The 144,179-nt window shown below is 42.3% G+C and overlaps 1 long non-coding RNA gene across 2 annotated transcripts; it reads right to left on the bottom strand.

The window, feature by feature from the left end:
- Positions 1-339: 339 nt before the first annotated feature.
- LOC119023888 lies at positions 340-109,728 on the bottom strand. 2 transcript variants are annotated; one of them, XR_005076361.1, is made up of 5 exons: positions 108,571-109,728; positions 49,296-49,533; positions 12,774-12,829; positions 1,169-1,439; positions 340-522 (listed from the first exon to the last, which is right to left on the bottom strand). It is a non-coding gene; the product is annotated as an uncharacterized LOC119023888 (long non-coding RNA). The 2 variants fall into 2 exon arrangements; XR_005076360.1 differs by having other exon boundaries at positions 1,169-1,442.
- Between the last annotated feature and the right edge of the window lie 34,451 nt (positions 109,729-144,179).

Genomic DNA, 144,179 nt, shown 5'->3' on the forward strand with positions numbered 1-144,179 from the left:
GCAGTAGTAAAAGCCTGGGCTTGGTGTGCTGAATGGAGATGGTGCACAGATGGAGATGTTCTCCCCGCTACAGCCACGACGCTACAAAGAAACAGAGAAAAAGGAAAGAGAGAGGAAGAGCTCGAGGAAGGAAGACTGCAAAAGAGAAATATATATAAAAAAAAAACATTTGCAGCTTGTTATGGGAATTTTTCTCCCTCGTGGAAACATTTCCTTCATGTCTTCAGCCGAGTAGCCTGTTATTCATCCCTCCACCTCTCTCCCCCTCACGCTCTCCACCCCCCCCAGCCTACCCTCCCTCCGCCCTCCTCCCCCCTCAACACCCCTCTCCAGACTGGGCTTTCACTTTGGGGGGCCCTCAGCTTCCCTCTCGGCTGACCAGGGAGCTTTCAAGGTACCCTGATGGATGCTAATGCCGGACTCTTTCAGATCGTTTTACAGCCGGAGCCTTTGATCTGCCAGCAGGCCTCTCTCCACGGGCTGCCTGTCCTGAGAAAATGTAAATCCCCGCCTTACAGACACCTGTAAAAAAAATACAGCAGAAAGGGGGACAGAAAAAGAAGTTACTCTAAAGAAAAAAAGGGGGGAAAGAAAAGATACAGTATTGTGACATTTGAAAAAAAGGGGGCATAGTTTAGATTGCGGCAGAGTGACAAAGAATGAGATGGAAATTGTGCGGAAATAAGAGCGAGTGGCAAAAAAAAGGGGACAGGACTGCAGAGAAAGGAGCGGAGAAACTGAGACATGGCAACCAACAAAGACGGAAAAGAGGAATGGCCACCACAAAACAGAGAGACAGAAGGGACACGGACGGAGGCAATAGAAAGAAAGGCTACAACGGCAAAAAAAAAAAAAAGAAAGAAGGAGAGTTCATCTAAAGACCCAGCATGGAAGACAGGAGGAGAATGGGTGGGCGAGAGAAAGCAAGATGGAAATAGTGGAGAAAAAGTTGCTAAAGGCAGAGACAGATGGACAATTTGACTCGGGAAGAAAGAGAAAGAAAGACAGAAAGCCAGCCCAGACAGACATATGAGGCCTGCTGAGCAGCTCAAGGGCGGATGTGTCTGTACGGTTGAAAATTTAGGAAGGAAGAAGTGAAAAAGAAAGTATGGTGAAGGGGACTCCAGTCAGCGGCGCCGGTGACAGCAGTGAAAGAGGCCTCCCTCACCAGCGGCAGGGCTCTCTGAATAGCGGGGGCTGCTGCTAGACAGCTGGGTGCAGCTGATCGGTGGACAGACTCTGTGGAAGAGCGCTTGTCTTCCTGCAGCCAGCTGCTGTGTCCAGAGGCCAGCAGTGACAGCACAAGGCTCAGAATTGATTACCAGAGCTGGCAGTTCAATGGGGTGGATGGAGTGCAGCGAGGTTGACTTCTCTGAAGTATGTGTGTGCACTGTACAGCAGCAGCAGCAGCAGAGCACAGCTGGCACTCACTGTATCCTCTTCTGAGAAAAAAAAAAAAAACAGAGGAGGGGAGAGAAGAGAGATTGCTATTATTGTGATCCTCCTTTCATTTTGTCTTCCTTTCTTCTGCTCTTTCAGCCACTTGCTATCATTTCTCTTCCCCTCTTCCCCCAGAGAACCGTGGAGGAAATGGCTGTCTTTGCACAGGAGATAAACTGCACTGAGAAGAAGTGCTCTTAAACTACAAAGCGTATATGAGTCTTGCTGTACAGACAGCTTATAGGTACAGAGCTGAACGCTCTAAGACATGAGGTTGCCTTGTATAGCCGGGGCTCTTCCTGTGTTAGGTGGTGCAAGCCCTGCGCCTGCAAATTTCTACGCTCTGAATCTGAGACTGACATATGAAAGAACTCTTGTGAGGTGAATCCGGCTCAACTCCTAATTCACTTTGTTGATTTTATTGCTTTATTAAATTCTGGGGGAAGAGGGGGAGTGGAGCGAATATCTCGAATGTTTCTGGAAATAAAAATTCCTCCACCTCCACTGGCATTGTCACAGCCTCTGATCAACACTTCCTTTTGTTTCCTCATACTCCTTCATGCTCTCGGCCGCGCACCCTGCTGCTCCCCGTCTCCCCTTCACCTTCCTGTTGTCCTATCAAAACAGGAATGATGTCATTCTCCTTGTAGCTCCGGATGGGAAGAAAACCTAGCACACAGTCTACAGTCCACAGCAGCAGCAGTAGCAGCAGCAGCGGCGGCAGCAGCAGCGGCGGCAGCGGCAGCAGCAGCAGCATCCTCCTGTCTGCATGTCTGTTCCTTGTCAGTCTGTCTGTCTGTTCGTCTGATCGGGCCACATCCGGCCATCCTGACTCCCCTGTGACTCCCCCAGGCCTCTGTGTCAGGAGGAAGGAAGGAAGGAAGGCCCTGCGGTCACACAGGAGGGAGGGTTTGGAGAAAGGGAGGGAGGAAGTGTGAAAGGGTGTCTTAGCTGGAGCTGATCCACTCCATTGGAGCCTCTCACTATAGAAGGGCTGTTTGGACAGGGACAAGGCCAAGCACAAGTGTGTGTGTCTGCGTGTGTGTACGCGTCTATGGCTGCGCACCAAGATCATCACAGAGAGGCAGAGAGTTGTGTTCTGTTGTATTTATTGATGGCTCCACTGAAAATATTCAGCATATAATCCCCGCTGGCTGCAAGCTAGCTGGGGACGTTAGGTGGTGTGTGCGTGTGTGTGCATGTGTGTGTGGTGTGTGACTCAGTGCTTCTGTTCATCAGAGAGTGACAGCTTACCTCAGTGGAAATTCAACTGAGTCATCATGTTCGGTGACTGCGCTGAACATGGAGGGTTTAGCACCTTCTCTCACTCCACATACTGTATATAAGCGCACGCACGTACGCATGTCAGCGCACAAACACTCACCCATTTTTGTGTGAGAAAAGTTGCGTGACACAGCGGCCTGGAGTGTCAGCTCACAGATTTTGCTTACTGTCATTTCCAAAGCCACATACGACGAGTGTCAATGTCGTCACGCCGTTTCTGCAGAGGGAAAAATCGAGGTGTAAAAGCTGTGTAGGGAGACGGTTAGCGCGAGAGAAGCGTGAGCATTTGCCAGCAATGGATCTCTTTTGCTTCTGGCTTTGTCGCTGGAGAGCAAGCAGGAATTAAGTGCATTGGAGAATGAGTTGGAAAAATACATTTCCTGGTGTGAGCAGAGGGGCGGCTGGGAGGAACACCGCCAGGCACAGAGGCAGTGAGACACCGCCACTGTCCGACACTTAGCCTCCCCACTGCTGCAGCCGCTGAGTCTGCTAACACAGACTGGTGTTACTGGTCTGATCCCTGGATGTTAGGGGAAGATATCGAGGAATGGTTGGCAGCTGTTGCCGAGGAGCCTTTCAGACAAAACTTGCCAGGGAAGTTGCAGGCGCACATGATATGAATCACTGTGTAAACACAAGTAACTGTCCGTTTAAATGTGTCGCTGGAAGGGAAAATCCAGGTGACGCAGCCTGGCACCAACTGCTTTTCATTAAAGCAACCATATTATACTCATTTTCAGGTTCATACTTTCATTTTGGGTTACTGCTAAAATAGGTTCACACGCTTTAATGCTCAAAAACGCATCCTTTTCATACTGTTCAGTGCTGCAGAACTGTATCTCTCCTCCATCTGAAACGCCCTGTTTTAGCCCCTGTCTCTTTCAGACCCCGTCCTCAAAACCCAGTTTGTTCCAGTTGGTCAGCTCAGACATGCCTGAGCCAGGACTGCTAACAGCAACAGAGCAGCTGCGCGAAATCAATTCTTACATGCCACTATAGCCGCTAGTCATATATTATGCAATCGTGGGATTTCGTGACATTGTGTGATGTCACAAAGTCACAGAATTAAAGGGGCGAGTGCTGACGAGGTGTTTCAAGAGCGGTGTCTTCTCATATATAAACACCACAGGAATGGGACAAAAAACAACAAAAAAGCATAGTAGGTCTCCTTTTTATTTTCAAGCTTAAACAAGAATTTATTACGCTTCAAGTGTGTGCATAGTGCATCAGTGAGAAAGAGAAAAACAGAGACAGTGAGACAACATTCTTTCCCTATGTTTAAAAAAGCTGCTGCCCCAGTATTGTCTGCCAGTTTCAGTTAAAAGTTAAACCATAAATCAACACATCACTTCCTGTATTGTGTCATTATTGTTTTGTTTGATTTATAATTTCTCTCCTTTTTTTTCTTCCTGTGTATTCAGCTGATAAGACTTAACAGCCGGGGCTTGAAAAGGCACACCCTTGCCTGCTCTTGTTCGCCTACTAAAAATAAGCGGTGAAGTAATGCGAAAAACACCGCTCTATTTACATTCTGGTAAGTAACAGCCTCGACACTGCCTGCCTGCCTGCCTGCAGTGTTGAATCTGGGCTAAATGACTGAGGGGAAATTTTGCTGCCTTTTTTTTTTTTTTCAGCTGGCCGAGGGACAGGGAGAAAATGGTGAGAAAGTGCAGATAGAGAGAAAGAGGCAGAAGTGAATAAGAAAAGCAGAAGCTTCAGAGAAATGACACAAGTGAAGTCGCCCTTATAAAAGACAGGGGAAATAAGAACAAACCAAATGATGGACATAAAAGGTAAAAAAAAAAAAAAAAAAAATGAAAGGGGAAAGGGGAAAGATATGTCAGAGATGCCAGTGAGAGATGAGTGGAGGAGACAGACTGCTGTCATCGCCATCAGACATGTGAGTGTGTTTGTGTGCGTTTGTACCGTGGCATCTCATTCCTCCCTAATAGCCAAAGGGAGGTGGTGGGCACAGATAACAGACACCACAGGGCGGACGGTGGATACAGATCTCGCTGGCTGAATTTATGAATGATTGGGATCAGAGGGGCACGTGGACGGATGTGTGCGCCCCGCTCAGGCCATCATCACGCATCCCCACTGACGACACGGCTGTCCTCAAACAGAGAGAGCGAGACGGAGACAGGCCAGAGACGTGATACCAAATGCCAAGAGGATCCACAATCACCCTCACTGTACTCAGCTGACGTGTCTTTATGACGTACAGATTCTTGAAGGAGGAAGCACATTTGATGATTTTTTTTTTCCCAGCAAACAGCAAAACAGCACATGGGTTGGTGAAACGGATTTAATGCATCGTATTAAATTCGAGAGCCCGCGTGATGGTTGTGACTAGGTTCGTCTTTGATTTTAATGCTTTCAAAATCGATGATGACAGCAGCAATTTCTCTTCTGCCTCAGCGCTTGAATGACAAAATGTGAATTGCAAAGCATGTAGTTAATCGGATTTGATCGTGGCCGCATCGTGCCGTCACATCCCTACACTTCTGGGTAACTTCCACACAGAGCTCTGGTTATCATTTCCATGGCTTATAAAGTTTTTGGGCAAATCATGCAGTAAGTGGCATCAAAGATTAACTTTAATGACAGCCTGTTTGACAATAAGATAAGGCTGAGCAGGCTATTGTTGTTTTGGACTGATATACAGTGGGTTACATGAATCCCTTCAAATGACACTAGTCCTGTCAGTCATGTATTAGTAACTCATGTATATGATTATGACATTGGAATCACACTTCTGCCAAGGCCTAACAATCCCCGTAAATTCAGTCAAGCCATATCCAATATCAAACTTGATATCCTGCATGACTTTTTAATATAAACCACCTGCTTAACCATCATTAAAGCTCACCTGATTTGGGATCCACATAAAATTTTACTCACTCACAGATTACAGCCACCTAAATACGCCTGATTTAGGTACATACATACATACATTACATACATTATTCTCTTAGAAAATTAGCTCAGGAGCGTCGAACTGACATGGGCTGTGGCTTAGCATGCTAACTTCAGTAGATTTTTGCAACAAAAAATATATATAGACATCATGATATGACAAGCTGTTATCTTTTCACATCCTGTTGATAACTGTGGTTGATCTTTAATGTTTTCAACTGAATTTGTGACTTTTTGAACCTTGACAAACAGTCCCTAGATATGTCCCTTTATCTAGATCAGCACCAAAAAGTGAATAGGGCCAAAACCCATCTCCATCCAAGTTTTGTGAAACTCTGATGACAAAACAAAGGGACACTTGTGAAAACACCCCTACTTGGTGGAGTTAGTCAGACTTGAAAACCTTTTCTTTATGTCCTCTTTCTTTCTTGTATCCCTAGAAAGTAAATCATTATTTCTATCAATAGTCTTGTGTCTTTTTGCAGCAGAGAATAGAATAATGTATTGCTGCATTTGGGACATTAAATCAAGGCAAAAGCATGGCTTTCTTTTAGAATTTTTTTTTTACTACAAATCTGGTGCCTTAAAGAAAGACAATGTGTGGAAACAGAGCTGCAAAACTGGAGGCCATTTCCATGTAGCATGAATATCTCTAACAATCTCCTTTTAGGCTGGAAACAATTTAGAAGGTCTTGGGTGAGTAAAACAATCACGCAACAAAGCCTTGATTAAGCCACTTAGGGACTGATGGAGGGCAAAATGGTTCGATGTGGATAACTAGATTTGGTTCTGTGCGCATAAAGTAGCTAACCTAAATTCATTCCACTGTTTCCACTTCATTAATGACTTCTCTGATATGTTAAATGAATGCAAAGTGATGGCAGGCATGGTAACCACAGCGAAGCGGCGTTGCACCCAACCAGCTGATGATGAAACAGAGCACGGACTTCATCACGTATTTTGCCACTGCTCACCCTTCCCTCGCCTCCCAAACCTCTGATGAGAAAAAAGAAGTAAAAGGAGCTTGTTTGCATCTTATCTGCAGGAAATAGCATTAGCCAAAATTGTACTCTTGGGTTAGGGCATGAAAGGGATGGCATGGCTGTGGCCATCATTAGTCCTGTCCCCCGACGTGCGGCCTGCCTCTGATCCGGAGCCAGGGCTGGGCAGGAAGGCAGAAGGTGGGCAGGAGAGAGTCGGCAGCCCCTGGGTGGGCTCGACCACTTGGGCCTCGCTAATGGGCCGGCAGCCATCAGCCTGGTATGTCGGTATGCAGGCCGCCACTGCTCGTGCCGACGTCAGGGGATTTTAAATCGGCTGGAGTAGACTATTGTGAAACAAGAGGGGCCACCCTGCCCACCTCTCTGCCACTATCACTGGCCATCCACTTCTCATCTTCCCATCTTCCCAGTGAAGTGAAGCCAACGGAGCAGAAACTGCAGTGAGTTAGTTCTGCTTGGTCTGGTCTAATCTCGATGCTTTTTGTGTCCATGTTTCCATGTTTCCTCCTTCTCAGAGGGAGCAAAACAGTCTTTCTCAGCTCCCTCACATCCCACAATGCCCCTGCACCGCTACCAATGAGAACTCAGCCTTTTTCCCAGCAGTTTCCACAACGACAGCTATTTTTCCCATGCTCTCCTTTCAGGGAACCTATTTGGGGCATTGAGGCTATCAAACCAGCTGAGAATGAAAAATAACTCTTTGAGAAGTCAAGAAAAAAAGAATCAATTGAATGGTTACAAGTCACTTCTCAATTTTAACCACACTATTGTTTCTAATTGCACACACGTCTTTGTAGAAGTCTTTAAAAAACTTGTTTTTTTAAACAACTCTCTCCCAGCACAGCTCTCCTTTCTCTCCAACAATATGCTGAAGTGTTATATGATGTTTCCTGTGCTTTCAGAAACAATGAGCTAATCAAAAAGCTGAGTGCCTGTATTTACAGCTCCTTTTGTGACCAGTGTGTCGGGGGTGAATGGCTCGTCTGGCCCCGAGGCAAACATACAACCTGCCATTGAGGATAACGGCCGTGTCAACGAGGGAGGCATATCACCTTTGCTCCCAGTATTTTACGACACAAGGCTCCAATGGTAACACAGCTCTGGGGCAGCGGGCAGCATCACAGCCCCGACAGCAAAAACTGTCAAAGACGCAGTGTCAAGTGTCTACTGATGGGACACTCAAGTGTCCCCCTTTGTACTGTAAAAAGGCTGTGATGTACAGTGAAGCACAGGGAGAAGAACAAAAACACGAAAGCGAGGGAATGTATATTCTATAAGAGCTCTTTGATGCTATAACAAGAGGTTCTCACAACGAGACGAGCAGGCTGTGACACCACAAGGCAGCACACTAGCAGGCTTATCAGAGGAGTACTATTAATACCAGTGAGACTTGTCCCCCTGTCCCCTGAGGGAGAACGATGGAGGAAGTCATCGATTCTTCCCACCATAATCTCTGGGAAGGACAGACCTTGCCTTTTCCCTTTTGGGTGACAAGGGTTATTATTCTAAAAATTTGAAAGGGCCCACACAAGGGCTATTTCTGTGCCTTGGTGATGGCGAGGCATTAGAGAGTCCGAGCGCGATCCACTGTAGCACTGAAAAACAGTCGTCGTTGAAGCAGCCTCCCCTTCCCAGGACTGTTTCTACATTTCATTTTAATCTTCGTAAGCTCAGCCGATCTGTCATAACACTATTTTTTTAAAGCTATCCTTGCAAGAAAAACAGTAGTAGCCATTTCTTAGAGTGCTGACGACCCACGATTACTAACAAGGACCTCCAGCGGTTGCATAATTTGTGAAAGTTGTCTCCCAGAAGCAAAGGTGGCAGTAGCATGATGTTGGTACAACTCTGTCAAACTGCAAAACAACTTGGCAAAGCAACCTCTTTTGGCTTGGCAGTGGCTTCTTTTAATCCTCGACCTTAAACCTTTTATTTTGTAATAAAGTACATTTTTGAGTCTCAGCACTTGTCAGTATTTGATAAGTTGCTTTTGTTTAATCCACAGATTTGCTTCAATACTGACAGCTCTAAAATCATTTTGATGTCTTTAATTCTGAGATTTTCCTCAGCATTTCGCCAGTTTGCCATTTCCAACTAACTGCTCCCCAAGCAGCGGTTCTTGACACATAACTCTGAAAAATCAGTGTATTTTGGTCTGTTTTTGCTAGTTTGGAGTAATTCTGAAGTTGCCTGCGGCACAATCCAGTCAGTAAAATGTTTGCTTGTCAAGACAGATAAGCAGAAAGAGAACAGACGGGCCAATATAAGGTCACACAGAAAATGGCACTGATAGATTTGGATGCCAGAGCAGCTGTCAGAGCAGGTCCTGATGGCAGAGACAGAGGGCTGGAGGACAAACTGCACAGTGGTTGTGACAGGATGAGGATGAGAGGAAGACAGACAGCATCTGTGTGTGTGTGTGTGTCTGTCGGTGTGTGTGTTTAAGTATCAATGCATGTGTGCTTTGTGTAGTAACACTCTTCCTTTGGCAGGCCCAACCACTACTGTAGGCCTGCCTGTGTGTGTGTGGGGGTGTGTGTAGATCTGGAGCAGTTAGAACAGCAGTAAAGCAGATGTTTCCTCTGTTTGGCTCTAGAACATGAACACGAAGAAAAACAAGGGCCTGACCCAGAGGACAGGATCTCACTGATGACACCTACAGTAACAGGTTGAAACTATGATCGTTAGATAAAGAAGCTCACACTGAAGAAGCAATCACAAGGTTTGATGTCTTATTGAATCTACTTACTGGCGGCGTTGCCAGATATTGCGAGAGAAACGAGCAACCAGGTCTATGGAAACAAACTAGGCATTTTCCTTTCATGAGATAACATAGGCGCAAGCCGAAAAAAGCAACTACACTTTACAACCGAGCCCCAAAAACACAACATGAGACAGCCAATGTTTGTCACTTTGTGGATAAACAAGCTCAGCGCTGCTTATAATCAGCAGACTTGGCAACCCTGCGTAAAGGGGCTTTATGTAATAATTTGTAGCAATCTACATCTATCGGTCAACTTGTATTAGCCATATGTGAGCAAATTTGTAGTGTGACATGAAAAGACCCCCACTGTACATCAACCGTGGTGTGCATTTTGAGCATTTAAGACGATCAAGAATGAATGTAGAATCCCTTCGTTCATACAATTAACCTGCCAGCGACAGTAACACTGAAGGAATATGGGTGTGAGAGTGACTGATGGAGCGAAGAGGTCCACTGAGCTCCATCTCTGTCCAACTCGTCCCAGTTTTGGTCAGCTGTGAGGAGCAAAGCAGCTGCACTGCGCTAATCCTAACAGGCAAACGCTGTGAACACAAGTGCTCTGCTGCTGCCGCCTCTGCCGAGCAGCGAACCACATGTCAAAAGTGTCGAGTCACACCGAGAGCAGCCACTTGACCCAGGAATGCTGTTTCACACTGGACAACACTGTACGATTTTTCCCTCGCAGCCTGCGGCCAATTAGCGTTGCGAAAGTGCACGCTGAGGTACAGCGTGGAAGGAGCAATGCAGTGGTGGAATGTAACTAAGTACATTTACTCAAGTGCAACACACATTAAGCAAGCATTTGAGGTACTTTTTCCATTTTATGTTACTTTATAGTCTCTCTGCACGGATCTCAACCTTAAACAATTTCAGAAGTCAAATGCATCGAATTACAGTGGAAGTTTATGGAAGGTGAGTGGCTCTGTGAATGATCACTTATTTGTGTCTAATGAAACACAACCAACCCTGCGTGTGCCTCTGCGCGTACATCTGTCGAGAAATACTAGTGCAACAGGCAACAACACCAACCAATTCAATGTATGCAAAACTATTGCATAATTACCAAACCATCAGGTATTTAATAACATTAATTAATGAAAGGCCTGTGCCGACATGCCCGTACCAACTGTTTCAGCATTTGCTGTGTTGGCCTGAATGTAAGACTTGTAAATACATTGTTGTCTCCTCTGAAGGAGATATAACATGCCAAGAAAAGACGGGGAATGAGTTAAGTTTTAATCAAACAGTCCCTCCTTTCGTCCTTTTTGCCTCTTATTGTTGTGTTTTCTCTTCCTCATGCTGCCATGAGAGATGATAATGGGTTTTTCGTGGTTTACACTGTTTAATGGATACTCTGTTTGAAACTGAAATATAATTTGGCTGATCGTGTTTTCTGTATTATAAAGGACAGCAGTTTTTATAGATTTGGCTTGTTATTGATTTATGCATTACATTTTTGTTTGAATGCGATTACACATATTTTGGAAATAAATATTCAGTTAACTATTTGGTTTATTTGGAGTGCTTCTTATCCTCACAAAGTCAAAACGAAGTGTTGGTAAAGGAGGGGGGGTTGTCATAAAACCATGGTTGTCTCTTTCTCTCTCGTAGCATGTTAAATATAACATCATGATAACATATTACTTTGGTAAAAGCCAAGTAATTGGTAAAATAATAGTACTTGTGTAAAAGAATCAAAGTGTCTGATATTCAGTGTATCAAATAATAAAGTAAAAGTAAATTATACATATATTTTCATGTTTTTAAAAGAAGCATTACTTTGGTAAAAGTAAAAGTAATCTATATGAATAGGACTCAAGTAAAAGTCTGAAAATATCTGATATTGAATGTACTTCAAAGTAATTTTCTGGCAAACCATGTACTTAAGTATCAAGAGTACAAGTAAAAGCCAGTAATAAACCCTGTATATTTCCATGTATTTACATTTACTAAAACTGATCACTGAACTTATTAAACAAACATAGTGGGTTAAAAAGTACAATATCTGCCTCCAATTTGCAGACAGGTGGAAGTATAAAGTAGGAGAAAATGCAAATACTCAAGTAAAGTAAATGTACGTACAGAAAGTAGAGTGAGTACATTTACTCAGTTACATTCCATCCCTGCTGTATACAGCGGGTCGACTGATTACCTGCCTGTTTGATTATTGTGTCCAATAATTAAGTTAAAAGCAAAATAAATAAATAAAAATAAAAATGCGCTACTTTGACTCAGATGTAACATGTAATCTGCAAAGTAACTAGTAACCAAAGTTCTTATTGAGTCAATTGTGCAATATTTGGGTGTAAATGTGGTTGAGTGGAAGTTTTAAGAAAAGGAAAACGGAAATTATCATGTGAAGTGCTTCAAAATGTAACTTAAGCTTGGTAGCTGAGCACATACACTGAGTAACATACCATAAATGTGGACCTCACCTCTGATAAACACCATGTGACAACACTTTATTGTTGCTTTTCAGCATTACAACATTTTTGATTAGCAATCTAAAAAGCAAAGCAGTCATTGTGTGCAAAGAGACAGTTGTAGAGAAAGCACCTAAAGCTAACATTTACAGGAATCCATGCTTGTGGGGTTTCAATAGCAGAGAAAGACACAATAGTGGTATCAGATCATTGTGATACTGAGAATGACAGTAACAAGGTCAATAATAGATTCGCTGCTGACCTTTACCTCACTGAAAGCTACTTCTATTTCCCATTATCAGGGATTTATACACCTGCAGCAAGTCTGAGAGCAGATCGCTGGAGCCGTGAACTGGACTAACCAGACTGTGAAACAAATGTCAACATCAGCACAGCTGTCAGCAGGCTAATCCCAGCTACACCGAGTTTAATTTCTAAAGTAAGATCACAGAGGGTGTAATGAGCAAACATTTCCACTACTCCCTCAGCAACAACCCTGACAGAAGAGGCAGGCAGAAGAAAGCTTTTCAGGCTCCTGCGCGAGACAGACAAGCCAGCGAGACTGGTTTCAATCAAAACAAAAGTACAAGCCCAGCAGTGCTGTGATCTATTGTTAACAGAGCTAGTGGCATCTGGGGACAGCAGGGGTACCCACTAAGACAATCTATACTGTCTTCTGGAGGCCAAACATCTAATTGATTATTTCCTCTGTGATTTTTCATGTTTATGTGTTACGTTTCACACATTTTCTTAAGATATACACATCCAGCCAAGGGCCATTTGACATATCTCGTGTCAGTCCATACACGGCTTGTGAGGCTCAGTGTGTCTTGAGATCCAGCGAGTTGAATCACATAAATAAGGCCAGCAGCCCACACATGAATTCATAGATCACGTGAGCCCAGTGAGAAAAAAACAAAACAAAACAGTAATTGATCTTACCTGAGATCACCTCCCAAGGCCAGTCCTCACCACATTCCACTGACAGGATCCCATTGCTAGAAGACATAAGACACAGTGAAGTGTGAAGACAGCCAGAGTGATGAGGGTGACATTTAAAACATCACACTGAAGTTTTACCGCCTGACAGGCTGTGGCTCACTGCTTTGATCAGTAAGTTGTCATAAGTTTGATACAACGTTGATAACAAATTGGAAATTCCTGTTTCTGAGTCAAACAAGAACAGATTCTGACGTACTGTGATTATCATGAAAAGAAATCTTCGATGAGTCGTACTTTCCAGTGTCCTGTCAAATAGTGTATTGTTGAAGATTAAGTGCATGTGACAGTTCAAGCACTGAGCTGTACAAAAAATGAAAGAAAGGGTATACAGGATCAAACGCAGGCAGTTTCTGCAAACTACTAATACATATCATATCGATATTGCAACAACATGTGTCATATTATGTTCACGTTATGGGTTTTTGACCTGACTGTCACGTGTGGAGATGGAGGGGACGGTGGTGGAGTAACAGGTGAGGGAGGATGGCAAGCCACCGTCCGCAGTTAAAGACTGCATGACAACATCTGTAAATGTGAAACTACTGGATAGTTTTGATAAGGGACCACAGCATTTCTACATCTCTAAACAAGATATTTTTAGAGAGACCTCAGAACAATTAGCAGCTGTGTATGCGGCGACAAAAACAGATATCTGGACATCTCCTAACCCCTATCCTAACCCTAACCAAGTAGTTTTCATACCCAAACCCTAACCCTAACCAGAGCACAAGCACAGAGCTGTAACGATATAAAATAGAAAATTGAACCTAAAGAACTGTAAAGTCACAGCGTAAAAAAATGTTAAGTTTCAACACAGACAGTCCCGCATAGTTTTTTTTTTTCTTGAGAACAGAAGCTGAGTTAAAACATTACTCTGCTAATTCTTTTCTCCACTAACATACACTTGAGAGCTCCTCACTCAACACCACGACTTAGACGAGAAGAGCGGATTATTCGACAAAACTCTCCTTCCTATCAGATGTAATCTCCTGCTTTCCCCACAGAGATCATCTTATGTGAGCAACGCAGCGAAGCCTGAGGGCCTTTCACCACCCCGGGTCAGGGAGCTACCTTCACTTCCGAAAGGTAATGCCCCACCCGTTTCTTCTGAACTTCATTGAACGGTGAGACAAGCTTCAATTCACCTAGAGGGAATGCAAGGAGTGGGAGAGGAGTGATAGATTGGCGACGCAGGTGAGGCGGGGAAGCCACGAAAGCCAGTGAAATGTGAAATTGTCAAAACACATATTTTCTTTTTTTTGTTTTACCCCTACAAATGGAGTGAATACGGGGGGGGGGGGGATTCAAAGCAGCTGGAAAGTGGAAAGGATCGAATTAAACCCTAAATCTTCAGAAATCAGGAAAAGGGATCAAGTGAATGACAAGCAACACATCCAGGACTTAAGATCCTGCATGAATGGCTTTTTAAACGTCTTCCATTATCCAGCCTTGTCTTTGAAACCCGAGCTCCTGGCAGAGCACATCAGCTATCTGCTTCCTGATAAACAAATGTTAAGACAACTTCACTGGGAAATTTAATTCAGTAGAACCCAACTTGACTCTGAGCTCTCTGTGCTGTAACTTTACCCAAGCTAGTCTGATGGCGTCTGATAATATTTATTACGGTTGATGAATGACAAATCACTCAGCTCTTGCAGGGGAGCTGCAACCAACTTCCCCTTTCTCTTTGAAACTCTGTCATCATATTTGTGTATTTCCCGACCCTTTCTCTCCCGAGTTAGCTCCGCGCATGAGTGTGCTGACCGGCTTTAAGGTCTGCGTCATGTCCTGAAATGACAGGAGCTGCTGGGCCGAGCCACACTGAGTGCAGCCAAATGCTTCAGTGGAAGAGGAATCTCCCAATCTGAACAAAGCTCAGCTCGTTAGGGCTTCAAACGGTCTTCACTGGACATCCTCGGCTCAGAAGAGGAAGAGAAGCAGCTGCATTTTATTGGAGTAGCACAAAGGTGTGTGCATGCATCTGTTCGGGTGGGTGTGTACGCGTGTTACGCAACGTTAACGCTTCATCCAGGTGGGTGACAACAAAGAGACAAGGGTGCAGGTAGAATCCCAAACCTATTCTGGCTCTCCTAATCTCTCCATTCTGACGCACACTTTGATTTGTGAGTCAGTGAAAAGCCTGAGCAAACAGCCTGTCCCATCGCCACCCAAGGAAAGACTGCAAGTAACTTTCAGTCAACTCTTTGGTCTCCCCAGCGTTTGTTCAAGGAGGTTCACCTATCTTTTCAACACCGGGTAACCTGGAAAATAATCAGTTGATTGGCAGACTTCAGTGTCCTCCCCAGTCCTCTTTGTGGAGTGTTTTATCTGAGGCCTGTTAAGAAATCTGTTTGTCCCTCGCTAGCATGACCGGACAGATGTTCCTTCACAGAGATCAGGACATACTCCAACGTATCAATGCATTAAAACACACAGTCACACAATGCCGACAGAGATGCTTCAGTTCATCAAACATAGAGGCGAGATAAAGACTAAATAATAGATGACCAAAAGTAAAGGCAGCAGAGACAATGAGCGAAAGGAAGAGCTGCAGGCACTTTGCAGGACAAAACCACGGATTCCTGTTCTGTTTTTGCAGACTAGTATCATTTGTTGTGTGAGAGAAAGAGACTGTCTTTTCTTTTTACCTCCCACTCAAACTAAGGTTCTGGCTCTGATGAAGCATCAAGCTCAGTGTGGGGACTGAAAAAGAAAGAAGGAAAAAAAAAGAATCAATTTCTTATATCTGCCAACACCCAGCTTGTCGCACAACCCCACCCAAAACCAGTGAACCTCGCAGTACAAAATTTGTAACTGGAGGGGTAATGTTGATATTCAGCTTCAGCCATAAAAAGGAACCCTGGCAGTGTTTTTAACAGGGTTCTCATATAATTTAATGTAACAGAGACTGAGGTGACACAGCGAGCAACAAGAAAAACATTACATTACACGGTAGTGTTGTGCCCATACTGAATTTTTAAAACTCTGATACAATATCAAGTCAACACCATTTTCAGTGCCCAAGAGAGAGGGTGAAACACCATAGACCATATTCCCACGGAGGCCATTTTCTCTGTAATCTCGGTCAGGTTGGGAAGCTTAAATTCCATAGTGCTGTCTTCCGGGTACAGAATTTAACAAATCATTACAAAGTCAACACTTTGGAGAGACATTTGGCCATATTTCAACATATACCAACATATTTGATGAACCATTCGCTAATGTTAGCGATGAAGTGGTCGAAAGCTGATGCTAGCTAATGGTTCACCATTAGCTGGATTGGTGTTTTACTTCCTTATCATACTGTGTATCACTATGAAACAGTAATAGCCAGTGCTAAAGTTAGCTAACTGAGGCTAAGGGGTTGTGAAATGTGTGGATTTACCTTGAAATATGGCCAGAGGGTTTTCACTTTCTGATGTCTTTGCTGTTGCTGAACAATTAGCAAGCAGTGAAATGAGTTCAACGTCCCTTAATGTATAAAACAACCTGGACTACAGCAGTAGGACAGCTGAGCTGCCGACCCATGAGCGTGACGTCAGAGGAAAATGGCCTCCATGTGAAGATGGTCTACACAGGGCATAAAACTGTGGGTTTTTATTAAAAGATGAATATAAGAAGAATATAACATGACAGCGAGATACAACTTTTTTGGGGGGCTATAGTAGCAGGGAACAGCAAAATGACATAAGCACATTAAATTAAACATGTTACATTTGTGCTTATTGTTTATGCAGGTGTAAATTTATTCAACACAAAAACCAAAAGTCAACTTCAGCTCAAAATGGACCAACACTGTACTGGAACTGGTCAATATCAGTGACACACCGTGATACACATGAAGACAGAGAGGGAAGAGTGCGGTGAAAACGTGATGGAGTTCAAGAACATGGAGCCAACAGTGATAACAGTAATAAATCAGATGTGCTGCGACCCCACACCGTGTCCAGCAGTGTCTGTGCGTCCCACCCCAATCCCTCACACGCCCCGCTTAAGACGTGAAACCTGTGTCGACAGCTCAACCTGCTAACCTTGTGACCCCTCTACCCCTCCCCCCCCCCGGAGTGGAACACCACTGGAAAGAGGAAGTGACACCGCCACGGAGGGGAAAGGTCGACTCAGACGATGCATTTCAAATGCGAGGGAGCAAGATGGATGGTGGCGGCTGCAGTTGGAAGCAGCATGTTTTTACTAGTCAAAGAATCCCGAATAGCTTATTTTCACCATGTATGACAAATTTGTCTCATTCGGTTCAGTTGCTCCCTGAGGCTGGGGGCAATTATCGGCCTGAACGCTTGTCTTCGGTTTGGCTCCTGCTCTCACCTCCAAAGCCTCAAAAAAGACTATTTATGTTTTGTTTTAGTGTGTTTTAAACCCACCTCTCCGGTCTGCCCACTACAGTTGCCAATGATTTTGGCAACAGGCACAAACGGGAGTAAACAAAACAGTAGAGGATGCCAAGCCAAAGACGGTTACCCATAGAAAACACGGAAGCCTCATTCTTTCATTGTTTTATTTCTGTTTAAGTGTCTCTTATGGAAACAGCCCTTTAGAATATTCCATTTTATGTGAGCCCAAGAAGTTGAGGGGTAAATCTTGCCTTAATTATTCCTACTCATGTCAAACTTCTTTGGTAGTAGGAGCTGCTACGGATCCACACACAGGATACAGAACTAGACAATGTGGTGCCTAACTGCTTGTAACATTGATCTCAAACGATGAACAGCAAGACCACATTTCTTCTGTTCCTCTCCCTCTCAGCCTGGAGTCTAAGATTATATTTCTCGCAGCACTAAACCTAGATCAGGAACTTCAAAACGCGTTTTTCGGCTTTAAGCTGCATCACTTCAGCCGACTCCGATACGGTCGACTAATATTTTCCTGATCGTAGTCGTGGATGTTCTGACTTTGGCCATCGTTCAGACGGATGTTACACCATGCCATTCAGATTCCTTCTACATCAAAAACAATTATATGATGCTCACTACACCACAGACTGTCTTGAGGAACAGGCTCAAGAAGGCGCTTATGCATCCAGAGGTGACGCAGAGAAGTCCTCCTGAAGTAGCTCTGCTTGTTTTCTGTGCTCCCTGCAATGGGCTCCTACAACCAGCAGCATTAAAGGGAAAAGAAAGGGGTGTAATTGAAGCTGTCATCGCACTACCACCCTCCTGCTTTTGGCTTTTAATCTTTCATTAAGGTTTTTATGGTTCCGTTCAGTCACAGAGGAGAGGTAGAAGGCTTGGCAAAAATGTCATGGTTCGAACTGGAAATGTCAGCACTGACTTGAGGTGTGAGATGGGACCTGAACGTAGCCCTTCAATGTCAAAGTCGATCACAGCTGTATGTTCCCTCCACTTCTCCTAACTCCGTATCCTGAGTGTTAACCCTGTGTCTATGCAAGAGGTGTTTTTCATCCATGTCAAGCGCATGTGTTGGAGCAGATATGCGTCTATTTTAAACGATCCACAGACTACCTCAGCCGTGTAACTGATCGCATTTCACTTGCACTATATGCTTGTAAGCACAACAACTTCTTATGCTTCAAGCCTATTTTATTCAGTTCTACATGCTTAATTACAGTGAATTTGTGTTGGGTTCTGAGCTGTTGCTGCACTGTTAACACACACTTACTTCACAGCCTTTAGTGTGGACAGTACAGCTGAGCTGCAGATAAAATCTGTTTTCATGATCACATCAAAAAACCAAAATACAGGTTAATGACAGCAGCTGCACTGTGACATCGTCAGATTTAAAAGGAGTGATAAGAGGGTTTAAAGAAACAAAATGCCGCCATGCTTTAGTAGAGGTCAAAATTGCATCTATTAGCACATTGGAGCACAGCCAGAGCGTTATACAAAACATTCAGCAGCCAAATAACCACCATACGTTGGCAGCAAATGTTTCAGCAAACAGCTCATACTTTCAAGTTTGTAGGTGTCATACATGAGATCCACATTTTTGTGGATACTTGTCACATCACATGTTTATGATCCGACTTTCTTACTGTGAGGTAGACTGGAGGGTGGCGGAGTTAAAGGCAAGAAGGCTGCCAAGCCAGTGACCAGAGTTTGTGACTGTGTCCAACTTTTGCAACACTGGATATTTTTAAGGAGACTTCAGGGCATTTTCCAGCCATAGCAGGTAATTTAGACAAAAATATGATGTGTTCCTAACCCTAGCCAAGGTGTCTTTGTGTTGCACAGTGTTGTCACAACATAAAGATAGATTGGCCACACATAACTTACATTGCCAACATTTATTCAGGTGATAGGGTTGTTATCAGTGTTAAACTGCCAAAGCATGTATTTTATGAACACATGTATGTTGGATCAGACAGATAATATGAGACAGGCTTGTGATGTAAAATGTTGATATTGATGTTGATTTGGGACAATCTTGCTGTGACACTTGTGTCTCTATTTTACTCTGCACAGTTTGCTCTTGATCCAAAATTTAACAAAAATCATAGTGGTAGTGACATCACTTGATTTGAAAGCACCTCCCCTGAACAATTTGCTGAGATCTAATAAAATGAAAGTGTAGTTAATTAAACTTGAGGAATGCTTTGAAAAAACAAAAAACAAAACCACATTCTTTTCTGATCAGAGGTTATTATTCAGTCTCAAAAAAATATCATTAATGCCCAAAAGCATGCCTCATATCTCAGTCCCTCGCTCTCTAACACACTGAATAACCAGAAGCTGAGTCTGGGGGCCACATTCTTGCCCTCTCCACACTCAACTGCCAACACAGCACGTGGCTTTGTGCTGGCTTCGCCGATGGCTCCTTTTAGGAGTTCTTAATGGGTCACACGCACAATACACTTTGTGTTACCGAGCATTAAACCTCCACTGACGGGATTGACGGTGTCACTAGGGTTCAGGTGAAGGAGAAGGAGAAAGACATATGGGGCAGGAGGCCTACTGAACACACTCATATGGCTCCTACAAGAGTCCGTCCGTCCCTGACCTGCAGTCTCAAAGGAAATGATAGTGAAAGTGTCAGAAGAGGACTTTGAAAGGTCAGAATCTCCTAAATGAAATGAAAGGGGCATTGTATGCTCTGCTGGCAATATTGCTCCATGAAGTACGCACGCACATACATACAGATGTACTGTACATGCATAAACACGTGCACTCGCACACACAATACAGACACACAGATATTAGTGCATTCAGACAAACTTACAAGTGCGCACATGTATGCATAGAGCCCCACATATACACATGTACCCCCGAACACAGGCACGCACACACATGGATATGTCCAACAGTGGTGAACAGCTGCATGAGTCGGTCTGGAGCGAGACCAGCCACCTCTTGGCCACAAAGGGCTGCTTGTGCCCCCGGCTCGCTAGGAACATAAAACACAAGAGATAAGACCAGACACTGTTTGCCAGGACCAGCGGACCTCCCCAAACAGGAACTGCAAGTGCAAGTGTTTGACACACACACATACACCCACGCACACACACAGAGCGGGATGCAGGAAAGCGGACACATGTACACGTTCGCATGTGCGGAGAACGTTGTTAACTGACATGCGAAGAGGTCAAACTGGTTGATTTGTCAGAGCCCACCTCTGCCGAGCTACTTGCCCCAAATTCCCAAGCTCATCTGACCACTTAACAGCTCGACAGTAAGTCGATCCGCCCTTAACAGCACATAAAGTGAGGTTTCCCTCTGCAGCAGGTGAACTGAGACTTTAATTGCTGGTAGGAAACTCGCTGCTGCTCCTCTATACTTGTGAAGCATGTTTGAAATATTTTAGATTGCTGATAAAGTCGTTGATCACTGAGGGAGATTAAGTTTCATTTCTTGAGAAATGATTCATTATCACCACTGCCTCATTTGGGTCCAGTATCTGTCATTTTTTGTGTTGTTTGTTAAAGTAACATCATTCAACGTTTTTTATACTTAAAACAACAGATTCAGAACCATGTTGACTGGACCGTGGCTTGTCATAGGGTGAATGGCGTCTCTGTCTCAGCCACTCCGCCCCCCCCGTCACTTTCTGCACTACGTGACTTCAGTGAGAGGGTGGTATCACAGCGTTACATATATTTGCACTATCTACACATACCATTGTCATGACATAATGAGTCCTGTTACATTACATTACATCTAACAATTTGTTACAGACCTGGGATGTATTTATGACAGAGGTGTTGCACTCAGAAACTGTGGGGGGCGCCAAATCGCACAAAACACCAATTTCTACATAATGCTGCTTAAAACATGTGCTCTGTGAAAAGTGCCTTTTCAGAAACTTACTTGTGCAAAAACACAAGTTTTGCGATTGCAACCAAACAAGAATTGAGTTTTTCTTCTTCTTTTGGACAGTGGTGCCGCAAAGCCTTTTGCTTCTTTTGATCAATTCCCTGCATTACATTTTTTCCTTTGTGATTACACGTCATATGCAGACACACGTCGTTCTAAAGAAGTTTAAAAGTGACACTATCACTTTCGTGTAAAGCAGATAGAACACATTTTTTCCTCACCCAAATGAAAAGCTTAATTCACAAGCAACGGAGCGCATCATCGCTCAACTCCACACACCTATTTCTTCAGTCACTATAACCTCACTTGGCTGGTATGTAGCTGGTACCAGTAGCTCTTGGTGGCTAATGATATCTGTTTTAAGCAACCTCTAGATAATATTTGTTGTGTAACTGACATTACTGGACACCGACGGAATCAATTTGCTGACTTTCTGACCCCTCTATACTTGTGCTTCTCCTGCGCTATGATTTAGCACATATTAGCACGTCCTTACTGCGCATGTGGCTGCTGTTGTTGAAAGGTTTCATGAGCTCACGTTAAAGCTTCTGTAAAATGCAGTGACAGCCATCTATTTGAAGGTATTTCCACACTGGTTTCCTTGTGGCCCATAGAGGTGACGCCTTAGAGGAACAAAACTGCCCCTAGACGTTCTGTGAAAGGAGTCCGATCTATTGTGATCTGAGGAGCGCGGCTAATGCGGGGCCAAAGAAACCCGCTTCTTCAACAATGAAGCTGTGCCCTATTCTGTTCTATGTGGCTCCATTTCTGCTGAGTCATGATTTGTGCAGTCACCACTCGCTGGCCCACACAGACACAGGGCCACACACACCATGACACAGTGGAGTCTGTGTGGCTCAGATCAAGGTCCACTCGCAAAGGGGAGGAGGGAAAAAAACCCCGAAACGTGACTGATGTCTTTGTCCTTATCGTTGCCCTTCTTCTTCCTCTCTCTCTCCGTCTGTCTATCCATCACCAGCTCCATCTCTCTCTCTCTCTCACTCTCCCTCTGTCACCTCCCCATCTCTGTCCATCTGTCACTATCACCACTTCCATCTATTGCCCACGTATCTGCCTGCTGTCTATCGCACTGCCGTCCCTTCCCTCCTCATTTCACGCAAAACAGGCTTGTTTCATATGAAATCACACAGTATCAATTCATAATCTCTTGGGAGTTCCCTCCAAGTCTTTCGGACAAACCTGATGAACTTTTGGTGTTTTAAATATTTGTGTCTGTTGCATCAACAGGGTGTGCATCTTTGTAAAGCCAGATGTGTGAGGAATATATCGATGGAGAGATATGGAGGCCAGACGCATGGATGTGGCTGCGTCACCCGGCAGTTTATTTTAATAATTTCCACTTCATTCATCAGCTGTCCATACTGACCAGTGGGCCACGCAGCTGTAGCTCATTCATAACCTCCACCGGCCACCACAGACACACACGTGCGCGCACACACACACACAAACAGATACGCTCCCTGGACTTAAATCTGCACCATGCAAAAGAGAAGAGTCAAATGTGCGCGTCCGTCAAAAACAAAACAGCGCGCTCAAACACACTCTTGGGTGAAATGATAGTTTGTATGGTTTGAATGAGGCTTGAGGGGATTTTACAGAACTGCAGTATGTATACAGAAGGTGGAAGCTTAGACATCTGTGTACGCAAATAAGAGTGAGAGGGTACTTTGGTGTCTGAAACACCTGGGACTCGGTCCCTTTTGGGAACACGCTCAGTGTTTAATCCACAGAATCAGCCTATCAAGAAGGTTCTCACTGGTGTAAAAGGCAGGGAGATATGAATGGACACACATGTACGCATACACAGTCATGCGTATACTTACATATGACTGTTGTTCTTTAAACAACAATCTCCAGTTCAGTTCAGGTTAAAAGATATGAGACACTATGAGATGTGACCAAAGTTTAGATTACAACCAAGCCTGCATTCTGAATGATTCAGCCGTGGGACATGCAGAATATTCAAAAGAGACATCCATCCATATAGGGTTATTTCCACACGCAGTGAAAATCTATCGCATTGAGTGAGACTGAGAGTGTCACAATGATGAATGGTCCAGAGGTTTGTTCATAGTGTAGCTCGACTTTCAAATTCCACTCATTCATGATCGCAAAGGGAAGTTCGGACAGAGCTAACTCAGAAAGGGGAAGTTCAGAGAGACAAGGCAAATGGCCATCAGCTGTTGCTATAAAGCAACACAAATGTACAAAATAGCAACACTTAAAGTGATAGTTCTTTTTTGAAGTAGGGTCATATAAAATACACATCTATAGTCGGCCTGTTCCCTACCATATTAGCGCAACTGGGCCTCGCACTGTATTTCGCTGCTAGCAGATCCCCTGTTGCGTAGTCACACTAATGCGTAGTGATATGGAGTTTCTACAGTTGAAAAATGTAGTGCCAAAAGAAAGGGCAGTCTGACGGCGATGTAAAGCAGTGTGGATTTTTTCTATACAACGCACACTTGAACTGATACAGATTTTTTTTAGGTGGGCCTTGTTTTAATTTGGTTAAAATTCACTTTGCATCTGGACTCCGCTCACTGCAGTACAAAGCTGAGCGTCTGAGCTGGAGCGGCTCTCTGCTTCTCCAAACTGAGGCTGCGCTGATCAGTGATTACTGTAGAGAACAGATCGAGTATAGATATGTATTTTATATGACTCCACTTCAAAAAATACAAACTATCCCTTCTCTCAGCTGTGCTCCTGCACTCAATACTATATATGTACAGGTAATCGGAACTGAAAAGGTTCATGTTAGCGTTCTTATTTCTCTGTCATGCCAAGTATTTGGCCTGACAAAAGGGAAAATAAACAGGGCTTTTCCCCTCATCAACCACATTTTCTTCCCAATAAGTAGTGGAGTAAAGGAAGAGCTAACTAAGTCTTGATTCCTTTTCCATGTATTTTGATTTCTTTTCTAATCTAACTAAACAATGATTTGGATGGCTCACAGTGATAAAAGTGAGCAGAAAACAATGGAACACCTTCTAATACATCAACTTTTTATCTTTCCCCTACATGCAAAACAACAACAAACTCTGCTTAATCAGGACTGATGGCACCTGAAAGATTGGCTCACTCTGCTGTGGCCTCTTTTGGTGTCAAGGCTACTTAAAGATGTCATGCTCGCAGATATGTGATTTTAGCATAAATTAAAAAGATTAAACGCAGCCTTGAACTGTGGTCACTGGCTTGACAGCCCTCTCATCTGTAACTCTCCTGGATACTTTTAAGGGGACCTACGGACCACCGGATTTCTGAAGTCAGAATATCTCCAGCCGTATTTGTGGCAACCAAAACAGGTATTTTATCTCAGAACGTGATCTTTTTTTAACCAGTGCCCAGGTCTTTTTGTGCCTAAACCTAGTCAGAACCTAAGGAAACATAAAGTTGTACTTTTAGAGCTGTTGTGTTCTGATACTATTGCTATCACAACGTCAACCAAACATTTTGCCGCACCCACAGTAGTGTGTATACTCAAAAAATCAGATGTTAAGCAGAGAGCTAACACTAGAGCATGCCAACACAAGGTCACAGACACAGACTGATGAGGTATGACATCTCTATTTATTGTTACTTTAATATAAGAAATTTGCTTTAACGATCAAATGACTCACTATGGAACACTTTGTGAAGAAGTATACCATTGAATGAAAAAAACAAAAACGAAAGAAGTTTTCCGTTTGTGATATTCGAACAGTCATCAACTCTCTGGCAGAAAGCAGCAGCATTCTCGAAGTGTTTCACTGATTACAGCTAATTCCTACGTCACCTCCCCGTGCCTCAAAACATTCCAGCGCCGTTTTCTATTTTGGATTGAGGCATTTGCCTGTTTTTCTCCTCATTTAGCCACTTGAAAAAGGTCCTGTGATTTAGCTCCTTGTGAGGAACTCTCCTTCACTCCCAGAGGGACCTGACTAAACTTTAACTGTTGTCGGGCAAAATAAGTCCACATGACATGAGGGGGACTGATTCCCATGTGATTGGTTGATAATTGCCATGTTTGGAATGATGGAAAGATTCTTTGAAATCTGTCGCCACTGTTCATGGGCAATTTAGCGTACATGAAAGGGGAGAGGCGGTATCACTGATTAACAGAAGCCAATATGTTAGAAGACTAACTCTACCTCTGGTGAACCCTGATCCAGGAACAATATATCAACTAACTATCTAGAGGTAGGTCATTTACTCTTTGCAAATACACACACACCTTAGTGGGAGATTCAGCTTTCCACAGAAGAGATATAAAGTGAATGTATTTACGAGTTAACACCCTGAACACTGATAAGATTTAAAAAAATGTTTCCATTTCATTGCTTTCAATTTAGTCACAGTTTGACTTGTCTTAACTGCTGTTGCGGTGACTCATAATCAACAGGGTGGGCCAGGAGACATACAGTGAATATGCTGCAAAGTTAACTGCCTGTTAAAATGTGTCAAACTGAGCCAGGCTGAAATAATGACACGCTGATAGCCTGCAAACAGGATGTTTCTTCGGGTTTGCCAGAGAAGGATGTGAAACAAAAGGTGAAGTGTGAGGTGTGGTGAGTGGCAGTCTGTAGGTTTGGAACAGAGACCTCTCGTTTTGACTCAGCATGTTGGTACACCTCTTTTCTGCTGCATCATGAGTTGAACCACTATCTGCTATAAGACTATTTCACAGTTCTGAATTGACACAATGGGAGTGACGATAACATTTTTTTATCCGAGAGTAGAATTCATACTCCACAACAAATAGTAGGCAGCATAGCACCTGCTGCTAACTGTGCTCTATACAGCTACACATGACTGTTGCTGCCGTTAACTTGTTGGCTCACATGGCCCTGCAGCTTGCAAGAATACAATATTAGAATTATGGAGTGCAGTTTAAGACATATGTAAGAAACAACCATCTGGCAGTTCATACTCCGAAGAAATAGGGGTGCATCATATCCCCACAGTAACTGCTAACTGTAGCTGCCATTAGCTAATTAGCTCAGTTAGCTGTGCAGCTAGTGGTCCGGACTGGGAGCTTAGAGGCACTGGGGAGTGTTGGTCGTGTTTGCACTGCTCAGTTCAGGAGAGCTTTAATAGGAGCTAGTGGAATTGCATGCAAACTGCAGTGTATGTGTCTGCAACACAATACATGTAGACATTGCACCTTTAAATATGTACACATCTCTGCCAACTATCTCTGAAGTATGTCTGTCCGTCATCTTACCCTGCGTATACACTCTGCCAGTTTATAAGTTACAGCCATCTTAAACTAATGCAATCTAATACAATGGTCTTGCTATAAACCCCACCTACTTGAAGGTTATAATGATCTGTTAGGTTTAGAAAGCTGTTCATTCATCTAATGTAGTTTGTGTGTATTGTGTGTGCACTGTATTGCATTTATATTATTATGTCTACCCTAATTATATTAGTGAGTACTGGCTATAAAACCGAAGCACCTATAAACTTCAGGAGGGTGGTGTATTAGACTGTATGTGTCTTAGTTTTGTGTGTAAATTCACTGCATGTCCTGTTGCCTCTCCAGCTCTCAGCAGCAGCAGCAGCACCAGCTACTGACTTTCCTCTGTGCCTTGCAGCAGCTGCAGTAAGAAAGTGTGACTAGCGCCCTCTATGAGTGGCACATACTAAATGTTTCTGCAGGAACAGAAACCAGCAGAGCAGGGCAGGCAGCTGGACAGGGACAAGTGCAGCGCGGCCACCGGTGGCACTCATGCTAGAGACAGTGGTGCAGCCCCCAGGAAACAGCTGCTCTGCTATCAGTCACACTTACAGCACAGACATGGGATGGAGTGAGTTGGGTTCGTTGGGACCATTCTTTGTACGGCTCAAGAGTGTGTTTCACATTATCAAATGTTGATGACGAGAAAAATTCGTTGAGATATAAGCGCGTGCAAAATGTGAGCTCGGTGATTTGTGAGCCAAGTTCATGCCTGCATTTCATCTGAACCAAAGCTTATGTCACACACAGATCACATGGGCCACACTGGCGTTTTTTCGCGAGCACTTTGAGCTTTAGTGTGTGTGTGTGTGTGTGTGTGTGTGTGTGTGTGTGTGTGTGTGTGTGTGTGTGTGTAAGCCAGCTGTTAACCACAGATCAACCAGCCAACAAAACAACAATACATAACGCGCAGTCCAGGATGTGTACATTCAGACCATTGGTTGATAGGGTTTGGACTAAGCTGATGTGTTTAAGTGTGAAAAATACCTAATTGAAAACAGGAAAACAAAGCCAGGGGAAGTCTTTGACATAACAGCATCTTCTATACGTTTTGTATGTAATCGTGGGAAAATGCCTCTGTCCGTCCATAAAGCTGGTGAACTACAAATGTGGCTTCTTTTCGTCTTTCTGTTCTCTGACTTTAAATTACTGTACATACTTTCATGTCCTGGTTACTGTCAGGTCGCACCTTGTGTTTTCACTTTCTAGGCATTTAAGAGCAAAACCCCATTCTCCCTCACCTTTACAGTTTAAATAAAAGGACTTCATCTTCTGTTTACAGAGCCGGACTACAGCTTTCAATCTTATTTTTGCCTTGTTAAATACTCCCGCTATGATGTTGATGACACTTTGGGGGGCTAAAACATGACAAAGTAGGTGGGGAAATTTGCGACATGATTTATTCTGTATGAAATTACTCAAAATGAAACCTGATTTTCATTCATTTGAAATTGTTTATGCATGACGGACCAGAACATGTGTGAAGGGAATTTATGAGATTAAATTCACATGCATGTGTGAAAAAAAACCTATCCTAAGCCTCCATTAAAGGGGCAATATGTAGCTTTAAAGAAGAATTCTAATATTCACAATTTTAATGAGGTAATAACACAAAACTGCCATTTTTTCCCCCCATAACTGAAGAAACAAGCTGTTCTTAGAATAAAATAAGGTCCTCAGAACATTTTGAAGTTGTGTCATCCTTTGAGGGCAGTATGTTTATTCAGTTTATTTAGTCATGGAACGAGTGTTTATTTATGTAGTTTGTTAAGGCATAAAAAAATCAGTCAAAGGGGAACTTACTCCTCTGATCAAAATTTATTCCCTAACATAAAGAAAAATGCACCTTTAAAAAAACAAAAACAAAACATAATTAGGTCCTTCAAAACGCAAGACTGGCGCTTAAGAGTTAGGCTCAGAGTTGATATGGGCCACGCCGTCCTAATCTTATCAGCTGGGGTGGAGAGTAGAGACGAGAGGAGGCACGGCTGGTGTTATTTCCGTTGGCACTCTTTCACATCAGTGTTTGCAGCGGCATGACCACTCCAGATCAACCGTGGCAAGGAAAGGTTGGTCACTTATCAGTGTGAAAAAAGCTCTTAAAACATGAACGTGACAACATCAAAATGGAAAATAACAGAGCAAAATGAAAAATTCCCCTCTGCTGCGTTTCAGACGTGAATCTATCTGCTAACAGGCACTGGTAGGCAACGCTTTCTGTCACGCAAAACACACTGGTTGAGAAATAAGTCATCAATGCTGCTTTTTTATTTGTGATAACAGTACCTCGTGAGTAACAGAATCAGTCAAATGTTCCAGTCCCCTGCGAGCGAGCTATATGACACTTTTTCAAAAGCAACAACAGCTACTCGTCAATTAGCTCGTATTTTATATACAACACGCCTGTTCCTGGTGTTTCTTTACTCGAGAGTTCTTGGGAATGTGGGGTCCTGCCACGGCCACGGTTAATATCACCGGCGCAGGTGAGGAGAAGGATGAAGCACAGCGGGGTTCCATATCGTATGTCTTTAATGTCTGTCTGTCAGACATTCCTGCTTCCCAAAGCCCAGCGTTCCCATACATCTTCATGTGCACTGTCTGCCGTCAACTTACAAAGCGCACAATACCAGATTTCTTTCCCCTTTCTCTCTCTCTCTCTCTTTTTTTTTCTAATTCCATACATGCACATAAACGCCTCCATGGAATTATTCACCATAATGCTGTTTAGTCACATTTTACCTCTGCTTTACCTTCACCTGAACTTGCAGCTTCAGTGATTTGTATCAATTGTTCTGAGTGTTCAACTGGACCACTCTTTCATTAAGCCGCCACCTCCCGCCTGCCTTTCCTCTCCTAAGCCTCTGTTCACCCCGACATGGCCTCATGAAGGCCCACACCTCACTTCTGGGCTTCCTGGCTACTGATTGCGGCGTCTGACTCACAAAAGGCAAAACACAAGCTGCCGGTGTCTGTACCAGGTACCATCTGGGTCTGGTTACCAAGCGGTGGAGAGGCAGTGGAGGAGGAGGAGGGGGCAGAGGATGATGGCAGGGCAAAATGTGTTCCCCTCTGAAATTAACCAAGGGGGCCATGAGAACCGACAAAAGAACATTCACATCAATGACTACAATGTGAAGCACACTCACAAGCAATGTTTGGGAGATCTTAATGTGTTCTGTTTGTGGTCTGAAGTTTGAAAACTGGCAAAGGGTCTGAGAAAAGATTATTTCAAAGATTATGTTGTTGTCATCACATTAACTTACTTGAGCATGTTTTGTTTCTATGTGACTCCACCCTTGGGTTATCAACCTGTTCAAAACCAGTTGGATGATCAGTTGCAAATGTATTTGCATGTCCTGGCATAGTTTGGAATTCGATGAATCATACCAGAAAGCAGTTCCCAACTTTTGACCCGTTAAAACAAAGCCTTGTCCACTTACAACACCTCTCACAAGTTGCACGTGGAAACATGTGGAGGCCAGTTTTAATTAAAGGCATACTATGCAGGATTTAAAGGTTGCAGCTTGGAACCACAACATTCAAAGATAATTGTTGAGTATTAAATACAAAAGCTTTGAGTTGGCGAGCCATCAACCTACAGCCCTCGTAGCTGACCGCCTGGGAATGTGACTCAGCAATCAACTATCTTTCCACAGAATTGCCGAAGCTCAAGAACATAACAAACACAGCAAAATATAAGAAAATAAAAAGAAAATACAAGATGAGGGCAGAGTCTCAAATAAACAAATAAAGAAAATAATTATGTGACTTTTGCTGGGTTCTGTACCCAACATGTTCCTATACATCTGGAGAATTTGATTTGCTTCATGCATTAAAAAGATATGTTAACGACGCATTTGTATTTCTGCACTTCTGCGACTTTAAATATTGCACTGGGCCACATTGTGATTTTAATACTGTTTCGATCAACTGTGCAGGGCTAAGGTATGAACTATGTTTTCATTCCTTTTTTTTAAAAGAAAAAATCCTGCATAGCATAACTTTAAATTCTTTTCAGGGCTCTCACAGTGTCAAATTATTTACTATGCATGCACAAAATCTTCACAACCTTGTGACCTTCATCCCCATGTTAAACCACTGCCATTAAGTACCTTTGAGACACACCAAACTAACTAGTTTTTGTGTCTATGCCCGATTCTTCTGAAGATTGCTTCAAGGAGACACTCATTCTCTCACAGACTTTTGAGACTTCTTAATATCCCCCGAGATGTATGTACAGTCATAAAAAGCCTAGACTCTGAAGTCACTTAAAAAAAACTACATATTTCAAAGTCACACAAGCATAAATCTAACACAAAACAGAGATCAAATTGAAAACAGAGTGCATACATACTTGTCAGCCTCACTGTCTCAAAATGCATGAATACACTCATGTGTTGCCACATCTCTGTTTCTTTATCTTTCATTTTGGTAACACTTTACAATAACCATCAGTAATAATTGATTATATATTATATTGGTTATACTTTTCTAATAACTTAAACTCTAGTTATCTGGTCATGCTATACAGTGTTTAAACAAATGTCTCCAGCATGTGTCTTGATATTTCTGAACTGATACACACATTTCCTAAACGTTTTGCATCAAACAGTAACGTTAGTCAGAATATGGTTGAATGCTAACATTAGCTGTTATCTAATAGAAGCTAGTCTGTTATCAAAACTGTGGTTTTAGCTTGGAATATGGTCCAGCGTCCCTCTGGGTTCAACTATCTGTTGAGACAGTAATCAATCAAGAAGCAATGAAATGACAACAATTTATCAGATCGCCCACGTCTGTATGACATGCAACACAGAACACAGCAGCGCAACATTTGATCTTCCCACCCTGAGTGTGACGTCAGAGGAAAATGGCCACCATGTCAATATGGTCTCCAGTAATTTCACTGTGACGAATAAGAAACATGCTTTATGACCTATTTATGGAGCAATAAGAGGTTTACATAAAGGTTCATAAACACCATTTGCAACCTTTGAAGATAATGTTTATAGATGAACTGTATAATATTTATTAACCACTTATCAACTACAATAAACCTCAGCTGCACCTTTACAATGAACATTTGCTTTGCAAACTTATGAAGCATTCCATTGTTAATATTAATACAACTATTCATGTTTAATTAAAGTTTAATACATTTAAAACCAACTATTTATCAGTGGTGGTAATTATAAACAAATATATTGTTGTTTACCTCATCTAATCAATATATACTCTCTTCATTAGGTGCACTTATATTATTCAGTGCAGTAAGAACAGGCAGGGGAAAAAAAAGTATACAAGTCTGTAAATGTACTCATACTTAAGTTTGCATTACACCATGTAATCTACTTAGTTACTTTTAAATTCATAATCGAGTACATAGTACAGTTTGAATTAATATCTAAACCTTTCATTGCTTTTTGTAGCCAATAAGGCTATCTGATCCCAACAAACACCTGACATAACCACAAAAGAAACACAAAGTTGTGCAGCAGGCGCAGGTTTGGAGAGGAGACCACGACCACTTAGCAGAAGAGAGCAGGAGATGGGAGTAAGTAAGTAAGAGAAACAGAGACAGAAAAACCTCTTTGAACCTGTTTGAATCCCTGCTATTGATAATGCATTAAAAATCAAATGTTAAAAAGTAACTCATTTTCTGTGTAGTGTCTGAGAGGAAAACTTTTTGCTTCATTACATACATAAATGTGCATAAGTATTATTTTAATATTTGTAATAGTTACCTGTAATTAAGTAATATATCAGTGATGTACCTGCACTTGTATTTGAGTACAGGGTTAGGGTTAGCTTTCCCACAACTATAAGTTATATTACTGAGCCCAAAGTGAACTCATATATGACTGGCATTATAGAATCTTAGCCACATGACAAAGCTATCTTTGCAAGTCATCATTTCAAATAAACCAAATGATTAAATAATAGACTTAATATACTGTGATTTTCTGAGAGTGGTTGCTCTTTCTTGTACAACCAACAGTTTGTCAGTATGTGTATGTGTGGAAAGAGAGGAAAAGAGAGCTGAACTGTCACAGAAACAGACTGACAGCAGCAGTGCTGCTGGTGGTGCTTTCCTCCGCCTGCACACTGTCCACTGTCCTGTCTGTGTGTGTCCACTGCACCACCTTTATCTCCCAGTCATGCTGCTGGGTGACATTACTGTATGAAGGATGTCCTGGACGGAGCTGATAACACGTTCCTCATCACTGAGGTAATTTCCTCTACCCACAATGCATCTGGGCCAGCTGCTTAACTAGTTTATGGGTTAGCAGTGGGGTCAACCTGCAAACCTTCACTGCTGAAACGATATACTGAACGGCATCTCAAAATGTTATACCTGTGTGACAACAAGTGGTTAATGTCTTTTTTCCCCGGTTTCTTTTTTCAGTTGAGCCTGCAACATATACACTGTACACTGTAGCAGACATTTGGTATCCATACATTTTGGCCTTTTTAATAAGGGAGCAGGAGTAAAAATAATACAGGATTTATTAAATAACAGGCTATTTTTATGTGGAAACAACCCATGTGTGTTTTTTTTTTATTTGTCTTTGCACATGTCCAGAGGGGATCTTTAAGTTACAGTTTGACAACATTAATCAAACAAATAATCTGCATAAATAATTTAACCAAAATTTAACCAAAATTTAACCAAAATTTAACAAATGGAGCACTTATTTTACTTTTTAGATTTTTGGATTGTGACCCTTTTTTATCATGTTTTTTAAAAAAAAGTTTAAGGACCATACATGATTGTACTTGCGCTTGTAATTATTTTTCCCATATAATTCCAATTGAGTTTATTCATTCTTTGTCCATTGTACAAGTATTGGAGGGTATGTGTATATCCAAGATAAAAGTTGAACAACAATTTATGGTCTAGGAAAAGATTCATCCAAATATCTAAGATTTTAATATCGGTGTAATTATTTTCACTTATTACACATCCTAAATAATTCATACTTAATCGTATGCTTGAAAGGAAGTCCTGTACTTTCATGTGCCCCCCGTCACCATTTAATGTTTTATTCATATCAATTTGGAGACCATTTAATATTCAGAAATAATTCTTCTTTCAGAGTTCAGTATAACAAAAGATCATTAGTAAATAAATTGACTAGGTACTTAAGTATGACTCAACTTGAGTATGTACTTAAGCTGTAGCAACAATTTTAATTGATCTTAATTGAAAGATTAAAACCATAAAAAGACTTTAAACAATAATCACATTCAGCGCTTTTTCAGCATAGTCAGCTGAATATGTTGTGGCTTATACCAAAACAAACACCATGTGCCTTGTGAGCCCAGTTTCACTCATAAATCTGGCAAAACCGTCACAAAAAAGTTTTTAATTGATGTGAAGCAGAGTTACTACACTTTGCCCTGCCACTGACTTGTAAGTTTGCCTCAGCCCGGAACTACAAACGCAGAACCACCTCCGCAGCGTCACGGCACCTTTGCGGCACCTTTGCGGCACCTTTTAAGAGTAAGTACCACCGTGACTCATGACTGAGACAAGAGAGATAAAGACAGGATAAGAAGATAAACTAAGTATATAAAGGGACTCCATCGGATCAATGATTATCTACATCATAGTGAAACAGGAACTACATTTAAATGCTCACAAATAAGCTAATGCTCAGTACAGCATGCGGTGCAGGTGAGGACTCTGTCCGACTCCACAGACTGTAGGACTGAACAGAGGGCCGGAGTAGGGTGTGTCTTTGAACAAGAGGCCAAGCATGGCCAGATCGCTTCTCAGCAAAAGTTTGGAGAGGAACTGCTGCTGCTGTTGGCTCTGAAAGGAGAAGCCCAGTCAGGGTGGCCGAGGATGATTCCTCTTTTGTTCCATCTCTGTCACCTAATCAATTTTCTTTGGCAAGTCCTAAATAAAGTCATATAGTGGTACTAATGTTTTAATATAACGCCATGTGTCTGTGGCACAGTTATGGCCCCAGACCTCCTGATCCCCCCTTCTGTATCTTGATTCATTAGCGGGCTAAGGGGGCGGCATTTGTTCTGTGGCCCGGGCACGCATGAAGGGAAGGAAGATGAGCAAGGGAACAACAGAGGGCGAGGGAGGAGGGAGACAGGGAGGGATGGAACGAGTAGGAAAGGGAAGTGAGTCGAGAAAGAACAACATAAACAAAGAGGGAATGAAAAAGGTTTTTCCAAGCATCTTCATCAAAAGCTTGAGACTTCAGGTAAGCTGGAGTGTGAAGAGGAAAAGGAAAAAAAAAAATTAAAAAACAAAATAGTAGAGGGAGGAAGAAGGTGGAGGAAAGGAGGAAGACGATGAAGAAGAAGCGGTGAGAAAGCGGCCCGTCTGAACGGGACTGCTGGGCTCAGCAAGTTAGTGATTACTGATTAGCCAGCGCGGTCCTGTAGGGAGGCCTGTCTGTCCTTGGGTTGGGAAAACAACATAAAAGGGAGCCGGCTGTTTTGTGACGGGACTTGAAAGCTCGGTAGCTATCGGGAGACATTAGCCTTATCAATGGCCGGTCACTAGAGCCGGGCTATATGAAGCAACAAGGGCACTGCTTTTCCACAAGGAGATAACCGACGCATGCCTCAGCCCACATTTGCATTCGCTGGGGCAACAGGCAGGCAGAGACACACGATATGACAGAAAGAGAGAGAGAAAAAAAACACATAAAAAAAAAAATCTAGTGAGGCTGGAGAGTGCAGCTTTGCCAACTGAGGTGCCAAGAAGCCAGTCAGACAGCCAGTCAGTCGGTGTGTCCTGCCCAGTGCCCATATGGGTGTGGCACCCTGGCAGACAAGTGGACAACTATAATGTAGGCCTGCTTGAAACCTCACCACCTGGTCCTCAACTGTCCTATATGGATGGAAGTGAGAGGTTAACAATTGCAACCCCACCTTTCAATCATTGAAAAGAACACCTTGAAACTTTGTGTGCGTGTGTGTGCCCTTGTGAGAGAGTTTTCCATTGGGTCAAGTCCACAAGTCCAAACTGCTGAAAGTTAAAGAAAAAAAAAAAAAAAAGCAGCTCTGAAAGGGACGGGAGGACAATGTGAGAAAACATCAAAAGACTTTCTGGGAAGATCCCTGCTCTTCCTGCATCACCACTGTACATAACACATTGGACCAGGGACCACTACGCACACACACTTACTTCCCCCTTTTTTTTTTCTCTTTTTTTTACCGCTCCACTCGCCCCGGCCCTCCCAGTATGTTTGTGCTGATTGATTTTTGTGGGGTAAGGTCACTCAGAACAGCTGCTGATAGACCTGCAATTCATCTAGAGTTCAAAGAGTGCTTGGGTCGGTCAGTGCCGTTCCTGTTTGTACTCCACCGAATGACAGCGTCATCAGGCGCCCTGCCTTGTCAAAAGCGTGGGTGGCAGGGCAAGCAGTCCTTTCATCCGTCAGTCACTTTTCCTTTCCAGCTCTCGCCTAATCAATGCAGCAGAGCCATAGTTTTAACCTTATATGAGGTGGGGTTTTTTTTTAGTCTGGACTGTATGTTATCATCAGGGTTTCCAACTTTGGGAATCCCTTCAAATTAGGATGATTCTCCTGGATGATGAAGAATCACACCCCGCATTCTGAAGAACCGAAAGGAACTATTCGGTTTTCTTATTACCCACACTTTGTGTGACTCAGCTGGATAATCAGTCCCAGAGGAAGTGAAGCACTGATAAAGATGAAAGAGGCGGCGAAGAAAAGTTACCTGGCAGTAACACACCTGTCATTAACCAAATCCTAGCCTTATCCTGCTTGTGCTTGCTACGATATGTTTGCGATATTTGCAATGCACAAACATCTGGAATGAGGTTCAAAGCGGCACACTCTGCACTCCGGCGCCACTTTTCTGCATTCCCACTCGCCCTTGTTTTCTCTCTCGTCCCTTGTCCCAGCTCTAAACGCCGCTGCCTGCTTCAGATCTTGTTTTCCTCTCTCTCTCAGCTGACTGCATGGCACACCTTTCAGAGTGCAAAGTCCCCCCGACTGAGGAAAGAGATGAAAACACATGCGCGCACGCACATTGGAGCGCAAGTGAACACATGTAATCATATGCAAACACAAGTGCACGCTGGGATGTGGGGACACAGACACAATCTGATACACAGATGAATGTATGCACCCAGAGAGGCAGCGCGCACACACACACACACACACACACACACACACATATACATACACACACACAAGCACTCACCTCCAAAGTCCTCCAGCGTCATGCCTTCCCACCCTACACTTGATAAACCCTTGTGTGAGCCTGACAAAGCAGGAGAGGGCACTCAGCAGCCTTTGAACACTGGAGCAGGTTGCATAAGACAGCTCGGTGTACCAGCAGACTGTATTCACACACGGAACTGGAGAGTACTGTACCTGGTACTGTGTGACTCGGGCAAAACTTTCCAGGAATTACATTTAAATGGGTTTGTAATCTCACCCCTAATTGATTCATCCAAATGGTGGCCAGCAGTTAGACCATCAAGATAACTTTTGGTGTTCCACAGCTACAAAATCTGATCGATCTGATGCTATAGCAGGGATTCGAATTTTCTAAATGTGTCTGAATCTCAAGCTGAAAATGGACGGCTGAAACACACAGTGGGGTAAAACACGGAGCTGACTACTAAAATTACTTGCAGGCTTTTGCATTACACAATACAAGGAGAACCAAATATATCATCATCATGTGGTGCTGTTTCTGCTGAACAATAATAGACGATTGCTGCACAAGTAGATGTCAAAATAAAGGAAACACCAAACTGAATTACCAGAACAAATGTTGGAAACGTACTTTTCTGCAAACCACAGATATGTTGAAACATTTGCTGTGTGCCTATGATCTGGTTAGGTTTAGGCCCAAAACACACTCTGAAAACATGATGTATTGGCTCAAAATACAATGGTTTTGCTCGCCAGAAGCATGGCTGGACATGTCCTGACTTCTCATCGAAACTGTGCCACAAACAAGGTTGGCTTAAAATATCCAGTGGTGTCATGTTCAAATGTTGAAAGACAGTCTCGAACAGTGGTCACTGGCTTGGCAGCCTTATTGTCTATAACTATAACTGTAGGAAACAGCTTGTAGAGCCAAAATGCTTTCAGCAAGGCAAATACCGAAAATGCCCTTTATAATTTGCAGGGAATAACCTAATCTAATTTCTATCTCAAGCTTCAGAGAGCAGTTTCATTTGTAGTATTTCGAAACATTTCACAAGTCACACTTTATTGGAAGCAGTTTGGCTCTCATGCAGATTATGCAGAACTAAGTTCCGAGTGTCTTCATCCATAAGGGATGAATGGAGAAGTTGTTGAAGTTCAAAGCGGCAGTTTCCATCCCTGAAGAGGAAACCAGAGCGCTCTGTTTGTCATTGATCTCATCGCCAGCAAACCACACTTCAAACTGGTAATAAGGCAGCAGGGGCATACACTCCAAAACACAGAGGGCCCTATTTGTTCAAGCCACACACCCCACGTGTGCCTCCATGCCTCTACTGAAACCGTGCGCTAATGGTTCCCACATCAGACTCTCAGCGGCCTCAGTCACATATGACTGCCATGCGTCGCCATCTCCATCTCCATCCACCTCACCTCACCTCCGACTGGCTCGGTCAATTAGTAAGTAGCATGGAGGGCGCAGACCAGGCTTCTGAAGGGGCCTCCCGGTGGGGGATGTGACCAGACTGACTGAGGAAGCAGAGCTGTATTTACAGAAAAGCACAACTGGGATGCACTGATAGGAATCTGACTTTCATTTAACTTGTAAAATAGCGATGTGAGTGTGTGCATGCGTGCGCCTATGTGTGTAAAAAGCTCAGGGTTTTGTGGGAGCGCTGCACTGAGTAATTGAGACCGTATTTTCAAACAGTCCAGACCAGATCTTGACTCAATCACGTCTGGCCCCATGGAAGGGGTAGACCAGGGTCTACATCATTGTTTGACAACGTGTATGCTGCAGATTGATTCTCTGGTTCTAGTGGACGGGGGCAAATGGATGTGAAAGGGAGGCACGGTACAAGATTATGCATCATGAGGAAGGAAGTATAGAAAAGCGTAGCATTTGGACCATGTGCTGCACTCTTGCGATTTTTCTTCTCCTTTCTCCTTTCATTTCCACTTTATCACATCAAATGTTAGCGATGTAGAGGAAGAAGGAGGAGGAGGAGAAGGAAGAGGAGATGAAGAAGAAGAAGAAGAAGAAGATGAAGAAAAAGAATGATAACCAGAGAATTGATTTCTTTATCATTACCTTTGATAAAAATTTAATCAAGCGAGGAGACAGATCAGTTGCTTTCCTTTACATTCAGCACATAAATCTCCTAAAAATGCACAAGGACCACACCAGTAAATGTGATGCAGAGGCGTGATGGAGAGGGTTAGGAGGAGGGATGCACAAAGAATCATAAATTGTTGCCTAGTTAAATTGAGACTGAAGTCGCTCCTATAGAGTAAAAGAGACAACTAATCATACTTGGCAGAGTAAAACCGCCAATGACTTTTTACTTTTTTTTATGATTATTCTGTGTTAATCTGAAACAGACGCCAACGTTCTATTTTTTTATTTTGGCTCTAGTGAAATGATTTGATTACCATCCTCGTCTTCCTGGCTTTACTTAAAATGCAATGAGCATTCAAGCTTAGTGTTATGATGGCTGAACAGCCTCCTAAACACCGTGAGCTATAGTGATGGAAACAGCTGTGATCGAATGCTAAAAGAAGGTACTTGCAATTTGTACTACCCTGAAGTGTAATGGATGGGTCAAACTGATGGGTGTTGATTATAAAAGCAATTAAGTGCTGACCTATCAGATAAAGCAAGATCGTCTCCTCCACCTGCTCCGTCAGCGTCTCTCTTCCTCTCTCCCCCTCCACCTGTTGAGGCGTTGTGTGTTCCCCCTGGGAGTATCTGTCTTCTCATATCATCTTTTTCAGCATAAATATCAAATCATGAGTTATATTTTTGAGTAATATTATGGTTTTTGTTTTGTAATCAAGATCACTATGCAATGATGTTTCTGGCAATGCAACAGAGATCTCCAATCGCACTTGCGAACATACCTGTGAGTCGCACAGGTACATGTTCAGGAGCTGACAGTGTGATGAGCTGATCCAATCGAGCCAAGTTCACACTACAAGATTTCATCCCTAATCTTCCACTCACAACTGTGTTCAGAGACTAATAGCCCAAGATCGGATGCAGATTGGCTGACACATTGCAGACGCTTGTTTGATATCTAGCAGGCTAAGGCACAGATGTGCCTGGGTATTTCTTAAATCAAAGCTTTCTCTATGCATATTGACCTTCTGTACTGTAATGGTGTTTCAGGTCACTGAAAATGGAGCTTTTGGAAAACTCCTGCCACAGTGAAGATATTCAGAATTTCCAGTGTGTATGAATAAACAGGAAAACACAGTTTTGTTTGACGTTGGAATATGTGTTAGTGGTGATGATGGTCCTGGTTATAGCCTCCTTGAAATTTGGAACCTCTGGTGACTCTCAGAAACATACTACTCTAGGAAAAGAGCAAGGATATCGCCATACATTTTCTTGGATTTTGTTCACTTTATATTTAAGTGTGACACTGAGGAGTAACTCCACTTCAGTGTCAGTCCACACACATAGTATCCCCCCAAGGTTCCATTCGTGTTGCTGTGCCTTTTCCGCTCATGACTTCAGGCTTCTGACTGGCCAATGTGGTCTTAACGTAGCCCGTGTTTGCGCTTTCATGTGGACACAGATTTTACACCTTTGGGGTGGATGGGAATAATTTTGAAAAAGGAGGAGGAAAGAAATGCATTTTTAAAAATACCTGTGAACGTGTGGAGTAGGCCTTGAAATCTGCCGACGGGTTGGGAGCTAGAAAGAAGCTACAGCCAATGAGAGCAGCCACTCCAATACAAGCATGCAGCTAAATGTTTTCAGTGTAAAAAAATCCTTGTCATCCCTGTTCACGTCTTGTGTGTGATGATGACAAAGGAAGGCATTAGCAAAGGCATTATAAATCTGGCTCTTGGTGTTGTCTTTGTGCTGTAGGCTATCATAAGCGGGAAGACATCTAGCTAGCATTAGCTTTTTCCTAAGAAAAACAAAATTCCTTCTTTTTGGTAAACAGAGATTATTCTGATCAGATGTTTTTATGTTTTCAGTTCCTTAAAAAAAAAAAACAACATTTTTTCTTACAAATGACTGTACTGTAATTACTTCTTATTTGTCGACGTGTATTGTTCTGCAGATCTGGACACACACGCACGCACACACACACACACACACACACACACACACACACACACACACACACACACACACACACACACACACACTCAGTAATTTCTAGTTGCATCTGTTTTTGTTATGTTTTGTTTTTTCTGATGCCATCACCACAGCAGAGCAATGTTTGGTTTTTAAAGGAAGTGAAGTTCTCAACAGCTCATGCTTTGCAGTGAGTGTCTGGAATGTCTGATGTAAGCACAAAATTAATAGTGTGCAACAGTGACAATATAGGCTAAACATTTATCAACTCAGCGCTGTTGACTTATCTAAGCAATGTTTAAAACCATTGTACTTTTCATTGAACTGACTGCAATATAAGCATGCTGCATCTTATTATAACAACACAATAGAGCCAGTTTTCCTCTACCTTGTTAGCACTCGCCACTTGATCCATTTTCTGATGTTAAGCACATGATCAAAACCAACACACAACAAGGTTTGGGTTTCACATCTTTAGGGATCATCCCACACTAGCTGGGAAACTGAATGTGCGTGGGTGGTTGTTTCATACTTCCAGTTTAACTCTGACACTACCTGTAGGCCCAGGAGTTTTTGTTCTCTCCTGTCTTTGATCTCTGCTCCACTGTGGCAGAATCACTGACCTCACTTCGAACCGATAAAACATTCCCCACCTACAATTATTCTTGCAATTCACATGCAGAACATGTTATTCACAACAGGATGATCTCGAGAGTTCTATGAAGGCTCCATCAAATCCAGGCATTGTATCAGATTTCGTCCGCTGGATTAGAAATTGCATTTCTCCTTGCGCTGGAGGAATGCACCACAGATGCAAGTACTCAGCAGGATAATGTATACAATATGAAACCAGAGGAAACAAACCCATTATGAACCTGGTTACCGGTTTTACTGGAAGTTAATTAAGAAAAGGAAAAAAAAAAAAAAAGATTTAACAAAGATATGATGTGAATGAACGTATGAATGCATGACCTAACGTTCTCATAATGTCAAGCAACATATGAAAACGGTTTTCCTCCGCTGTGACGTCAGATTATTATACGACAAAATAACATAACATCCTGAACGTGCTGTACACTTTTTTCCTTGCTCAAGACGTGGGCAGCTCTACTGAAGGGGGTGCAGATCAAACGCGGTGGCCTGGGGCAAATTAGATCCAATTCCACTTTGTTGCAGGGGCCTGCATTTATTTTCTGACATTTACCATATAGTAAAGTCAGACGTAGCCCTTGCGGAGGAGGCCCCCCTCAATCAGAGTCTCCTAAACCTATCAGCAGGCGGAGAGAGGAAAGGGGCGACTTTAGACAGCAAAGAAAGAGCCCGTGAGCATCTGACTTCCATTGCCGAGCTCAGCTTGTGTGTTCCATTTAGCCACTGGTGTTTTGAGGAGATGCACAGCACCGTTACCAGAGCCCCAAACTCACACACTCATGATGTCATTGAGGTTCTATCATTACAGGCTGCAGATGATACTGTGTTGGGCCGGGTGAGTTCCCACGCTTGTTTATGCAAATATTACTGTGGAACAAGTTGACACTCATTTACGAAAGGAGAAGAGAGGAATTTATAGGGGAAGACTGGGGAAGAAAAAAAATGTAGACAAGACTTCCTGGTTTCTTTGTTAAAGGGATATTCCAGTCTAATATTAATCCATGCTCAGAACAGCACCAAACTTCAGCAACAGTATAAATAGGGTCCCAGCACATAGTTCAAGGCATCAAAACATCAACTAGCTTAGCCGGATTTCTATTGAAAAGAGAACACAACTCACCACTCTCCTGCAGCAGAACTGAGAATTTCTAACTGTGCTCGGTAATCGACTTAATGGTCCAGCGTGTAGGATTTAGTGGCATCTAACACCGAACACCACCTCCACTAAACCCTCCACTATGTTGGCTTCTACAGGAGAAATGGCTCTCCCTTCAGCTGTGACGCTTTGAAATTTCAGTGAGAATTACCTGTGAATGTGTCATTTTTTACGAATGACATATGAAAGCCGGAGAGGAGACATGTGTGACAGGTGTTGAGAACGTGCGAGCGCATTTGCAAATGTGGAGCAGAAGACATCAGTCTGTAAGCTCCTGTGCACTGTAAGCCCAATGTGCTCACATTTTATGTCTAATCTGAGGATAGAGGAGGTCTATTTCTCAATTTGTCTCTTTTTAAATGTAGTCATTGCAAAAGCTTCTTCCTCTTCAACCAAACAAACAATGAACTAATAACCAAAACAAACCAAAACAAACCGACAAACAAGCATACGAATACCAGTTTGGACATTGATCACCATAGCAATGGCAGAGGCTTCGGTGCTCAGGTCAACTGTGATGCACCAGACTTCATATAAGAGGACACACCATAGATATAAAGGCTCTTTCTAAGGTAACACAAACAGAATAGTGAACAACTGTGAACATTATATTCCAGTATTTGGTCCAGATTACCTGTATTTCCTGGTCCTGTTTCCCCATTCCAACACACCTGATTCAAATGATCAGCTTCACATCGAGCTCCGCTGATAGGGAATTGTTCATTTCAATCAGGTGAGTTAAAGAAGGGAGATGTTGAGATTTTGAACATGCATCATTGGAACTTATATCTAAATCCTACACAGTGAACCTTTAAATCATCTAATGTTACAATCCATTGTACATCATCTGTGAGAGACTTTCCAGTCCATAGAAGATGCGCTGAACTATTTGATGAAGCTCCTGTTGAGCATGTGAAATCTCTGGTGAAATCTTGTTTTCTTTAAATTTTTCAGCTGTAATTTAAGTCATGCTCATACACGTCTTCTATACAGTCTTTCTGACCCAAAAGACCATTCCTAAGTAGCTATCATCAATTTTTAGGATCACAGTATATAAAATATGCATAGTGAACACAGCTGGCTTTAACCCAGCTGGCTGTTATGGGTTTACGGCGTGTGTTAACTTTCAGATAAGCTCAACTGTGCTGCGCTGCATTCATAATGTCGGCAAGCAGCTTTCTTGAAACATCTGAGCACTTGGAATGAATTCTTCACTTAAGATAAGGACTCCAGGTAATCTGGTCCAAATAGGCCATCTGCTGTTCCCACAGCCAACAACACAGGCTAATAACATGCTGCATCCAATCAGATTGTACCAGAGTCGGCCGCGATAAAGGCGAAGCAATAAAATGAAACAATCTGCTGCTTTGACACTACAAGCAAGAGAGCTTGCTATTTCACTGCTGGGCTGGGGGCAGGAATGTGCTCTTTGAACCAGCTTTATTTAACAGCGGAGCAGCATGTGCACAGCACGCCCTGAGTCTTCGAGCTGGCCCAGGGACCGTTTGCTCCTGGCATGGGCACGTCAGACGCGGGGCCACCGGGTCAGGGAGCTGGCATCCTCACCCCTGGCACAAGTTGCTCCCCTCGGGGGCGTAGGGGGTGACACCAGGCTCATGGGGAGCACCAGACAGACAGGGGCCTACCAAACAGCTTGTGACCATAACCAACAGTGGCAGAGAACAATGAATGCAATTATTTACAAGAACACAGTCCAAGTCTCTTTTAGTGTCTCCCTATTACGCCTGTTTACTCCCACTCTCGTTTTGCGGGGCGGCATGGAGGGGCTGTGACCCTGTCGGTACGGTCGTCAGCAGGACGTTTTCATAGTGCCCAGGGCTACCCTGCTATTCATGCTCTATCGCCATCAGGCCTGATCAGTGTCCAGCTGCAGCCCCTTTCCTACCAACTGCACATTTTGATGACGAGTCAAGGGAGACACATCAAATTGAGTTGAGCAGATCTTTTCAAGCTTTACACAAGAAAATGAAAATGTATAAAACCGCATGTAAATGAATAGGGTTTTCTTTAGGTGAAGTGTTGAGGTAATGTGGAAAGTGTCCGCCAAAGTTTCAAACAATAATACAGTGGTGAATCATTACTTTCATGCACCATTAGGAAGGAATTTCTCTTTCTATTGGTTTTAACTGCTGAGAACCGGGTACAGACCAACAAGTTTCTGTCAGCACATGGCTGTGAGTGGTAGGGAGGAACTGAGAGCCGAGTGGGCAGAAAAGTCTCCTACTATGTATTTAGCCTCATAAAATGGAATCATAAAATAAGATTTCATGTAATGCTTTAATAAAGGATTTGTTTTTAACACGGCACAACCAATGAGTGGTGTCATTCTTTCTAACAGAAACAGATTTTTTTTTCCATGACAATTAACATCCATCAAAGGTTAAACCCAGCAATACATTTTCCATTTAGAATCTGCTGCTATGTGTTTTCCCAACATCTACAGACTCCCACAGCTTTTTAAAAATCTGCTTAAATTTAGCTTACAGGGACTTCCTGCTCATAAATATTCGGCCATTACAAATAATGATGCATTTTCTCCTCTCTCTTATCTAAAGACAACCTCGAGAAATCACTGCCTGTCTTCACCAAATCTTTTTCTTCTTTGCATTAGTTTTATTTTTTCATATCCACAGTCACCTCCACAGTCACAATTAACACACTCATGGCAAACTCATGTTAGAAAAATGCAACAAGCACAGTTCACTGATCATAACTTAATCTCAAGAGTTTGCGCTGTATGTCTGCAAGTAAATCTAGAGTGGAACAGGAAGCTGAATGTATAATTACAGGGAATATACGTATTGGTGGATTTACACCAAGTTTCAGTCAGGCACATTGCAAATGTAAACCATGGCGTGTTTCTCCGATCTGCTCCGAACAGAAAACGCCCAAATCTATTTTTGGTGGAAACCGACCGAAGCTGCGTCAAATTGCACAGAGCAGATCAAACCAGGCAGGTAGAGTGTACAGCGGAACGCCATAGTGTATCGACAAATGAATAAATGACTCAACTACGTAGCCAATTCAACCTAAGCGGAAGCCTAAAAAGTCAAGGACAAATTATTAAATAAACACAATCTTCATAAGTCAACAACATCCGACAGGCATGACGCTCATCAAACTGCGGTTCTATTACAGTTTGCTAGATTTCTGGTGGAAAGTGAAAGTCCATGGAGCCTACGATTGACTGATCTTCCTGTTATAGTTCAGTAATTTTTAATGGCTCTTGTGTCCACACTTAACCTACAAAGTTAGGAGTGCAGTTCCTTTGTTATCTTGTGTTTTTTAGGTGTTTCACGTTGAAGTGAAGAGTCTACTGTGATCACACCGGCATTATCAAACAGGCGCAGTGAGTCAGAGGGTGATGCATTGGCAGAAATCCAAGCTTTTGTCTTTTCTGAATCTCCCCTTCTCAATCTATCAATGCTGCAAAGACACAATACATGTAAAGAAAATCGCTTAATGTATTACATAACATACAGCGCACCGTCAGATCTGAAAGGAAGTGCATATTGACTGCTGTAATGGCTTTATTGTGACTGAGACCCCAGTGGAAGAAGATGACTTCCCCGTCCCCTCAACACTGAATCAGCTCCAGCTGAGCAAACAACACACACTGAGTGCGGAAGCTCGAAAAAGAATAATAGTGCCTAAGAATTTACAATAAGTGTACATCCCCACTGTACATGCATACACAAAAGCATACATGCCCCCTCTTTCATACACATTCACAGTGACACACACATACAGTAGATACAGTCAGTTCCATTTTTCTTTTCCCCTGTGGCTCTTGGCTGTGGCCCTTTAGGAGTCTCCAGATGAAGAGAGCGTGGAGTGTGGCAGAGGGTCCTTCCATAAACAATAAACAACAGTTATCTTGTGTGCGGCCGTCTGTGTCAAGAGGCGAATGAAGCCAAGCCCAGCATCTGAGAGGCGTCTGCTCCTCTTTCCGCCTTTGGTCTTGTCTCTTTCAATGGCTTATAAAAGTGTGGATGTGTGTTTACGCCCAAGGGTGTGTGTCTGTGTTCACAGCACAGCACAGGGCTCCTCTGTATTGTATTCTGAAGCTGGCTGGAAGTAAAAAGGCAGAATTAAGAGTGGTGGGGGCAAGAGGAAGGGGGCTGCCAGCACACTGCAGAACGGCAGGGAGCTCCCCCAGATCCCAGCTGCCCAGGACTGGCTGAGAGCTTCAGGCGAGTGCCAGGCTTCCTCGGCCCTGATGGAGGTGGGCCAGACAGAGTGGGAGGAGTGGGAGGTACACGTCAGAAAAAAATGCCAAAAATAATGTCTGGGCCTATATAAAGAAGGCCTTGGGAAACTCACAATGCTGACATACATAAGAAAAACTCAATCTGTTGGCAGGTGGGAAACATCAGGGGCTTTTTTTCAGTTAACAGAGAACAAAACAGAGGTTTCAAATAATAGTTGCTTATATAAGGTGTTCATATTTTATGGAGCACTGGTACACAGAACCAAAGAACTTCCTGAGAGGGCCAATGAAATGGTCTTCCAGTATTGGTGGCCTGAATGCCGCTGCTTCTCCACAGGGGCTGGCAGCTCAGTGGAAAACAAAGTTTATCTGGAACTGTTTAATGCATTATTTGTGTAACAATCAAGGAAGCAAGTTTATTTTGCAGATAATTATAGCTTTTGTTGCGTTGATGGCCAAGATAAGCCAGGGTTCCGAACCATTAACTGGTTGTATTTATTCTGGCAAACGACAGCACTGAGTTTGTGATGCAGAATGCAGTGTGTACTGGCACTACATTTTAGTGTAGTACTCTTTTCATTGCACAGTACAAATCAATCAATCAATCAGTCAATCAGTCAATCAATCAATCAATCAGTAACGTTGCTGAATAAAACTGGTGGGTATTTTCAGTGTTACACATAATAGGTCTTTAATCCGACAAGAGATATTTATCACCACAACAGTTCCCAGCCTCCTATCTCTTGATCGGCTTAGATCAAAAAACATGACTCAATAAAAAATTGAGGCCATTAACTATACAATATTCAAACCATATGTAAAGCCAATGTCTGATGTGACGCCCACCACACACTAAAAGAAGTAATGCGGCACAACCATCTCAAGTGGAACGTGGGCCCTGTTAGAGTTGGGGCTCTACTGTAAGCAGTAATAATCACAGCTCAGGCAAGAGCCTGTGGAAATCCCCCAGCTGGTCTGGACACTTTTGCCCTCTGAGCTGACCCAGGAACAGGCCGGGGCGCTAATCATGGCACTTGGCAGACAACAGCATTTTTCCATAGGTCCCTCAGAGAAAACCCTTCCTCTACAGAGGCAGGTAATCACAACAAGCAGCACATCCCGCTTCGGTGGCGGGCAAATGGCTGCCTGCTTCGTCAACCCCAGGAGGAGTCCGAAAACTATTTCTGTGTTTCTGACAGAAACAAATAACCCCTGTGTTACCCCGCCTGTCAGCCTTATTGCCTGTTAGGGAACTTATGTGGGTGGTGTTCGTCATTGTGTGCTGCTGCCCTGGGGCCAGTGACAGGAAGTGAGCTCAAATATGACAAGGGAGAAACCAATTTAAATCTACAAGCTTTTTACGCACAAAAACTATTTATGGGTGATGGGAAACTCAGATCTGAGGTGTTGAAAGTTTAGGAATGGGACTGCATGTCAATTTAGATCCTGTGACTCAGCAGAATAAAATTAGTGCTACAAGTGGAAAAAAGGCAAAATTAAGTGATCTCTAGGCTTCTGGTGCTCTCAGTTCTCCTAATACCTCTAGTTTCCTGTTTTACAGCATCACCTCCATCCACCAGGGTCCCCAGGTTTGCTTCCCGTGTCAAAATCCTGACGTGCACAGTCTGTGTTTTCCATAGCTGAACCTTTTCCTTTGGACACCTGGAATTAGATTTGTCATGTCCAGAGGGGGCCATTCAGATGCATGTCATTAGCAGTGCTGACATGTTGTTATCACTAACATCAGGGCTAACGTCAGGGATGCTACTGTTGGACAGTGATAGACTCAGGATGTTTGAGAGGCAGGGGCGAAAAAAACAAAACACCAGTGGACATATAGGTAGATGGAGTGTGAAAATACTATCCATCCATCCATCCTATAGGAGAGGTGGTCTCTAAGGTTGTCATACCATGTATGTCCACAGGGGCCGCCAGAATCAACATACATTGAAAGTTCCCAGTAGCAGCTTTAATGTTGTTTGACTGACTGTGACTTAAATTTAATACATTCCTTTTGTTTGAATGCTATAGGTGGAAATGTAAGCAAAACCTCACAGAAGTTGTTTATTTCACAATGAGGAGCTGAAACGATTTTACACCATCTGTCAACAGTTCCCACAGTCTAAACAGGAGGTCCCAATTTCAGTGGCCACCAAATAGTTTGGTGTCACAAATGTGGAGGACTTAGTGACAGATCTCGTGCCAGACCACTTTCCCTCGTCTCCACAACTCTGAGTGATCTGAGTGATAAATACACTTAAAGCACAGACTGACGGAAAAATCCAATCTTTAACTATGCCCAAGCCCGGAGACAAACCCAGAGCAGGTACTGAGCTCAGGTGGTGTCTGGCTGCGCATACACACACACACACACACACACACACACACACACACACACACACACACACACACACACACGCGCACACACACACACACACACACACACACACACACACACACACACACACACACACACACACACACACACACACACACAATTGATTGGCACCACATCAACACTCAGCTGTTTGTTTTTGTTAACAGACAGACATCACATTCATCAACCAGATCAGGGGACCTAGGGTGGCCAGTTTACAATCTCCAGGCCACACGATAAATGACACATAAGTTTGAGCACAAAAACAATTTGACTTACATTAAATCTTGTGGTGGTTACAGTAGGGTTCACATCTGCGCTGGTTGTTCGTTTTAGCCTTTTTCCTGATGTCACTCAGGTGGCAAAGAAAAGAGCTTTCCTGGCCCAAGCATGGGGTCTTACTTTGGGCCAAAACAGGCTTTCTGGTGCTGCTTCTTTCTGCTTTGCATCGCATCCTTCCTCTTGTCTTCATAAATATTGTCCAAGAGAGGTTTTATTTCAACATCTGGACGCCTGTCTGTGATAAAAATACAGAAAGCAAATTTAGAATACAGACATATTTATGTGCGTTTCTGTGACATTATGCAATGTGACTGTCTCTGTGTACATTCTCCTCTTTCCCTCAGCCTTGTGGACTCCTGATGCCCACGTTGATCCAGTCTGTCTTAGCCAGACCCACCAGGCCTAGCCCACCCTGGCATTGGCAATGAAACAGCCAAGCTGACAATTATTATCTACCTCACTGCCCTTGCTAGCAAGCTGACGGGATGGGCAGCATTTGTCTGGCTGGGGTATACCGTATCTGCCTGAGTAGGGTCAATGAGTGCATCCTGATCCCCTCTACCCAATATCAGACAAAATCAAAATCCCTTACAATGTGTCGGGTAACTCTGTTGACAAAAGTCTGGTGAAAGCTTGTCTAATAAAGTACTCCTCTCAAAAACCGTTGTTGTGAAAATGAGAATGTCAATAAACAAGCCTGTTATTATAGAGAGAGACTCAGATCTACACAATGTGACAGGCTTGTGTTTGCAAGAAAACCCCACTCTAACTGACAAAAGCTGTGGTGTGAGTCATCCTTGGATCTTCTGATACTGTGGTCTCCTCCTCAAATCCTCCTCAACCTCTCATCTCATTTACTGACTGGTGTTCTCCCAACAGAATTCCTCGCTGTCACCACATTCATTCATTTTAATCATTCACGCTGGCAAGCAGTTACTGACGCTGAACCTGCAGGGCTAAAGTTGCTACTTCCTGAAAACGATTACAGCCACTTTGATTTCAAGAAGCCCGTGCAACGTCATTGTATACCTTTATGACTCAACCACAAGTGACAAACCGATCTGGCTCTGGCGGAGCCAAACGTTCTTCCTTTAAAATGACTCAACTGTGACTTTATACAAGAACCATCATCTCTACCACTGCCACCAAAGACTAGCCAGCAGCTTTTTGAGGACCTTTGTGACTCATCAGAAAAACCCGATGCTGAGGATAGGGCAGCACAGGCGGTAGGCAGTTACTTCTATAGAGAGAACAATAAAATGCAGATAATGACAGATATGGCCTGTGACACAGATGGGCCAGGACTGTTTTAGAAAGACACTCTCCACACTAATCTGAGTCAAAGAGCACTCTCTTGAAGGAAACATAACTGGAACTGAAGGATCAAAGAGAGAAGACTTATGGACTTACATTATAGCCTACAGATGGTGCAAACTGATGTTTTGGTGTGGTGATGCAGATGACTGTCTACAATAATTCATACTCTCAGTCATATGTGGAAATGGTTTTGAAAATCTATTTATGACTTATTCACTGCTGTTTGTTGTGTCATCGTGCATGCCCTGTAGCTAGCTCCATCCAACGGAAGTTTGACCCAAACTATTAATAACTGAATAAGGGACAAGCACTCTTGACTGTTGAACTGGGAATGATCAAACATTTTTGAGTTAAAAATAAACACATCAACATCTAAAAGAGGCGAGTTACAAGTAGTCTTTTTATAGGTTTGGGACTGTGGTGAAGAGTGGGTGGCCCGGCCCTGACCCCCATTCATCTCAGTGAGATACAGTAGGCTAATATGTGGAGGGATGTTCAAAGGCGGTGCGTCCGCCAAATATGAACATACAGAGGTCAAGGAACAGGCTAACCACAGCAGCAAGACTGGTTTGTTGACGAATTATCTATACGCCCATCGGTCTGTGCATACACCCACCCTGAAAGTGAATGTTGGCTAAGGAAACAGATGGAAAAACAACGGGCAGACAGAGAGACGAAGAAATGTGTGTATGGCATGTCAATATCACAGAAACTGACAGAGGAATTAACATTGTTTATATTATGCAGACTTTAAATCTTCCCATCATTCCGCCCCCCTTTTTCATGCACAATTGATGATCAATCGATGAAATGATGCAGCTGAGAAGTGAGTCACTAAAACAACTATGTAAACCACAAAATATGCTGTAAATACGACTACACAAGCATCATCTGGGTCATGTACAAATGTCTAAAATTCATGAAGCTGCGACACCCCTGATAACCCTTCCTGCCTCCATCTACAATCTCTAAGAGCTGAAACATCAAAGCTTGGAACAGTGCCCTGTTCTCAAAGTCCAAATGATCACTTGTCTCAGCTTGGATGTGATCCTAGAAGTTTTTGACATCCATGTCAATGAGACAGGCAGGCTCATTCAGACAAACTCGCTCCTTCCTGGCTTGGCTCTCTTGTTCTCCCAAGATCCAATACATTCATAACTAAACAGTGGCCAACAGAACAAGAGGATCAAGGACATGAAAAGCCTGTGATTCATAAGTAGTGCCAAAGGGTTTTCCATAGCACTTTCTTTATAGAAATAGTCCTTTTAAATAGCTATAGCCCATCTCACACTATGGCTGCTCTGTGGTTTTGTTCATATTGCTAGACAATACAGTGATCATAAAATGGATAGAGGATTTATCTGCAACAGTTTAGTAATGACTGCTGGTTAAATTAGTATTTATGAGCCAGGATCAGATTTCCCACCACTGCCAACTTCAGAAGAATGTATGGATTAGATCAACTACATTGATAAAGTTAGTTCCTTGATATCCGCATAAACAAAAAAATTAATCTGCAATCCTGATCTGATTGATCTCATGGCTATGTGCACAGACATCCATTTGTCATCAGCTCATTATATTTATCCAGCCAGCTCCTTTTCAGCGCTCCTTCTCTGAGGTGTTCCCCAATCTTTGTTCCACTTTTGTTTTCCGTATATATCCCAGTCTAGGGTCACCTATGTATTGGCAAAGCATTATCATATATCATATCAGACAATATGTCATATCATCAGTATCACCTTATGTTCATCATCCATACTGCCTATATACATAATACAAATACAAATATTGATGATACTAACATTATACTAATTATTGTATTAATTTCTTATCCCTTGTGTTTAATTTTGGATATTATGCTGATTTCTTCCTCCCTTCTTCAGTGCACACATTCAATCTTCCCCTTTGTCTCTGTTTCTCCCCTGTCTCGGGCACGCACACCCCCCATTATATGTCATTTTCATCTCTTCGATTCTGCCTCTCACTGGCCCCTGGCACCATCTTGAATATTCATAACTGCCCTCTGATGAGCATGCTAAATGGGTGTCAAGATGATTTGGCCACATGACAGAACTGGATTGTCTTTGATAAGCCCCGACTTGAGCCAGAACAAGGCAACAAGGAGGAAAAGAGAGACAGAGAGAAAAGAGACATTGACCCAGAGGATTTTTGGGTGCTTTGTTGAACCAATCAGAACCAAGGGAGCAGGACGGATGGAGCTACGACTGGCCAGCAATGGAGAGGTCAGTAGGGGGGCGGACCCCTGCAGTGGCCTTGGGGGTGAAAGTCATTGTCACCAGGCTTTAATGGGTCCCAAAATTCCTCAACTGACCAAAACCTGTGAAACGATTGAGAAACGAAAGACATTTGTGATTCAAATAGGGCCTCTGGGGGCTCCACCATGAGGTCTGCAGCTTCTCAGAGGAAACAAACACCCTCCCATACTCACAAGGATAAGCCAACCTGGTCCCCTTTTTGGCCACAATTTCAAATCTTCATATTTTTACATCACAAAACTGTGGGATTTAGCTTGGTTTACTAAGAGTTGGGGACAAAAGCAGCTTCTGTTTGAAAAATGAATTGTTTAATTCATTTGGCTGTAAGGCAAAGTGAGTAATCATGGTGGGAAAAACACAGTAACATGATTTTTGCTTTTTCCTGTGAAGGAATTCCAATTCTTCACCAACAGGAACACAAACGGCAAAACAACTTGTTTGCTAGGGATCTGCATTAGTTTCCATACATCCGTAACAAAAAATGTCGATGATTCATTTCAAAAGGGAATAATTACCCTTTCTTTCTTAATTCTTTTGTTATTCTGCTCATTTTTTATGTGACATATGCTATACAAGCCATATCCAACCTAGACAGCAGCTATACTAGGAAAAAGTTATTCCCTAATCTGAGTAGTCCAACTTTAATATAGGCGCTTCAGATGATGGCCAGAGAGCAGAGCTGAGCTGTTTGTTTGTGTATGTTTGCACTGTGCTGTGTGTTGCTGTCCATGTCAAAATTGGAACCATTTCTACCTCTTCTTTATAATCTTTTGATGGTTTAGGATGCAACTCTCCCCATACACAGCATGTCAACAAGACTAACCATTTTTATTGACTTTGTGCCTCAATTATACACAGACAGTTCAGAATTGTGTTATTTTGCTCAAATCAGGTTTTTAAAGTTATAATGCTCATTACTAATTACTGTCAACTTATATAGTTTGTTGGTGACACTTATGATTATGTCCATCATATATAAAGGACATGTAGGAATCCTGGCCAAACTTAACTTAGGTGGTAGTCTAATCCGAGTTTATGGACTGAGTTGTGATGCCCCTGATTGCTACATAAATCTCATCATCCAATGGGAGGAGTAGAGGGCCGGCACTACAGGCTTTGTTTCTTCTGTCAGCCTCATCTGCCCTCACTGTCCCATTACAAAGTAAACCCTGCCCAGGCTGGATGCCTGACAAAGACCACCAACCACTCTCCAGGGTTAGGGTTAGGGTTATTCCATCCCACAATCTGCTATTGGCACCCCCACATTTACCAGGCGCATATAAACATGTGCATGCACACTCACACATGACGGAAACCTCGGTGGAAATCACAAACCTGCTCGCTAATCTTCACTAAATCTGCCTCCCCATTTGGCTTTATCTGTCTTTTGTTATCAGTGCTTGGACTGGAGAATGGCAGGGGGTCACAAGGGTAAGACTTCTTTTCCAGCATCTGCTTAAAAGGGGGGGCAGGAGAGGAGAGCTATGCAGGGCAAGGGGCCACCCCTAACTCCACTTCTCAACCCTCCATACCCCCAGCCCCCGACTCTGATATTTTTGGAAGTCTTTTTTCCTTTATTCCTTCTTTTTCCTTTTTCCTTTCCTCTAAAACCCAAATAAAGTGTGTGATGGATGAGTGAGCAGAGGCAACACCTCCCCCATCAATCTGGAGCTCGCCAGGGTTTAGGAAGAAGGGGGAGGCTGTCCCCTCACAGGCCTCCAGAGGATCCAGCAGCATGCCCCATGTTTCTCTCACACACATCCAACGGACACACACGTGCATAGTCAGCCATAAAATACAGTCGTGATGCACAGCATCCACAGATACCCACAAATGCCACTGCATGTTCAAAGCAAATGCACAGTAAACACATACAGTATATATGACAGACAACCAACTATGTCAAACCCACAGACCCCTGCGCAGACCCACCTCCACTGCAACCGAGCACAATTTAGCAACCCTTTTACAGCCCCAAAGTCAGTGGACACCCTATGCTCACTGAGAGCCTCATGTCAAACCAAACAATGTAAAATTGCTATAACCCAGACAGGAAGGAGAACAAGTGAAGGAACAAAAAAAAACAGAGAGTAAATGCATAAGAGAGAACTGGGGGGGGGTAAAGAAAAGAGTGTGTAGAAAGGAGACACCAAATGGTCCTAGTTAGTGGCTGCAGAGCACAGAGAGATCTGAACAACACAGCCAGTCTCTCTCTCTCTCTCTCTCTCTGAGAGCACCACCAGCACAAGGAGTAAATTCCAAGAGAGTGTCGTCACCAGGAGCAGGCGAAAGGCAGGGAAGTGGTTTTAAAAGAAAAAAGAAAACCCTGGTTTAAGCCTCTGGTAGAGTTTGTGGGTGGTTTGGTGGGTGATGTTGTATATATACAGTGTGTGTGTCTATGTCTGTGTGTGTGTGTGTGTGTGTGTGTCTATGTCTGTATGTGTGTGTGTGTGTGTGTGTGTGTGTGCGCACGCTACATATGTATGCACACACACATTAGCGTGTGTGTTTGCGTTGTTAGAGTCGCACCAGAATCTGAGTATATATTTGGTAAAGCATAATAACAAACGGTTATTCTCCTCCTTCTTGTTGTGCATAAAAAAGAACTCAGCTCCATGACTGCATCTACATTTATGCACCTCCGAGGGCACCACAAGTGACACACATGAAGCACATCCACAAGTCTGCATGTCCAAGGTGTGTTATGAGTCTGGTTAAAAAGTTGTTGATATATATGCTCACTGTGGATCCTCCAGTGGCGATACCTATATTCATTTTATTGCTCATGAACTGCTCAAAATGCTTTAAAAACTTTGAGGGGTGTGGGGGGTGGGACAGTGAGGCTGAATGGACTGGTTATTGTATGAACCTAGAAGCTAGAGCAGATTGTTGTGGACTTGCGGAGCAAAAGGCTAACAAAATGACATTCAGGTGAGCACATACACACAAAAAAACCACACATATATTATTAACTGCAGATGTGCAACATTCACAGTCAGCATGTCAGTGCAAGTGAGCTGATGGGAACATGGATTGCTACAGTGAAAACATCTCCATACCAAACACGAGTACGGTATGCTCGGTTCACCTGTACAGTTTAATGTAGATTAATAAAACCCTGCAACTAATTATTCCTTTGTGGAGAAACTGTGTTGGATAGAATTGTATTCAACTTTTTTTCTAAATTTTAACATGATATTTAGCGGTGGTGTTGTATTGGATTTCTCACACCGGGAAGGCAATCTTTAAAGATCCTCTTTGTAAGATAATTTCATTGTAGGTTGGGTCAGCTGCCATCCGAAAGAGTCAGTCTTACGTGTTGGGAATGCACACTATGTCTTTGTTAAGACTGGCCAGAGGTACACTTTAGAGATGGGGCAACTGCTCATGAAGTGAACCGACTTCTAATGAAATGTCTTAACAGAATTAAGAGGAAGATGCTTGCTGCAAGCTCCAGTGAACAACGTGAGCTAACTTAAGCTGTATCGGTCCAGTTTGTGACTATAAAGAGATGATGAGGAAAAATGAAGCGAGAAGCAACCGGAGCTCAAGGAAAGTTTTGGAAGTCAGTCCAGGTCGTAGCTGTAGCATACTTCCCCCAAACACACATCTATGTTTACACTGTTGGTCTGGTGGCTGTTTGTAGTGAAATGACCCATTTCACATGAACAAAGAGCATCAAAAATGTATCTCCTATTCAATCGGAATGCACCTAAACTGTACACCTGCTGCTTGGCTTGATCAGAGGGCTGCTCTTGTTTCAGACCTCGGGGAAAGTGGCTGCTGCTGGAAAGTGTGTGTGTGCGAGCGTTTGAGTGCTCTACACCTGAGTGCAAATGGATGGACTTTTCTGTCAGCCAAGACGAGGAGGTTGTAATGGACACACATACACACTCACAAATAGTTTGCATGTATGTGTGTATGTGTGTGTGTATGTATGTGTGTGTGTGCGTGTGTGTGTGGCAGGCAGACAGAACCTCCAGCCAGCAGAATGATTGAGCCTGGGCTCATTTGTAGCCAACACAGCCCAAAACTGAGATCGCAGATCCAATTCATGTGAAGCCAAACCAGATTCATTAGACTCCAGACAGTTTGATGTGGAGACGGCAACCCGGTATTGTTGTTGTCATTTTTGTTTGTGGGTCAAGCGAAGGCTTCCGGTGTTTTGATGCCACACATTGTCAAGTGTGTGGGTTTTTTAAACTATGTGTTTGGATACATGGACTGCAGCCCTCTTGCTGCTGGGTACCCACATCACCAGACAATAAAATTATACCCATGCTGGTGAACTAAATATGTGAATATGTTGTATAAGTATTAAACTCAAAATTCAGAAAAAAAGGAAAATTGACCCGCAGCTAAAAATACTGGTTATCACAAGCACACGAGGAGGGGAGCTAAACATAGCCGCAAGCTTCTGACACAGTGAGAGAGGGAGAGAGATGGATAGATAGAGATGGAGAAACAGAGTGAGAGAGATAGCCTAACTAACAGCTGTGAACATTTTCCATTTGAAGTGAAACATTCCTGTGTGCTCGTGGCCCTGCACACTCCAGCGGGCTTCCTCTCAGCTCCATGTGGTATTTGTCCCCAGCTAAGATCCAGAGAGTGAGAGAGCGAGCTGCAAACTTTCCCAAGGATACCATCCAGCCACATGCCACTCTCGCCCTCCCTCCCAGCCGAGCGGCCCTGCTTTCCCCCTCGTCCGACTCTCCTCCTAGGCTCCCTCTCTCCTCTGCTGCCTCCTCATCACCATCCGTGGCTTACAAGGACATCACATTCATTAAGAATTTGCTCCTGGTTGGAAAATTATTCTATTTCAATGATGGCCACGTACTGTAAAGTTCCATGTTGGAGCGGTACTAGAAATGTTTAGCACTGCAAGCGGCATTACTCCATGGATGGCAGTGTTCGTGTCAGACATGTGGATCAATCAGTCAATTAGTCCAAGTCGCAAGCAAGTCTCAAGTCATTTTTTTTCCTGGGCAAGTCAAGCCACTTTTATCCCTACCCAAGAAATTTCAGTCTTACCTGCAGAACCAAGTCTTTTCAAATCTTTTAGCTACAACATTTCAAACGTCTACAAAATTATGAAGAAGTGGTTTTTATTGTGCCTCAGTAAAATAAAAGTAACCAAACAACAAACTTCTTGTTCAAAAAATGTTCCTTCGTCATCACATTAAAAGAGTGAAATACCGACTGTCAGTATTTTTATTGTGTTAAAGTGAAATAACGACAGCAGCACCATGAAAAACTAAATTGAAAACAAAATATCAACACGGACAAGTCAAGTCACAAGTTTTTAACTTCCAGTCATTTACTTTTTTTGTTGAGTCAAGTTGCAAGTCACAATGACTCCAGATCTTTGGTTGTGTTAGCATTAGGTCAGGCAGGTGTTTCTCCAGCACTGACACAGCACCATGGAGATTGTGCTATGGTGAACATGGTAATCCTGATACCTGCTAAACATCTGCATTGGCAAATTTGGCCTTTTTTTTACGGCTTTATTTGATAGGACAGCTTGCAATATCACAGGAAATGTGATGAGAGAGAAGTGGGATGACATGCAGCAAAGGGCCACAGGTCAGAGTTGAACCCTGGGTCAACGCAGCAAGGACACAGCCTCTGTACATAGGGCACATGCTCTTCCAACTCAGCTACTGAGGCGCCCCTGCATCGTCAACTGTCACGTTCCGACATTAACATCATTTCAAGCATCACTATGCAGAAAAGCAGCCTCACAGAACTACTCATATATATAGTTATTGATCTAAATGTAGTTTAATATCCTCTTACATGATCATTCTTGATTGATCATCGCTGAGTTGGAGCCTCATGAAATTCATTCACACATCCTTGCGACCTAGGTGGTGCAAGAAGTCTGGACTATTTGAGGTCATCCGGTGGCTACCACTGGTTTGCAGAGTCCAAATATGGATGCTAAGGGGAAATATCTATTTGCGTTGCTTCTCATCTGGCAGAGCAAGGTCAGATAAAACTAGCTGTGTTGACCGCTAGTATGCTAACTTCCTCCATTTTGGTTTCTTCCTCAAACGCCATCAATGTCGAGATGATTTGCAATCAGTCAGCGGTGTAAATTTCCATGTCAAAGTTCACCAATGTGGTAACCTACGTGATGTGAAAATTCTCTGCTATAAATAACGCTATTTGTACAGTTTCACTTTATTGAGTATTGAAGCAGCAGAAAATTACCCTACTGCTGACCTCACTAAAACACACGCAGCATTTGATTTTAAATGTTAAAAGCGTTTAACATTCTGCTGTTTGGTCCAACCTTGTCTGCATGTGTCCAATTGCACAATAAATAGCCCGGACCTCTTTCTGCTCTATTCACCGCCACATCACATGGCCATCACAACTGTAACCACTGAGAGATGTGCGTGTGTGTGTGAGCGTGTCCTCAGGATCTTGGCTGAGCTTGTGTGTCCTCAGGATCTGTGGGTCTCCAGTTGTGTGGGTAACATGATGCTTCGGCCCCAGCCAGTTGCCGCAGATGGTAACAGCACAACAGCTAAGTGCAAGAGGGGAGCGAGGAGGAAGTGTTGTTATCACCAGCTGGCTCAGTGGCTCAGCCATGAGCAGTCAGTGAGACGAGTGCAGCAACAGGAACGCGTGGGTGTGCATGTAGGCTGTACGGAGGCCCCTCAAGTCTGAGAGGGCGAGTGTTAGGAGTGTGTGCATGAGAGTATGCTGTTTAGGTACGTTACGTGCACAAACCTTTGCCGGTGTGTGTGTGTGTGTGTGTGTGTGTGTGTGCGTGCACGCATGTGCATGCTAGCGTGTGTGGCCCACACATGACGTACTTGGAGCCCCGAGCATTTTCTGCGACCTTCATCTTGCTTGTTTGTGCAGCCTTCTGAGCGGACGCTGAGAAGCTTGTGTTGTTTTAGTCCTGATTGCCCAGCGATTAATGTCTAAATGTTGCGGCAATTTGCAAACATTTGAGATAAGTCAATAGCATATTATAAATATTACAAAAAAAAAAAAAAATCATCAAGCTTTGCTCTTTGGGCTATCTGTACTGGGCTCCAGTCAGCAAGGGAGCATCAGGATTTGAACCCCTGCAGTTTGGACGCTTTACATTAACGCCTGCCTGAGCTGATGCCTCTCGCGGTCTCTGAGGGATTCAGACCTAAAGGAGCGAGGGCCTCTGACGGTTGGGAGGATGCAGCCATGAGACCTTGCGTACCAGTAAAACTAAAACAAGAACATGTTTCCCGTAACATACATTGATTCCCCTCCCATTTTAAGGTTGTGAGTGCGTGCGTGTGTGTGTGTATGTGTGTGACACTGTGTGTGCGCCGATCAAGCATCTCTGTGTGGCCTTGTGGTGTTACTGAGTTCACACACTCTGCAAGTCTGCCTAGGAAATTTCTGTAACATATTGTATAAACCAAAGATGAAACAGAAAGTTACTTATCACTGCAAATCTTTAAGAGTCTGTTTACAGCGCAGGCCTAGTCGGGACTCCGCTACAAGCCTGTAAAGACGTGACAACACATCATTTTCCGAGTGCTCTCTTTCCAAGCAGGCTCTTCTCTTTCCACATAAATCTTTCCGTATTTACATCTCGATTTATAAAAAGTCCAAGGCCGACATTCCCCCTTTCCCTCATCATGTCATCCCACCCTTTCCTAAAAGCAGTTATTGTTGGCGTGTGGCATCATCACAGCCAAACAACAAAAGGGATTGTCCACTGCAACCAGAGAGATGACATCATCTCTTCCTTGTGTCTTTTAATAGCTTTTTTGATGTCCAAATTCAGTTGCACCTCCGCCACGCTACATCTTTAAGAGAGTGGAGCTCCTGTTAGGGAAGGCGATGTTACATAACAGAGCCCCCCCACCCCCACCCCCCACACACCTCCCCCACCTCCCCCCTGCCCTTTCCTTTGCACATGTTTCAGAGTGTGACTGCCATGAGTTCAACACTGAAAAGGGGGACAGAGGACCCTCTGAATGATCAGAGCTGGAGGAGGGAGGATAAGAGAGCGGGAGCGAGAGTAGCAATGCGCGATGTCCTCACAGTACATCATTCCTCCTCTCTCCGTCGCCCTCCACCCTCTCCCCCAGGCGGTCAGCCGTCCCCCAGTCCACGGACAATGGGACTGTTCAACCAAAATAGTACCTTGCCTTAGCCATGCTTCCTGCCTGAGCACTGGCCTTGCAGTATTCCTTGCCCCTTATCAAAAGGGGATTCCTAACTTGACGAGGTCTGCTCAGTTGAGCGGACAATTACATCAAGGTGAGGTGAAGAAAGGGAGGGCCATGACTGAAGAGACATCACACACGGCTGTATAATGTTGAAGGCACCAACAGGAGCTTCCTGTTTAGCTCACAGTCCGTTAAGATGCAACACATCCACAGGCCGACGGACTTCTGCTAACTCTCGCAGCTGGTACGCTTAACCCTTTGGAGATCAGTCGACTCTGACCGAATTAGACCACAGACAACAACGTTTCACGTTGCAGGAACAACAATGGACACACATGCTGTCAAAAACAGGCTGCACTTGGCCACAGAAAACACAAATGACAGCTTTAAATAGGCTCAGTGACTGAAAATTCCCCTGAAATCTTGGCCTGGGGAGGTTACACCAAATAAAAGGAAGTACTGTAAGAGTCATCAACACACACAACTTGAGAAACATTTGCATTATATCTGTTAAGTGGTGGGTGAAATAAGAAAGAAAGTCAATCTATTCTGAGACAGATGCGTTATTACTCAATGCGCAAAAGAAAGACTGCCATGCAATATGGGGAAATCTCAGAATAATCCCATCAACATGTCAAGATCTACTGATTATTCATTTAAATTGTTTACACATTTAGAAACACAACAGTTACAAACAATCATTTCATCAACTAAATATACCCTACAATCACAAATGTTTTCAAGGCGAAGGTGATTTATTTCAAATCAGTTTAAATAGTATAAATATTAGTCATTAGTACAAGAAATCAGGTCCTGAAATCGTTGATACTGTTTTCATTTGCAAATGAAAAAAAAAAAAAAAAACCCACAACAAAAACAAAACAACATTGTTGGTCGGGGCTACAACAATTACAAAGTCTGGGCATGTTATCGTCTGAAGAAACAGTGTTTTGTGCTATCTGAGTTCTTTGGCCTTCAGCCATGGCCAATCACAGAAACAGGGCACATTTCATGTGGTAGCTGGCCTATGTGGCCTCCTGTCTACAGCATTTTATTTTGTTAAGCTGTCATGTTCACATAATGCTGCCTTAGTCGGGGCTGATCATTAAGTAGTTAAACGCGACCAAACTGACGAGGGCCCCTATCGCCGTCAGCCGCTTGAGCGCTCATTAAAACAAAAGGAACACGCGGAAAAACAAAAGTAAAACCAGTTTTGCAGTAGACAATTTTGCAAACATGGTATAAAACGAGCGCGAGACCACATGAAGGACTGAGTAATATGACTCTACTCTCCAGATTTCTGAGAAAAGCAGCCCATCTCTCTTTCTCTAAATCTCTTTCTTTCTGAAGCTCTCTATGCTCTTGCAGCCTGAAGACAGACCCTGTCCTCCCTGAGGGTTCTGCTCGGTGCAAACCCAAGAAAGACTTTTTCTCTGCATTGTGTAGAAGACATGTTGTGAAAGGTTTTGGCTCTGACTGTCTGACAGCAGTGGGGGCTGTCTGTGTGAGGGCCTCATTCATGGCTGTGGAAATATGATGTGGTGAGTGGATGCATATGGGCCTGTACATCTCTCCCCCTTTTCGTCTGAAGTGTATTCAAACCACGTCGTTCCTACTGAGAGCTTTATTATGCTGCCCAGGGGAACACGTCGTCTCTGTGGCTGCATCGTGGATCTCTCTGTGGACTCTGCCTCTCTGGTTTCTTTCTACTCCACAGAGCAGTGACTAACTGGGAATGCACCTTGTCCCATCCCTGGAGGACCACCAGGACTGAACAGCACGCGTCCTCTCATCAGCAAATATCTCCAACCCATCCTGCCGCAACCCCTTTGGACTACTGTGGGAACTGTGGGGAAGAATACTCAGGCTAAAGTGACCTAAAAGATGTATCCCTCTTTTATGTTCCGGAACTATCCAATAAACCTGTGATGATCCCAAATGACACGGTCTACTTTCATGACAGCCACTGCAGGGGATAAAACCAAGGGGAGTTTTTCTAAGTGACTGCCGACAGGTATCAATATGTTACCCATGAAAGCACAGTGAGGTGTGTGTGAGTGCACAAAAGCGCGCAGGTTACATTTAAATGAGCGGTGTGTGAGTGTGCACAGTATAACAGGCTGTCCCTGAACAATGTGAACATGTGATGCCGTTTACACGCACGCCTCAGAAGATTGGGAAAAAAAAAGGGATTGCAATCCACAAAACCTAAAATGAGTCACAAGAAAACAAAACACAAGCGCTGATCAGCAGTAAGTATACTTGTCTCTCCAATTCAAAACCAGTAACACATACCGGTAGCACTTGGGATCGAATGCGGCCCCATACAATTAACAACAATTGGTTGCATTCCCTTAAGGATTTTCCCAGACAAAAGTGCTCGCCGTATCAATACTGTCCCTTGCTCCCTCCCTCGCCTGCAGTGCTGTGGTATCATATCTGGCCTCTTTGTGCACAGGGGGATTTCCAGCCATTGAAACGGTGAGCTGGTTGGGAATGGGCATCCGACCTCTGGGCAGCGTTTCTTTAACCGTGTGGGAACGGAGCACTCCGTGTGGGACTGGAGGACACGTGACAAACGAGCACATACTGTTTTGGGGGAGCGCACACACAGTGACACAGTGACACAGTTGGTGTGACACTGTGAAAGTAGCGGGGCAGATTTTGAAATGACACCAGGCCAAGAGGCTGGTCTTTTTCCGCGGAAGCGACACATCTGAGGCTAATAATGCAGGTGTACATACAACCTTTAAGGAGTTCACCCAACAATAAAAATTCAGTTATTATCCACTCAACCCCGTGCAGATGGAAAGTTAGGTGAGGTTTCAGAGTTCATTTTTGTAATTTCACATCAAAATAGTGCCACAGCATACTCCTAAACAACTGAAGTAGATGGGGACTTGTGTGCCCATCCATGAACTCAGTGTTTAAATAGGTACTGGTTTATCTCAAGGGAGCCAAGAACATTCACTGAACTTAATTTCGTGCAGATCTTATCTGATGAAGCTTATGAGTTGAAGTACGACTGGGACTGGACATCAAAAACGTTATTCTTACTGGCTGTATAGGCAATACCAACTGTATGCAATTTCCATAAACTTGTACCTGGACAAATAATTACAGTTAATGACATTTTGCCGCATCAGTACTTGAACCTTGGCCACAGCTGTCCACTATTTTTTAAATGTTATGGAAGTATTCCTGCCATTTTGAAAGCGGATGTTAACATCCTACAAGTGCAATATGTCTGAACTTAGATTTTCAGGAGCAGATTACCTTAATCAAAAAACCTTTTTACAGATGAGTCCCCCCCCGGGGCTTATACAATGTACAAGCAGCTCTAACCCAAAACCAGCTCTCGAATAAATCTAGGGTTTCAACTAATGTTCATTTCCATTATCGATTAAGCTACTGATCATTTCATAATTAAACATTTAATCCCTTAATTAATTTTACAAAATGTCAAAACATTGTGGAAAAATGCTACATCACAATATACCAAAGACAAAGGCCAAAGCGACGTCTTCAAATATCTTTTTTTGTCCAACCAACAGTCCAAAATCTGGACATTTTTCTACCATATATCACAAAGAAAAGCAGCCAATCATTACATTTGGCTTGAAAAAAGACACATTCTTTTTTTCAATCAATTAATTGACCACTTGTCGCAACTTTTAAACCACACCAGCTAACTGCAGTCTCAATAACAAGAAGAGTAATATCAGGTATCGCTTCCCAGAAGAGAGCTCAACATTTTAGCGTTCACATTCTTACAAACTGCACTATATTTGTCATCTCTGACATCAGCTCGGACATAAATTTGATTGCAGTTGAGGTTGAGTTCTAAATTGGGTGTTTACAGGGCTCTGTTTACATGCAGAGACTCCAACTAGTGTGGGAACAGTAAACAGCAGCATCAAGTATACTGAAATGATTGCCGATGGTCAGCCCACAGAAAAATGCAGCAAACTAATTAAACAACCTCAGCACACTGCTCCCGCCATATGGATTTTCTAGCTGAAAAATGATCTCTCTCTGTTTGCTTCTCAGACTGGTGCACATTTTGAAAGCCTGAAAGGCACATGTGACCGCTCTGAAGTGTGACAAATTCTTTACGTACTTTTCTGATCAAGGGAATTAGAAATATTCAAGAACTACATGAAGATGCATTTGAAGCTGATGAGTTGGCTCACGATGTTCTCATTAAGCGTGCTTTATGACAGAATGAGAAATCATAATAGATATAAAAATCTACAAATCCGTTCTTAAGATAAAATTGAGTAAAAACTCCCATTGATGCAGAATGATCATATAATTATACATAAATACATTATAACAATGTAATAATGCCACTAAAATATAATACGAGAAGTCTAATGCAATAGTTGATAAATGGGACACGTGTAATCACAATTAGGGCGCTCTGACAAAGAACCTCACACACTGTTTGTGACCTTACATAGTGCGGCTCTTGTACAAGCATAAAACCTAATCTCGTGTCTCAATGACTGAATCGCTAAAAAACATGTCTGGCCAATGGTCAGTAATGAGCAGACAGAAGGTTAATCAGATCTACTCGGCAAACGCAGAAAAACCCCAGCTGCACAGAAACCATTCTTCTCTTAACAGACTTGTAATTGCAGAGACAGACAGACAGATGCGGCTTACAAAACAACTCGTGAAGAGGAATGCCAGCCATTTGGCATGTACAGTACAACAGATGAATGGCTTTTGTTGAGGGGTTTCACCGGGCCCAGTTGACAGAGGGCTAAAGTCAGTGCTCCCCAGCCCAGCAGACAGACGGGACAAAGACGGGCCAGTGTATTTCACCCACAGTTTTTCTCTAGGGGCCTTTTCACAGCTAATCCACTGGGCCTGAGAGGAGCAGCAGGACAGGTCAGTAATGCTGCTCCACCTCTGCGGAGGCCTGAGTCTTTGGCAGCATTATGGAGGCAGATAAAGGAGCTAGACGCTGCCTTCTGTGTCTCTGAAGTCACTCTTGTCGGGCTGATCCTGATCCCTGACATCGTACTATTGGGAGGAAGGCTGGCAGGTCATTGGCTCAGTTTGATGGCCAGGTAAGCTGCTGTAGAGCCTGCTGTTACTATAGTCTGCCCTGGCTGGACACTCGCACTATGGCCTGGCTGTCATGAGATCAACAGCAGACACCTTCCATAGCCACTTGCCCTCCCTGTTTGATTCCCTCTCCTCGGCTCACTTTCCCAGCTCTCCACCCTACTTCTGGACACCCTAAATCACCCGGCCCACTTTTTTTTTTTTTTAAATAGTGGCCAATGCCTCTGAATCCAAAGCACTCTAAATATGTCACATTCCACATGGTACCTATCTCTGTGGTGGCGGGACTTTCTCACAGAACTTAAACCCTATTTTTCTTTGAATGAGACTACTCTATTGTTGTTCAAATTGTCCATCCAAACCCTAGCAACTTCCCCAAATCGGTATGCCACAGGAATTCCTGGCTCCACTGCCAACTCTAGCTACCTGGTAAAGGGGATTAGGGTGCTTTATCCTTTAGTCAAGAATGCGGAATGGCTGAACTTCTGACCAAGTCAGACAGGCTTGACATTCAAAGCTTGTGTTCCACGGTGATGCCTCCAGCCTCTGTTGTCCGTCTCTCAACTAAAAATTCCATCAGGACAATTTGATATCAATAACACTTGTGAGCTATTTAACCCATGACCTACTGTTTCAAACGAATAGTGATGCAAGGTGAAAATAAGGAAAGGATTTTCATGCAAACACGTTGATGTAACGTGAAGATCAAACGTAGAGGAACTAGGTTAACACCCTCGCAAACGCTTGGCTAAACGCCATATCCCTAACATAATTATGATCCTAACATTCCTGTTCGAACACCATCCACCATCATAAAATGCTGAGTCACAACAGGTAAAACCGTTTACCCACCGACGCGTACCACTCCACCTCCTCGGGCTCCAGGCGATCACGTAAAAATAGCTATCATCGATAGCATTCCTAAGCCATGACACTGTGCTTAAGGTGACTACCACTCCCAGTAACCCGGCAGCAAGTCTCTCACACTCAAGCCCATTCATGAACAGCATCCCACTGCAAGCTTTCCCATCAAAAAATCAGCCGTGAGGTTGCATGTGGCCCCGTGAGTTTTCTGGCCAAGACAGGTCCAGAGAAGAAGAGGTATGCTTCAAAATTTCACCCAACTTGGAGTGAGACCTTCCCCTTTATTGACATGTCTCGCTTACCCATCCTCTTGCCTCCACTCTGGCGACCCTAGTCCTGCATCAGATTATCCCTTTTTACCTGGCAGCGATAGCTCCTTAGCACACACACACACACACGTTTGCACTTCAAGCTACTTTTTGTGATGTTAATGATGAGATGAGATGAATTCGATCACTTTTTGTACATTGTATGTGTTTTTTAATGAAAGGTGACTTTACTATACACCCTTAGGGTTAAGGCTGAGTCAATACTACAGAAAATCTCCATCCTTTTCACATGTTGGTAGGTATGCTGTTGGCAAGTTAACAGCTACAACACATCTTCCATAACGTCAAATACAGATCATCTGTTGATCATCTGAGATGTTGCGTACTTCAAAAATACAGACATAGAACATAAAAAGAACACATCGCAGGTGAAAAATGTATGCATTTTTAAGATTCTCCAAATAGGCAGCATATGTCAGTCTTGTGAACTACAAACGATCTGAGGCACATGTCAGGGCAGGACTGTGCTACAGTATCAATGCAGGGTGATGCTTTACCTCCACTTTGGGCTAATTTTAAATACTATAACTTAAACTTGTAATAGCAGTTCGATCTTTATTCACAGGTGCATTCAGCAGAAGCAGAAACATTTTCAGTATGGATAATATAGAATAACACCAGCACCAGATGGAAAAAAGAACAGCCATTCAGGAGACTTTGATAAGTAGGGCAAGCGCAGTTACGTACTGACTTTGGCTGGTGACTCAACACCTCAAGGTGCGTCATAGAGCATCGGATTAGTTATTTAAGATCTCAGCGGTCTGACTGGATGATGCTTTGTGCCTAAACAGTCCCATCTTCACCCATCTACAAGTGTATACGTGCCAACACTGTGTACAAATGATCTCTTATATTATTGTCCTCTTTACCAACACTTGACCTCTTTTTAAAAGGTTTTGACATTAAATAAGTATTCAGACCTATACATAAATTTGTTCAGATTTTATACAACTTATAGCACTACTTTTTGTCTATCTACTACTAAGTGTTTGTTAGAAACTAATTGAATAAGTGCCTCATTCTCACACATCGTAAAGATGCATTGAAAACCAAACCATCATGTGGGGTAAGGGAGGTTCAGCCTGTGTGTAACGCACACAAGATTCTGAGAAATGTTCTCTCGGCCACAGCCCGAACTATGATCAAACATAAAAACCAAATCATGCATTTATCTCAAATCAAAACCGAACGGGGCTTTTCCATTTTAAGTTGCTGCCTACCTGAGTAAGACCACATAAGACAATTGAAGAGCATAAAAAAGAAGAGAAGAATCTGACAAAACAAGGTGTGTCTTGGTTTTGGCAAGGTTGCCGTGTCTTCCTTTCAAGAAGAAAAAGAATAAACAGGAACTTCTGCTGTAAATATGTGTAATTTGAAGATACAAACTGAACAGTGCACTGGCGGGTTTGCAGTCACATGACTTTCAGTTAGAAAGACCTGTCCTACTGCTTCTGCAGCTGCGTAATAAGCCAGTCTGGCGACCACCTCTACTAATCTTTCAGCGTCACTGCCCAGTGCATGGAAGTACATCCGACAGCAAAAAATAAATTGAGCGAGCAATATTGAACATGTAATGCTAATCATATGCACTTGTTTCTTAGACTCTTCTCATCTCAAGCTGTAGGCAGCTTGAGATGAGAAGAGGCTCCTTAAAAAATATTTTATTCATGTAAGCTGCAACAGGACACACCCACATCAAGTTCACATCTTTTTAAAAGTCTGCACAAGGTAAAGGCTTTTAATTGCTTTGTTCCTCTGTATGTAAGAATTTGTCATCTGTCAAATTAATATTTTTAAGCAAACACACACACACACACACACACACACACACTACATACTGCTCTTCGTATCCATCTCGTGGTTTAAAAAAATGCCACTGGCCCAGCTTTTATTTTGAAAGTAGAAGAGAGCGTATAAGATGACTCTTCCAGGTCAAGTAGAAATGGTGATTAGTTTGAGTTTTTGTTCAGGGGATTCAGACAGCCAGAGCAGCATGAGCAGCTTTGACCATACAGTCACCCAACTCCTCTTGAAAGCTCAAATCATCTTTCACGCTCACAATTCTGACATCCGTCTAGCACAAATCGACCTCTACTCTCATAGACGCATGTGTGTGCACTCTCAGAGGTTGACTTGCAGACTGAGTAGCGCTCAAATTTGTTTTTTGCTCTCTCAAATCTTCTGTCGTCAATATACTTCCATACCAACGCAGCCGTCATAACGGGGGATAGGAGGCAGCTGTGAGGGGGATGCTGCAGTCAGCCTTGCCCTCCTCTCAGTTCTGGAGCCCAGCTGACTTATATCAGAGGGCCATCAAGGACAACAACAATCAGGCATACCACTGAGAGAAAGCAACTAGCCTCCTCCACTATGGACAGAAATCTTCCCCCGACACAGAACCAGACGAAGTTGTACTTCAACACAATGATTCCGTTCGTCAATTTAAACATACATTTTTATTTATCTTTGTTCCATTCTCTGTAATTATTCTCCTGGTCTTAGCTTGGGAAAATCTCACTAGCTTTTTCATTCCTCGAAAACCCGAGAGCAGCCAGAGCGGGGAGGACTGAGGCCCGACACCTGATGCCCTCCTCCTGGCACCAAGGGCCACTGAAAGATTCCTCAGGCCTGTGAAACCAGCCGGCTGTGCACAGGGTTCAAAGATTCAACACATTCCAGGGCAGCTCTCAGGGGACAGTTACTTTGTGAACGGCCAAACAGAACGAAAAACCCACCAAATATTTGAGATCGGTAATTATAGACTCACTAAACTTATCAGGGACCGTGCATGTTCTTTTGATGAGTAGAGTGGATGCAGTTATCCATAGTTTTATGCGATATTAACAATATTACTTCAGTGAGAAGCTTTATCAATACTTGAAATACAAAAATCTTAGCTTATTATTGCAACATTTTGATAAGAATAATAAATATTAAAATGAAAGTGAACTACAACAAGCAGCAGTGCGTGAAGTGATGACTTTAGGTCATATGTAGACCTAAATGAAGAACTCAATTTGGGACTCTACAAAACTTCCTATTGGGTTGGGAAGCTGGGTACTAATAAAGAATTATGTGAGTGTGTGTGTGTGTGTGTGTGAGGGGGGGCTGTCCAGATGGACAGAGGGCCAATATGGACGTAGAGGGGTCATAACAGAAACCAGAGTATCAAAGCCAAGAGGGCTGATTCCAGAAACTTGGCACTTTCAAGTAGCACTTATCCAGGGGTATCATATAAACTTAACCCTGCTGCCAGAATGGCAGCCTGGAAGGAAATGAGTCGAGGGTCGTGACCTTGAAAGCACAAGTCAAACGTTGCTGGCCGCGGCGCACGGATAGTCACAAGGTAAGCTGCACAGCCACAGCCTCGGAGTGGCAGATGGCTCTAAAATCTGAGTCGACGGCTGATGGAAATCTCCGAAGACCCACGTTCTGTCTCAGGCCCCTCCATGAGAACAGCAGGATGATACATAAGTATCATGGCAACTGTCACAGGGCGACCACACACCACTTCGGACACATTTTCTTCCATCCATCTTTACACTAAATCCAATAAGCTACACTGTAAAAAAAATAAAAAATAAAAAATAAGAAGACAAATTAGGCAACAAAGATGTAAAGCCCAATTTGTTAACCAGCATGTCACTGTCTTGATTATCTAGCTCATGATCTAGTATTTCAATGTACTTTGGACAGTCTTCGTATTTGCTTCATGGTGTCAAAAGTTTTCACGCTTAGTGTTAACAGTGTTATGTCATTAACCACAGGGACTTCAACACAAGTAGGCTATAATGACGCATCACTACCATGCACCATGGTAACAAAAATAACAAATAATTGACACGCTCTCTCCCCGCACGTTCATCAGATATGCGTCTCATATCATCTGCAGTGTCTTGCCTTTCCCTTACAGCATGAACATGAATATTGCAACTGCTAGCGGCTATCAAGTGACTAATGGATGTGCTATTTCTGCCATGCTGGTCAACAGAAGATTTGAGCTGTCTTTATTGTCAATGACAAGATCATTTCTTGACTTTTACAGGCAACCGATGCGGGTGAAATACAGCTAATGATTGCTTTTGGTCAGGCCTCAAGTGTCTGCTCTCAATCCAAGAACAAAAACTTAAATCAAACTAACAGCGAGCCTGGCTTGGATCTCTTATTCATCACACATAAACATCATCACTGAGGACGCTGCAAGTTTGATTATTTGTGACTTCAACTACCACCTTTACAAATATAGCAGTGATACTGTCAAAGGAAAACAAAAGCCCTTTCCTCCCTCTTTAATCCCTGGCTTATCCCACCAGGTCTACACTTCAAACATTCAGTCACCAACCTGAGGCCTCCTGCTCACTGCCATTACACCACGCACAATGGCTCATCAAGGTGTCCTATTTCCATGTCACATTCTTGGATAAACGCTATCCTGAAATCAAATCATGTGGAAATGAACAGACGATGCATATAAAGATTAGAGCCCGACCGATGTGTCGGTTTGCTGGTATTGGCCTTTTCACAGATAGACTGTGATCTGGTCTAAACAGATACCTTTATGCTAAACTGTAAAGTTTTCTGCCCGTGTTACATATCTTTATCTCTAGTGTTTGATAACCACATTTGAGGGATCACTGCAAAGATTATGTGTTTATCGGCCAACATATGGATATCAGAATCAACATCAGTGTTGGCTCCTAACTTGAATATCAGCTGGGCTCTCTTACTTACTAAAGCCTTTCATTAATGATCTAAACATTCGAGATGATAATGGCCTATCAAAGATATATCAGTATCGGCTTATATGTTGATCAAAACTGTAAAACATCCTGCCTCCATTACATATCTTTTTTCAGAAGTGTTTGATAATCAATTCAGGGATCACTGCACAAAATGTGTCTAAAATTAAAATATCTGTCTCTGACTCTGATACCTATATATCAGGAAAAAAAATCTGTCTTCCTCCAAACACCATGGGTTTACTTCTCCATTTCCTGTAAGACATATGCTTTTTAGGTTCTCTTCTTGTACAGTCAGCAACACTTTCAACACAGACTTTCCCATCATCACTGAAGTGACATCCTACATTTTGTGTCCAACAGGAAACTTGAACATGTTGTTTCCAAATCATTTCCTCTGTTCAGCTGTTCTTGTGTGTGTTTCTTGATATGTAGCAACATATCTAATGAAACTGTCTCTTATGAAATAATCTCACCGATGGCCTTCCCGGCACTGGCTCTAACTGCCAAGAGTGCAGCGAGTGCATTCAGATGTCATCACCAATACATGTTCCGTCCGCAGACAACTGACTCATTGATTAGCCCAAAGCCACCACAGTCGTTTGGTATTGAGCTGTTATGATGGTGTCAGGACTCAACACAAACAGCTTGTAATGTGACTCCTAAAAAGCCCACTTCACCTCATAAACACACGAGTGATCAAAAATCTTCAAACTTTCTTCGAAAGCAATAAAATGTACCTGAAGAGTGTTAAAACATTAAGAAGCCACACATGAAGTGTATATATGGTTATCTGATATAACATGTCTAGAACAAGACTACAGCAACCCATGTTCTGTGAAATGTGTGTAAATAGCAGGCCTTACTCAACCAGATAACCCTTATCTATATCAATGTATCTCTACCCATTTCCTGCAGCTACAGGACATGAGATAGTGCCCAGCCCTCAAACATACAGTCACTAACTCTACCTGAGGCCTCCTGTTCACTGCTGTTACTTTCAGAATTTCATGACTAATTCTAAAACATGAAGAATATGGAGATAACTAGCCTAACTCTGGGATATCAGTAAAGCCAGAAGGTTGAGGCTGAGTGGATGGTTATTCAAGAGAAAGACTTTTCACAGTCACCAATCTTTCATATATATATATATATATATATATTATATATATATATATATATATATATATATATATAAATATATATATATATATATATATATATATATATATATATATATATATATATATATATATATATATATATGTATATATATACATACATATATATCTCACATATTCTTTGTGAAATTAGCCAGCTGGTGGTGTTGCAGGTTGTGTGGTCATTGTGGTTTCCACCAGCTGGCGATTCTCCTGAGAATATTTGTGTACATTTGTTTCTCTCTGCTTTAAATACTGTTGAAAAATAAAAAGGTTCAAGTTATATTTAGCCTGCATGATGTGGAAATGAAATGTTGATGAATGTGCATTGTCCTTTAATAAATGAATGATTACATTTATTAATAAATGAATTAGTTTAGCTTACTTTAGTTTAGTTTACATAAGAAGGGGCGGTGCAAATTAACTAAATTTATTAATACTTATAAAATGACACTGGAAACAAGTGGAACAGATACATAACAAGCAAGTTAATGCTGATATGTGTGTGTATAAAGCACTCATTGTTGTAGTTGGTTACTAAAAACATACATGGAAATAAACACCAAATTAAAGTAATAAATGTAAATAAATTAATCATTTTAAGTTGATTTAATGGATCGTAAAATCACTGAGCATGGCAAATGATGCAATTCAAAACCTTAAAACCATCAACATACAAAATCACGTGCATTACTCTACTGTTTATTATGTATACAGACAGCATTTATTTGAGGAATCTGGCAACTCATAGCTCCCTTAGGTGCCTTGTGATCGGCAACCTCCCGCCTGTCTAAACAAACTAATCTAAATTAATGACAGCCTGACACCTTTTATATGAAAAGCGAAAACGACAGTTGTGTATGGTAATGAGTTGTGACGATACTAACAAAAAAAAAAAAAAAAAAAAAACTAAACAGGAAATAGAACCCAAAAACACCAGTTGCCTCACATTCCTAGAAAAAAAAATGAATACCAAGAACAGGACGTGCATGAAGTCTTCACTGCGTCACTGTGTTTCCATTCTGCTGTTTGGTAGCCTGACAACAGCGGCTTTTGTTGCCACTTGCACACACCATGCTCGAACATTTAGATGTTATAAGAACTGTGACGACAATGGGGTTTAAAATTATTAGTATATGACCACTAATTGCATAACTGGATGATACTGTATCTCTGCGTGTACTGAAAACCATCACAATTATTGCACTGGAGATAACACATGAAATGATTCATGAATGAGAACGTAAATTAAGTTTACTGAGATGTTGAAAATTGTCACGTTTGTGGTTTGAACCTAAGACTGTAAATAGCACTGTAACCTAAAAAAAAAAAAAAAAAGAAAAGTACTTTGATACACGAAATGAAGTTGGTGAGTGACCATGTGGTGTTCTAGTGAAATGTGTGGTTGAAGTCAGGGAAACTACCTGAACATTTCTCCTCCTCCTTCACATCTGCCTACCAACAGCTGCATAAACAAACGTGTAAACATGGACATTTTGCATAAAACCCCACAGTGAGCAGATCATGTGCATGCAGACACACGCACGCACTTACAGTACACATGACTCATCCGCGATCGTATTAATCTGATGGAAACGGTCAAACGTGCACTCGCTCAATTGATGTAATTCTATCAACAGGAGAACTGGGAAAAGTCAGGTTGTAGAGTAGGTAAGGTGTGACTGGATCAAAGCAAATTGTTGGTTACGCTAGCAGAGGGGAGACCGGTACAACGGTTAGGCCCCAGATGGGTGCACACCTGTGGGCCTCAAAGAATATACCCAGCCCCTGAAAACCTCCAGAGCACCAAGATGCATATTCACACAGCATCTGAAAGCTGGAATCTGATCCATCCATGACCACAGATCAGGTTACACAATTACTAAAACGTGGGACCTGTCAAATCCCAGAAAAAGAAAAAAAAAACCTTCATTTTATTCCAAACTAAATAAATATTTAAAATGTGATGACTCTAGTTTTAAATCGAAAAGAAAGCCCCTTGTCTGTCAACACATTATGCCATGCCCTTTATTCAAAACTCCCAACTGCTCAAACATAGCTTTTGTTGTGAAATTCTATACATACATATGCCAAATGTAAACACCCTATTCTGTTCATTGTATTCAATGTATAAATCTGATGCGATGGTCTTCCTTTGTTTCACTGTAATCACGACCGGCCATAAAGCAACCTAAAAATGTGCCTCAAAAGCAGCACAGGTGGTTCAATCGATGTGCCATATGGTGGAATTCAAGATGTATGAATTGTGCTTGGCTTCAGCCAGTCTCGATAAATATTAAATGAAAATCAATTATGTTTGGACGGTTAAATTGTCCCTGTGCTTATGAGCTCACTGTTTGTGCTTTTACACCTGCTGCCGTATGTGGAGATAATTGGTCTCAATGGAGTGAGTAAATCACTTAATGGCTTTCAGGGTTTTTCTCCCCTCAATGAAACAGTAAAGACAACTGAGGGAGAGGATATCACAGTGCCTCCGAAATGAAATAAGATACGATTAAATATCTGAAAGCGAGGCAATATTTTTTCTACGAGATTTTTCTTCTTACCATACAGTTTTCATGTTTGAGCATTTCACTTGTTTCAATACATTTTCACCTTCATGTTCTTAATATATGGTGCAGTGTTGAGGATGTGTTCAGGAATCTCTCTGCCTGAGAAAACAAGCTGCTTTGTAGCCTCACAGCAATGCATTTGCCTGAATTTAATCTATATCTTTTACCAAGCCAATCAAATTTCAAGTACAATAAGTAGTTTATTCCTGGCCTTATTTCAAGACACTTACAATGGCATTGGCTGCTAAATTTGATTAGTTAACGTGATGACTCACTTTTCAAAATAATGTAAAATACTTTTAAGTCAACTATTGATGCTGTTTTATCTTAAACCGACACTTAACACCTCAGTTATTCATTATTCGGGCTTCCACAATCATGTGAAATCACCATATTTTCTCCTGTAACAAAAGCTCTCTTATCACATAATATAGCCAGTCTGAAAAATGTAATGTAATGGCCAGTAATTCAGTAATGCACTTTCATAAAGCTTGTGTGCAGCGATTTCAGGAGATATCCTGTCTTTTAGTCTCGAAAACACAGGATTCAGCATTTCCCATGATGAAACTAGACAGCACCTTTCATTAGACTCCTCCCCCAATAAATGCCTCAAAAATTAAGTGCAGGCTTTCTTTTAAAAATGTAAGTCACTCGCCCAACCAGGACTTACCTTGATGGCATCATTAGGTAGGACTGGGCAATATTTCCATATCATATTAGTGTTGTGATATGACACTATACAGTATATCTGTTTGGATTTTGGATGCCGTTATATCATGATATGGGATATGTGTTGTCTTTCCCTCATGGTAATGTCAACATTGCAATTTGTTTAACATATGAGAATGTTCTTCTGTTCAATAATATTTGCCTTTAACTACTTGAACCACTTGAACCACTTTGTGACTGTATCCATTTTACTGATGATCATCCATCAAATCTCATCATCTCAAGATCTTAAGATCATCTTAAGATTTTGTGAAATAGTCATCCTTCCTCGCCGCAATATCAGTATTGAGGTATTTGGTAAGAACATATTGTGATATTTGATTTTGCTCTACAGTCCTAACATTTACAAAATGTTTTGAGAAGATTTCAAAATAATAATAATAATAATAATAATAATAATAATAATAATAATAATAATAATAATAATAATAATAATAATGCATTTTACTTTAAGGTGCCTTTCAAAGCACTCATGGACACCTCACATAAGAACAACAGCACAACAAAAACAGGAGACAATTTAGTGCAAATGAGGAAAAATAAATATGTAAGAAGATGAAATTACAGATTCAGACTCCGCAGTGTGTTTTCAGGTGAGATTTAAAAGTGCAGACAGTGTCTTCAGAAAATAAGGAGATATTTGTGTCTTGTGATATGGCCTAAAGATATTGCAGAATTATTTCAAGGCCATATCACCTTGCCATATTACCAGGGTTATTCTGTCAAGACTGGAAAGCTTCTTCACAGTATATACCCAGTTGTTTTAATTACTGGCACTTCTGATGATCAGGAAAGTGAACATGTGTCAGAGTCAGGGCTGCAACTAATGATTATTTTCATTTTCATTATTAATGATTCTGCTGATTGTTGTTTTGATCAACTGATTAACTGTTTTGCTTACAAAATGTGTAAATACTGAGAGAAAATGCTCATCAGAATTCCCCAGACTCCAAAGTGATGTCCTCTGTCCAACCAACAGACCAGAACTGATAGTTTAATTTACTATCGCAAATGACAAAGAAAAGCAGCACAGACAAAGAAATCAGCGGATGTTTGGCATTTTTGCTTGAAAAATGACTGAAATGATTGATCTATTATCAAAAAACATCAGCTAATTGATGAATTGACAGGTTGTTGCAGCACTTGCTGAAATGGGTTTCAGGACATAAAAATATCGGTAGCATCGGTAAAGATTGTCATAACCATGACCAATGTTGTCTACAAGAAAAGGTGCTCTGATGTTTGACGCACCATGGTACACTACATCATCATCATCACAAAGTCCCTTTCTGTTTAAAAACTGTCACTGTGAGCCTATTGTACATGCAATCCACTACAAGCCTCTGAGCATGCAATGGTGGAACTGTGCCATCACTGTTTTCTAGTTCAATTAGATAGTGCCAGAATGACCAGTTTTTAGAAATTACACATCCATACATCACTCTTTATAAGCCTTGGGGTCTTTCTTCTTATTCATCCTGGCCATATCAAGCCATGTAATGACCATGTGGGGTTTTTTAATCCTCATACTGCCTGACTAACATTGTCTTCCAGTATACTCATTTTGGCATGTGAACCCAACTTCACTCTTACTTTGGAAAGCATTAAAATGAATGCAGCAGTTCCATCTTAAGGTCACCAGTAGGTACTACAACAAGACACAAAACATCTTTCACTCGTGGTCCTTCTCTTTCTATTTATACGTCTGTTTCTCTCAAATACAGGCACTCTTTTTTCCGCTGCTTACGGAATTCAAAACAAGAGGATATTCATTGTGTGTGTGCAATGCATCCGCAGGAGAGAGAAATATGCATTATCTGCGTAGGAAGGCTCCATCAGTTGAACTATTGAGGGAGTTGTCCTCAGAGGAATTTAAAAGGTCTGCATGTCATTGACCAGAGGGTTCCTGCTAGCTGTGGGCCCAGTTTATTTGTTGCAAATGGAGATTTTTTGAATTGCAAGCAGCCCCATTATTTTCAGGCACACGTCTTTCTTGCGCGTAAAGTCCACTTGCATAGATACACAAATATGTTGACTATGCACACGCATGCACACGTACTGTTGCGGGGGTGGGATGTTTAAACCTCTCTTGGCACCTGATCAGACTGAGTTTCCCATGAAGTTTTCTGTGGCGCAGAAGTGACTTGAACTGATTGAGGCTGATAATGGCCCGAGCAAATGGCCCTTCCACTGTGACAAGGGAGTAGAGAGAGCAATTAGTCTGGATTCGAGATCTGCAATTCCATAACCTCAGATAAACCTTCTTGATTACCCCATAAAACTGGCCTTTCCTGAATGGCATGTCACTGAGGAGAAACGGGGCTGTGTAAAGTGCAAGGCTGGCAAAAGTCCTGGAGTTCGGCGGGTTAAAACTTGGCGCCATGGGAACCACGCCAATCATTCATATTACAAGTCGGGATAGCTCTGGGAATAAAGGCATACCAAACGAACACACAGGAAGCATTTAAGTGCAAACAACAGCAGCATGCTGCTGGCAGGTAAAAGGCGTTGTCTGCCAAGAGAAAAAGACAAGTGCGTGCTCTTCTGAACTGCTTTTAAGCACTGGCACTCAGTGATGATACTGAACTTTATGCCAATCCTAAGTCTCGAGAAAATGAAAGAGAAAGTCATTATTGATTCAGTGGCACACTGGGCTGCTGTTAAGGCTCATTTAACTTCAAAAGATAACATTGTTTCTATAGGGCTACATTAGATTAACACATCAAACTACGGAGAAAACCTTTCTTTTTAAAAGCCCATACTTTCAACAGCCCGACCGATCATTTATCTGATGTTATGGGCTGATATTGGCCTATTTGTATCAGCATGTAGCTTGTCTGATATGCGCTGATATGAAATTACCAGTGCAGAGTGTTGTTTCATTGCACAGTTGTCATTTTATGCAGTTAAAGCAGACCTGTTATGCTTTTTTGCCTTCATGCCTTTATGATGTTTTTCCCTTCAGTGTGTTACATATGTTCTTGTGCATGTAGGAGATCTTGAAAAATAAAAAAAGGTCCACGTCCACACCAACAGAAGCTCCTCTCTCCCCAAGAAAAAGCACTGCTCCTGAAACGCCTCGTCAGTCCCGACTTTAATTCTGTAACTTTGTCACGTCATGCTATATCACCATGTCACAGATTTGCATAATTGATGCCTAGCAGCTAATTTGTGGGAACTTATTTTGCAGTATTTCATGCAGTCCTAAAACACTAAAAGCCTAAACCCTAAAGTCCGACATCTATTCTAGTAGTAACCCAAATTAAAATTATGAACCTGAAAAATGAGCATAACATGTCCCCTTTAAGTTGACTGTTTCAAGTTTCGTATCTGTAACAAGTGTTCAATAACCACTTTTGAGGGATCATTGCCAAAACTACATCTAACTGATTTCTGTGAACTCGCTTTCTGCTTGATCCAAAGGCACTTCTCCTTGTTGGACCTGGCAGCTGGATTCAGAGTGTGGCAGAGAGGAAGGCGGAGGGGAGACACAGTCACAGTATAGCACAGCACATACTAGCTAACATCTAAACAGCTGATGGTTTCGGAGTTCACAAGACGGCTCCCACAAGGGGATGCCGCTGCTGGAAAAGACACAGCAAAATACAGTACGGCACAGTGCAGTGAAGCATGATCTAACCAGGAGACTCCTGCAAATTCAACAGTATGTTTCTGGTACAAACACAGTACACCACAGTGTGGCTCAGACTGTCTGGACTGCAGCAGACAGATACAACACAGCATAAGGTATGACTGAGCAGACTCAGTACGACTCAGTAAAATGCTCGGCGCTGGAGCCTGGATGGGATGTAACCAAAGCACACTGAAGCGCAGGCCCGGCTAAAGTACAGTAAAGGGATTCAAGACGAGGGGGCTGAAGGGATAGAGGGCGGGAGGGGTGGAGAGATTGAGCGTAACAAGCAAGCACACATAAAGCCGGTCTCATTCTTTTTTTTTTCCTCTCCTCCCCTCCTTCCCTCTGTCTCATTCTTTTTTTTTTCCTCTCCTCCCCTCCTTCCCTCTGTCTCTCCCTCTCTCTCACCATTACAGCAGCATTAGAAGCTGAGCTGCTCAACTGTTCCAAGATGTCAGAACTACAAAGCTCCCTTGAATGAGGGAATGTGGGGCCCAGGGCGGCGAGGGGGTCTGGAACAGCTGGCCCAGTGGTGGGGCCTCCTGTTCCCTCGCTCTGCAGCCGCTAGCTAGCTGGGACAAGACAGGGATGTCTGGCTGGGGGGTGGTGTGTGTGTGTGTGTGTGTGTGTGTGTGTGTGTGTGTGTGTGTGTGTGTGTGTGTGTGTGTGTGTGTGTGTGTGTGTGTGTGTGTGTGTGTGTGTGTGTGTGTGTGTGTGCGTGTGGCGGGAGGGAGGTGGATAGAAGGGGGTCAGGGAATGTGTCTGTCCTCTCAGTGTGGGAGGGATGACACGGGGCTCACCAGCCAGGTCCCCCTGACCAATGCTGTAGAAGACGGGATGGGTGGAGACGGAGGAGGAAGTGTGTGGCTGGGTGAGGCTGACAGCGATGTTCAACTCTGCGATTTCAGTGAACAGCGGTTGCCAACGTTGCACAATGACACACGGGGCACATCAACTAAAAGGAAGTGAGCGAGTAGAAGGAAAGCTAGATCACAAAGCAGAGGATGAGAATGTATGGATTCATTTTGTGGCACAGACACACAGAAATGCATGCCCGTGCACACATGTGGACGAAGGGCTACATCTCCATCTGCTCATGCTCTGCACTTAGGGAGACATGGAAAATTACAGGGAGAGAACACTTGTGGCTCCGATCTCATCTTTGGTGTCAGAGAAGTGTGACTTAAAAGGGAGGCGGATAAAAGGAGACAAAACTATTTTCGACAACTGTAAACAGGAGAAAGCTCGGAGCTGTTGAAGCTGAGCATACAGAAGGAAAGAGAGAGAGAAAAAAAAATATCATATAAGGTTACAGCGGAGTTCAGGGAAGGTACCAAGTTAAAATGAGGCTTAATTCTTCCATTTTCCCAGGACGTGAACATAGGGGGTGTTCATGTGAGCTTGTTGTGGGCCGCCACACATGATGCTGGAAAAGAGCTGCAGAGAACAGGCAACAAAGCAGGCAATGGAAATGGACGCTAAGCAGCTACATCTGCACTCACGGATATGGAAGAGCCACAATTACTAGCTGCAGTGGAAACCCGACTTTCAAGGAACAAACTCGAGGCAAGCGTTTAATGTAAACCACCATACAGTAAATGTAACCAAATGACGTCGGGTCCCATGAACGGCCTCTGTTGTTCATTTAAGATATGGCACCATTCAAGAATCGCACTGTAATTGTATTGTTACTTGTTTTTGTTTTTTTTTATTGCTGTTTGTTTTTTTCCACCCTTCGGGGGTGTTGTCATGTGCATTAATCAGACACATATGAATTTTCTGGAGATTTTTCTGACACTCTTACACATAAAGATGCGCCCCACTACCACAAGTGACACAAACGAGCACGTACACAGAAACATATGAGGATACACAAGCCAATCTGCATGCACACACACATCCACGCCAACACACACACAAGCATTCCAGTTGGGGGTGTGAGCGCTGGAGACCTCATAGATTGTGAAGTGCGCAAATTCCAAAACAGCAAAGTAAAACATCCCCTTTTAAAGAGAAGTCTTGGATTATTTTACAGGAGTTTCCGTTTGAGGGCGCCACACAGTCGACCATGCGCTTGCTCCACACAACAACATAATGCTCAGTCACTGGGCGGCCCAGAGAGCCGTCCAAGTAAGATTAAAGCTGGTCTTAAAACCGGATCTTAATTGTGTACATTTGTAATTATACAATGGTTCTCCTCTTCCCTTCTGAGTTACTTAAACATCTGGAATTGGGCACGACAGTGGATTTCTTTACCGCTGCAGGAGAAGAAAGAGTAAGTGAGAGGGAAAGTGAACAGGGGAAAGCACAAACAAAAAGAAAGCACAGAAATGAGCTGGTGAAGATTCAGCAGCGAAGGCTTTCCATTCTGGTGTGCAAGCATGTGAGGTATGTGTGCTGGAGGAGGACACAAAAGATGATTCCTGGAGTTCCTCTTTTGGTCCAGAACACGGCGGTGGACCAGCCAGCGAGCTTTTCAATCAGACAGTACCAGCTTCAGAAACTAGTGCCCTCCGTGTTACTCAGCAACTTGGTGCAGAGTGCGAGGGCAAGCAGGAGAATGCATATATGCAAAATACTCAACCCAATCACCAGAATAAATGTTAACTAAGTACGTTTCTTTGTGCTGCAACCTTACATTTGTTTAGGTTGAATTTTCCATTTCTTTCTTGTCACAGTGCTGTGTTTAAGCTCTGGTAAGATTTACACACACAATCCATCTGTGATTGTGGGGACCAAAACAGATACTTCAAGATGGTCCCATTTCCCATGAAAATAGGTAGTTTTGGTATCTTCAAAAACAGCTTAAAACATCCTAAGGGGTCCTTAAAAATATCCAGTGGTGTGGCACACCACCAGATTGAAAGGTGGCTAATTAGCACATAATGTGAATGTGATTTGCCACATTTGCTACGAATGTCATCCTTGGACGCATTTGTGGTTTGAAGAGACGTTAACTGTTAACACTGTATCCTGGTGACTAGGCTGAAATTTTTGGTGGTAGGTTAAGGGCTGGATAAAATGAATTCCAATGGTAAACATAAGTCACATTTATGTAAAAACATTATGTGTTTGTTGGATTTTCAATTGCCAGAAATGATCCACCAATCAGGACCTTTGTATCAGCAGTTACCTTAAAAAAGTCTGGACTTTTACCTTAAAAAATTCTAGACTTTTTTAAGGTAACTGCTGATCCAAAGGTCTCTTTCCAAAGTCAAACTATGGTGTAAGATCCCTCTTAAATCATTTGGTGAGCAACATTTTTTAAGCACATAGTTAGTGCAGGACAAAAATGTCAACACCAAACACTGGGATTCCTCTTTAGAAGGGGTTTAAGGGGCTCCATCATGTGCGTCAAAGGTTTGATATAGAGCAGTATCTGGTCAGCCTGCGTAACAACTTTCTTGGAATTCTCACTGCCACTGTATTGGACAATTGTTTGCTTGAGGATTCTTTCTTGCCATAAATGTGAGACGGAGCCGCGGCTGCTTAACGACATGCTTGCATTTTCTTGCAGGTTAAACCTGGACTCACTCCAAGTCAGTCAGCACAAAGAGAACTCCCTTTACAGCTTGTTTCTGTGCGTTTGCACTGAGACGATTTCCCCTCAAGTTATAACAAGATGCACTCATGTAGACCTGGGTCGAACCCTCGTTTCATTGACATAATGGCATGGAAACAGTTCATTCATCTCCCCCACGAACTACTGCTCCTGACAGCCTGCACTTTGAAACCTGAGCAAGGCAGCAATCTACCTCCTGATATGTATAATGTTAACATTAAGTGAGGCAATAGCACTCATTTCCTCAGTTTATTATTGCACACACTAGTTACACAAAGAGAGCAATCTTACACAATTCACTTCTGCATAAGGATTGAAAAAGGAAAGAGGAAGCTTCCTTCTGTGGGAACACTGAAAGTCGCAGGAGCGCAGTGGGTCATTTGGACGAGGCTGCTGTAGTAGCATGTTGGTGTTTGTTAAAACTGGATGCACGTTTCAGAAAGAATGAGGCACCCTGTAGAGTAACACAGGAACACAGGAAGAAGTAAAAAGGACCACAAGTTTTAGAGGAAAATACTTCAAAAGATTTTAATAAGATCAATTATTTAGACTTTGTGTCTGTCAGGTCTCAGCCGTAAAAGTCATATCACTGCTCGCCTTTAATATGCTTAAATATGGTTGGATGTAAAGCTAGATACAAGGGGAAATGGATGTGAGGAAAGTATGGCCAATTCCATTTCGATGAACTCACTTTTCCTGCCGAGTCTTTAGTAGCCGGGGACGGATCAAACAATAATCCATCTAAAGAATAATATGTTGAAGTTGCATGCTAATAAAGACATCTGCAGTGAGTCCATCTAAAAAAAACCTAAGATGAAAGGACATCTCACAGCAGACAGATGGACTGACAAAGACAAGTGGCACCACAACCGCATTCAAAATCTTTTCCCATTTTCCCGAAAAAGACAGACAACCTATTCTGCGTCAGATGAAACACCACCAAATGTCACTTGAGTATCCCAAATCCCTACAATGAGTCAATTATACCTCTCCTCAGTCACTGGCAGAGTACATGAAGCCAAGACATTTGGTGACCTCAGACTGACTCTAGAGAAAGCAGGCACAAAATGACAGTCCAGCTACAATGCCTGCGAGACATTAGCCTTAAACTGTCTCTGGGGGTATTTTCTCTAATGCTTCTAAAAGACACTGTCTGGCATACTGCCACCGAACTTAACAGAAATGACATTTGACGGCGCAAAGGCAAATCTGTGTTGTTACAGCGTCATTATGGCAGAAATATTATCAGAAAAAGTCAGGTGTGTGGATGTGGAGTGTGTGCATGTGCCTGCCTGCTTTCCTTGGCAGGTGGCATTCACACACAGAGGCGCACAGGCGCACGCGCACACACACACACACACACACACACACACACACACACACACACACACACACACACACACACACACACACACTGTCCTCTGCATGAGATGACTCACATGCCGTGACATCTGGTTAGTGTTGGATACATTGTTCGGGGCAGCACGGTGACTTAACCCCACGCATAATGGAAGGAAAAAGGAAAAAGAGAAAGCCATGGAATGAAATACATTATTATAATATTAGGCCTCAGTTCTCTATTAATGTTTTTTCCTCTGTTAACAATGGGACACTATGCTGCCAACGCAGGGGACAACTGTGAGCTGACTCGCTCTAGGACAACTTTACCCTCTGGTGGTAGGAGAGGTCAGGAGCAAGAGGCGGAAAACATGAGAATCTGGGCAGAGAACCGGTCGATACGTGAGCTTCTGCTGTTTTTGTTCCTAAAAGTGTGAGTGAGATGAAAAATATTCCTGGAGAGAGGTTCTAAATCCTGTGCTCCTTTTTTGTCAAATATTCAAATCGAACCCAACTCGTGTCTGCACATGTTCCCCTTTTACAGACATGCAGTGATAGCTTGTTCTTGGACTACATGGAACGCATCGGTATGACAATAGTGTCAGGTGTAGTGTAAATTAAGCTGCTCTTGTTGGGGGGAAAAAGAAAAGAGAAAAACAATGGCAAAGACTCTGCATGGAAATGAGCGCGAGACACTTCCAAAGCAAAAATAATCTGCAGTGAATTTACCCTCTCATCCCTCATTACTGCATCCCCCCTCGGCTTCATGTGGGAGAGACACTGGTAGAGAGAGGCTGCTGAAGAGACCCACCTCCCTCTTCTCCCAGCACTGCCTCAGGAATGCTTTTCTTCTGGCCCCCTCAGCCCCATGTGTAGACGCCCTCTCTGCAGGGTGTGTTTTGCATGTAAAGCAGGCTGCAGATGCTGTCCGCAAAAAAGCGACCAGGAGGGACAAGGGGGACCAGGACACAAGGAGGCCCCACTGCCATGCCACCCGCCTGGCCTCGCCTCGCTTTGCTGCCACCCCCTCCGCAGCTCCCCTCCCGCAACACCTCTCATTACTTCACCCCTCGACAGCAAATCCCCCCCCACCCCCCCCACCCCGATCCCTCCTTTCCAGCCCCGGTTCGACATGCCACCCCTCCATCACCCCCCATCCCCTCCAACCCCCCCCACGACCATCCCTCTGCCACCCTCCTAGCACACGCAGTTGTGTGTCTCCTGGGAAACAAGCTCTGGTTGGTGTATGGAGGCACGCTGAGCTTTGACATACACACACACACACACACACACACACACACACACAGACACACACACTCACCCCATACCACTTCAGCGGAGAGAAAGACCTGAGAAATACCGTTTGGACACAGAGAGAGAGGAGAGAGAAAGAGAGTGATCACCTCTAATAAAATGGTTCTTTACAATCCTGTTATGCATATTCGGCTTGACATGACCACATTCAGGGGAATTAATTAACAAGTGTATGGCGTGCATTAATATTGTGTTTGACAGCAGACAGGTGGCTGGCTGGGAGCAGATGTTAGGAGGGAGACCAGAGAGAGAGGGGGGGGGGGGGGGGGCAATGAATTTGACTGTCCTCTCCAAAACTACAATATTTAAAAACTTTAATATTGCCAATTTTAATGAGGTAATGATACGAACTCAGATTTTTTTTTCTCCATAAATGAATAAACAAGTTGTTCTCAGAGGAAAATAAGGTCCCAAGAACACTGCTAGAAAGGCAGCAGGGTCCTCCAAATATAAAGTATATAATATTGTGTTGTCCTATAAGGTCAGTGCGTTTATTCAGTTTAGTCAGTCATTCGCGCTGAGTTAGGTTTAAACCAACAGTTGGACAAAACAAGCTAACTAAAAAGATCCCCTTGTGTTGTGTTTTTAGGTTGAACAATTGATCAATTATTACAGACATGTCAATATCAAAAGAATGCTAGCTGCATCTCTACATCTCAACACTGTCTCTACACTATCTACAATAAAGCATCCATTACATTATTCATCCCTCCAGCTCCTCTTTCTGCTGCACACAAAGCACCACAGTGTGGCCAGTCATGGAGGGTGCAACTGGGATGACATAATGGTGTTTTCCATCCAACCTCTCCACTCCCAGGATTTGTACTGAGCTGAACAAGGTGTGGTGGTGGTGGTGTGTCTGTGTGTGTGTCTGTGTGTGTGTGTGTGTGTGTGTGTGTGTGTGTGCATGTGTGGCAGGGTGAATAATTGTTGTGACATACTGGTACATTTGGATAATGACCCTTTTTGTTACTTTTACAGTATTCCAACCTCAGCCAGTCTTTACATGTGCAGCCCTTGATCCCAAAGAACACCTTTGTTGTGCCTTGCAATGCTTATGTAATCCACAAGCCTGCTTTATTCCATCCTGTTTGACAAGGAGTTACCGCTTCACAAAGTAACACGTATTTGGGCAGGCTGGTGACGATTGTGTAGACTCGGATGTTGGTTTCTTTTTTGTGTTGCTGTGTGGTTAATGCAATGAGTTTGTCCACTTGTGTGAAAGCTTTGCATGTGGTCGGGAGAGAATGGCACCCGACTTGACCTATACTCGTTCAAATAACAAATAGTGTGTGTGCATGGCAACACCTGACTGTTGAACATTAACAATGAGGGACCATCATATAACAAGAGTAAACATTCATTTCCTCAGGTAAAACGTGGAAGCAAGGAAAGGTAGATTCCTCTACTACGTGAAACTGAGATGGAATAGGCTAGAACAGCTGTTTGGGATTCCGTGTTTCCCCCTAAGCTGCACCAATCCCCTTCATTTTTCAGAACTGTCAGACAGCAGACACTTCTGTATCGCTTGTCACAGGGCAGTCGGGTGAACCGACTTTGGCTGGGGTGGGTGATGTCTTTTAGTAACCTTGGCTTCACCAATATCACTGATGGTCAGTAGGCGGGTACAAAGTGATGATTGCTCTGCCTGCACTGAAATGAAGCGCGCAGGTGGGCTCTATAACAATACTGTATCGTGAGGGTGAGAAGGGATAGGTGTCAACATTGACATCAAGAGAGAAGTAATCAAATGCATTCCCATGGAAAGGTATTCCCATGGCATACGACTCGACCACTCACATTCTCAAGTTCTTAACACTGCAATTTATCAGCTCATCTACTTTTGTGCCTACGGTTGCTCACAGTTGTCGAGCGTCTGCCTCTGCGACTCAGGGGACCGCAGCAAACACATGGGTCAGGAGGCAGGAACTCTGGGAGTCTCCATGCTTTGCTCCAGCATTTGGAACCACTCTGGACCTATCACAAATTCCTCTTTCTTGGCAGCTATACAGATTTCCCTCTCTCTCCCTTTCCTCTTTTCATCAGTGCTGGCAGTAGAACTGTAGACTACATTCTGCACTAATTAACAACCTTCGGAGGAAGACCACCAAACTGGCGAACTGGCACACTCGAAGCACGCTTACAGTAAGAGTCTTTTCTCATTCTGTTTTTATATCTGTCTCCGTTCTTTGTCCCTCCCTTTAAAGGCTGTGTCGTGTTAAAGGTTGTGTTGCAATGGTCAACACAACTTTCAAACTAAGACGGAGCCACATGTAAATGCAAACACACACACATGCACATAATGAAAATAATCTATGCCCTTCTCATTGGCCCTGTTACTAATTCTTGCATGGCAGCAAGCGTCTCAGTAAAAAGTTTGCTGCATGTTATCAGAGTATCTGGATAAACAAACGCAACATCCACATGGGCCAAGTTGGCAGGGTTTCCTTGATGACGTACAGAAAACAATGAACAATACTTGTTCTCATGCTGTAACAGACCTGGCTGATAAAATGATAGCGATAATAAATAAGAAAATGGTTTGATATGATGTTCAACAGTTTCATTTTAACCTGTTTAATGCCAACTGCTTTTCAATGACAACACATAACAAATATGACATATTCTTTAATAATGGTGGTGACTAAGATTCACATTCCCAAAATGCTGAGTTAGGATTAGTTTTGGAGAAATGTTTCGACGGACATAAGGACCGTTAAGTTTCCCCCCTTTTTCCAATTACTGCCCCTGTGTTGGATGTCAGGCAGCAGATACATGGGATTGGGATTTTTTTCAGTTGTTGGATAACTTGATAGTTAAACCAACAGATTTTTTCCAAATCTTAAATTCAAGTCGGTCTTTTCTAGGATTCTTGATGTTATTAACAATGAATAATTTCTACGTCTTACTATAGCTGGTTGGATACTTAATACAGGTGGTTAGTGAGAGTCTCACCGTAGAGATGTGCATTGCAGGTTTGGAGTAGAAATGTCAAACAATCGCTGGTTCGACGATCTTAAATATGAAGATTTGCTGCTTGCTCTTTGACATTTTATAGACAATTTCCACGATTAACTGTTTAATCAATATATTATTCAATAATGAAAAACAGTCGTTGGGTTCAGCCCAACCCTGCAAACGAGACGGATGTATCAAATGGGATCGACAACGTCCTGCTCCCACTGCATTCTCAACAGTTAACTGCATTACCTCACTTTGTGACAGATATCCTCCTAGATAACCAGCAGGCGTCTGAGACATGTTGGTGAGCCATTGTGAGCTCCGAGATCACATCTTTGAACAGTTAACACATGGCTATCATTGTTCATGGGTGCCAATTTGCATCTGATCCAGGGCTTTTTGTCAGTGATGTTCAGAAACCATCAGTGACAGCTAAAATCCTGCCGTGTAGACTCAATGGGATATGTTTCCCATCACACTATTGTCTTTTTCTTACTTGAAATTTGCACAGAAATATTCAAGAAGCTTGACGTTCACAGAGGCGCTTGGTATGTACACACACAAACACACACACACACACACACACACACACACACACACACACACACACACACACACACACACAAAAACGTCAAAACCCCAAGCTGCCGGTCTGGAGCATCAATCGAGCCTCTGTTCCTTCTCCTCACCCTCCTCGTCTCCACTGCCATCTTCCACCACCAACATCCACACCACATAATTTGTCACAGCACAGCACAACCTAAAACCAGAAGAGCAGCTTTCAAAGGGCACTTAAATCAAAATCAGGTACATGCTCTCCTTTGGTAATACAGTGTACTGAATAGTCTGGCCCTCACTGGTTTCCATTCTTGGTCTTCCCTCGGGAAAGTTACTGAACAAGGGGGCAGAGTGGGGAGGTCACGGGCTCTCTCAAACTCTTGTCATGGAGTAAATTCTTAACATTTCTCATGCTTAAATTGCGTGATTGCCAGTGTTGCAAGCAAACAGTAGCTAGCAAATGGAATGGGTGCATTAATTTGGGCCACAGTGCCATGAAACAAGGACAGATGTTATGGGAAGTGGTCTTGTGATCACAGGGGCAATGCTAGTTCATCTCTCTGGAGCAGCTGGTTAAAGTGTGGTAGGGGAAAGTGAATGCAAAAACTCCTGACAATTTCTGTTAATGGGCAAGATATAAAGCAAATAATCTACTTACAGAGTTGACAGTAGAAGGCAGCACTGCTCCAAAGTGTGTCATGCTGTTTGAATATTAAAGAGTAGAGTGTGAATCAGTTTTCTAAGGGGAATAAAACATCCCTCTGTTCTCGGAAGTGCCCGGCAAGCAGAGACCATTAAAACAATCAACAAAAGGGGGGGAACAGAAGAGCAGAGGACAAGTGGTATTTCTTATCCACCTTCATTTGACAAACCCAACTATGGGTTAAAAGCCTGACAAGACGGCCTAAACATATAAAACAAGAGGCAAGAGGGTGAAGAATGAAGGAATTCCAAGAAGACAGTGGGTCCAAGGAGACAGTTGGCCTTGTTTCCCGAAGAGATGCTCTGGCATGCCAATGATCACAGACAGCCTTCCAGCGTTAAGTGACTCTGAATAGCACCAAGGGGACAGCGAGAGGACAGAGCAACAAGATTGCTGGACCAGAGCGGGGCGAGTGTTGCTGGCAGGGCCGGCGTATTGTTCTGGGAGCCGAGCAGGAGGCTATCACGGCCCGGGCCAACCGCTAGCCACGTGCTCCTCACCGAGGCTGGCATGAATTATTACATTTCATTCTGTTATCTTTCATCATGGTTCATTACAGACAGACAATTGAGCTTCAAGAGGAGCACCACGCTCAGGGGTCCCCACAGATGCCCTCAGAAAAAGAGAGAGAGAGAGAGAGAGAGAGAGAGAGAGAGAGAGAGAGAGAGAGAGAGAGAGAGAGAGAGAGAGAGAATCCCTGCACTCTCCACTGAAAGGGACAGAGGAGGATGGACAAAAACACATTGTCCGTGGATTTAAAAAGGAGGCTTATGGCTGCTATGAAAAAAGAAATGTGCTTCTTAAAGAAGAGAAGAATGAATCTGCCCGCTGATGCACACTCAATGAGATGTACGCTAGCCGAGCCATAGAAAAGAAGCGGGAATTGAAAGGGATGGAATCTGAGGCAAATGACATTCGAGTGTTTTGAAAATAACTGACAGCTGCACAATAGGACACCAAAACAGGCTGCAATCTGGCCATAGATAGATGAAAAGACAGGGACTTGAATAGAAGTGCGACCAAATACATACAGAGATACTGTCCATTCATGGAAGAGGAGGATAAATAGACAGCCGTGAAAATGGACATGAAAGGTGAGGTTTTGCTCTGATAAATGACACAAACAAAGAGATAACCGCAAAGAATGTGTGGAACAATTAGGCTTTCTCATTTTAAGTACATTTTAAATTTAGGCCTTGAGAAATTTTCTTTACCCGAGAGTCACACTTAATGTATAGAGACACATCCAGATTCACATGGAGACAAAACAGGGACCAAAAGCCACCTAATATTTAAAATGTAATGATTTCAGTCGGGGACACTAGTCTTGTAAGAGCTAATCACGGCTGATGACAAACCTGTCTGAAACAAAAAATATATCATCGAACGAATGAGTCAAACCATCCAGATAAAATGTAGTGGATTAATCACGGTGTCCCTCTTCATTAAACTTTGTTATACGCATCTGTACGCGTGTGTGTGTGTCCAGAGAGGTGAGTATCAGAACACACTCCTCTTGTCACTTGCTGTTCGCTGCATAACACAGACATTTTCCATTCTGTCAGCGCGAGCAGCGAGCACACTGGCTCCCTTCTAAACTCAGCCGCCACTTCATTAAATGACTTCAGACTCTTGGCAGAGTCAGTGGGAAAAGTCTATATTAACTGTGTGTGAGATCCACGGGGTGACCAACAAAGGCCATAGTTGTTCCTCTATGCTGGGTGCTGCTGAGGAGAATTCTGGGGCCTATCGGGGTACCCCTCTGATGGGCCCTCCGCCTCGCACATGCTCCTGCTTCGTCTTCTTCTTCTCTCGCTCTGACCTCATGTACATACAGACAGACACAATTAAACCCACGAGGATGCAGGCTAGAGTCACACAAAGGTTTGCCGACCTTTGCCCTACTTTCCAGGAAACAGTGCTGGGATTGCGCGTTACCGTAAGCCAGCACGAGCCAGCCATGGTGGAGAATAAGGTGCGTGCGCCTGTGCATGTTAGCGCGCAGCAGGATCAATCGCATTATGCAGGATCGAGCCAGGTTATGGGCAGCATGAGAGAGCGTGGGGATGAGATGAGAGGGACTGCATGTGTTTAGACTGGAGAGCGGAGAGAAGGGTCCAACGTGACGGCAGGCTCATTTGTTTACACGAGGTTCAGATGGAGAGAGGCATCCTGATGGTCCCTAATGGCCAGGAGGAGAAGCTGGCGGCTGAATCAAAGCGTTGACGGTTACTCAGCCAGGTCAAAGTGCTGGGTCATTTGGGAGCGGATGGGCAGAACAGCCAGAGGATCAGTCACTGTAGTGCCCCAGACTTTTGTACTTTGTTATAGGACTATCTGTTGGAAGGTGGGATCGCAACGCGTTTTTCACTCCAGACCTGTACATCAGCTATGTCAGTGGCCTTAAGCTCCGTAGTCAAGTTTGCAATTACAGATTCAACACAAAGCTAGCTGACATACATTTAATGTTTTGACATATCATGACTTTTTGACTTTATTTACACTGTGACAGTTGCAGATTGATTAGGTTTAGGCATTAAAACTACATGGTTAGGTTTAGGAAAGTTAATGTACCTCACTTTTGTCAGGTAATTTACCTACATTACAGTATTCATGCAGTATATCTTAAAAACTAATGGATCTTGATTTTTGGTCTCTGAGGGGAAAGTACTGTGTATGATTCATCCAACCACCCTGCCTACCCCCCACAGTTTCTCTTTTTTTCACTCACTATTTGCAACTTTTTATCAGGTGCATTCTCGATTAATAGGCTTGTTAATTGTTGGATGTAATCTTTGTGTTGTGTTTAATTCATGGGCCAAGACGCAGGAGACGTGAGGTGACGCAGCTAGTTCTTTCATGCTAGTTTGGTGTGTCAGGGCCTCGAGACACGAGGGGCCACTGACCAGGCCGCCGTATTTGATGTGCTGGGAGTGGGAACAGGCAGGGTTATCAGTGGATATTTGTAGGAGGAAAAACTACTTACAAGTTAAGTTTTACTCCTGCAGCTCAGACAAATTGTTTCCATCACGTATATGATACCTCGAAGTATCTGACGAACTGTCGGGAAAAGGCAGCATCACTAAAAATAGGTCCAGAAGACTGTAAGAAACATGATCAAATGATCTTCAATGTAGTAAATAAGCCAACAGTTGGAGACAGATTCTCTAAACCACTTTCCTTCTAGGTAAAGCTGAAAGTGACAAAACCAATAATGGTGGAATTAACTTCTCATTGCACATGAAAACAGTGCGTGTTGTGAGTCAAATTTGACCAAGGAAGACCGCTTGTAAATTCGGAGGTGTACATAATTATCATGTACGCTGTTATTGCAAATGGTTTCACCTTGAATACAACCTGATGTATAATTGGTATTATGTCTTATCTTGCTGGACATATCATAACTGATGCTACGATGTCCCAAGATCCAAATTATTACTTTGAGTAAAAGGCTATTACAACCAGTAGAAATGACTAAGACTACAAAACAGGAAATACAACAAGCAGTTGCAACCATGTGTGAAGGAAAAGCACCAGCGATTTATAAGGAAGACGTGCAATTTTTGTCATGGCCGAGCAAGGAGGAATCATTTAACATCTTGGCGCGTGATAAATGAACAGGTTACCTCGAACACATCGCCGGTTATTATCAGATGTGACTGGACATGATAATCAATCATTTTTCAGTACAGGGTGCCTTACTCCTTACTACTACTGCATTAATCACTGACGCTGTATTGCATTCTTTATATGAAAGAGAAAACAATGAAATTATGAAAATGACTACAGGTTATAGCTGTTCTGGAGAGACAGAGGAGAGCAGAAGTCAAATGAGACAGCCTGATGAGCAGTGAAGTGTGGGAAGAAGAATAAACAATAATAATGTCTCACCTGTGGTTTCACACATGCAGACCAAGGCACACACACACACCTTTGATTAGGAAGTCTATTTTTACAGTATTTCTTTGTGAACACATCCACTAACCAGCTCTCACACACAGAGCAGAGTATTGAGATTCATTCAAGACACAGCAGGCAAAAAGAACAGCAGAGCTGTACAGTCAATCAGGCAGATTGACTTGATATGCCAGCTAACTTCAGTGTTGACCTTTAGCCAATCTGCTGGATTTATTTGTTCTAATTAAGCAGGTTATTGCCACATGCCTAGACAAATTAGGCCATTTATCACGATGTGACATGTCAGAGGAGGCAAGACCGATTACCCCAGAGGAAAAAGAGCAATTTCTTCAATACCTGGAGGAGTCAGAGAAGGTTCACATTTACACCCACACATCATAAATAAATGCACATGAAGGTACAACCATTACTTGATTGGTTTTCAACTATCACATCAATCTCCAACTATTTTGATAATTGCTTAATTGTTTGATTGATTTAACAAAAAATTCAATATTCTCTACTTCCTTTTCTCCTTTTAGACAGTGCACTAAACATCTTTGGGTTCTGGCATTTGAGGACGTGATATTGGACTTTGGGAAATACTGATTGACATTTCTTAACATTTTCAGACAGTTTATGGATCAAACAACTCATTAATTAATTGAGAAAATAATCAGCAGTCTTATCAGCAATGAAAATGTTCCTTAGTTGAAGCCTTGTGCATGCACAACCTAATCGGCAGAATAAATGCTGGCAATGTAAGTCTCTGTAAACCATGGACATGTTCAAACTTACGCTTACACTTTTTTTATGTTTCTTGAGGTTGTATCTTTAATTCTATCATTTGACAATTGGTTAGGATTAGGCACAAAAACCCCACTGGGTTAGGTTAGGAAAAGATCATGTCTTGGCAAAAAATACCTGTTTTGTCACACATCCCAACACAGCTGGGGATATCTATGCCAGTCCTGGTATTTAAAATTTCTCCACACCTCTGTGTACTCAGTCTGCAACCATTCAGGTAGACACGATGCACTGGCTGCCCTATAATGTAACTCCAGTGTCAACACCAATTAACCAATCGGAATGTGCACATTTCAATTCTGATTTTCACTTTGATGGACAGTCACCTGGGCCCACTGACGCACACAAAACTGGCACTTTGAAGAAAAGTATAAGTCCGGCAAACTGAACACAGCATGGCCCCGGGGTTGAAAATAGTCCACAATGTCTGGATCAACAGAGGCTGGAGCCAGCGGGGGCTCGGAGGTGGACTGAGGCGGCCCAGTGAGAGGCCTCCTCTGCCAGCCTGGATAAACACAGTTAGCTGGGGCACTCAGATTGTTTCTCCTCCTGTAATCCCACATACTGCAACCTCTGTGCATGTGCAGTGTAGTGATGAGAGTATATGTTTTTGTGCGACCACTTCAGAGAGGGCGTGGGTGTGCGCTGTATTGTAAGTATATAAGCTTGTGTGTGCACCACTGAGCCGCACATCTGATGCTGGAAGCTAATTGAGGATGCAGGGATGCATACGAGCCCAAGGGCAGAGCTCCCCACGCGGCCGCATATTCATTCATAACGTTTTGTTTTTTTTTTAATCTCCCTCAAACACAAGCTCCATTATCTTCCCCACACCAAACGATGCGTCATGATATGATTCAGTCGAACGTTCATCCCCGACGTTGCCACGACTACACAAAGCTCACCTTTCACTGGAAACTCCTCATCAAGGAAGGTTTACTTTCAATTACACTACACCACAAAAACATTCACACGTGCACAGCCACTAACCTCCGAGTGACTCCCAAGCATCCTGAGCCATCCGCCACACTACACAAGGAGATTCAGAGCACAAAATGAAGGAATAACACCAGGCCACAATATGGCTCAGTTCTTTTCACCGTGGGGTTTCACTCTGAGAAATGTTTGGAGTTTCAAGGCACTACATCCTTCCTACAGTACACGCTCATTCTGAAAAGGGCTCTCTGTCTCTAATTGGTCCCTTTTTTATCAGTATCCGTTTCTTTCTCTCCGGCTGCCGTGCTTTCTGCCGCTCTTATGAACACACGCAGTGGTGTGTGCATGTACATACAAGCACGCAAACCCACGAATGCTACATTCCCGTCTAATCCACATCCATCCTCTCGCCGATTGGTTTTGCTTCCAGTGTAAACTTCCAAGTACAGGTCAGACTTTAGGGGTCACAGGGGCCAGCAGAAGGCCACGTAGCTGGACTTCAAAGAGCAACAGGCCTGAGCAGGGCGGCTGGTTCGTTATGGCTTATTCTGCCCTTGGTCGAACCCTCTCACATCCCCTTTATGTCTGTTTCCTATTGTTGATGCTAGACAGTCAAGGCTGCGATAGCTGGCTGCTGCATTTCAAATGTCTGACTTTTCTTGGATCCTTGTTTCTACACATTCACATTCCTCAGCTGACTGGTTGTTAATATTCATTAGACTTCAAACATTTCATCGTTTGGTAACTCTGACATTAAATCTATGCTGTGACAGAAATGTCTCCTAACAATCCACTGACGGGCACAAGACTAATTTAACAGCCTTGATTATTGATCTGTAGGAGCTGATAAGGGCTGGATATCAAGCCTCAATACATTTTTGTTACTAATCAAATTGTGGCCACAGTACAGATAAAAATACTTCATCAGATTTATAAAGCTTTAATTAGATATTAACACCAGCCAAGGAGGTTGTCACCAGTGTCAGTTTGTTTGGTGGTTGGTTGGTTGGTTTCTCAGCAGGATTACACAGAAACTACTGAACAAAGATCCACAAAACTTGGATGAAAGGATGGGGGTCAGCCCAGAACAGACACCATTAACTTCAGGTGCGGATCCAAATAAATAACCCTAACCCTTGCATAAAAAAACAGTAAACATCTATTTACTTATACATACACTGATTATACTGCTGGTTTTCTTCTTAAAGCTTTTGAATGCCTGAAAAATGTCCTCTCCCCGCATGCGTTCTGTTAATAGCTCCTCTTTTCCAGTCATATCTGTAAACACCATCCAAATTAAAATGCACAACTGGGCTGTATCGCTGGTGTCTGTAGACTCATCTAACTGCAGTGAGAAACTCTTGCAGTCTGCAATGTCTCTCTGAAGCTGCTGTGTCAAATCCTCTGCTTCACAGTGCTGTGTAACTGTACTTCTTGATAGCTGAAGAGCTTTGATTGATGATAATATTTTATTGGTTTTAAAATCCCAAAACAAGGAGTCAGATGCTTCAGTGTCGGCCTTTGCTTGTGAAAAACGACTGTTGTCCGATTAACTAATTCCCTCCCCTTTCTCTTTCTCAGCTTGCTCTTCGGAGGGAAGTCAGCGTTGTACTTTTTATGAACAGCTCCAAAGTGCTTCTCATCACTCCCCTTCTCCAGAATAGCAATGGTAGTTTGACAAATCAGACTAATGCACATTTTTTAATATCCTGTCTTTCTTTCCGATATCAACTGAAGCTGCTAACCAGGTCACTTAGCTTGCTTGTGTTCTGCAGTATACTAGCGCGTTTGTGCATCCATGGTGACCCATGAAACGTGACGCGTGACCCATACAAAAAGAGATCTCAGACTGGCCATCCTGGACGTCAATCAGGTGTGTATATTGGAATACTTCTTTAATGGCTGCTTGTAAGATTTGAAGCTACATGAACATTCATCTCATCAAAGTAAGGTTGGGAAAAAATATTTGTGCATCGATACAGAAAGAGAGGTATCCCGCTGTATTGGCATTAGCTTGTGCAACAGCAATGAAAAACACTACTATATTTTGTTAAGCCCTTTAACTGAAGCCGACAGATGTCCTCATCACATGCGATACCCATGTCACAGTGAGGTCATGTTTCCTAGTGTACCTTTAAACCCTCACTTTTGGATTTCATCAACATGACTTTTCTGCCCTCTAGTGGTGATGTATGAGAACATACGCTGTGTGTGTGTGTGTGTGTGTGTGTGTGCGTGTGTGTGTGTGTGTGTGTGTGTGTGTGTGTGTGTGCTTTCAGTATAAAAGGGCAACACAAATGTTTCTTAGCAGGCATGTTTGTAATTATTTGTGTTTCAACTTTTCTTCTAGCGTTATTAAAAGACTTGTTAAGTCATGTATTGCTTTCTTTGTCACGCAAGCATGTCAATTGGATTTTAAAAATTGGTGTCAATGATTGGTATCATTAATGTTATTTCTTTGATAGCCATAGAATGCTGGACGTAAAAAAGACTCCAGAATCCATAAAAGAATACAAAATTAGCTAGAATGCAGTAGAAGATATTTAAAACCACTACATGTGGAAATTATAAATGAACAAACTTTTGAAAGTCAGTGTGGTCATGCATTGACCTCACATCACGCATTCACCTAAAGCAGGGGTGGGCAATTAATTTTTATCAGGGGCCGCATGAGAAACCTGAATTGTGTCAGAGGGCCACCAACTTTCTTTCATTGTAAAATGCTCAAATTAAATATTTTGAATAGCTGGTATTGATAATCAGAAGAATAAAGCACTCTGTAAATATTTATATTAGGTTATGTGAAATTGTGGTGTATTGGTTAAATAAGAAAAACAATTATTGAACCAGTGCAATTTATTTTTAACTTGTTAATCTCCACAAACAATAACTTGTAATGTTTTCCACCTCATGTTACCTCTTCAGTGAGAATAATCCAGTCTGTTCTGGGCTTGAACAAGGGCATTGAAATCTGGCGGAATGTCTGAAGTGGCTATGCGAAGGACAGCTGAGAGGTGGTCATCAGTCATAGAGGATCTGTGTTTGGATTTGTTGAACTTCATAACTGAGAATATCTGTTCACAATGATAGGTAGATCCAAAGAGGACTAGGATCCTCTGAGCATGCCTCCTCAGGTGTGGAAAGTTCTCCTCTTCGAGGGCGGAGTAAAAGTCCAGCAGTGAGACTGACTTGAAGTGATCTGCCAGAAGTGTGTCAGACTGCAGATCAATGAGTTCCATCTGAACTTCACTTGGTGCATCATCCACACTGCAGTTGAAGGGAGAAGAAACCATGTGCATTTCACTCTCAAGAGTTTTGAAATCTTGAAATCGCCTTGAAAACTCTGCATGCAATGCTTCTAACATGGTTGAGTACTTTTGGAGGTGATCACCTGATCTTTTGGCTTCCTTAAGTGTTGGCAAGTGGGTCAGAATGTTGTCCTTCACTTGGCTTGAGAGAAGCTGCAGTTTTCTCATGAAAGCCTTCACTGCACTGTACATCTCATGCACAAAAAGGCCCTTGCTCTGCATTTTGACATTTAGTTTGTTCATTAGTGCAGTCACATCCACAGCGAATCCGAGGTCTGCCAATCAGTCGTTATCTGAAAGTTCTGGGACGTCATGACCTTTCTGAATACAGAACTCCTGAATCTTGTCTCTCAGGTCCCAGACACTTTTCAGAACCTTGCCAAGGCTGAGCCACCTAACAGTGCAGTGATAGCTTATGTCACCATGTTCAGCCTCATTTTCCTCCAACAAAGCAACAAACTGTCTGTGATTTAAAGCTCTCGCTCTGATGAAGTTAACTATTTTAGTGACAGCATCAACGACATGTTTCATTTTTAACACTGTCTTACACAACACTTCCTGATGTATGATACAATGCAAAAATGTCAATTTCTGATCAGGGTTCATTTCTGTCACTTTATCCTGCATTCTCTTTAAAAGTCCAACATTTTTCCCGGTCAGATTTGGACAACCATCTGTTGTCACACCTGCAAGCTTGTCCCATTTCAGTCCTAACATGGCCATACATGCATTTACCTCTCTGAACAAGTCATTACCAGTGGTTGTCCCTTTTATTGACTGCATGGCTGCCAACTCCTCCGTGATTTGAAAGTCTGCGGTTATCCCACGTAAGAAGATGAGCAGCTGGGCGGTGTCACGTACATCGCAGCTCTCATCCAAAGCCAGAGAAAAAAAGTCAAAGTCGGCCGCTCTGTTCTTCAGCTGAAGCTCTAAGTTTCCCGCAATGTCCTCAATCCGCCTCGTTACAGTGCGTCGGGAGAGTGAAACGTTCTCAAACGCGCCCTTTTTCTCTGGGCACATCAGCGCAGCAGAGTCCAATAAACACTCCTTAATAAACTCTCCGTCGGAAAACGCCTTACTTTTTCTGGCGATTTTGTGAGAAATGACATAACTTGTCCTGACGGCTGCATCTCTGGGAGTGTGAAGTTTAGTGAAAAATCCTTGTTGGGTTTGTAGTTTGGCTAGCAATGCATCAGACTCCCTTGCACGCTCTTCACCAGACAGATTTCTGTATTTATCTTCATGCTTGGTCGTGTAGTGGCGATTCAAATTATATTCTTTAAACACAGCAACCTGTGTACCACAGACTAAGCACACTGCTTTACCTTTAATTTCTGTAAAGAAATATTTGGCAGTCCATGTCTTGTTGAAAATACGGCATTCGTTATCAACTTTTCTTTTCTTGGGGTGTGCCGACATCTTGAGGGTAACCTGGCGAACAGCATCGCCTTCACTCACTTACGTGTATACGCGAGTGAAGGTGCTACGTCTACGACGTGCATACGTAGTGACGTAACTCTTTTCAAAATCAAATTTCAAAATCAAATTAAAAAAAAAATTTTGTTTAATTTATGGTGTTTATGATTGGCCTCACGCGGGCCGGACAGGGACGTACAAAGGGCCGGATGTGGCCCGTGGGCCGTAATTTGCCCAGGTCTGACCTAAAGGGACCACTGCTCCAATTAAATATTCAGTCACACTGGATGGTGATGGGATGACTCATTTTGCACAACCTCTCCTGAACACTAGAGGTCAGGGTTTTACCGTCTATGGACGACACCCTGAATAGAAGCCACTGCCACATTAATTACACTGTCTCAGACGGCGCGAGGAAACAACTGAAAACACCAGAACCAAAACCGAAAGAGCCCATGGGGAAAACTTAGTCTCATAGTGCTTCTTCTGCAGTCAAGTAACACAAATGTTCCAGTCCTGCTTGAACATCACCTGCATGAATGAGTCAAACAGTGTTACTCAACCTAGTATCAGTTCCAACAAACAGTATTCAAAAAAGTAAGCAGAAGTTTCACAGCACTTTGTGATAATTTATGAAATTATGATGCATGTCCCACACCAAAGAATGTTAGTCAGTCATCTAGTCTGAATATCCTGTTTTCTGAACAACAAATGGAAAACTTCACAAAGGAAAATCTTCTTATTTTATTATAACCTTTTGGAAACAAGTGGAGCTTTCTCCCACAAACAGGTTTCTTAGACTGAATTTATATTAAACAGAAGTAAAGATAAGTTTACATACACAATCTCTGTCAGAGAAGTGACTCAGTCTACCCCTCAAATGTAATGCCCATCCAGCAGACTCGGTGACATAACATGTCTGAGTACCTTTGGGAAATGTGTTGACGTAGGTACACAGGGGAATTTTTCAATGCCACCGCATTGCAATGTCAGCAGCGGCCACGTCTAGCGGAGAGCATGAAAACAAAGCTGGCCGCAAAACAGCTGTTTCGTCGGACTTACTGTACAGGCTACCAAGAAGAAAAAAAGTCTTTCCGCAAATGAAGCTGTGTTTCTACCCACAGTGATCACTGCAAAAAACATCTCATGACAAGCTTCAGTGAGCAGGCAAATGCACACATTGTGCTGCTTTTAATAATGCAAAGCCTTGAATTAGAGTAAACAAATGCAAGACATGAAAATATCTAGAAAAAAAAAACTAACTGTCCTACATCATAGACTTATGAAGACAACAAACTGGTAATTCTTTTGGCTGGAACTGGCCTGAAAACTGGTGATAGATATGAATTCTGCTTTCTGAGCAGCAGCAGAAAAAGATGAACACATGCTTGGCTTCAAAAGAACATACAGACAGCTTTTATGACATGCGTACATTAATGTATAACCAATATAACTGCATTCTTGCAGTATGTAAACCACCATAATGAACATGGCCAAGTCAAGATGTTCTTCAGGCAGAGCAGCTGCAACATCTCATAGTTGATTCTGGTCCAAATCTATAGTAGACACATACGTCCATACAATCTGACACTGCTCTGCCTCCTCCTCCTCCTCCTCCTCCTCCACCTCCTGCTGCTGCTGCTGCTGCTGCACTGCAGAACATCCATTGAGAGGCTCCTCAATGTTTTAAACTGGTCTCTAAGTTCACAGACACATGACACATGTTTATTCACCACTTTCGGTATCATTTGTGTCTTATAAACCCAATACACTGTGACAAAAATTATGATAACATAAAACATGGTAATATTCTTGCAAGAGGCACCAGGAAAACAATGTAAAATAACAGTTAATAACTGTGTTGTTAAAAAAACACACACATATTTGGGGCTTTTAAAGGTACACTATGTAGTTTTGGGAAAACATTTTAATCAGAAAACAAAGATCTTCATCGACCAATTTTTTTAATGCCCAAACAAACAAAGTGAAACTGACGGTATTTGGCAGACCCTGCCACCTCTCTAGCTTCAAACATTGTCTGAGTTTGATTTTCTTCTCCAAAACTACATAGTGCCCCTTTTAATGTTTAATTAGGGCTATTTACACATACAAATACAAGGAAATGATCTTCTATGGTTATTATTTTGGTTTGTCAAATTTTCATTTTGATGATTTTGGGGTTAAAAAACAGAAGTCCTACAAGATAATGGATCCTGTCATGTTTGAAGACGCATACAGGCCTGTGATACAATGACAAGCTGCCACGTCTACCCACAAGGTACATTCTGACCACAGAATCATGTGTAGTGCGTAACACTTACGCAACTGATGCTTATCATTTTAACTGCTAAAACGTTTTCACTTGAAAAAACAATTTGTTGTCCTTTGTACTTAGGATGTGGCTACGGGTGACACACTCTTTATCCCCAATACAAATGTAACTCTTCTGACACTTAGCAAATGCATGAATAAACACTGTTCTGCTTTTCCCCCTCCATATACACAGCCGTTTCTCTCTGCCTGACCGTGTTTGAACAGCACAGAGCAAATAAAATTGATCCTCATTCCCCTCAGAACTACAGCATCTCCTCAGTGTCTCAGAACCACTGCAATGTACATTTAAAGCACTCCAACCACCAGAGTACCAGAACCACTGCGGTCTGTATGTTTGTGTTTAGATTGTGTGACAGGAAGTGAAGTGACGTCAGCGTGTTTCATGTAAGACAGTGTCTCGGGTTTCTGTGAGAGCAGCTAGACATGAAAACAAACTCATCTCGTCGCAAGATTACTGCTTGAGATTACTGACATGCAGGAACTTTCGATTTTATGGAAAATAACAGCAATTCCAAATGCACAGCAAAGAAACGTGCATGATCAGATATAAAACAGAATTATCTGAAAACCATGTGAAAGTGACCGCACCTCATCTTGCTCGCTCAGCTGTTACGGGAATCAACATCCGCTGAGGCACCTTTCAGTTCGTCAGAGGCATGCTGGACCAATCAGTGACGTATTGGGAGTTTTTAAAAGATGACTTGTCATCTCTTAAAAACTCCCAAAGTAGTGAAATGAAGTGATACAATACAACTAAAAAGAGTTATGATTCAGAAACGGCAGGGTCTGTCTCACCTCAAGGTAATTCAATAACAGATTTGACTTGATAGTTTGGAATCAGTTTCAATGTGTTTCCAGTAAGTTCTTCCAGTAATAATATCAGATGATTGTTGAGTTCTGCCAGACCAAACCAAGCAAAGTGAGAAATGCTGGCTTGCTTTTGTCAGGTAACTGCAAAAGTGCACTGATCCAACATATGAATCTTATTTTAGTGTGGCATGCCTTATTTTGGACTTGATATGACGAGATCCATCTTGTCACCGCATTTAGTAGTTGAGCAACACACACCTGTGTTCAGCATATCGACAGAAATGGTTAAAAAGTGCATTACATAAGAATTGGCCACCTTGAATTCATGTTCCAAACAAATAGGGGCAGCATATCTCCACAGTAACCCCTAACTGCTGCTGCCTGTATTCAGTTTAGACATCTTTCACTGTAGCTAATCTTAGCTCAGTTAGCCAAGCAGCTAGTGAGACTATGAGGGGAGTGCTGTTGTTCACACTGCTACCAGGGACGCTTTGGACCACTGGGAGAAAGAGGTTTTTAGGCCCTGGGCTAGCTGGTTAGCATGCTACTCTCAGTACATATCTCTTAACCTAACCTAAAGATAGTTATTTCATCACATTGTCTTCATGATCTTAGTTAGTCTTTTGAATGCTGCTAACCAACATTTTTACAAATTGCATGTTTATGTTTTTGATAAATGGCCATAACAACTAAATAATATCCGTCCATTCCGTTTTCTTTTTCCGCTTTTCCGTGAGGGTCATGGGGATGTTGCCGCTTTTATCCCCCTAAGGGGTTGCGGGGTTACTGGGGCCAAATCCAGTGTACTCAATGGGCGAAGGCCAGGGTACACCCTGAATGAGTCTCCACCTCATCCTAAATAAATAAAACAATATACTATACTAAATATTAAATAATATGTAGACGGAAATTCTACATGGACTACATAAATTGTATGAAATTCTGTTTCATATTAAACTTGGAGTATAATAACATGTAAGGCAGCCCGTAGTGTAATGTATAAACAAGTCAGCAGCAGTGCATTAGCATGACTAATGTTGGGCACGTTTGGCTTCAATCTCTAAAATTTCTCAGGTTCTATAACTTTGTTATGGCTCACAAGATACAGATAACAGGCCAACATCTTCAGAGATTTTTGAGTCTCAGTCCCAACTCATTTTGAGATGGCTGCCGACCACACCTACAATCCCAAAGTGTCCGTATTTTGTGAATTGGAGAACCCAATGCATTAGTGTCTGATTAATGTGTTTGACTGCACAAGGGGTCATGGCTACACTGGCATCAGTGTTGTGTAAATTAAATTTGGTTTTACTTATGGATCATTGTTGAAAGAAGCATGTTGGATTTATGTGAATACATGTGTTCAGTTTTTTTAAATTGGCCCCTCTCTGCTGGAACTACGGACCCCCTATGGGTCACAGACCCACGGTTGAGAACACAGGCTTAAAGGCTCATACACACCAAAATGATGTCAAACAAATATATGCAGCAAAGTCTGAATGATGTGTCACCTCCTGTCTCCTTATCATCGCCAAAAAGCTGCACCCAAACATAGCACAAAGACCACAGCTGACAGCCAACAAGCTTGTATGTTCTGCGCCCGCATAAAAGGAAATACTTGTAACCGCCGTTCCGATTAAGCAGAATTATTGACACCACAGTCGCTAATATAGCCACTCCTAATGGAGAATACATGCAATAAAATGTTTAATGATGAAGGCACTGACAAAGAAGCAGAGGAGAAAAATATGGAGAAGCATCACTAACTGGGTGAAACTGTTGATACCACGGCGACAGGCTCCAGGGGCTTTCCCTCTCTTTATCTGTTTGTCTTTCCGTCATTCCCCATTTTCATGCTTTGCAGTCCTAGAACGAGACTAGTTGTTATGTCCGTCCAGGACGAATTAATTTGCGTTTGTTTGGTAATGCCTCGCTGCATGTTTAGTATGCAGCTCTTTTTATCTGAAATAGTTAAGTTTCGTTTTGATCCAAAGTAAAGAGAGTTCAATGCATAAGCCTCTCGTTTACAATTCACAACACAAGCGCCACCTGCTTATTGCATCTCGTGCAAGCGCAGAATGTACACACTACTGTGGAGTAGGCAGCACGTCGAAGCGGTGTGTTTCAATGCAACTTTTTGCCGAACGGGTCAGACAAGAGGCAACGGAGTGGTCGGAAAGTGGTCGGATAAGGCAGTTGGACATCTGGGCGGTGTGTGGGGGGCTTAAGAGAAATTAGCTGTGTGACTGCAAGAAAAATATCGAGTGATCCTTCCTTCCCACAGTTTCTGTCTTTGGAGTGATTTATTCAATATGGGTTAAATGTCATTGAAGCTGACACACACAGTTTACATTTTAACTTCTTTGCCAGTGTCTTTTTACAACCAAAACACTATCAAGAAGCCAGAAGCTACCAGTGACGGAGCCAAAAATACCAGTTTCACGGTCCAAGGACTTCTGGAGATGAGTAGGCAGTCCTTGTTAAGCTTTGACCGAAAGCTGTTAGTCGAAAAAGTGACAGAACAGCGACTGCAGCAGCACAGATACAGGTCTTCAAAACAGACACCCACTAACAAACACCACAGTACGATTAAGAAGGAAAGAACTGAAAAACCACAAATGTACATTAAAAGAAATGTGTCATATTTCATGGGAAGTTACACAGAGGAGACGTGACGACTGCATATATCCAGAGCAACCAACCCCAACACCACCACCACGATGACTCTAGGCCAAAACTTCAGCCGATTCTGTTTCTCAGCCTGCTCTCTGACAGGAAGCTTTTCCCTCCCCCTTCTTCCTCAGCCCCTCCTTCAGCTGAGGTGGGCGTGCTGAGGGAACACAGAGCGTGCAGATGTTGACGTTCCACAACGAAAGTTGTGCCCACATCCGCTCGGAGTGGAGACTTGTGTAGCCTATAGCAGGCTGTTCAGACTAACAGTAAAACAGCAGGCGACAAAATATGGCTCTTCTGCAGCACAGTTCACTTTCAGCACCACTGGAGCTCAGAGACGAGAGCAGGATAGGCTCACTTAGGCGAAACAGAAACATATAGACTGTGAGTGGGTGAGAGAGAGTGTAAGTGAGAGAGGATTTCAGGCGATGTAGCCCACTTCTGAACATGAAGAAACAGCTGTCATTAAAAAGCTTATGTGGCATCATAAGGAGCTTTTAAAACATAATAAAAGACTATAACATGAGCACTTCTCCTTTAAGTGTCCACCTGCTAAGTTGATGGATTGTCACATTTCCTTGTCTCACACTTAAAGCAGGCAGAGCCGCTCCCCATGTCTTCACTTACCACCACTCAGATGAGGCTGAGTCGCTGCTTATTCATGGGTCATGCCTCAGTCAGCGGGCAAATGCTTCAAATGTGACTTTCAATGAACTCTGCTCCGTCATTAACATGACCATTAAATTAACCCAGAAAAAAACACTCTTGTTATGATTTAACTGACTAGTCCTCGCTACATAGCACATAAACATAGAATCTCACTGGCTAGACTGTTAAAAGGAACATCACTAACCTTTACAAAAGGTGCACTATGTAGTTTTGGGAAAGAGGAGGAAGATCGTCAATGATTTTTTTTTTTTTTAAATATCATAATATACTTAATAAACAAACTCTTTTCATTTTCATGACTGAATAAACAAACTGACCTTGAAGGACAAAACTGTTTCCATCAATCAGATGCAAAATATGTCCATTTATTTATTGGTTATGCCCAAACAAACCAAATAAATGAACTCTTTTTCATGACTGAATCAACTGAATAACAAACTGATCTCAAAGGACAACACAGCTTCATACTGTTTTGTTTATAGTTGGTGGATCCTGTCACCTCTCTAGCTTCAGACAGTGTTCAGGGGACTTTCTTTTTCTCTGTAAAACAGCAACTCAGTTACAGAAAAAAAAAAATTCTGAGTTTGTATTACTACCTCACTAGTATTGTAATTATCAAAAGTTCAGAGTTTCAGTTTCCTCTGCATGACAGTGCCTCATTAAAGTCCCTCCAAGTGATTACAGCCTCTCTCCTGCTGACCCACAGTTCGAACTATGTCGAACACGTCTGCTGTGCGACAGGCTGCAGATTCCTCCAGCGGTGACTGTGAGCGGACCGGGCAGCGACACAGACTTCTTCTCAGCTGGACTTTGACGTGCTTTTTACGGTACACCACTGACGTCATTCGGTACACTGTGACATCCTCTATCACGCAAGCTACCGTAGGCTATACTACTGTTTTGTTTTTGTTTTTTTATCCGTTTTCCACACATCTCTTCCTCCGTCTTTCCTCTTGCATGACAGCTGTTTTGCGCCAGTACTACTACTACTACTACTACGGGTCACGAGGACACCTACGGCGTACAACGAACGCTCAGGCGCGCGCGCACACACACTCACTCGCACACACACGCATACACACACGCACACGACAAACACATCTCTGTCTCACCTGTTTCGGCGATTTCGGTTCACCTGGCAGCGGCACCGTCGCGTCTCGTCGTAGTAAACACGGCGGACGAGCTGTTTGACAGCGCGTGAGAGTTGTTTACAAAGTTTCACCGTGAGCTCCCATTGGTCTGAGGGAGGTTTGGTCGACGCCCCAAACCCTCGGTCACCGGGCCGCGTCTCAAAGCTTTGTTTCCTGAAGTGGCTGCCTTCCTGTAGAGAGGAGACGCAGCGAAGTGAAGGAGGCGAGTTTCGGCACCTTGGTGGGGAGATTTAATGGCATGCGTGACATCGGCGCTATACAGTTTTGGGGAAGAATTTCAAACTCGGAGTTTGATTTCAAAGGCAATACAAACTCTTGTTTCTATCACTGAATGAACAAGCAGTTCTCAGAGGAAAATAAGCTCTCCAGAGCCCTGTCTGAAGCTATTAAAGTGGCAGGGTCTGCCAAATATGAACTAAGTTAAACAGTATGAAATCGTGTTGTCCTTTAAGGTCGGTTTTGTTTATTTAAACAAAATAAGCTTGTTTAGTTTGTTTAGGCATAAAAATGAGTCAGTGAAGATGTATCTGTTCTGATTCAAACTGTGCACCTTTAAGCCAATTTCTACTCCATGCAGGCACGAAAAAGGCCAAACACATCGGGATCACAATACGCTGACTTCTGTGCTACTTGTAGTGGAAAGTTAAATGGGTGGCAGTTTGCAGCAGCACATCCAGCTCCCACATTTCCAGAAGAAAAAACACCGACCCCATACTTTTCTACACCAAAATAAAAAGGTGCTTTATGCCACATAGCTGGGGTACCTCAGGGAATACACCAGCTGAATTAAAATCAGTCACATGGATCTAGAGTTAGACCTACTTTTCCCTATAGTTGCCTTGCTAACACGAACATATTCAAGAACTGTTCTGGCAGTGCATGCTTAAGTAAGCTATGAGTGGTTATAAGAACATATTTTGGTCTGACAATTTATAATGTATTATTAAAAGAAACATGATGCAGCCTAATGCAGCTTTTTATATTAGTTTTGAGCTGTTAGGATACAGGATTGTGCTGCATAGTGATTTAGTCCTCAGCTGTGGGCCTACAAAAGTATCCCAGTTCAAGGCTGCTACTCATAAAACTGGAAATCTGTGAAGGTTCTAAATATTTCATTGGATATTACTTATAGAACAATCGATCATATGGCTGTGCTGTGTGCTCTTCCTCAGGCAGCATTACAGTAGAAAAAGAGAAATAAAAATCTCTGAATACATCTGGAACTTTTTGTCTTTGTTTTTTGCACCCAATGTGCCTCATTGAATAGAAGTGCCTTAAAGCAGTAAATACATCGCTGTCTTTGCATTTTGTGGCTTCCAGTCTGATTTACACTTATGCTTTAAAGGCCTTGGACCTCATTTATAAAAATGCTCTGAGATTTATGCTCGAAACTTCTCTGAAGATCATTGCCAACGGCGTGCTTCAGTTCAATTCATAAAAGACACTGAGCATAAAACATTTTGCTCAAGCAGGTTCTGAGAATCCCATTTGTCACTTAGTCGCCTGTGATCTATAAATCTCAAATCAACTTCCAGTGATGGCACCTGCCTTGCTATTTCCCCCTTTACAAAAGGCCAGCAGAAATGAGGAGTTTCTTCATGTACTGTATGCATTTTGTAACACTGTGACTGCTTACTGATCTCCTTTAGAAACCGCTGGTGCGCATTCATCAGGGCATCATTTTCACACGACTGGGAGTATTTGCCTACTATCCATTAACACGCTATATGCTGAAGAGTTAACAAAGAAAAATGAAAATGGAAACATTTATCACTTCGTGGATAATTTACTGTATGTTGCCCACTGGGTTTTCAATCTGCCTAAAAGCTGTCATGTTGAGATGAAACCACAGTGTTACAGCTGCTTTTACACCAGGAAAAAAATATGTCATGATATGCTACTAATTAAAAGCCACAAATATGTTTAACAAGAAAACTGTTGCCACCAGGATTACTTCTTTAATCGATATGTAAGGGCTCTTGGAATAGATTATCCACTCACAGCAATTAAAGCGTAGTAAAAAGGCTATATACATTTCTCATGTTCTGTTTAAGCATTCAACAGCGATATTAACATGCTGTATAATCAAAAACACAGTCTTTACCAAGCCCAGCCAATGTGTTTTTGTTGTGTAAACCTGACAACAAACAGGATAGGGGCAATACTTTCGCTGTTGGTAATACTTTCATGCAGGACTTTTACGTCACTGCTCCTGAAGTGTCTTAAATGCCATGTCAGTGGTCCCGCCCTTAATTCCAAGCCTCACATCACACTACATCACCATGTCGCACGTTTGCATGATTTATTCCAGGATTCATGATAGAAGTGAAGGTAACCACTTGCACTGGGTGCTTGGGAGGAGGGACCTGAAAGAGACAGGAGCTACCGCTATGAACCTGAGCCTTTAAGCTAGACACACTACACCCATACATCCACTTGTTGAGCACAGGATCAGGCAGCAGGACATCATCTGGACAATGGACTCCTACCAGGGCCTTCATTTATGGTGTCACTACTTTCCAGATTATTGCACACCGATTTTGTGGGGACCCTGAGGATAAAAAGCCTAAGACTTTTCACCAGCCAGTAGAACTAACAAGGCCTCATGAAGCTCTCCAACTGTCCACCTGTTGTCCAGTGGAGATTACCATTTTTTACCTGACACTGTTGCGCATGTTGTGCAAACAAAAGACAATTCATCAGACATTCTTCCCAAAAAGAGCTGTAGGAAATACTCAGATCTTGGTCAGCGCCTAATGAAGATAAAAAGACACCAACACCAATTAGCAAGCCCTTACCCTCCTGCCAGCACACACATCAGCTTGTAAAATCCCTTTTCTTAATGTCTAATTATAGTTTAAATTGATTGTAGCTCCTTTCCAAGCATTATAATGACCTCTTGTCCACTGAGACTGTCTGCAGTGTGAATAGAATACAAACTTTACACCAGTAGCACTTAAGCTTTTTTTCCCCCACTATCTATGGACAAACGGGACTCAGGCTGGCCAAACAACCTGTAATCAGAGATTGTTGTTGTTGTTCTGAGCACCGGACCACAGTGGGACGAGGAGGAATGACATAACATTGATGCTTGGTGCTCACACTCAGTCAAGGTGGGCAGGCAGTGGCGGTTCTACACGGGGGCCTACAGGGGCCAGTGTCCCTGTAAAAATGTCCCTGGACTGAGGGCACTGACATAGAGAGGGGCTTTCCAGAGGCTGAGGAGGAAGAAGAGGGTGAGGAGGAGGAAAACATACAGGGACAGAGAGAGGACCAGCAAGTGGATCCATGTTGATCAAGTGCTGCACCATTAGGTTTGTGATGTCGTGATGCAGAAAGGTCTTTTCGTACATGTCATTTCAATTCATAGTGCAGAGTGTCCATAAAATGGTGCTTTCTGCCATATTTTATATTTTGCATCATTGATATATGATTCTTATGTTACAATAATAAACAAAAAACTTGGCCTGCATTTTAAAATACATGCATACATGAGTATATAAATGTTGTTTATAGTTGTCCAAGTCCAAGAAAGATGTAGCAGTACAGCCCAAGTTGAACATATTCCCAACCACAAAATAGGCCAAACTGGTATGAGGGGGTCAGGGGTCCATGCCCACCTTTTGCAGCATTGTCCTGCTGTATGTAATTTCTAATTTTTGATGGCCCTACCTCATTGTTTCAATCGATGCACTCTTAATGTACAAAATAAACTTCTGTATGATTTTAATGTAAAGCAAAATTAAAGTATGTAATGTTTAAACATCATTTGTTTCCGTTTTTAATGTGCCCCTCTGATTGAACCCTGGCCCCATCTTGGCGCCTCCCAGTAAAATTTGTCTAGAACCGCCACTGTGGACAGCCAGCGTTTCCCTGATGCTGAACTTTGATGTGAAGATGCTGACCACATTATTATCACCATCATTTTGTTGCTGTTTACAATTACTATGACTCAAATTCAAAAGATGTGCTGTGTGTTTATGTATATTCATACAAAGATAAATGTATATATGTTCTGTAATGTATGTAGCATGAAGGAGTTTACGATGTTCCATTTTCTTATTCGACCCCATGTTGTATAATGACGATTAAATTATCTTGTACCTGATGAGGAAACATGCAACAAATACCACATAAGCTATTTCTACATTATTTCTACTATTGGTTCTCATGTCCATGTGGTATTTCCTGTGCAATGAGAATTGATGAGCGTATAACATACTGTATGTATATGTCCATAAATGGATAGACTGATTGATTTAAAGCCTTACGTCAGGTTCTGATTAATCAACATGAACTTCACAGGAAGAGCCAGAAATAGGATCCAGCACCTTGGAGGGCTCACATGATAAGTCCGGGGTGAATTTATCTGAAGGGCCGGCTTTGATGAGACAATATAATACTCTTGAAGATAAGAGGAAGGAAGGATGAAATGTATTTCTTCACAGATGTCATGGTGTCTGTGTGAAAGGGAGCGGGGAGAGATGACGTCAAAGTGGGAATGAGACGAATCTGTTCAGAGCTGACATATAATAACACAAAATACATGGTTGGACTGTTCCGAGGTTTTTCCCTCTTTCCACTTAATATCACGCACACATAAATGCTCAGATACACACAGCTGCACACACACAACAAATCTCAAAACAAAATAGGATGCTCCGGAGGGAGTCCTCTTGGAGATGAAATTTTGGAATGCTTTTACAAATTGCAGTTTCAATGTATGGCGTACTGTGTGTTGGTGAAAGGGATTCATGTTCTGTGGAGATTCTTCACAGGCAGAATTACCAATTTCATACAAAGTAGCAGTTTAAAATTGAAAACATGCAAAACAACTACTTAAGTCAGGTCAACGTTATTTTTATGGCCTTATATCACAAATGAACAGGACAAACTCTGTCCTTACAACTTTGATTCAGATAAGGAGGCAATTTTGTATTGTGTAATCTGTGTTTATAAAGATATGGAAATGGATTTACCCCCCCCCCCCCCCCCAATGCATCACTGCATGCAAATTATAATAGAGTAGAACATAAACTGACAAAGTGTTCCTTCAGCACCTAAAGTGACTGGTTTGGTGATTCGCAACGTAACATACCTCTTATCTTTTAGTGAAACAACCTTCTTATTAAGAAGTAATCATGCACCAGTGATTGTGGTTTTCTCATCAAAAATAATTGTCAAAAAGTGTCATTCACTCATTGCTATTTTAGCCTCAGTGAAGTCCAGCTTCAGTGTGCGCTCAAATAGTTCTTCTGAGAAAACAACAGCGACATGATGTGTTTGATTGCTGCTATCCTGCTGTGCTGTGCGCTGGGAAAGACAGGTCAGACAACACAGGAGTCCACTATTTCCTGATAAGAGTGTGCAAGTTACGTGGGAACAAGTGAAAAAAAAATGCTTCAAAGAGAAATGAAACAATTTATAGCCTCACAAATACAGATACATCAAAGACGTCAATGACGACAATAAAGTTTACTAGGTGTACTTGTCACTCAATCTTCAGCACTGCAGTTGGACGTTTTGAGAGTCAGGAGAGAGCGCAGACTAACACAACATAATAAGACATTGTTATTTTCAAATGTAGTTTTTATTGGTTCTGCCAGTGTGCCATGATGGTGCTGGACTTTTCACGTACTAGCTTTACAAGGCGTATTCCCACCCGGAGAGGTTGTTTGTCTGATAGCACTCTTGTTCTTTGATTGCACTGCTTTCATGCATGTCCGGCCCCTCTATGTGAGGCTCAAAATGAGGCAGGTGAGCATCCACATGATGTCCTGGATTACAGACTCTTTAATTGACAGTAAGGTTCGGCCTCCTGCAGAGCATTGCGATTGAAATGCAGCAGAACAAAAAGGGTACTTGCTGAGAACCACACTTTGTCACCTTCTTCATTTTCACACTCTGCACTGCAGGTTTCTTTTTTTTTCATGTTTTTTTTTCCTGTGGTGTTTTTGCTGTAGGATGTGTTAGTAGGGCAAAGAGGACAGATTCCATCTGCACCTGAAAATTAGACCCAGTGGGTGAGAGCCTATTATAACTCACTGGATGCACCCACCTAGTATGCCTGGTGGGAAGATCCACTACTCTGAGGTTCTCGGCAACAGTGCTTGATACGGTCAGCCAAGCCTAGCAGGTGCTGTACGCATGATAATCTCTCCTGCCTCTACACAAACTTAGAAGCGATTGTCACACTCCTGATGACTCCATGCCCTCACAAATCCAGCCTTGCAACTACCTCAGAGAACCTCGCCCAGTGACCTCTCTTCACCACCAGTGATGAGTGCTCTGCTGGGTTTGGCTGAACCTAACGATACTACCTAGATCTGAGTGCACTCATTAAGTCCCAAACACCAATTTAGGCACGATATATCATTTGATTGGCTGAAAGAGAGGGGGCTTAATGATGCACATCATAACATTTAATACTGTAAATATCAACTACCAGCATTAACTAGCTTTGAAAACCTTGGTCATCTGTAGATTTGAAGTTAGACAGGTGCAGACTCGCCATCGGAAAGTCATGTGAAGGGCCAGCTTTTATTTATTTATCTATTTTTTTTTAACCAACCCTGGCATGACAGGATGTGGCATTTATAGCCTGCAGATATTCAGTACGTCATCTTGTTTGCAGAAACATGACAGGTGCAATGTGTAAAAGCAGGGACAGTTGAAATCACAATTAAAACTGCAAGTTTCGAGCACTTGCACATTGAGCATGCTGTCCAGCATGCAGCATTCATACACGCATGAATTTTATTGATGTTCTCTCAACATCTAAATTGCCCTTCAAAAGCAAATGCAAATTCATGACAGATTTTTCTCTCTCACCCCACAAACACTTCATCCTATAGCCCTGTCAGCCCGTTTCTGCTGGAGAAAAATGCCATCAGGACGCACGTCCTTATGTTGCTGTTATTTAGCCTGTTATATTCAAGGAAATTAACTTAGCTAAATCACTGAATTTTAGGTTGTGAAAAATAGATTGCAGATGGGGCTATTGCGTCCCTCCCAATGTTGAGACCAAACCTTGCCCTTGGCTCATAATGATAATATAATAATAAATTGAACTATTTGTTACATCAGTATTATACATATGTAACAAATGGGATACAGAAATAAATGAGCACAAGCGTAGTTCTATGCAACGGAAATGCAAACCTACTTATAAACTCATTTAATTCAGAAACAAATCAAACTGGCTACACTGGCCTCAAAGCAGTAATGGAAACGTAGATAATAGAATTATGCATGTTTCCCAGTTTCTCTCGGCGAGACGCGCTAATGGCTCGCAACAACCACCTATCCTTAGAATATGTATACAGGTAATGATTGAAATTTAATTGGAAGATATGAGAATAGAATTGGGTTGTTTTTTTAAGACAGGAAAACAGTATGCAAATCAATAAGAAAAAGGAGACGTAACACAATTTCATTGCTTAATTAAGCCCCCCAGTTTTGATCTTTGGCTCTGACTATTCTAAGTGGATGCAGCAGGTTTTTTTTGTGGGGTTTGCCTAATTATGATGCTTGATCCATAGGCTCTCCCGAGGGTTGGACTATAGCAAGGCAGTAATTAAATCAAAGAGCTGAATGGAAATGAGGAAATGTTTTTCTTTCGCACTTAATCTTTCTCTCTGAAGTCGAACAATGTAGGGAAATCTTGGTATATGTTAATGTTATTGTATTTAGGAGATAAGATTCAGAGAAAGTTAATCATTTGCAGATTTGAGATAGCAGCCGGCTCGGGATGAGAGAACCAAACACGAGCCGGAAACATACCACAGTGCTAGAAAATGAATGTGAGATAACTTAAATGTGAGGAACATTTTAAGTCAATAGAAGCTTGTTATTATGTGCCTTACAGGAGCTACTGTACACAGCCAAAATTGTTTTCCAATTATTTTTGATCATGCCGATTGATTCTGACAAAATTTAGCTAATCGCCAATGGGACATCAGCAGATAATTTGAGTGGTTGTTTTTGGATCAAAAAACCCCAGTCACACTTTGAAAGTTTTGATGCATTGTTGAACAAATTGAAGTTGAATTTTAAAGCTTGCGAGATTAAATAATTGCACCCCCGCTTGCACATGTGAAACCAGACCTTTTTCGATGTTTGTCATTCTTCCTCTCCTGTCCTCCAGGCTGCTCTGCCTCAAACCTGCTGCTAACTGTAGCTGCCATTAGCTAGTTAGCTCATCTGACATTACATCACAGTGGAATAGAAACCTGGGATTTGTATTTCAAACAGCAGCGCACTCAGTAACTGCGGGGCACCAAATGCCAGATAATACCAATTCATACATAATATTGCTGGACAGAAATACCTAAATGTACAGTCTGTAGAGTTAAAAAAAAAAACAAAAAAACAAAAAAAAAAACTCTACTTCAGCTTCTTCAGGAGAGGCATTAGGAGGTCAGAGGCCAGATAGGGGTCAAGGAAAAACTAAGTGCCTCCCCCTGTTTGATGGCTTTTTTGTCGGAAGCTCACATTGGGGTGCCCAGGGAGTGCTGGCGGGCTAATTAGCACTGTGCCAAGTGCTTAATCCCCATCTAAGTCATTAGTCTGTGAAACAAACAGTGGTGCTCAGATTGAAGGTAATTAAGGGCGATCCCTGACACACAGGCTGAGCGTTATTCCTCTTAGCTCAGCTGCACGGTCAAATTTTTTGCATTTGTATGCCGCAGTGTTCCCAAATGTGCACATATGCATATCCATATGTGCGTTCACACAGCGCGCGTCTTGACTGACACTCCTAACCTATAGCTGGCAAAACTGAGCGAGTACGTGGATCATCAGCTGAGCTATACTATTCTTATTCCTGAAGGCTCACGTTGAATTGAGCTAAAACGCCCATCTCAGTCTAGCCCAGAGTAAACGCAAAGCTGCTGTTGAACCTTTAGGAGCACATAATGGGTTTGGGGCTCTTTTGAAAGGTTATGTGCAGATTGTTTTTCCCAAGCTGTTAGAAGCTCTGCAAGTGCATTGTTTGAACATGCTGAATTATTTATTGATTTTTCTCACCTACATTTGTGAATGCGAGAAATGTAAGAAAAACACAGACAGAATGCCTCTGTTAGCTGGAAAACTCAATGGGTCCACAGTCTTACTTGTACACAGTTCAATTACACAACAATATCACTGCAGATTGACACCTAACACGTGATTTCTAAGGAGGAAATATTAAGGTGCCTGGCAAAAAAAAAAAAAAAAATAGACTTCAAAACACTTCTGCCTGAGAGTAACAGGGGCAAAAATGTAATTTAAGTTCTAAATTTCCTAATTGAAAAAACGGCCAATTTAAAGTGCAAAACACATACAATTATATCCACTTGGATACTATCCATGTTTAGGGCTTTCATAAACAGTATCAAGCACATATTTCTGGATTTGAAATCGCAGTGGCTACATGATGCCTCAGTCATCTGGAAGGTGCCATGTAAGTGACTCAGGTGACATGTCTCCATGATCCCTCCTTGACTGTTGTTGGCTCTAGGGTGGGCATAGAAGCTCCTATCTGCTCGAATGAGCTGTCAAACAAACAGCTGCCATTTTGGGAACTTTGGTGTAGAGCGACAGTGGTGTATGCTGTGAAATAAGAGGAGGTTTTTTTTACAGATAAAAGCATAAAAAAGCATGTTTTGGACTGAAATTGTTACTGAAAATGTTCTAGCAGACATTTGGGAATTGGAGAGGACAGTTTTTCAGGGGTAGTTTGATACACTACTGAAACACCCAGACTCTTTCTTGGTAAGTTGGCAAAACTTTGTACGTGCTGGTTTTTCATCTTGTGTATTTGGTTGTTTGTGGACTCTAACTTGCTGATACGCTTTTATCTCGAAATAGTTTGCCTGAACAGAATCTTGAGAATCTGAGCTTTGTGGCGATGTATGGAATGACGATACACTTCAGTTGAGGCGTCCGCCCTTTTGCTTAGCTGTGTTTGTATTGCTTGGGAAGCTAGCCGGACACAGCTTTACAGGTTAATTGAATATGCTTCTTTTCTTCATCGCTCTGCTATCATTATTTCCTTTCCTGCCTGACATTCAACACCATTAAATTTACTGTCCGGATATTACAGCCCAGTGTTTTTATGATCTCGAGGAACACATGTCCTATGGAGCCCGTGTGAAATTTATGATTCATAATTGAAGCCAGTGAGTAGAGGAAGCTCTGCACCTTATTTAATTCATGTTATCATTACCGAGTAATTTTTATCCGTCTCACTCCCGTACCTTGATTGCAGTGTCCAAACATCAACTCTGCTCTGTGGACAGACTTTGTCATTGTGGCAATCACTGGTTTGGAAATGGAGTAACATGGACAATGAATACAAACTGACAAACAGTCACGCAGTATGCATCATTATACATTATGTGTCACTGGCCAAATCCCAACAGATATTTGTGTATCATATCATTGCCTCTGTGTGGGGCCTTTATTCGTCTAACGGCAGGTCAGTTGTTAATGGTATTCCCACCAAGGACGCAAGCATGATAAATGGGGGAGAACAGAAAAGCCATCACTTATAATCTCTGTGGCTTTAGAGTTAAAGTCTGACAACTGCACTCACTGCCCTTCTGTAATATCGCATTGAATGGCACATTAATTTGCATATTCGGAGCCCAGTCACTAAAACAACTCACCCACTTAATAATTCACCGTGACGCACTGGTGGATTGTGTTGTTTGTGGATGTACAACTAGCTGGTTATATCATGTCACAGATTAATCCACGGTCCACTGGGAAAACAGGCGGGGTTACCATCCCCTGCAAACTACAACACTGCACCCATCTTTTATTCGATGAAATGCAGAGAGCTATTGATGTGCTGAAATTTAAGAAGTGATTAAACTGGCAGCTGACAGTGGTTTCATATTTACTGAACTGATATGAGACTCAGCGGTATCAATCTTCTTACTTAGCTCCTACAATTAAAGCACAGTGTGTGTATGTGTCTCTGTGTGTGTGTGTGTGTGTGTGTGTGTGTGTGTGTGAATCCCTTTGTTCATTGTCACGGCACCAAGCACCAAGCAGGTTGGGTGCATCAGAGATGCTAATTGCCTATACAGTAGGTGTGAAGTGTTTTGTGGCTTCATCTTAAAGCATGTTGGAAAAAAGCTGAAGCTGCTTTTAGATAATAATAAAAAAAAAGGCATATGTTGTCAAGGCAACAGCTAAACAAGTCTATGTCAAGTGACGAAGATAAACTTCTGCCTTAGGTATATTTGTGTTTGTGTGCGTAAAGAGTATGGCTGTGAGAATTACACAAAATTCGATTTTTCAGAGCAAATTGTAGGCATTTTCATCAGCGGTCGGAGCGCTTGTAATATTGTAAAATGAAATGTGTGTAATATATAAAAAATGTATTATTGATTGGACGAGTAAAAACATTTTTTAAAGACTGTATTTTCTATTATCCTACCCTCCCCCAAAGGCACAGCTCCTCAGATCAGCGCAGTGCTTGTTTTTTAAGCCATGCCCTTTCCAGAGCGGTGCGGCAGTAACAAATGGATGCATTTATGATCTGTGAAGGACAAAAGCGGCAGAGGCTCGCAGGTGTGTGTTACTGCCAGTAGGGGGAGGAAGAGCACACAGAGCGACGGCGTAAAACACTGTGGGATGATGCTTCAGTCACAGACAGCACAGGGCAGATTGAAGTCGGCTGTTTACAAGATACATACGGGAGTAAATGGAAATCTCTTCTGCTCTCACTTGCCCTTTCTGATCATTGCGGTGTCTGAGAAGCTGCAGGGATGTACAAGGGCCAATCTCTGCAAATGAGATACACAGTGAAAGAAAGAAGACCTCGGGCATGTTGCCACAAACACATATTGACGTGTCACTGGAGTATTCTCAGAACAGGCGAGTCCTCTGTCTCACCAGGGGTTCCAGTGCAACAATAAAGCTCAGGTGTGTCCACACCACCCGCTGACGCTTCTGGGCTGCAAGGATTCGCGTGTCACATCCTTGACTCAGAGGAGGAGGGAGCAGTCGGGGAGATAAGCCAAATTAAAAACTGATAGCACATGTACATTTGTACAATTCATTGGGTCTCAACAAAGCAGAGAGCAAATGGAATATATGACATCACCTCGCATTACTGCGCATAGCTAATGGAGGTTTACTGATGACATTTAGCTGTAGTAGGAGGAGTGAGGGTTGCTTGTGCACACAACAAGAAGTGATTAGCCGCAGCTCATATCGCAAGGACTGTATCTAGAGTAAGGGAGTTTGACGAGGCTATATCTGCTTTGCAAAAGTTAATGCAGCTTGCATGCGTAAAACAAATGATGGTATAATATCATGCTCTGTCTGCGATGCAATAAACAATATATGTGAAATCATGCAATGGTGATGGTCTTTCCTTACCGAATTTCATGGCCACTGCAGTGGCGGACTCAGGATAATACAGGGGCTCTGGCTGTGTGCAGGGAGGCACCTGTGCACTTTTTCTTGTTTTATCTATTTTCAAACATGGAACACATATTACCACCTGCAATGAAGTGTTTATTGATGGGTTTTTTAAAGAGTCCGTTCACACCATGCCACTTCCACCAGCCAGAAAAAATATCCCTGGTAAAACAGACCCTCTTCTGATTTGTAACACCCAGCTGTACTTCTGGTTACTTTGGCCAAAGTAATGCAAAAGTCTTTATCCATGCAGAGCTTGGATAAAGAAAGCAATTCAGTCACACATTTGTGCATCCAACTGCAGTTAGCCTTTCTGTACCCTAGTGGTTGTTCTGAGACATGGTGATGCCCTGAGACCTTGCAACATGTCTAAATGTTGAGAAGTTGCACTGAGAGTGGTGCTCTCCTTTTGAGTAAGGGCAACTCACATAGCTCACCCGGTTAAAGACATTCACACCGGCTGCCAAGTACAACCACAGCCTGATCTGTCGGTCACTGACCAGCTCTTGTGGAAGAGCTGAGCGTTTTGGGTCTTTGCTCCGGGGCTCCTCAGTGGGGGTAATGAGGTAGAGGCAAGCGCTGACTTGCTGACCGCTTTCGATTTATCCTGTGCTTCTTGACCCCCTAGCCACAGATTCTCACCTCCACTTCACAACACTGAACTCTATGACACTGTCTTTATTAATGCAAGAACCCCCTTTAACTTGCTGAAAAACACATTTTCATTGATATGTACTTTTAATTCATCTGCACTGAACATCATATCAAACACACTGTTGCGTAAAAACCATGTAGCAGAAAATGCGCTGAATGATCAAAGATCAAGAACTTTGAAAGATGACAGAACATCTATTAACCCCTTAAACCAAGAATTGAACAGCAAGATGTTAGCTGGGCACCATCAATCTAGTTGAGTTTGAATAATTCTGCCCTCAAGGAGCACTGAGCAGGCTTGGAAGAAAACAGGAGGGTGGACCGTTGAGGAAACATGTCTTTCCTTAATTTACAAAGGAGTGGAAATGTTGTAGATGACACAAAATGGAACACACAATGAAACACAGTCATTATTTCAACTCCCCGCAAGGCATTTTGTTTTGCAAGATCAAACCAGCTAAAAGCCACAAGAGACTGACCCCATGGTGTAGCACACATTTGCATTCAGTGACTTCAAGGAGCTGGCTGAAAATGTGAAGAGAATGTGTGAACACACAGAGAAATATTAATTTGTACCTGCCAACATTACTGCCCCTATATGACCCACAGATTGACAGAATACATTTAGTTTGTTTAAATTCGAAACTCAAAATAAAACATTTTGAAATCGACATACACAATGTCTGCAAGAGTGTAAAATTGTCTTCATGTTCAAACAAGGAGCCATCGCTGCCAGGCAGACCTTCAAAAAGTAGCAGAGGAAGGAAAAAATGATGCAGGAACACAGTCTGCAGTGTGGAGGCAAGAGGGGAAGTGCATGAGACACGAAGCAAATATCAATGAAAGCGAAGGTCTTGCAGGTTGAGTGAAATTTTGAGACGTATATGTCTCCTTCTTGGGATCTGTTTCATCCGTTTTCACTTTAGCAGCAAACTCAGCGGAGGGTTTGAGTGAGTGCAGTGACGAAGGGACGCACATCAGGCAGGGTGGGCTGCGCTCGCTCGCCCCTGCCATTGCGTTTTGTTGCCAGGCATGACAACACACATCCCAAGCTGAAACTGAAAAACGAAATACCTAACTGGGAACACAGCACAAAAATAGGGAGACTCCTGCGATCTGGTGTCGTATGATAATTGATGAATTAATCTATATATCTGGGTTTGAGATAACAAAAAACACAATTTGTGGTCTACAAATGGAAATGTAAATCGTAAATGGCCAATATTTGTTCTGGTCACTGGGTTGTAATAAAGTAAATTCAGACTAAATTGAAATAAATGACCTTAAATCCAATTTGGCTGTAAAGGTGAAGACATTTCTTCTTCTTTATGGATGAAGATCTGGTGAATGACTTCAGGCTACATGTTCAGGATGAATGGAAGGAGGTCCTCCATTCTGAATGTGCTCATCTCCTCAAGGGGGACCAAAACAAACATCTGTCCAGTTTGGACCCCTAAAACTGTTCACCTCACTGTCTGATGCACAAAGCTGTCGAAGTGTCCCTCTTTCTGCAACCGTGACTCTGTCCACGCTGAGCATTATGTGACTGATTACGCTTCCTGTCCTTTTTACCTGCGGTGTGTCTTTCTCTCATCAGGGTACCTCGGTAGCACTCTTCTTGTGGCTGCAGGGTCCAGTCGCCAGTCCTGATTACTCCACGCTTTGTTAGTCATCATGATTGTCACCATTATCACCCCCCTCATCAGTGAAACTGTGGCACTGATAGTAATTGTAATTGCCTGCTTAGTATTTGAGTCTATGCCTTTTTTGGTCCTCGCATCGCTGTTGGTTGTCTCAGATAAATGTAATTAGCTGTATAATCTTTGGTCTTTAGAGCTTGTTTTGGCAATTTCGCTGTTCGCAGTGAAACTGGCTTACACACAAGGCTTACATGAAAGCCAGAGCATTTGCCATGTTTTCAGTGATGATTCTTTGGAGTAGACAGAGAGGTAATGAGAAAATCTCAGACCACCGTGCTCTTTAAGCGAAAGACTCGCGAAAGATAATCTTACTCTCACCGTGCTCTTTCTGCTCTCGGAAATTAACTGCCTTTTGGGGAATTCATACACATCCTGTTATCATTTTCCAAACTTTAAAAAAAAAAAAACCCTCCTTCTTCAATGAAAGGATGGAGTGCAGATAGAACGACGGATAAAGGATTTTACATTCCGCTGTTTCATTAAAAGAAAATCTCAAAGGGCGACGTGGAAAAGATAAAACGGGAAACGTTCTTATGTCAGAATGAGAGCAAGTATCACACAGTGATAACTACACAGGAGAATCATCTGCTCCCTATACTGTGTAGTCTTATACAATATTAAACCAGAACACAAAGACTTTTTTATTTATGTCTTTCTGCTGGTAGTCAGAAACTTTCATCCAATTGGACTGTGATGGATGTTAGTCAAGGGCCACTTAGGCAATCTAACAGACCCTTTTGCCAGGAAAAATCTATAAAGTATTGCTGATTTCTTCTCTATCGCTGTTTTTTTTTTTTTTTTTTTTTTTTTTTTAAAGGGGCTGTGTTGAACTTTGCTCCTATTTCTAAACTAACATTAGCTTGCTCTCTGTGGCTGTTCACATGTGGTTTTACCGCCCGCCCTGAGCTATCTTATCACAAGTGGGCAGCCTCAAGCTCGTCAGTTCACACCTGGCATTAAATTGGTTTCCAAATGCGTCTCGGGCGACCCTTTGTGATCGGATCTCGCTTTGCTGCTCTCTATGCAAATACAGGCCTAAATCACACGGACAGATGGATATGTTGTTTTTAACATGAAGAAAGAAACATCTTCACATATAACACTCACTGAATTAACTAAGTAGTTCAAGGAGAATTCCTTGTTTTACATCAGCACTGTTTTACAGTTTCTCGTCATGCAGTAAATCTCAAAATATAGCGTTTTTTAAAGGGAGTCTGGTAATTACTGTAATTGTGAAATTTAACATGTTTACCACTGCTGGGAGGTAAGATGCCTTTCAGACATGGAAAGAGCCAGGATGTACTATATAAATATGAAGAACAGACAGGCTCTCACAGCGATGCCATGATGAACTGACACTTTTTTTTTTACGAGGAGAAGAGACATCTTTTTTCTCAAGAAGGCACCAGTGGTTTAGAATTTGACTTTGAAATTTTTGTTTTCTAACAAAGTTGTAACAACTCTTATAATCACACGATTTGAATAGGAGTCTGGGATACTGCCTTTACTAGTTCAATAACTAGTTGCCACGTACGTCTGCTGCTGAGAGACCCGAAACAGAACAGTGAACCGCATGGAAATCAGACAGCATCTAATCCATTATAATGTCACTTCAGAAGGTGGTTCTTTAATGTGGCCGGATCACTCAGGACACACGTTGATGCGCACGTGAACGCATCCGCTTTTATTGGAGTGGAGAGAGACGCTGAGACGAAGCACTCAAGAGCGTCCATAAAGTCACATCCTAAGGATGTTGCTGAATATCTGACCCGAGTCTTTTACAAAGACATCCACAGTCCAAAGAGGCCAATTACCAGCTGTGCTTTTTGCGTTTTAATACAGTCTTTACAGCTTTTGAGCCACTGCTGAAAAAGACCTTTGGAAATTGTGAGGATTCAGATTTCCACAATGTCATGCTTAAGAAAAAGAAAAAAAACCTTCAAACAGAATTACATTCGCATGACTTACAATTAAAGGTGACTGGCAATTCAATGCTTTCACTTTGCCTTCCACAAGGTTGGAGGGGATGAATGGCTGATTTTGAAAGCCCACAACTTCAGCTGAGGTGTCCGTGAAGACTCTAATGTTGCCAATGAACTTAAAGGACTTTAAAAAATTGAACCGACTTTGCAAATTCGCCATCTAAAAAAGATAAAGTGTTATAATTATTAGCTCTAATTGCGGAAATACTGAGAGAACTTAACAACTGCAGTTTTAGTTCAAGCAATAGGTGGTGGTGGCTATGAAGAGAAAGACTGGGCCTCATGCAGCTACTTGCTCTTAAGTGTCTTGTACAAGTGATTTCGAAGAACTTGATGTATCTCATTTTATTTTGTATTTTTTGTTTTGTACTTTGTCACCTTTACAACTTGTGAGTCCGGATCAGTTACAATTCTGCCCTTATCCACATCTGACATCAGATGAATCTTCCCCATGCACCACACCATTAAATTCCATCATTATCAGGCATCGATTAATTGTACAGCTATCTATCATGTAATCAACAGCTTTATTAAGCCAAGACCCTGATCATATTAGTTTCAACATTGCTCCTGCATTAGTTTTCAAAGTGAGTGATGGAGAGAGGCAGCAAAGCCTATTCTTGATAGCTGTTCAGTTCAGGCTAGCCTCCACTGTTTCCAGTCCTTATGTGAAGCCAAGCTTAACTGGCTCCTCCTTTCTTTCCAGAACACTCTGCAAAAAACGAAAATAGACATATTTCCCAAAATGCTGAACCACGTCATGATAAAAAACAAAATCAAAAAAACACCTATCCAACAATTAACTCTCCCCATTCATCAAAAGGGTGCATGCAGTTCTCATGTCACACAGGGATTTAGCCTTGCATTTGATTCACACCGTGCTTTAACTACATTACTTGACAAACCTTATCAAGCACAAAGGCCGAAGTCAAGCAACAGAAACAGCCTTTGAAAGTAAACAGGCTTTGAAAGCGTGCGGTTAACCTGATTAGGTCTGACTTAGAGCACAGAAACAAAGGCAGAGTGAAAAAAACAAGCCATCAAAACACAAAAGAGAAATCTGATTAAACAAGGAGCAGAGCCCCACTGTCAGACCATACAGGGCAAGAGCTTCCAAACGATATTAAATTATTTGTGCAGACCGCAGTGTTGCAGTTTTAAGTACTGGGAGTATGTGATAACCTTAACCCAATGTATCACAAACCCACGAATAAGAACGCTATTTTTTTTCCCCCACTGGTGTTTTTCAGATCAGAGCAGCATACATGTGGTGCACACGTGTACACAGCAGGCACACGTGTACAAAAAAAAAAAGAAAATGATAAACAATCAGAACTAACCACAGAGGACAGACATTTGCATCAACAGCAACAACAGCGACAAACAACAAAAACAAAACCTTAATGAGCATATTAAGCTCAGTCTGCTCCAATACAGGTTATTGCCACTCACGACCAAAATACATACCAAGGGGGTCCACTCTTCATAACCTTCACTAATGAATGGTAAATGAATGGTTAATCAATTTAAGAATCAACATATTTGTTATTTGCATTAAATGTTAATTAACCTTTACACCTGCTTAACAAAATGCTTTCTGAAGCGTTTTATTGTTATGATAACTTCCAACTGAAGTTTAATTAAAGGTGCTATTGGTCACATTCAGCCACTAAATCACACATCCCACTGCATTCTCGTCAACCCTCGAGGGAGCTCTCAAGTTGTTGCCAGTTTGTTGCACCACAGACATTACAGTTTAATGCACACAGTAGCATAACTCAGCCATTTCACATTTGTTTTCCAACAAACTGACAACTATCAAGACACCATGTGACCACTGAGAAGAAGCCGGAACCAACCGAAGACACACGTTTATTCTGCAACTTTCTAAAAGCTCTGTAGGGGTATTAGTTCAAACACACAATGTGTCTCCAGCAAAATGTTATCAATATGGCCTTTGAATATGAATTTACCATTTATTATTAAGTGTTACCCAAAGTAGTGTTTTCAAAAACATCAGCGTATATCTAGATACATATCACTTCTGAATATTTGACAAGGCTTCCATAAAAAAAAAAATTCGGATTTCTTGCGCTCTCTTCTCTCCAACAATGAGCCGACACATGCACAGCACTGCAGTGACCACATGGGCTCGCCTCTGACTCCAGTCACAGTTAGCTGAACTCAGACGCACAGTGCACACGCCTTGTTATGTTCCTTTTTCTATGCCCTCAATGTCATGTCAGTTTAACATCGAACATTGTTGCTGTGAATAATGATAGGAAATTCCAGTATCACGACACAGTAACAAAGCAACACTGTCTATCTGATGCACTGACTGTGCAGCGTGAGACGAAGCAAGAGCCAGAGCTCAGTGACTTGATGTGTGCCCTAAATGACATTCCAGCAGCTCCACGGCATGTGACCACCTGAACACTGCGCTACGTGCTAAATCTGTATTTATTCGACACATGCAGATTGAAGCCAAGGTCAGGGAGACATCATCGCCACAGAGATGTGATGTTGCACTCAAGTGACAGACATTTTGCGTGGAGCACACAAAGATGCCAGTAGTGAAGAAGACAAGAGACGTAAGTGGTCAAATATCATTGACTTCATAATAACAGTCCAGAGGAAAGTCTTTATTTTGTTTTGACATTTTACTGATGAGCTCAGGTGGGTCGACAGTCTGTTTATCAGTGCCTGCAAGTGGCGGTAATTACAGCTACAAATGACTGATAATTGTGACATTTATGCCACTGATATTAGCAATAATTAGAAAGTGTTGGAAGTCCTTAATCAGGTTATTTAGCTGCAGAAGGTTTCCCAATTTGATACATTTTTTACATGACTGCCTTTGTGGGTAGCAAAGCATTTTTTTTCTACTTTCATAAATATGTAAAAACAGATATAAATCTATTTTAATTGTAGCCATGGCCTGGTTTGGGATGAAGGTGCATGGACGGAACTGCCTCTGCATGTGGCTTCAAATGGTCGCAATCTATTGGATAGCATATTTGTTTGGCAGATGTGAAAATCTGAGGTATGATTCAAATACATATAAATGAGGTATGATTCATACCAGTGTGTGCACTGCTCCAATGTCATGTGAAAGATGCTCTGATATAAAACACACTCAATAAGTCAAATGCAAGGAAAGAGACAGGAGTCTGGTGGCTGAATGAGGATTTGAATGCAGGCATAAAGCACATATTTCAGCTGCTACTAAACCTTCCTTTTTTTAAAAAGCTGTTACAAGTGACCTTCATGCTGAATGGACCAGCTACTCCAAGACTGAGAATATCTGGTGATAAATTACTGTTTTTTTGTGGTAGTGTTTTATAGGCCACAGCCAAATTGAGATTTATTCTGTGAATCACCAGCCTAAGACAGGCTGCGCAGTGCTTTGTAACACAAATTATAAGGTTCAGTGAGAAACATATATGATATAAAACAAATGATATAACCTTTAATTAACAACATGTTTTTTTTGGTTTTGTTTTTACTACCACTAACATTTGGGCTTTAACTGTGATTAGACTGTAGGTTCAGACTGTTTGAAGTGTTTTTCAATGCTGCATTCCTGCATATTTTAGATGTTTCCCTGCCCTGACACACCTGATTCAAATGAATGTGTCGTTATCGGGCTTCAGCAGGACTTGATGACACGCTGATCATTTGATCAGGTATGTTGGGGGAAACATCTGAAACATGCAGAGGAGAGGGGCCCCTTAGGCCAGGATTAAATCACACTGGGTTCGAGAAACACAAATGAAACGTGATGACTTTTTAAAACAGCGTCCTATTTCCTTTTGCGGTATAATTCTACAGTGCAGTCATCTGTTCTGAGATACAACACAGGCGTTCATGATTCGGGAGGCAGCTCGGACTCTGGCTTCATTTAAATGTCAGTATGTTCTTGGAGACAAAACAACAAAAGGAAAATACGGAGGAATAGTGAATGTTTTTCCTCGACAAAAGAGGAAACCATAACAGGATTGTGTCACTATTTCTAAGATCATATTAGTTGAGAAAGTATGAAGTAACTGGAGACCATTCAGTCAGGAGGACATTGTTTTCTTATATGTTATCTTGCGGTTATATTTTCTGTGCAGAAAACACTGAGGACTGGCGAGGACTCGGCCAGGAGATGATTGCTGTCATGGTTTTGTGTTTAAATTTGGCTCTTTCCTGTTGTTGTTGTTTTTTTCTGTTTTTATTTTGATAGGTTTCACCCTCACCTGTCATATTTTGTTTCACTTCCTGTCATCCGACTTTGTGATTGCCCTGATTGGATTCACCTGTCCCCTGACTTACCTTCTGTGCATTTAGACATGTTTCTGACCTCTCTTAGTTGATGCTGGTGTTTCATGCACCAATTTGTACTTATTTTTGCTTAGTTCTTGGATTTGCTTCAGTCTGTTTCCTTAGTTCATTGTCACACTGCCAGTTTTAGTTTTACATAATTAACTCCTGCTTTTTTGCCACTACTACCTGCCAGCCTGGAAATATTGCATTTTGGTCCTTTTTATCTAATCCTAAAAGATGTCTTCTGAACAAATAGAAGAGAGACTCTCAGTAATGTTTTCTGCCTTCTACATATTCAGAAAATATCCCTAATAGTTTAGTTCTAAGGACAAATCTTTATCTAAAGCATTTGTTTAATTTAGAGTATTTGGTCAATATCCCAATGGCTTTGGACAAATCCTTAAACATGTGTTTGAGTTCTCCTGCCAGGCCACAGCAGCCTCTTAGCTGATCCAAGGTGCCTACAAATTTTGAAGTGACGCCAGGAGTCCTGAAAAATCTCATCTTGACTTTCCATTTCAATTCCTTCAAAATTGGGCGATGTGTTATACCTCTCACCAAGATAAGCCTTTCCAGCCTTTGCCTGAAATTATGGTGTTCTTTTCAAATTCCCATTTTTTTCCCGTTGATAACCAGACTGTTATCTCCACTGATTTTTAGTGTAATATTGTCTTACATATGTGTGATAAGGTCTTCACTTTGAAAGGTCCCTTCACATAAAGAAATGTTCCATACTGGATGAGGTGTATGAGATGTATAATTTGTCCCACTCTCTGTGTTTCTTTAGGTAGTTTCTTACCTGGAGGTCTCTATAAAAGCCATGGGCAGGAAGATCATATTCATTCCCTCCTATTTTTGTTAACCTGTTTCTAACTTGGATCGAAGAAAATCAATGAACACTTCCTATCTTGTGAATTCAGTTTTAATTTCACCCATTCATAGTTAAGTCAAATAATCAACTGTGAATTTGCAGAAGTTATGATAACTCCTTGGTATCAAAACCCAGGATTCTTGACAGCTGTGCAGGCCTGGTTTGGGATGTTTTCTAGATAAAGGTGCATGAAAAGTACAGCTGCTGCATGTGGCTTCAAATGGTCGCAATCTATTGGATAGCATATTTGTTGCACAAAGGTAAAAATGTGCTTTATTGGTATGACATGGGAAGATCCACCGACAACATTGCCATCTGACTTTGATTGGTTGATTGGATAAGCTAAAAGTTCTCCATACACTTAGATTTCTTATTGCGCTTGTTTCTAAATCTAGCTTGTTAACCTGTATGCTATCTCCGGTGTTTAGTTCTGTCTGTATGGCTACTGGTGAGCAAGTGTGTCTTTCAAGTGACCAGGCAGTTATAACATTAGTTTGTGTTCAGCACGCTCTGAAGTGGTTGAATCGGTTTAGAGAAATAACGTTACTCGTGCTTCAGAGCAGCAGCATGGCGTTGCACCCGGTATTGATTAGCCGGTAACTCCGTCTACCGCGATGTGGGGAATATTGTTTGTTACCCGGGATATCTACAGTGATCTGCATGAGGCACTCGTCATTGTAATTTAGTACAAACATATAGTGATTTTGAATGCGCCGTCTTGGTTATCTGGCGTCCTCTCTTACAGTGGTTTCAAGCCTGCTTGTGCACAGCAGGCTCCTCTGTGGGGAGGGGCTTTGAAGACAGGGCTGCAGCACAGCAGAGAGCTGTGCTCATTCAAATTTTATGACTAAGTCCACTTTTCTACAGACTGAAGCTTTAAATGTCTCTGGAGACCGGAGCTGTTATTCTTCTTCATCATGAGACTATGAAGTGGAAGGAACTTGGTGATCATTTATCCTTTTTTACCTTCTGTGTTCTTTGGACAAAATCTCTGGAGATTTGTGTTTTTTATGTGATTAAACTGACCTCCAATAATATTCTGTTCGAAAATGTTTTGTTGGATTAAGAGGAAACCCTGAAATGGAGTTTTCTCATCAAATTTACTGAACTATATGGAAGGGGCTGGATGTATTGAGATTGAGATACTGCTTTTTGTGTATGTGATGTACAGATTTAGGATTAGTTGAAAAGATTATCAAAGGCCCTCCTAGTCTCTTTATTTTCAGCAGCATGTCATGTGCACTCTTACTTTAGTGTTCAGTTTCTGAATGCTTTTGTATTCTCTATGTTAATTTGCCCTTGGAGTTTTATTTTATTTAGTCATGACCCAATCTGGATAATGTTCCCCCTTCAAGCTGATACTCCTCTCACGATCCCTCCTGAAGTCCAAGTGAAGCTTTAACACAATCTATGGAGGACATTCAATCACTCAACATACATGCATTAAAACTTTTGAAATAATTGTCATATACAGTACCTTGTGAAAGATTCCAATTTTAGGCTCTTGAAGAACCATGATCATTATCTGTATTATTATCATCACCCCCATCACCACCAGTCATAAATATCTCTTTGGCCATTCTTAATGCTTTGCAAGGTTGTGGGAGGCTGCGAGTGTATCCCTGCATACTCAGGCTGACAGACATGATTTAACCTCGACAGGTCGCCTGTCTGTCACACACATATGCAGCTAATCAGAACCGCAGATAATTTATAGTTTCCAATTCTTTGGAGCGTGAGATTAACCCCATATAGAGAGATCATGCACAGACTGAAATGACCCAGCCTAGCAGATTGAAACTCAGGTCCTTCTTGCTGGGAAGGGATGTTGCTTGCTACTGGGCCACCCTGCTGCCATCTGACATTAATATTCGATCTTTAATTACAGGGGGCCTCTTTTATGGAAGTATGGAAGTGAATTATCAAAGACGACTTACCTTGATTAGTTCTTTATCCAGAAGTCAGTGGAACATTAACAGAGTAATAGGGACAAGTTGCTGTTTAGATTTTTCCAAACATATTTTTAAATACATGGAAACCAGATGCCTGGTTACCTTAACACCAGAAGTCATTTGAAATCATACCTGTATGGTATTTCGCTGTCACCTACATATTTTTTTAATTTGATTTAACTGATCCTTTACTTTGAATAAATTAGATGCCTGCATCTCACACCTTGAGCTTGCCAGAGGAAGATGAGTAAAACAGCAGCTGATTATCTAGGCAACACCAAGATGATTGGGCCGCGCAACTTAGATTTGAAAACATATGTCATTCAATTTGCTGGAGCCTCTCACTGAATAATCAAGTGACCTGCCTCCAAATTCTGTGCACTGACTGCATGTCTCACATCAGTCCTCGACTGGGGCTGCTGTGTGCACATATAAATGTTTTTGTGTGTGTGTGTGTGTGTGTGTGTGTGTGTGTGTGTGTGTGTGTGTGTGTGTGTGTGTGTGGATGAATAGCACATGTAGAGATGGACCAGGTTCATAAGTAAATAAGATGGAGGTGGAGGTGTAATCTCCTGCGGGCTGGTTATCAATATTGTGTTTTTTAATATGCCACATGGGAATCAATATTGTAATGTAATAGCTTTGTTTTTTCTGTATCTATGCCTGCTTTGTCAATCTCACTTCCTGATCAGCTGCTTAAAATCCTGCCTTGACATCAAACATGTCCCATAAACTCAGTGCATGGTTTCTTTCTACTTGCATGAAAATGGTAAGCAAGTACCAATCCGCTCTCCCAGCTGATGCTGATTGTTTATGAATAGTGTGTATTGAAGATATGGAACCAGTATCTGTATTATAGCCACTATTAACCATCCAGCCATTGTTGTGGTGGATCCAACCAGATTTTAAAAAAGGTCTAGAGAAGAGAGTTCGAGGTCTGTTAAAGTGTAAGTCGGGTACACAGACAGGTCTCATCTCTGTTCTCCTGTGCTAACCGACAGCGTCTTCAGTCTGTCCGACCACATAGCAGAATTAATGGGATGATGGAACAGGACTGAGGGAACATAATGAGGTTTATAATTAGCCTCCGGGTTAGAGGGCTGGCCACTGGAGGTCAGGCCCGAATTCTTCTCTGCTGTCAGGTTAATGCATCCGTGCGTGTGTGTGTGTGTGTGTGGTTGCTTGTGTGTGTGTGTGTGGGAGCAAGTTCTTTTATACTGGACCACCAATTAGCTTTTCCCCCCCCTCATTATAATTAAAGCTTCAGCAAATGACATCAAGTTCAACAAATACCGTACCCTGCATTTACAAATAGAAGAGTCTATTCATTTTTTTTTAATTTTACAAATCAAAGCAGGGTTGGAGGTGATGTTACACATATAGTAGGCATACATACATTGTTTTTTTGTTGGTAGAATGCCTCCATCCATCTGCTGTAGAAACTCAGCGATATTCACACTCTCAGAATGGCTTCACAGAATCCATGAGCATAATCTATATTGGAACAATCCACTACATGACTAGGAAATGGTCTCTGAGTGGGCCTTTAGAGGACTGCTGTCAGCCACTGACTACAATTGGCAAGATACAACAGTGCGCGGGAACCAATTTGGCAACGCTGCTGTATCACCCTCATAGTGGAGATCAGAAACCACAGCTTCCACCTGCTGCTGTCAAATTGTGGCTCTGGATCCAACAGATTACACACAAAACAGAGTCCTGCTCATGACAGACTTCGAAATTATTTAAATCTACGTGCGCCCCTCTCCTCTATAACATTATCTTTAAACATGACCTGAATTCAGTGGACTGTAAACCTTTATGGGGGAAGTTAAGAGATCACCCAGGATGACATTTTTGATGTGAAGTCACAGCTGTTAATAGAGGGGTCTAACCTGGAATGATGGCTCTGTGGTGTAAAGGTTATGAGAGCTGTAAAAATAATAGACCGCAAAGCCAGGGTTTTGTTAGCCAGCCACTTCTCCTGAGTAAAATACACTCTGTGTGTATGAGTAAAGATGCAGAGATCATTCCAGGACACTGGTTTTGCAGGCTTGACTTATCGACTTGTGTCTAAATTGGATCTGAACAATTACTGTGCAGAAGCATGGTAACAAGCAATGTAGCATGTTTGCCAGTAACCTCTGAACAGTGCAGCAGAGTTATTAGGCTTCCTCTGTCAGCTTTAATCAATACCTGCACATTCTGGTTGCCACTGCACCCTGCTTACTTTTTGCCATTTTGCTTCATGCAAAGCAAGTTGTTCATAAACACCATATTAGACATCATTTTTTTTAAAAAAAATGCCCTAAATAAGAGCATCCCATTCTCAAAGAAATGTCTGGAATAGGTTCTTAAGTCTACCCGGCGCACGTACTGTATCGACTGACTGATTTTCAAACAGACAAATTAATGAAGCTGGCAGCGAAAATGCCAAAGCTAAACTTCTAATGTTAGATCAACCAAAAAATAATGAGGACAAATTAGCAATTATATTGTGCTGGCAATATCTCAATCACCTGTATTTTGGCTTAAAAGTTCAAACACACAACAAGTGGGCTGCTAGATTCTTGTTGATTCGTGTGCATGAGGACAATTAAAATGGTAACTTTGAGATTAGTTTTTAACACACCCAGTGTCTTGTGATGGCTGTTTTTCTAACAAGGAAAATGAAACAAAATGCACTGAAATGCACAAGTTCACTTGAAAGAATGTTGAAAGAATTTTGAATGTGTGCACAGTTATACTAACGTACGGAAGCCCTAAAGGGCCATGCATTCATACATTCTATTTCCTTCATTTTCCTGAGATAACAGGATAACTTGTTGAGATCTCGAGATAACGAAAGTTTGTTTTCCCGAAATAACAATACAATTAATTTGAGATCTTGAGAAGACAAAACAATAGTGTAGAATATTAAATCACTGACAGGCTTGGACAGGAAAGAGGACTCAGATGCAGAATGAGCTTAAGTAAAGTCAAGGTTTATTAATCTGATTTTGACACTCTCCAGAATGAATGAAAAAACCAAATGACTATGAAATATCTGAATGACAAACAAGACGAACAACACAGAACATAGAATAACAGAAAACGCTCCCGCAGGAGGAAAACCTACTCTATTCTTAGAATCAATCTTAGCTATAAAATATTACAAAATAAAGTCACTCCGAAGAGGATACACCAGGCTATGAAATATAACTGCTCTGTTTTATCAAACTTACAAACACAAAATCACTCACAACGAGGAGAACAAAAAGGCTATGAAAATTCAAACTCAAACACAAAAATCTTAACCAGAAAATTACAACAAAAATTCACTCTCCTAGAGAGGCAAAATGCAGATAAATAAAACAAGAAATATACTTAGCAAAACGAGATTCAGGACTGTGGAAAATGGCTTAGGTACACGACATAGAAGACAAGATACTTAGGTGACGCAGACAGGGAAAGACAAAGACTTTATACACATGAGGAAGGGGAGCACAGGTGGAAACAATCAGGAATTAGGGATGACGTCAGACCGGTGACACAAGAGGAAGGGCAAGTGACCTGAAACAAGAGGAGAGTTACTTTTCAAAATAAAACATAAAATTCACGAGACAGATCCCAAGACAAGACAACCTCACCGCGATGTGACAATCACTGCAGGAAACATCATTCAGTGTAGCAATGACAGAGGAGCAGGAGCATAGCGATCACCGTGTCACATATCTTTCCAATCAAGACCTGACACAGGCTGAAATAGCATTATGTCTTGCTATTACAGATAATATACACATTAGTCTGCTATAAAGACGGTTAGCAAACTTCAGCTACAAGGTCGTAGGCATCTCCATGGATACCGGATGCCCGAAATAAAAGTTTCCTTATCTCAAGAAAATAATCCTGTTATCTTGGGCAAACGGCAGTTGTTATTTAGAGATAATAACTTGAGATCTCGAGAAAACAAATGAAATTAACTCGTTATCACGAGGAAATGGAGGAAATAAAATGTATGAATGCATTCCATATTAACAACTTCTGGGTTCACCAACTTTTTCTCCTGCGTTACTCAGCGGTTGACATTTTTGATTGTTAGTGCAATGTTTACACATGTTTTAGATGGATTGTCATGAAATGTGGTCCATGGTGTTCAGATAAATTCTAATGATACACCCCATTAGGGCGGATCAATTTCTTGACAATTCATCCAAGAGTTGTTCAGACAGCTGCTGAGTGAATTGATTGGAAGTTTGGTGCGGACATTCATGTTTCCGTCAGGATGAATTAATGTTGGAGATCCCATACCTTGGGACCAACACTTTATCTTATAACCAAACACCTGGAAATCTGAGGACATTACCATCAGCCTCTGCTGTACTTTGTGCTGAAAAGCAATATAAGAATCCTTCACACTACACTGTAAAATCTGACAGTGACTGTACTTGAGGAAAAAAAATCGAGAAATCCAATTACCTCAAAATTATCAAGTAAAGTTGACGAGTAATTTTACATAGTTTCTTTATTTTAGTTTCACATAACGTTCAGTATAACAGGATGTTAAGTACATTTTGCAACCCTTCCCAACCCCCCTCCACCAGCAACATCACAGACACGGAAAACCTATTTTGACAGCAAATATTTGAAGTCATCTATCAAAATACATTGAAATTGTTTCATTTATTCTTGCAGTTGATAGTTCCAAGCAAGGAATGTCAAAAAACAAAAACAAAAAAAAACCCTCCACAGCTAATGTACACTGGAAATGTCATGAAGAAGCCTCCAGCGCTGTATAACAATCTTCTTGGCAGCAGTCAGGCAGTCGGCCAACTTATTTTTACAGTTGTAAAACTCTGAACCAGGTGAACATAACACCTGCTTAACATTAGCGTGTTGGCACTTTGAGCATTCGAGCACACGACCCATGCTGTCTTTCTCTGTTAGGGACAGTCTCCATTTTCTTGGCTTCATCAAAAGCAACGTTACTCTTCAATGAATCAGTGCCTTCAGTGGGGTGAGGAATGTTGGCAGGTGGGACAATAATCTGTAATCTGTGAGCAGCAGTGTAACTCCTGCCTCGCGCTATGATGGTGTTCATTTCAAGCCTAGTTAAACACGTTGTAACTCAACGCAATCTGGTGTAGTTTGGCAGATTCTTTTCCTTGTTTTTTTTTTCTTTTTTAAGCAAGATGCACTGCTGCCAGTAGCAATTCTAATATTTTTCTAGAAAAAGTGGGTGATTTTCTGTCTGGACAGAAGAACAGCAACTCTAATATGGAGTGAATGCGAGATCCTTCAGTTGAGAGGGAGAGGAGATTATAGCTGGCCTGGAGATCAGTCATATGGTTGCATTTCAGCGGTATGGCTGGGAGATTGAAGAGTGTGTGTGGGAGTGCGTGCAAATGTATATGTGTGGGCGAGTCATCAAACTAGACAATGAAAATAAAAAATAGCAGATTGTTAAAGCGAGAACCGTTGAGAGGAGGGGCTGATGAACAGCTCTGCTGAAATAAGGATGTTCACTGAATTCTATTCTGTGGGTGAGTGATAGTGTTTGTTGTGTCAAGGTCAAGTCCAGCCACAATCACTTAGTGATCGGCAAGCAGCCGATATTGGTCAAATGTGAGTGTCAGAAAATGTTTATTGTGCGATGACATGGGTGTTGTCTGCTTCCCTGCTCCTCTCCTTCAATCACAGCCGCCTGGCTACAACACATCTCTCACCAGGCTGCCATTTAAATGAATGGATGCAACATCATCCTGCTTCCTGGCCTGCGACAGACATCGGAACCTAGAGAATGCCTCTGAGAGACGAGGTAGAATGCTTTTCAGGGCTGGTATTGTCCGGTCGGATTGAAATAGCGGTGTCATCAGACACTGCAAGGCAAGTTGAAGTGCTCGGGTCATCATAGTCCACCCATTCCTTTTCAGTTGGGGTTTCTCTCCACTCTAAAATGGCCTCCCAGCATGCAATTTACTGCCAGCTGGACTGTCCTTGAGAAAGCTATTTTCTAGGGCATATTGAGCAGAGATGTGAGGGCTTTAATGTGTGATGTGCCTTTGAGTCTTCCTGTAGTGTTGAGTGCAAGCTACATTTCCACATGCATTATGCAGTCTTATAGTTATTTTTGAGACGCTAATATTGGAGAAAAACAGGCCTGGAATAACGGCATTGGCTTTAAAAAGGCTAATGTGTTGTGCTGTTAAATAGTACTTGCGGGTTTGACATATGGGAGTTGCAGAGTTAACATTATGACAGTTATTAAGAAACATGAAAATGGTTCACTTGTTTTTTGTTTTTTTGCGACTGCATGTCTCAACAGGGTAACTGAAGTACAGCATCACACGTTTAATGCCAGGCAGCCCGAAATCTATTTTAGAGCTCGTTGTTTTTCCCCAGTGGTGGTGAAAATTGACAATTCACACGTTAATGACGTTACACCACACTACAGTTTTCCAAAACAGCTCCGGGCTCATTGTCTCTGATGTACTTTATGATTTAACAGCTTCTCTTGGAAGCAGAAGCAAGAAAGACTTTTAATTTAATAGCACAGTAATAATACAGCACTTGCCCCATTACAGCTACAACACTGTGTGGGCTCGGGTTTCCTTTGTCACCTCTGTGCAACCTTTTACCACAGTGCTGAATAAAATCACTGTGGAATACGTTGATTTTAGTAGATCATAAAGGTAGGTTTTAGCTATTTGCAACAGTATAATGTGGACATTAACTCACATTATTTTTCTGCAGGTTGTAAAAACAATCACAATGTATGAGGCATTTTTGTTTGTCAGTCCTCCACTTTGGTCCAGACGGAAATATCTCAACATGTACAGGATGAGCTGGTACCAAATGTGGCACAGACATCCGCCATACTAAGAGGACAAATCCTCATCACTTTGGGTGTTCTCAGCCTTATATTACAGAATAGATCATTTCCTTGCAAATGTTAACTATTATGCAGTGCTCTATTGTGTTCTATTCGTTTTACCAGAACACACAAGACGTCCTCACTCCCATCTTGTCAAATACAGCAGCTTAGTCAGTGGCCTTAAGCTTCACGCACCCTTCTTACTCTGCGTGTTAGTTTTGCACATGAAGGCCTCTGTGGTCCAGTTAGCAATACAATCTAATATGTAACGTCCAATTCAACCATCAAAATGAGCTTACACAAGTGTGATGTTGAAATGTGGAGCCTTCCGTGCGCATACACTGAGCATGGACTATAATCAAAGAGATTTGAGATTCAAAGTGTTCAAGTATTGTTATATGCACACTTACAGACATTCAATGAACTCTGATGACACAGATGCCCTGTACAAGATGGGCAAAAGTCGCCTCCATCTGCTGAGGACACTGAGGTCTTCTGGGGTTCAGAGGACATTACTCTGAACATTTTATGACACTGTGAATGAACAAACTGGTTAGGACAGCCAGCTCTGAAATGGACTGTCCGTTGGATTCCATATATCAGGTGGGTGAGTGAGTGGAGGATGTTGGTCAAGCTGACATCAGTCAAGGACAACACTTCTCACCCCCTGCAACCAGACTGAGGTGGCCTTGAGAAGCTCTTTCAGCAGCAGACTCTTACACCCGCCACCGCAGATCATTCATCCCTCAATTCAAGTACTACCTGAGCAATCACTTTCCACTCACTTTGTTTTCTTGTATTTATCTTATTTTTTCTCTAATTTCTTTCTATTTAACTTTATGTGCAATGTTGGGAGTAGCGCGTTGCAAAAGCAATTACTGTAATGCATTACTTTTTGCTGTAATGCAGTAATGTAAGGCATTAAAAAAAAAGGTAATATTTTACTCAGTACAAATCACAACAATACGTTACAGTGTATTTTAAACCCGAAATTAAGTGGTGTGTTGGTTTTATACAAATTCGCCAACACCACAAGATTAGCAATCTGCGCACATGTTTACTTCCTGTTAGTACAAGAGAACTATTGATTGAGGAGAAGATGACTGCGGCAGCAGCAGGCAAGTTGGACTCTACATTTGCCAGATGGAGATATGCTCATTATTTTTAGTTTGTCTGAAACAAGGATGTGAGGAACATTATAGTTAAGTGCACTTTGTGTGCAAAACCAAAAGATCTCTCTCCCTTGCGAAATAGCACAGGTAATTTAACAAAACATCTAGAGCGGTGCCACACTGACATTAAGCTAGAGACCAAAAGAAAGCAAACTGAGGATGAGAGTGGAGAAAAACACTATGCTAACATTCTCCCGTTCTGCGCTGCTTGAACCTCAAGAAGTGAGAAGACTGGTGGCAGAGTATGTTGTTGAAGATATGCTGCCACTCAACAGTGGATTCTCCATCTTCTAGAACAATTTTGAACAAGATCCCCACCCAGGCTAGCAACGACACGGCAAGCTATTATCATTGCCTCAACAGGTTAGTGCTACTGGATTATTGACTATAACATAAATAGCCACCAGAAAAGCAACATAACGTCAATCTGTTTCACGTCAGTCTGTATCCAGATAAAACATACAAAAGCTTCTGTTAAACACAATTAACATTAACTAAAAGGCCTTACAATGTAGGCTACAATGTAGGCCTGTAGGTAAATCTTCTCATGGGACTAAAACAGGGAGTGCACCCCGAGTGTTTGCATTTTAACATTGCAATTCATGTTCAACATGGCCAGCCCTTTCAAAAACTGTTGTTTTCAGTGTTAGTAGTTGTGAATTTTGATGAAAGTAATGCAATAGTAGTGTACTGACAATTTTAAGACAGTAATATTATAATGTAACAAACCACTTTGAAATGAAAGTGACAAGTAATAAATAATGCATTACATGTTTGGAGTAACTTGCCCAACACCGTTTATGCGTATTTGTCTGAAACTTTTTCCTGTACTTGTTGCATCTAGAGCTGTTGTAAGTGAATTTCCCCGTTGTGGGATGAATACAGCCTATCTAATCTAATCTGTACTGATGAACAACATAATACATTGTCATCTGTATGAATAGAGACTACTAAAGATCTGACTAACTTAATTATGGAGGAGAGCAAAACTATGCTGAGTGAACGGAGACTTGCTGAGACACAGACGCCAGACCAGACCAGTAATGATAAAGTTTCTATTCTGTTTGTGTTTGAAGCCTTTGGGAGTTTTCATTGGAGGATTTTAAGAAGGAGGAAGTCAAGCCCCTCTGATGCTGCTTCAGTAAGACTTAAACTGTAAATTGTTATTGTTGATTTTATGCTTTAATATGCCTGCACTTGTTCTGTCTTGGTCCAGGTTTGGTCAGTCAGTGCCACTAGTGAATCTCATTTGATTGACATTTATCAACAGTCAAATTACAGTGTTTTAATTTGTCTGGGATATTCTGAAGCGTTCTTAAAATTACTCTGAATGACTTAAACCTACAGACATCCTAAAGTACTCAGCAGTGCACAGACGTATGTATAGAACCTGAGGGAGAAGCACAAGGAGGTTCCAAGTGCCAAAACACTGTCTCCACGAGAGGCGGTGATTCAGGTTGTTCCCAAAGTCCTACAGGGTTTCCTGGTGCATCCTCAAATCCCCCTCTTTAACATGCCTTCCCAGAGGCTCAGTACAGTGTCTGTTGGGTTTATAAAGGCCGTTTGGACCATGTCTCCTGTGCTCTCTACACTGTACACTACACTATCAGGCCACGTTCTCCTGCTCCACCAGGGATGACATGCTCCTCCCTGTACTCAGAGAGGTCAGACAGTCACCAACTTGATGTCCTTAGGATCAATTCATTTGCACCAGTGCTGCTGAGTGAGATCTCCACAGAGATGGCTGAGCCTCCATCTATCTGAATGTCCAAGTTTGAGGTGCATCCAGATCTGACCAGAGGACCCAGTGAGGCTCTAGCTCCACTGACATGCCCTGCAGAACCTTCAAGTATTGTGGTTCAGGCCGGGGTGAATATAAACAAGGAACCTGGCCTAGATGATATGCCAGGCCCAGATGAGATCAGAGAAACCACGCATTTAACTTGGGGGCATCCTGGTAGCTCGACTAGCAGAGCATGCATCCCTCATACAGACTGTCTTCACTGCAGTGGCCCGGGGTTCAAGTCTGATCTGTGGCCCTTTCTTGTATGTCATCACCCCCTCTCCATCCCATAATCTTGTCAACTCTCAAAGCTTTTATATCAATGAAGCAATGCAAAGGTCAACAAACATATTAAAAAACAAACAATCAAACAAACAAGAAATCTTTGAACTGGAAATAGACAGGTCTTTTTGCTTTAAAGGTCCCATATCATAAAAAAACACATTTTCTCTGGTCTCTACATATATAAGCTGGTCCTCCCTGAGCCTGGCAACTCCCAGGATGAGGAAAACAAGCGATTCCTGCATGGTCTCTGCAGCACACCCACTAGTAACACGGCGCTCCTACGGGCTGTTCAGAATCTGTTTATTTAGTTACGTAACGAAAGGAGTCATTATCATAGGCCGACCTCCTCTGCGCGGTGATGGGAGATATCTGAGAGGGGGGCGTTCATACCTGAGGTGAAGCTCGGTGTGTCCAGCAGTGAGACAGCAGTGTTTCACAATGTCGCTAGACACGCATATAGCTCTGATGTTGGTTGCATAAATCAACATAAGTGCCCATATTCTGTCCCAGCTACGGAACGACAGAAGAGACAGTGGTTGTGTTTCATTTTTTAATGACAACGTGCCGGCTACGATTTGTGTAAGTGGCATGTGGCCACAGGGGAAAAGAGGGTTGACAGGTGATCCATTTCTATAACAGAATAAATGACTGAATAAACTTATGTTTTATCCTGTGTTGCTGTTTGCGGATTTGAGGAAAACGGAAAGGATATACTTGTCTTTACAGCTGCGGTGCCTACAACAGCCTAATGTCAATTGGAATCGCTCTGGTGCTTAATTTTGTGGTGAACAAAAAAAGTATATTAAATAAAATTTCTCTTATTCTCTTATTTTATTTTATTTTTCTGGTAAAGCCTTACAGGCTGGGCACACTCGATGCCTTTGTACTGTGTTGCAGCTGTGTTACCAAGCTGTTGTGACTCACTCGCGTGTTTGTATTCACATAGGCTCCTGCCTGCTCTATCTGCTGACATCGAGTTTGGCTTTGACAATTACCAGTAAATATGATGATGTGGTTTTCTTTTACCCTGGTGAAAGAGCGAGAAAGCCGTATGTTTCTTTGAGTTCTCAAGAAAATTTCCACAAAATAACATCATTATTTGATACCATTATCAAATATGTACAGGGGAAAATGTAATTTCCTAAAAAGGAACTCTACATTTAAACTTGACTAAATAACTAAAATATATTAAAGAGGTCATATTATGCTATTTGGGTTTCTGCCTTTCCATCATTGTGTTGTGTAGCAATTTTGATTTTGCAGAACATTTACATGCCTAAAAAGGCCAAAGTCCACACCAAAGGCAGTTACTCTCTGCCACAGAAATCACTGCTCGAGTCACTATGTAACAGGCATTACATAAATATACATTTTAATATATTCATTATAAAATATATCCACTCCAGTCAGACAACAGACATACTCTGCATTATTTTGGATCAATCTACCTTGCTCAGCATGACCCGCCCCACTGTGCCTCTGCTACGTATTTAACCAAAGACTGAACAGAGGTGAGATGTCTCACTCTGTAGCTAAAATGGACTGTTAAAAACACAGTGTGAAGAGGGATGCTGCAGTAAAGCACCAGATGCG

The sequence above is a fragment of the Acanthopagrus latus genome, chromosome 8 (assembly GCF_904848185.1).
Source record: "Acanthopagrus latus isolate v.2019 chromosome 8, fAcaLat1.1, whole genome shotgun sequence".
NCBI lineage: Eukaryota > Metazoa > Chordata > Actinopteri > Spariformes > Sparidae > Acanthopagrus > Acanthopagrus latus.